General features: G+C 34.7%; 1 protein-coding gene across 2 annotated transcripts; it reads right to left on the reverse strand.

Moving 5' to 3' along the window:
• Positions 1–8443: 8443 nt before the first annotated feature.
• KLHL4 (kelch like family member 4) lies at positions 8444–116577 on the reverse strand. Of its 2 annotated transcripts, XM_046673548.1 has the most exons (11): positions 116038–116577; positions 52410–52577; positions 51211–51347; positions 47964–48160; positions 43707–43919; positions 40795–40981; positions 30193–30417; positions 26146–26308; positions 24136–24348; positions 11331–11502; positions 8444–9836 (listed from the first exon to the last, which is right to left on the reverse strand). In XM_046673548.1, the coding sequence occupies exons 1-11, from the start codon at positions 116457–116459 to the stop codon at positions 9777–9779; spliced, it is 2157 nt and encodes a 718-aa protein (XP_046529504.1). In that variant the 5' UTR covers positions 116460–116577; the 3' UTR covers positions 8444–9776. The 2 variants fall into 2 exon arrangements, with proteins under 2 accessions (XP_046529504.1, XP_046529505.1); XM_046673549.1 differs by lacking the exon at positions 24136–24348.
• Between the last annotated feature and the right edge of the window lie 27602 nt (positions 116578–144179).

Below are 144179 nucleotides of genomic sequence, written 5' to 3' on the forward strand. Positions count from 1 at the left end.
TCTCTGTACCAAAGCTCTGACGACTCTGGGGCTACACACTTTCCCTGCTGCCACCACCAAACTCTCTGCACCTTGCTCTGAGTGAACCTGGGGCTGGAGTGCCTGCGGCCTTTCCCCGCTGCCACTACCACGCTGACTGCACTGTGCTCTGAATGATTCTAGGGCTGGATTACCAGGCAGGGACGGTGCCCTTCTCACCTGAGCACTTCCTGCTGCTGCAGCCCATTTCTCTCACCAGAGGTCCTGCAGATCAGCTCACACTTCCTCCAGAGGATCCAGCCCCATCATCACCTTCAGGCATATGGCTGCATAGGTTTCCCAAACATCTTTTGTGATGTGTATATCTCCTCTGTTGGTGTATGAATGTCCTTTTGATTGTATCTTAGAGAGGAGAGTCCAAGGGAAGAGCTCATTCCACCATGATGCTGACATCACTCTCTTGGCAATCGTATTTTGGCTATGACACCTAAGCACAAGGAACAAAAGTAACAATGAATGAGTAGGACTGCATCAAATTACAAAGCTTCTGTACAGCAAAGGAAATGATTAAAAAAAATGAAAAGACAGCCTAGAGATGGGAGAAAATATTTGCAAATCATTTTATTGATAAAGAGTTAATGTGCACAATATATAAGGGATTCTTCGAACCAAATAGCAAAAAAAATCCTGATTAAAATTGGGCAAAATACGAATAGACATTTCTCCAAAGAAGACGAATAACAAACAAGTATTTGAAAAGGTGCTCAATCTCACTAATCATCAGTGAAGTGCAAATCAAAACCACAGTGAGATATCACCTCACACATCTTAGGAAGGCTATTATCAAAAAGACAACAAATAGCAAGTGTTGGCAAGGATGCAGAAAAAAGGCAACCCTTGTACAGGGTTGGTGGGAATGTAAATTGGTGCAGCCACCTTGGAAAACAATATGGAGTTTCTTCAAAAAAATTAAAAATAGAATTTCCCTTTGATCCAGCAATCCCACTCTGGATGTAATATCCAAAGTAATTGAAATCTGCATCTCAAAGAGATATCTGGAGTCCCATTTTCATTGTTGTATTATTCACAAGAGCCAAGATAGAGGAGCAGCCTAGATGTCCACAGATGGGTGAACAGACTTAAAAAATATGGTATATACATACAGTGGAATATTATTCAGCCTTTTAAAAGAGACAAATCCTGCCATTTGTAGCAACATAGATGGGCCTGGGAGACATTATATGAAGAGGAATAAGCCAGACACAGATAGAAAAATACTGTGTGATCTCACTTCTATATAGAATCTCAAATAGTCAAACACATAGAAGCAGAGAGTAGAATGATGGTTTCCAGGGGCTAGACGGTAGAGGAAATGGGGAGGTATTGTTCAAAGGGTACAAAGTTTCAGTTTTGCAAGATAAGTTCTGGAGCTCTACTGTACAACATATGTTCTATGGTTAGCAACATAGTATTGTATACTTAAAAATTTGCTAAGAAAGTAGATGTTAGGTTATGTGCTTTTACTACAAAAGGAAACAGAACAAAAACAAAGGGAGCACGTGCAACTTTTGGAGGTGATGGATAAGTTTATGGCATTAATTGTGATAATGGTTTTATGGGTATATCCTTATCTCCAAACGTGTCAAGCTGTATACAGTAAATATCTGCAGCTCTTTGTATCTCAATCATACCTCAATAAGAAAAAAATACCTAAATTTTGAAAGTTATTTTAGGTAATACATGTAAAGAATTTAGCACAGTGCTCATCACATAATAAATATTTAAGCATTACTTATTAAAAAAGCACAAAGAACATGCATAACCTTTGAGTCCCTAGTGACTATTTCACTCACTATATCTAGGCCTACCCACTCCAGGAAAGCAGGTCTCTTCCAGCTCAAGAATATTGTAAAGGAGTCAGTTTTCCCTTTACCACTTTTCTGTGGTTTTCTAATGTAATTCTGGGTCGTTAAGTCCTCAAAGTAGATAATTAATAATAATTTAAAATATGTTCATCTAGAAACCACTGGAAAACTGTGGAAAACAGTAATACTCACATATATCCATTGCCTATGTCTTTTCTGGATAAATATGATGACCATTCTCCCTTACCCCTTTCCAGTTAGTGAGTGCCGTGTGACTGGTTCAATTCAATGAAACATGAGTGTGTGTCTCTTCTGGGCTGAGGAATTTAAAAGCCGCTCTGCTACTCCATAGTCTATCTTTTCCTGTCTTAGTGGTTTTGGAGGTCACATGTTGGGATGTTGGTGTCACAGTATGTAGAGATCCTGAATATCTCTGAGTCACAAGATGAAGAACAGTCCATTCCCATCTTCAACGCATGTAACCACACACCCAACACAGCCGGTATCATACTTTGCACGAGTGAGAAACAAACATCTGATATGCTAAACCAGCAAGATTTTGAGGTTTCTTTATTAGCCAAGCCTTGCTTGGCCCATTCTTATTACTGTAAATATTGTTACAGTTTCATCTTCCAGTGACTGATGAACCAGATTCTGCAAATTTCTTGGACATACCACCCTTTTTGTCCAGATTATCTGTATGATTCCAGATAATAAATTAAAAGCTTACATAGTCAGCAATAATATGTGACCACTCCTGGGCTTTGCTGAGTAATGCATGTGCTTCATTCTCTACTTTTCCACAGTCACTTTCAGATAATGAGTCTCATCCAGGGAGATGATTATCACATTCATGTATCATCCTTGGATTCAAACAAATCTGGCCCTACCACTTAGTAGCTATATGCTTTAGGGCAAGTTAATTAACCTCCCTGAGTTTCAGTTGTGTCATTTGTAAAATGAGACTAAAAGAAATCTATCTAGAAATGCTGTCAGGATAAAATGAGGTAATACATGGAAATCATTTAACACAGTACCTATTAAATAGAATATACATACTGTCATTTAAATGTTGCATCATTATAGAAGCGGCTTTTCTGCACCACTGTCTGTAGCAGGGGCATTTGAAGAACTTAAAAGACTTTTCATCTTAGCACTCAATCTGGCCTACCCTAATATGGTGATAGAAATGTTATTATTCCAAGAATCACTCAGTGCAGATGATTCCATCCCATGTCTACTTTCCCTGGAAGGCAGTCCAAACCAAGGGCAGGTATCATATCTGGGAACAATGCATGGTGAAGGATCCCAGGACTAGCAATGGTGGGTAACCTCAACCAGCCCCAAACCTGAAGGGCAAGGGAAGGGAGTAGTTATTGAAACCCAGAGAGAGATGTAGCTATAGAAGAGGGATACCCAACAGAAGCTGTGGCTTTCCATAAAGCAGGCACTGCCAAACTGCACCCTGGCAGGAAGAGAGCCAGGGAAATAAATATCCTAAACTTTCTCTCTTACTCACTGATTCCTGCCAATACCTCCGGTCGGACTAGTTCCCAAATGGAAGACAGAGAACAAAGAAGCTAGGTTGATAGAATCAGTAGCGGTCAGCCTCCCAGGACACAGAGCAGGGTGAAAAGAGTAGAAGGAGATCTGGAGGAGCAAAGGAAGAGCAGATACATTATTTTACCCAAGGCCTGAGTTTCTAGAGAATATTGCATATAAGGAGGGTTGCATAGAGGCTGAAAGTGACTTTTTCCAAACTCGAGAGGGTACAGAGGTGGTGCTACCTTTCTTTACTCCATGAAGGAAGAAGGACAAAGGTGGCAGGACCTCAGAGAGGATAGCTGAGGGTTGAACATAGGGAGGCTATGAACTTCTGCTAGCTCAGAGTAGAATATAATTTACTTTATTAAAAATAAAGAAACATGACATCTGACTTTATGAAATAAGCATCCTACCTACCAAACACATACTATTACTTATTTGTGATTTTCCAATTCATAACAATAATTCTAGTTATTTTATCCTGGCAAAAGTTATAGGTTATCTTTCTATATCCATCCTATATGGGAAAGTTATAGGTTATCTTCTTATATATTCCTTCCACTTATCTTCCTAAAGACATGACCACTAGATATTTAAAAACGACACCCACATGTATCTGTGAACATTTTGCCATACTCATTTCCGGTCTTTTTTCTGCAAAGGTGCCAACTGCTAACATGAGGTTAGTGTATATCCTTACAGTCCATTGTTTTGCGCTTTTACATACACATATAGTGACTTTTTTAAAAAGTTTACAGAACTGGAATCATTATATCGTCCCTTTTGAGAAACAACGTATCCTATCTGTCCTTGGATATGTTCTTCTCCAGTCATGACATACAGTGTGAAGAACTTCTCATCTGACTGCCAGCTCTCTGGTTCCTTCCACATCCTCTGTATCAGGTGTATCCATTGTTCCAGCAATAGGACCACCTCCAGGTACACAAGTAATTGACATGCCTCATTTATGGGGCCATGGGAATTCCTGGACACTCTCCTACCCGATTTATGGTCACAGAAAACTCAGAGGTTATTTTCAGCACCTTTCCGCCTAGACATACTACACACTTATTCCTAATTTACAGCTGCTTCGGCATATTACCAAAGCTAGCTGTCTCCCCAGGCTTTATCCTAGGAAATAAGGTATATATCGTCTCTGCTCGGGGATCTCTAATCTTCTCTGGGGGTTCTACTGCTCTTAGGTCTCAGTTGAAGAAGCTAAGGACGTGGCAAGCTCCTCCTTCCCCCAAATGCACATTCATGTCTGTCTTCTTTCATTACTAACCGTCTCTTGAAGAATGTTTCTCTCCAAGCTCATTGTATCTTTATCTAGTCTTATTCGGGAATCAAGAAAACATCTGCTTCTAATTTAACATAACTTTTTGTTAAATCTTTTGTTCTTATCCCTAGATTAATGTCCTTTGAGTTTATAAGGTAGGATTTTATTCTTATAACTCCTGATTGGGAGTATAGTGCTTCAAATTGGAGATGGTTACAGAATGAGAGTGAATTCAGAGAAGTAAAGAACATCTCAGATAATATGTCAGTTCATTTTCTGTTACACAAGCAGAATTTAAAAAAAGATTCCCCTCCCTGTTACAGAATTGGTGAGTGGGCAGCTGCTTGAGTTAACAAATCAAGATAATGAGTGAAAATGGTAGCATTGAGAGATTTGGCCTACTACTGCCTAAACAACTAGAAAGAAACCATCCCTGGGGTTTGCAATGTGAGACGTGGTGTGGTTTTTATTTTTTCACATCTTTACTTAGATATAAATAATATTCACTCATTTAAAGTTTAGCATTCATGTTTTTTAGTATATTAATAGAGTTCCCCAACTGTAACCACAATCTAAGTTTAGAACATTTTAATTAGTCCGAAAAGAAACAGTATGCTTCCCCCCAGCCCTAGGCAATCATTAATCTGTTTTAATTTTCTATATATTTCTCTCTTCTGGACATTTAATATAAATGGAAGCACACATTATGTGACCTTTTGTCTCTGGTTTCTTTCACGTAGGATAATACTTTCAAGGTTCTTCCATATTGCATCATGTATCAGTACTTTTTCCTTTTTATGGCTGAATGATATTCCATTGTATGGATATACCACATTTTGTATATTCATTTATCAAGTGATAGATATATTTCTTCTTTTCCCTTTTTTGACTATTATGAGTAATACTGCTATGAACAGTTATGCACATGTTTTTGTGTGAACAGATGTTCTGATTTCTGTTGGAGATGTACCTAGAAGTGGTATTGCTGGGTCATGTGGCAACTCTGTGTTTAACATTTTGAACAACCATCAGATTATTTTCCAAAGAGACTACACAATTTTACTTTCTCACCAACAATGTGTGAAGGTTTCAATTTCTCCAAATACTTGCCAAACCTGTTATACCCTGTCTTTTCCCAGTTTTAACCATCCTAGTGGGTGTGAAGTATTATTTTATGGTTTTGATTTGCATTTTCCTGAGGGCTAATGATTTTGAGCTTGTTGGATAAGCTTATTGGGCATTTATATATCTTCCTTGGAGAAATGTGTCTTCAAATCCTTTGCTTATTTTTAAATTGGATTATTTACCATTTTATCTATGTTATGTTTTTTAAAAATGTATTCTGGATACATGTCACTTACCAGATATCAGAGTTGTAATGACTTTGCCCGAGTCTGTGGCTTGTATTTTCACTTTCTTGATAGTGTCCTTTCTAGCACCAATGTTTTTAATTTTGATCAAGTATAATTTACCTATTTTTCTTTTGTTACTCTTCCTTGTTGTCATTTCTAAGAAAGCATTGCCTACCAGAGATCATGCAAATTTATGAAACTTACCCTAAGGTCTAATTAGTTATGATCCAGATAGGATCATTTAACCACTTAGATAGTCTTTTAGCCACTTTGATACTGAATTTAGCATATGGAACTGGGCTGTTTGTGTAAGGGCCTCCATGACCTTAGATGAAATTTGAGCTTGGCAAATTCACCTGGCCTTTGGAGAGGAGAGGCCATCAAATTCTGATTCTCCATCACTGGGAATATAATTTAAACTATGTAGACCTGGATTTGATAGAAATTTCATAAACTGAGCCCTAATTTATGTATATATCACTAGGGCCTAATACACAGTGGATCCTTAATAAATGTTTGTGACACTATTTTGTTTGGTATACTATTTTTGAAGAATATCGATGTGCTTTTTACCTTCTAAAATTTACTCATGAGATTCTCCATATTTTGCTAATGTGCCCATTTCCCTCATTGTTTATGTATGCTCTGCTTGTATATGTGTGTGTCTAAGGGAGAGGATTAGGATTATGACAGGAATGCATAAAAGGAGAATGTCAATATTAAAGTTCTAGCACATAGAATAGCATTTTTTCCTAGTCTGTAGCAGGCAATAACCTTAAAAAGCAAATATTGCTGAGAGGAGAAAAGCTATAAAAACTTTTTAAAAGTTTCCTTTGACAGATGGAGAGCCAGGTTGGTGAAACAGGAAGTTTGTGTGTGGTATCTTCTACAGATTAGAAAGAAGATACTCCTTCCATTATTCAGCTTGGGGATTAGTGGCTCCAGCAAGGGGTATATGATATAAAGGAAGTCCATTACAAAGAGGAAAAGAAACGGGGAAACCTGTCCTTCTATCTCAAATAACTATGATAAGAGAGATGATGACAGAGAAAGACAGAATGATGACAGCTGACGAAACATGGGTGTTTTATCTTTTCCTGAACTAAGATCTCAGGGTAGGATTCTTGTTAGAGAGCTTAAGGAAAAATCTGAAATCAGAGGAGTTTTTGCTCTATACCCCATTTGGGATTGTCAGAGGAGACTTCTTTTCAGTGTTCCTCATATCAAAATGGGGCAGCAACCACATCTGAACCAAGTTTATGGATGGCATAGTAAAGCAGAGGGAGGAACCGAGTTTACTTCCTCAGATTCTCCTTCAGCTCCTGCGTGATATAGAAGGGATTCAGAAGTTCCTGCACACCCTATGGAAACACAGGGAGAGTAGCTGATAGTGTTGTCTGGAGAGGAGTTATGATACAGGCCGAGGCCTGCAGAGTCAGGGATCCTGAGCACGGTCATAGTGATTACAGAAAAATCAAGAACCAACATTTTCTTTCCAATCTGAGTATAGTGTCTACATTTGTAAGACCTCACATTTGTTGAAAGAATATATAAATTAATAACTCCTTTTCTTATCTTTGTTAGCTTAAACAAGTCTGATCAGTCATCTCCACTATGCTGTGGTAGCAAGGGGCCTGACTCTATAACTCCTTTTCCCAAGTAGGTTTGACTGAGGGAAGTACAGTTATGTTTTAGTGTCCTGAGCCTATGCAGCTCTCTATTCTAACTGCTCAGATCTGCTCAGAGTTTGGCATCCCAGCTAGGCCATAGTGGCCCAAACATTATTTTCAAAGGCTGTTGGTGCAGCAGTAGCCCTGGGCAACATACATCTCTCTCCTCCTGGTCAATACCTGATCAAAATGAAGGAAGCCCAACTGGACCATCAAGAATATGGGATTCAGTCTTCACCTGCCTTACCAAGCATGACTCTGGGAACAGTCTCCCTACTGGTGCCATCTAGGTGTGATTAGAGCATTGGCAAGCTGGGTTGTGGTAGGTCCTTTGATCTTTTCTTTTCCTACTGGCTCACACTCCTGTTTAACTTGACAGGCCAAGCTGTGCTCTGGGTTTCCGTGACACTCTGCTTCTACATTGATTTGGATAAGGTATGAGTTTAAAGATCCAACAGACCTGTGTGTGTGTGTTTATTTTTTTATGGCATCTATATGCCTCCATCTGTACCCCTAGAACTGAAGATATCTATAGTCCTCTAGAATTAAAGATGATGGCAGGGATAAGAAACAAAGGAGGGGAATTTTATTTTTGTATTTAAATATTTTAACTATTGGGACAATAAATACCAAAAAGTCATCCAAGCTGTACTTGACATAATCTAAAGCCACACTCTTTATAATCAGAGGAAATAGATTTTATTTCAATTCAATTTGTCAAAGTACAAATATTTCGGTACAACTTAGGTTGCTCTTTTTTAAAACTTAAAAGGTAATAGTACATTTTATGTGTCTCTCTGGATTTTATTTGTTGGTTTTACATACTAGAATACAAAGCCTGTTTAAAAGAACATATTACAGAAATTCTAAAATCGTACATTTAGTTGAAAATTACTTTCATAAAGAAATTTTTTCAACATTCCATCTTAAATATTTTTATAATGCAATAAACGGAAGCAAGAATTTAATAGTAAAATAATACCCAACTAGCATTTTTTTTGTGTGTTTTTTGTAGTGGATATATCCGTCATGTTTTCTACTGGATGAGTATACCTTAACAGAAAAGCATGTATTGGTACGTAAAAGATAATTATAGAATTAACCATGGATATTGAACATTTTGGTGTTTTCGTGTATTAATATTCTAGAATATCTTCTCAATTTTACTGCACTTTAAAAATTGTTTTGTGTTTTAAAACTCGTTTAATTTAATGGTAGGTGTTTACAGAGTTTACTGAAATGTTTAAGGAGACTATTATTTTCTAGAAAGTGAATCCCTGACACTCTAAAGCTGAGGTCACAGTTTGTATAAATATGATATTCACTATTTGACTGCACAGATTGTGTATAGGAAATTATAATAATATTTTACGAGTAGCAAATTTACCAAGACAACATGTTAAGGGATACCAAATCTATATGTGTACTTTGGAAGATGGCACTGTAAAAGAGTAAGTCTGTGAAAATTTAAACATACTGTGACCAGCATAACAAACTGTGTCAATGAGCTATTGTTTGGTTGTTTTTCTAGCCTCAACAGAGTGAAAGCTTTCCTCTTGGTAAACGTGAGGTATTATTCAGCTATTTGGGATAGTGTTTAAACAAGAGAATAACGTTTTACTGAAAATCAGACTTTATATTTTAAACCTTAGATGTTCTCTTTATATTAGTTATGTTTCAGATAATAATAGAGTACCTTTTTTCTGAAACATAAAATATTTTTAACTTCTCAAACTTTTAACTTAAAAATTACCAATGTTTTTATGACCTTTCATACCTTGGCCACTATCAATTTCCCTTAACCATTTTAACATGTTAAAGTAATGAGGCTAAAGCTAGACTATTGGATTTCCATTTATATTATCAGCTATGACAACACACACATTTAACACTTACATGTAATTCATGTTTGAAAACTTGTTTTGGCTTCACAAATGAGAGCAGTTGTAACTACATATTAAAGTGACACAAGAATTTTCATGTTTAATTACTAATTGAGGGAAATAACAAGTTTGTTCTTCCTTTTTTTTCTTCCTACTCCATTTCTTGAAATTATCCAGTTTCCTTCCCTTTGAAAAAGATAGTTTTATGGTAGCTTCATCACCACAACACATGCACCAGCTCTTCCAATGTTCACAGGAATTTCCTAACACAAAAAACAAAAACAAGGAAAGAAATGCTGTTTGGATGAACTCTGTCTTTAGCATAATACAGCACATTGAAGTTGAAAAAGTCCTTAGCTATTCTGATCCATTCTTCACCTTGTGTAAAGATAAGGGAAAATGCAGCCCTACTAACAGTCCAGTGTGGTGGAAGGAACATCGTCTTTAAAATGATGTAGACCTGAGCATGGGAGGCAGGTGATCTTGGGTAAGTTTCACCTCTGTGATAATTTTCTCCTTTGAAAAATCACAGCTAATACCGCTCATCCTTCAAAGTTTTTGTTAGGGTTAAGTGAGATAACAAATGACAATAATTTGGCATATAATAGTTATAATCCCATTATCTGTTAGTTCTATTTTGAAAGTCACACAATGAAACAGTGAAAAGCCTGGAATAGTATCTAGGTCTCTTAGCTATTGATCTAAAATTTTCAGAAAAGGAAATTCCACAAGCTTAGATAAACATTTTGATTATTGTATTTGACCTAACTCCTAGTTTGCTAAAATTTTTTATTCTATTTCTAGCTGCTTCTAAGCAGTGATAAAGTAAGGAGCTATGTACATGGCAGAATTTGAGTGTTTCTCAGGGTCTTAATGAATCAAATTGTTGGAGGAAAGAGACAGAAACTCATAATGAGCTGTCATTATATTAACACATATTTATTTAGAACAGTAACAAGCTTACTATGTAGAATACAGAGCATCATGAAATCAGTATAAGAGAAGATGAAGTTAGATACCAAATACCATGTTTGCCTGTTTATGGTAATGGGGAAGAGTTAATCATATTTCATTTTTGATTAATCCATCATTTAATTAACAAAGCACCATTAGATATTTTGGAATAAATCTAGAGCTATCACTGGAAAAACCATCAGAAGCATCAGGTTTGCCTTTAGCATCCCCGAGACATCCATTCAGTGCCGGTTCTTGTACCCTCTTTAGAATTTCTCCTGTTAGATACGCACCACTCTTGAGAGGGTTTACTTACAGTCTTTTACTGTGCGGTAAACTCCTTGAGTGACTTATTTGGAATTAGGAGTGTTGCAATTTATACAATCTCTACAAGGATAGGATGGAAGGATTTTTCTCCTGGGCACCAGGCATTACGAACGGGCAGGCATTTGTGGAAGAGGACATTACTTTTTGGTTCTCAAGTCATAATACATACATAGAAAGTTGGTCAGAGGGTAAAGCTCTTGAATTAGGGAATATGATTCACTTTTCTTGAAAGGAATGAGTCCATGAAGACAAGCCAATATTCTGTCCCCTTTCATGTAAGGACCAAACGATCATGCTAATGATCAACTAGATCAACTAATAATTATAGCATAGATAAAGTGTGTACTACACATTTCACTAAAAGATTATGGTTAGGGCCCAGAGAGGAAACAAATGGAATTAATTACAAACTTATATTTTTAAATTCTTTATTAAAACCCGAAGTATACCAATTTGATTACTTTTCATGAGAATACCTCTTTCCATTCATCTTTCTGTGCATCGTACGACTCAACGGTGTTCACATAACCATGTCCATCATATCCTCCAACCACATAGAGTTTTTCTCCAAGGGGACATACAGCCACACCATCTCGAGGAACGCTCAGAGGCGCCACAGTTGACCATGAATCACTTTTTGGATCATACCTTAAGAGGTTTAGGAAGACATATGAGAGAGGAAGTCCAGTAATGTTAAAATTAAAAATAATAGGCATTAATAAAATATATACTTATCTAATATAATCAATTAAAAACAACTTATAAATACCAAGTGTAGTTTGACTAGTAAATGTTAAGGATAAGTACACGACAAAATTCTCTTCAGCCACCAGAGGTCACTCAAAGCATATCAAAAATGTACTTCCTTTCCAAATACCATGCATTTCTTCCATCAGTACTCAGATTCTCTATGGGGAAATGTCACAGGTTAGCATCTTAACATTATGTGAACAATGCCCCCTCTCTCATTTATTATGCTGGTTGTAGAGCTTTTGTTTTTCCTTGTTTTTTGTTTATCAAAATCCTACACAATAGAGGTCTAATCCTGGTTGTATGAGAGCTTACATTTTAGTAAATCTGAATAAAATTGCCTTTCTGTGTTATAGAAGGTAGTATTCTGGTATTGATACTGTTTGTAGTTAGAATAACCTTAGTCTTATCCTATCTTTTTCCTCTATCAAAGTTTCTATTTATCTTCATAGGAGCCTAGGATTTTTTTCCATTTTTCTGGTTGACCCCTTATCCCCAGATCTTTTCTGTAAGCAAAATGAAAAACAATTCAGTAAGTAATAGTCTAATCCAGGAATTCTTTCCTAAAATTTAAACTTAAAAAAATTACATAATACTAGAATCTACAAGGGGTGAATAATAAAAGAAAACTCATGTAATTATACATGCAAATGCTCTCTGATTTTACATTGTCCCATTTGTAAAACTCAGTGACAAAGATTTCTTTTACAAAAAAGATTTTAATTTATTACATTTTATTAATTTCCTTGTATTTCTATTACCCCTCTTAAATCTGTTCTTATCTTGTTAATCATATTCTAAATTACTTGACCCCAGCTTTCTTATGAACTTGGTGTCAGATCCAGTAATATTTTTAATGAATTCTGAAATCGGCAATAATTAAGATAATGTCAATATTCAGTACATATTGTTGAGTGTCATGTAGCATATCACCTTAAATTCTGATGTTATCATAAAACTCAGAACCAGAAAATTCATAGTTGTATTCTTTAGTTAAGCTGAATCTTCCACACAATTGCCATTGTTAATTGATGCTGCACTCAGACAACAAAGCACACACACATATATGTATGGTTAACCAGGGCTCACAGAAGGATTTCCTTACAGATTTGCATCCAAAACCCAAGACTTTTATGCATTTACATGGTAATGTTCAAAAATCAGGCTAATGTTAATATAATCTGGATACTGCCTGATTAATAGACGGGTTTAGGGAATGTTGAATCTTTTGAGGAAAAAAACATTGGCAATATGGTTACTTTCTGTAAAGACAAACAAAAGCAGTTATTAAAGAAAAAGTTAGCCACTACACTACTTTCAAATTAAAATAGCATCACATTCCTCCTTTTTTGTTTATCTTTTGATTTTCTGTCTCTTCTTGCTTTGAATATAAGTGCATATTTTATCGTGGAAATAAAATGAGCCTGAAAGTAAAGAGAATTAATCATGAACTTATTCCTCCACTTAGGGTAATTAGGGATAATTTGCTTGACTTCTTTGCCTCCATTTTCTCATCAACATTATAGAAATAGTAATCTCTGACCCAACCAACATAAGCTTATGTGATGGTTTTAGAAACCTTTAATTTAAATGATGACCTCAAAAGATTGCTTTTTATCCCCTATAGGATATTAACTAGTTTTGCATCTATTAACAGTTTTTTTTCAGCATTCTTAATTGTCTATATGCCTTTACTTCAGAGACTGTTTCGAACCAGTTTTAACATGTTACGGGTTACTTCACTAATTAATGAAACAAAATCTTTGACACATGTTAATGTTATATTTGTATGAAAGTCGTAATTATAATCTTTTGAAAATTATACTTTAGCCCTAGCCATTTTCTCAAGATCTTTTCAAGGAAAATGTTAATAAGGGGATAATAATGGTAATAACAATAACACTGATTACAAAAATAATATAAACAAAACCAATACCAGCAACTAACTTCTATCAAGTACTTAATATGTGCCAGGCATTGTGCTAAGCACATTAACATTTATTATACTGTACTCTATGTGGTTGATTCTATAATTACTCGCGTTTTTCACATGAGGAAACTGATGTTTAGAGATGTAAAGTAACTGGGTCAAGGTCACATAACTTGCAAATAGTAGACATGGGATTTGAACTCAGATCTGTGTGATTCTAAATCCAGTGCTTTTAACTAGTATACTGTACCTTTTTTGGTTCTTGTGAAGTGTCTTTTAACCCTTTAAAAAATTTTTTAATTGTATCTGACTTTTTTTTTTAAAGATTTTATTTTTTTCCTTTTTCTCCCCAAAGCCCCCCAGTACATAGTTGTATATTCTTCGTTGTGGGTCCTTCTAGTTGTGGCATGTGGGATGCTGCCTCAGCGTGGCTTGATGAGCAGTGCCATGTCTGCGCCCAGGATTCGAACCAACGAAACACTGGGCCGCCTGCAGCGGAGTGCACAAACTTAACCACTCAGCCACGGGGCCAGCCCCGTATCTGAATTTTTTTAAAAAATAAGTATATAGGGAAATGTAAGTATGTCAGTAAATAAACTTAGACATGTAATTATTAGACTATGTAAATATTTAATTTTGTAGTCTGCCTTATGAACTTTTCTAAATCAAAAAAATATGAACTGAGTTTATATTTTTTCCAGTTGTATGTATCAATGCCTATTTAAATTGGTATAAACACTTCAAGCCAATGTAAGGGTAATTTTACTGTGAACTCTATAGTTTTAAAATGCAGCCCAATTCCTCTCTCTTTCAGGTCTTAACAGAGAATTTCACCATTTCAGGGGTTCCTGCAGTAAAGCCAGGAAAAATGTGGCATAATAATGGGAGAGAACATGGTGATTTAATTAAAATATTTTATGGAGCCAACCCTGATGGTCTAGTGGTTCAGTGCACTCGGCTTTGGTGGCCCAAGTTCAGTTCCCAGTCGTGGAACCACACCACTCATCTGTCAGTAGCTGTGCTGTTGTACTGGCTCACATAGAAGAACTAGAAGGACTTACAACTGGAATATACAACTATGTACTAGGGCTTTGGGTATGCACAAAGAAAAAAAAACAAAAAAAATAAATTATTGTATGTATTCTAGATATTTTCCTTATGAAATGTACACTTTTTTGAACCAAACCTAAGTTCTGTAGTCCTATACATTTAGATACAAGGAAGCAAGAAAATGCAACACATGTTATACCACTAAGATTCAACAAGAAGCCTCCTTAACTGCAATAGAAAAAAAAGCATGGATCTAGTATATATAAAGAAAGTGTCTTACTAATTTGGATTCCTTACAAGAAAATTGTTAGTATAAGGGCTTAGAGTTTTTTAAAGATTTTATTTTATTTTTTTTCCTTTTTCTCCCCGAAGCCCCCCAGTACATAGTTGTATATTCTTCGTTGTGGGTCCTTCTAGTTGTGGCATGTGGGACGCTGCCTCAGCGTGGTTTGATGAGCAGTGTCATGTCCGTGCCCAGGATTCGAACCAACGAAACACTGGGCCGCCTGCAGCGGAGCGCGCGAACTTAACCACTCGGCCACGGGGCCAGCCCCATATAAGGGCTTAGAGTTTTGTCTGTCTCTCTGTATATATATTTACATGCTTTAACTTTTAATTCAGAAGAAAATATTGTTAAGTCAGGTTTGATTTTCATAGTAACAAATCTTGATGACTTTTTATTTACTAGATACAATTTTGTAGAGTATTGTGTTATTTTGTATAAAATCCTTTTAGAGAATTTCTAATATTTCTCTATAGAACAACATGAATTCTCCACACCAATATCATTCTTGGAACTCTCCCTCCCATGGACTTATCAGTCCAATATAGTTTTAAGTATTAATGGAAACATGAAATAGCATAATTAGTTTTACATGGATTTTTTGTACTTTTGAACAAAGCAAGTTTTCCCAAATATAATAATTCCTGATATTGTCTGTTTAGCTTAAGAGATGATTTAGTCTTGTGCATTACCAACAGTCTTATAAAGATGAGGCTTAGTTATTCTCAGGTATAGAAACATAAATATTTTTAGGCATAAGAATAGAATTCAATGCCTAGATACCATCACTTAAAATGAAAACTACACTTACTTTTTTTAATACAAGTATAGGTTTTTTTAATGCATGTATATATTGACAGGTGGGCTTGTAGCTAACCTTTTGTGTTTTCTATAATCTTTTGTGGTCTATAGAAGGCATCAATAAATTGTCTAGGCAATTTAAAATTTCGATAGAATATCCTTTTCTCAACTTCTTACAATGAATTTTAACAAATATTGAGTCTATTGTATTCTTCTGGTCTTTCTAAAAGTGAAACATGATTCCCCTTAGTTCCAGGCATACACACACACACACACACACACATATACAGGATAAAGGCTTAAAATTTGGTACACGTGATGAAATTCTGTGTCAATAAAAGTAGAAATTATTGGCTTGAAGTTTATTTCTATCAGTTATTCTGAGTGTAATATACTGAACTTTTGGTTTTATACTGAAATGGAAAGTGAAATATGATTGGTTTCCAAACTTCTACAAACTCTACTTATATGAAAAAGTTTTTTTGCCATTTGTTTGTCATTTAACCAGAGAGGGCTTCAACTTTCACTTCTGTATGGTGATAGGGATGTACTAGGTTTTCAAGGCTCTTTCCATTAGTAATTATATATAATTTCATCATTGTGCTTCTGGATATAAATAAAAGAGTGAATTAATCTTTATCTTTTAAATATACAGGCAACTCAATCTGATTTTCATTTGGTTTATATCTTCTTTTCAATGTTGTATCACTGGGGAGTGGTGTCAGCAAGATAGTAGAGTAGGAAGCTCTGGGAACTCATTCCCTCACAGAAACAGTAAATAAACACACAGAGACTGGCTAAAGTAACTTTGTAGGAGTTCTGGAAATCAGTCAAAGATCCATATCAACCAAATAAATGCTTAGTCGTGAAAAAGCTACATTTAAATCAGTAGGAAATTTTGTTACATTTTTACTTGCCTTGTCCCACCCCCTCCCAGCACTCACCACATGGATTGAAGAAAGCAGTTGCCCAGCCTTAGTTCCTTTCCTTGAACCAGAGATAAAAGAGCAGAGCTGATATGCAACAATCTAATTTGGGTGCTTTCTAAGGGATTATTCTCTTTGTTGCCTAACTCAGCTCAGACAGTCAAAAGTGGCACAGCTTAGATCCCTGGCTAGGAAAAACCATGGGGAGAAGTGCACATGGTTCATGAAAGCTGTGAGGACATAATAGATGCATAGACACCTGGGGCAAGAGATTACTGATTGAAGACTACAACACAGCAGCTAAGGCCCTGAGAAGCAGCAGCGATGAGATTCTTAAGGAAATTAAACATTTAAAAGCAGCCATGTATATATTGGATCAAAACAAACACACACAATGGCCCAGGAGGCCCATGAGCTCAGAAAAGGCCCAAGAAGACCTCAAGTCTTTATGTTGTGCTGGTTCCAAGTATAAAACATGACCTGCTATTTAGTGATGGGTTTCCTATGGGTTGAGCAAGTCTGCAGCTTGGGAGAGGTATCTATTATTTCAAATGCCCAATATTCAACAAAAGATCATAAAGGAAACAAGTAAGCAGGAAAACGAGTTTCATTCAAAAGAACAAAATATATCTGCAGAAACCACCCATGTAAAAACACAGGCATTTGACATACAAGATAAAGACATTAAGTTAACTGTCTGATATATGCTGAGATACTTAAAAGGAAAACATCTAAAAGAAATCAAGAAAATGATAAATGAACACAATGAGAATGTCAACAAAGGAAAATAAATTATAAAGAAGAACAGAAATTCTGGTGCTGAAATATAAAATCACTGAACTGAAAAATTCACTAGAGGACTTAAGTAGGAGACTCGGGTAGGCAGAAGCAAGCATAAGTGAACTTGAAGACAAGGCATTTGAAATTATCAAGTCTGAGCAAAAAGAATGAAGAAAAGTGAACAGAGTTGTAGGGACTTATGAGACAAAATTATGTGGATCAATATCTGCATTTTGGGAGCCCCAGAAGAAGAATAAGAAAGTCAAAGAAAGAGTACTTGAAGTAATAATGGTTGAAAAATTCCCAAATTTGAGGAGAACATGAATCTATGAATCCAAGAATCTTAGTGAACTTAAAGTAGAACAAACCTAAAGAGACTGACATTGAGACGTATAATAAAACTGTTGAACATCAGAGAGAAAGAGATAATGTTGAAATCAGCAAGAGAAAAGCAATTCATGACACACAAGTGATCCTCAGTAAGATTATGAGCAAAAAACTTCTCAGCAGAAGATAGAAAGCAGTGGATGACTTATTTAAAGTGCTAAAAGAAAAATCCTGTGAACTGAGAATTCTTTATCTGGCAAACCTATCCACCACATAAAGAGAAGAGATTAGTGGTACGAGAGGGGAAAGAGATTGGGGGCTGGGTGAAAGGGAAGAAGGGGCACAGATTTAGGGGGATGGAGAATAATCAGACTATTGGGGGTGAGCATGATGAAGTATATTCATAAATTTATAAATAACAATGTACACCCAAAATTTCACAATGTTATAAACCATTATGATCTCAATAAAATTACTTGAAAAAAAAAACTGTCCATCATAAGGATGGGGAAACTTAAGACATTCCCAGGTAAACATCAGGCAAAGGAGTTCATTACTGGCAAACCTGTCCTACAATAAATTCTAAAGGGAGTACTTCAAGTTGTAATGAAAGGATATTAGACAGGAAGTAAAAGTCCTAGATATATATGAAGTTCTCTGATAAAGGTAAATACATAGACAAATATAACAACTAGTTATTTTAACTTTGGCTTGCATCTCCACTTTTTATTCTTCTACAGGTCTTACAAGACAAAAGCAAGAAAATAGTTATAAAACTATGTTAATGGGTACACAATATGTAAAGTCAATTTGTGATTTCAATAACAAAGGGGAGAGTGCAGAGCTGTAAAGAATAGAGTATGTTTATGCAATTGAAGTTAAGTTGGTATCAATTTAAAACAGATTGGCAAACCTTTAGGATGTTATACGTAATCCCCATGGTAACCACACAGAGAAGAATTATAGAATACACAAAAAAGGAATTGAGAATGGAATGAAACCTGTCCCTATGAAAAACCAGCTAAACACAACAAAGGCAAGAAGAGAGGAAATGAGGGACAATATTGATATAAGACATATGAAAATAAAGAAGCAAATGGCAACATTTAAGTCCTCAGTAATTAACTGTAAATAGATTAAAGCCCCCAATCAAAAGGCATGCCTTGGCAGAATGGATTAAGAAAAAACAAACCCAGGATGTAACTATATGCTGTCTACAAAACACTCATTTTAGATCTAAGGCACCACAAGTCGAAAGCGAAAGGATGAAAAAAGATATTCTATGCAAATATTAACCCAAAGAGAGCAGGAGTGACTATATTAATATAATACAAAATAAACTTTAAGACAAAAGTTTTATGAAAGAAAAAGAAGCAGATTATATAATGATAAAAGTGTCAATTCACAAAAATATATACAACAATTATAAACATAAAAGGACCAAACACCAGTGCTGCTAAATACATGAAAACAACATTGACAGAATTAGAGGGTGAAATAGCTCTACAGTAATAATAGGAGAATTTAATTCCCCACTTTCAAAAGTAGATAGAACAGCCAAATAGTAGCTCAATAACTACATGGAAAACTTGAACATTATAGACCAACTGGACTTAAATATATATGAAAAATTCTAGCCAACAAAAGAGCATGCATTTTTTCTCAATTGAACACTCTACATTATCCAGGATAGACCATATGTTATGGCACAAAACAAGTGTTAATAAACTTAAAAAGATTAAAAACCTGCAAGGTGTTTTCACAATGGAATGAACCTATAAATCAATAGCAGAAGGAAAATTGGAATATCTCCAAATATATGGAAATGAACAAACACACACTTAAACAACTAATAGGTCAAAGAGTATATTATAAGGGAAATTAGAAAATATCTTGAGACGAATGAAAATGAAAACATGACATACCATGTCTTATAGTATGCACAGAAAACAGTGCTGTGAGGAAAATCTATAGCTGGAAATGCTTACATTAAAAAGGGAGAAAAATTGAAAATCAACAACCTAACTTTACTCCTTAGAAAACTAGAAAAGAGAAACCAAACCCAAAGCTAGCATAAGGAAGGAAATAACAGAGATTAGAGCATAGAAAAATAATAGAATACAAAAACAATAGAGAAAATCAAGAACATCAAGAGTTGGTTGTGCAAAATAACCAAGAAAATTCACAAACCTTTAGCTAGATTGAGTACAAGAAAAAGAGAAAACTCACATAAGTAAAATCAGAAATGAAAGAAGGGGCATTAGTACTGATTTTACTGAAAAAAAGTATTATAAGAGACTACTGTGAACTATTGTATGCCAACAATTTGGATAACCTTTATGAAATGGACAAATTCCTAGTAACACAACCTATCAAGACTGAAGCATGATGAAATGGAAAATCTGAAGAGACTTATAATTGTAAGGAGATCAAAAATCTACTGACAAAGAAAAGCCTAGGGTCAGATGGCTTTACTGGTAAATTCTACCTAACATTTAGAGAAGAATTAACACCAATCCTTCTCAAATTCTTCCAAAAAATTAATGAGGAAATAACACTTCTGAACTCATACCATAAGGCCAGCGTTACACTGATACCAAAGCCAAAGACACTATAACAAAACTACCAATGAATATCTCTAACGAATACTGATGCAAACACTTATTTTCTACATAATATTAGTAAAATTAATTCACTGTCATTATTAAAATGATTATACACCATAATAAAATGGGATTTATTCTTGGAATGCAAGGATGGGTCACATTACAAAAACCAATCAATGTAACACACCAAATTGACAGGATGAAAGGGTAAAAAACACGATTGTCTCAACTGATGCAGAAAAAATTGCATGACAAAATTTATCATTCTTTCATGATGAAAACAGTAACCAATCTAGGAATAGAAGAACACTACCTCAACATAATAAAGGCCATATATGGAAAACGCAGAGCTAACATCATACTCAGTGGTGACAGATGGAAGGCTCTTTCTCTAAGATCAGGAACAAGATAAGAATGACAATTTTCATCAGTTCTATTCAACATAGTATTGAACCTCCTAGTCAGAGCAAATAGGTGAGAAAGAAATAAAATGCATCCACGTTCGAAAGGAAGAAATTAAAGAGACCAATAAATGGAAAGCTACCTCATGTTCCTGGATTAGACACAATATTGTTAAGATGTCACTACCACCCCAAATTATCTACAGATTTATTGCAATCTGTATCAAAATCCCAATAACATTTTTTGCAAAAATTAAAACAGTCCATTATAAATCCATATGGAATCTCAGGGAGCCAGAATAGCCAAAATAATTTTGAAAAAGTTGAACAAAGTTTGACTTCTCACATTTCCTGATTACAAAACTTACTACACAGCTACAGTAATAAAAACAGTGTGGTGCATATATACATATACGTATATTTATATATTTATATCTCCCATGAAGTGCAATACAGGGCCCAGAAATAAACTGTCAGGTACATGGTTAAATAATTTTCAACAGTGCAGCCAAGACAAATCAATGGGGAAAATACAGTCCTTTCAACAAATGCTGATGGGAAAACTGGATAAGCACATGAAAAGTAATGAAGTTTGTTCTTTACCTTACTTCAAATGCGAAAATTAATTCAAATGGATCAAAGACCTGAACATAGAGCCAAAACTACAAAACTCGTATCAGAAAGCATAGGGGAAATGTTTCATGACAAGGTTTGGCAACGTTTTTTTGGATATGACCCTAAAAGTACATGCCACAAAATAAAAAATAAATTGCATTTAATTAATAAAAACTTCTGCACATCAAAGGCACTATTAACACAGTGAAAAGGCAACCCACAGAATGGGAGAAACAATTTTCAAATCATATGTGAGAAGGGATTAATATACACAGCATATAAAGAACTCCTACAACTCAACAACAAAAAGACAATGTGGTTAAAAAATAGGCATAAGACTTGAATAGACATTTCTCTAAAAAAGATATACAAATGGTCAATAGCACCTCTTAAGATGCTTAATGTTACTAACCAGTAGGGAAACTCAAATCACAACCACAAAGAGACACCACTTCAAATCCATTCAAAACAAAACAAAACAGAAAATAAGTGTTGCTGATGACGTGCATATATTGGAACCCTTTTGCTTTGTTGATGGGAATATAAAATGGTGTAGCCACTTTGAAGAACAGTATGAAAGTTCTTCAAAAATTTAAAAATAGAATTACCATATGATAAAAGCAATTCCACTTCTGTGTATATATCCAAAAGCATTTAAAGAGTTTCAAACATTTGCACACCTATGTTCATAGCATTATTCACATCCAAAAGGTCGAAGCAACCCAACTATCCATTGATGAATGAATGGATAAACAAACTGTGGTATATACATATAATGTAATGTTGTTCAGCTTTAAAAAAGAAAAATCTGACAAATAGTATAAGATGGATGAAACAGGAAGAATTATGCTAAGTAAAATAAGCCAGTTACAAAAAGATAAGTACTTATGATTCCACTTTTAAGAGGTATGTAGCATTGTCAAATTCATAGAAACAGTAAAATGTCAGTTGCCAGTGGCTGAGGTGAGGGAGGAAGGGGGATTTATTGTTTAATGAGAATGAAGTTTCAATTTGAGGAGATAAAATTCTGGAGGTGCATGATGGTGATGTGTTCACAACAATGTGAACGTACTTAATGCCAATGAATTGTATAACTAAAAATGGTTAGGAGCTGGCCCAAAGGCACACTCCACTTTGGCGGCCCAGGGTTTCACTGGTTAGGATGCTGGGCACAGACCTAGCACCACTCATCAAGCCAAGCATCCCACATAGCAGAGCCAGAAGGAGCCACAGCTAGAATATACAACTATGTACTGGGGGTCTTTGGGGAGAAGAAGATTGGCAACAAATGTTAGCTCAGGTACCACTCTTCAAAAAACATGATTAAACTGGTAAATTTTATGTGATGTATATTTGCCACACTAAAAAATAATCTAGCTTAATAGAGAGGTGATCAACTATTACTTTGTTAACTGGGGAGAACTGGTACCGATAATCTCAGTGTCACATATATTTGGCTATAATATATTTATATTGGTTATAATCTATATAATATATTTTGATGCAATGATTGACCTTATTTATGTTTTGCATAAAGTCAAAATAAATTTTGTTTGCATCTCTTAAAAACTGATCTCAGGAGAAGCATTCCAGATATACACTGTAGCAAGGAGCTGGTCTCTTAAGATTAAACTTTTTTTCAAAAAACTACCACAGTTCAATTATTCCCTATAAGAAAGTATTAAAGTTATCCATTATATTTCAGTTATATGTTTCTCAGAAGAAAAATAACAGTGTTCTTACTCCTGTTTTTAGTCTCTTCCTACATTCTATCCTATATATCACTGTTAGATCATTTCCTCCAAACTGCTTTCTTTGTGATATTCCACTTTCCCCCAAATTTAATTATCCCTTTGCCTACAAGGTAAAATCCAAAAGCTTTCACCCTGACATTTCAGGCTATCAAACAATCTGTTAGTTGTGTTTTGAACTGCCCTTCAAATTACATTTCAACCTAAAGTCTCTGCTCTTATCTACCAAGCTTTCTTGTTTACTTCCATGGTTTTGGTCATGCTTTTTCCTAGACCTGAAATTCCCTCCATTCTTTTCTATGCTTACAAAGTTCAAATTCTACCTACTGTATGATTTTCCATTGAGAACACCATCCCATATTCATCTCTGTCTTCTGAATTCTGATAACCTTACTGACTTTAAATTTGTCACTTGGTTAATTAGGTTAATATTATTTAACTATTATGTTTGCATATATAGAGAGATAGGTAGATAGATTCTATCTAGAAAGGGAATGTGCAAGTATAACTTAATGTCATGAATGACTTATTTTAACAAACATATCACACTTTATCCAAATTAATGTCTCCCATTCAAAGAAGTTAGCTTTGGGAAATTAAATACTTAATGCCATAGAGTCACTGTTCAGAAAATTATTAACATCTCTGTTTAGGAATTCTTTCTGTATGTTTTGTCGTGGTAAGTCTTCATGTTTTGAAGATTGATTTTATTTTCAGAACAGTAAAGTTATTTTGATTTGAGCTGGTGAATGGATTGAGTGATTATAGCTTTGCACAAAATTTCTTTAATCTTACATCTATTTTGTCTCTTTATTTTATAAGGTCCCTATCAATAAAAGCATTTTTTAAATATATTCTTTAAGATGGATCTAAAACACATCTGGGGGATTTCTTCAAAATATTATGAACCTAGGAGTAAGTGCAATTTTACGAAGTATTAATCCTCTGAATGGATTAACACATGTTTGGAAGACTACTTTCTGGTAGCCCAAAAGTCTTTCTCATTTCTGAAAAAATAAATAATCAAATAAGTACATACATAAATAAATAGAAACATTTACCGTTCCACACAATCAGAAAGCTTGGAGCAATGGTTAGAGGCAGGGGCTTCATGACCCCCGACAACATATAAGAATCCATTGTATGTTGTAACTCCCACACCTCCGCGTCTTTTGGACATTGGAGAACATGGACTCCACTTGTTAGTGTGTGGGTCAAAGCATTCCATTGATTTAAGGCAGGAACTTCCATCACGTCCACCAATAGCATATAGCCTGGAAAAAAGACAAATGTGTATGTATGTATGTTTTTGTGTGTGTGTTTGTGTGTGTGTGTATATATATATATATATATATACACATATATATATATAAATTTCCATATAGTGTTTGCAATTTGTGCATAGAGTGAAAGTGAAAGAATCTTGCACAAAGCATTTCAAGTTTTTAGCTATATATTCTACTCTCTTAGCATTTTGTAATGGATGGCCTGAGTTTGTGAATGGATGGTTAACCTGACGGCACCTGTCAAGGTCTACCCTACCTCAAACCTCCCCACTTAATCATTTTTGTGAAAGTTACTTTGACATACTAGATTAAAAGATCCCATGGGAAATTAACTACTGAGAAAGAATGGAGATATCAAAAGTGTTGGCAGTATTTGTCAATTATAACTCAATAAAGCTGTAAATTAAAAACAAAAAAAGTAGGATGTTTCCAAAGACCAACTCCAGCAATCCTACAACTTTAGCTAGGTTCAATTGCCTAGCATTAGAATCCCTGTTTTTATAAACTATTTAATATAAAACATTTGTCACTAAGAAGACATTAACAATAAACAACTGAGGGAATAGTATAGAACCTACACACCAGATTGTTTCCTAGGAAGATACATTAGTGATAACATTAATCCCATAAACTTTAAAATGCTATTTCCTTTGGTGAGTAGTATTTTTGCTCTAATTTAAATTTAATGCTGCCTCAATAAAGAAGATAAACGTTTACTAAACCATATGTCTAAAACTGCCCTTCATGCTCAGTTGTGAACAACAGCAAATCAACAAAACAAAAATTAGTCAAATTTGGTGATTTCAGCTTGTTCTGTAATTGCTAGGAGAGTGTTACTAAGCTGATATCATTCAGGTCAGGCCAGAGATAATCTGATTTAGGAATATTTTAAGCTCTAAGACACTGTAAGGCTGAGTCTCCTCTTAACTATTGACATTCCCTACTTCTACAAGGTGCTAAAAATCATCTGTGTCGAAAGTTCTACTGAACTCATTTATATGATGAGATATTGGCTTTAAGCATAGTCAGTACAGATAGATAAGGCTGTCTCCTGCCACTGACCCACCCTGGTGTCTGAAATTCTCATCACTCAAGTCCCTCCTATATGTTGGTCATTATCTCCAAAGGTCTCTTGTCAGAAACCACACAATTACCTGGAGGAAGTAACAATTCAAGCTGCTAGCAACTTCTAACACTATCAGGTTTCACTATATTAGTTTGCTGTCATAGGCAAGTGATCAGAAAGATGGGACTAGATGTAATTCTAGAGTTGGGAACCCTGAACACTCAGGAGAGTGAATGGTAAAGAACAAAAAAGATCTGCCCTTTTACAAAGATAGACCAAAGTTTTGATAAGATTTAGTCATAATGTAAAAAGTGGTAGCTTCTTGAGGGTAAAATTGGAACTGGTTTGCCTACAAAGGTGCTTCTCAAATTTAATGGGCCCATAAGTCACTTGAGGATCCTGTTAAAATGCAAGTTCTGATTCAGAAGGTCTAGGGTGGGGCTAAGATTCAGCATTTGTAAGTAGATCTCAGGTAATATTGATGCTCCTGGTCCCAGGACCACACTTGACTAGGAAGGGACTATGGAATATTCAATTAAATGTTCCTTTTAGACAAGCATTTTTCATCATAATGAAGGAAGGTTTTCAACAAAGTCCTTTTATTATTGATAACTAGGATCTCCTGATCATTGGGAATGCTTACAGATTGATGGATCATATCACTGAAATGCTGTCCCACGTGACCTGGGAGGAAAGAGCATGCATGTTGGGTTACTCACTTGTTGTTTAATGCTACAACACCAACTGTGCTTCTAAGAGATGACATACTGGCCACGTAATTCCACTGACGTCCCTCAGGGTCCCATCTTTCTACAGTATTTAGATAACTCCATCCATCGTGACCACCAACAGCGTACATTGGTCCTTCAAGTGTGGCTACACCTAAAGGATAAAAATAGCATGAGGGCTCACTTGGGTATGTCACACATAATGGATACTGTGTTGTTTTGCAAGCTACTGACTCCTTAAAAATTTATTTTTGTTTTTTAAATGATTTTGTGTACACATGAATAATTTGCTGATCTTGATATGAAACTAAATATGGTACTTTAACCCTAGGAAATTTTCCAGCATAGTTACCATATCATGGAAGGGTATCATAATAATGAAGTCAAAGGAGGTAGTGGAACGCATCATTTCTAGGGATGTAATAGAAAAAGGAAGCTGATTTTATTCCTGTCATAATTTGAATGCCATTTTTTGAATGTAAGCGATAGATGAGATGATACTGAATCTTAGATAAATCTTAGAATTGTGGGTTTACTGGTAGGTCTTTCTAATCCCTGCTTTTTATTATAGAGATCAAGAAAGATTCCCGTGAGATAACTAAATAGGGCTTTTTGAGGTTTAGTTGGAAGTTTGTTCTATTAGATACTATGAATAGCCCCTTTCTAACTGCTTCTCATCTGTTCTGGGAATTCACATAATTGGCTCCCTCCCCCATCACCTTCTTCACCATCTCAATCCGTCTCAGTGCTTTGTCCTCATCACCTCTCCTACCTCGTTAGTAATATCAATTAGATTTTAAAAACTTGCTCTGATTTCTCTGTAAGATATGTTTCCAAGGTACATCTAGGAATCACACTGACACAACCCAACTGGATAATCATATAGTCTATCATTTGACATAGACAATTCATCAGATAATTTGGGGCAAACAACATCAGTGCTAGATCTGCCACTTTTTAGCACTGAGCACTTTTTGGTGTAAAAGTTCTTAAAAAACAAGGCGATTGTTCTTTTTTTTTCCCCAACAAACTCTATGATATTGAAAACGTATGGAGTCTAGCATGAAGAAAGATGTACCCTGACACATTTAGGAGAATAAAAGTTTCCCACTGCTCCAGAAGTCTCCACTTCATCTTTCCTAAACTTCTTGGGAACCTCTGGCTTAAGTATAACTTAGAGCTGGTCTCAATCAAAGTGATTTTTCTAAATATCCCTGCCTTGGACCTGTATCCTGATGCTTTTGCTGAAATATAGATTTACTTCTAATGGGAAAGAACATGATTCATCTAACAAGAAAGACAATGTCTCTCCATCATCAAGTGCCCTTTTTGCTAAATTTGAGCTTAGAAAAAAACTACCTGTTGTAATTTTATGTTGCTCAATAATATATTCCTTCTTAAAGATTTTATCCTTTCTAAAGTGGGGTGCGTTTAAAATACTGGGAGAAGGGAGGCAGGATTAACAAGTATGACATCTGAAAAACGTTTCACAGGCTTTTACTATTTGCTTAAGCTTTTCAACATTTTGAAGACATTTTGACTAAACGGTTTGGCTAAATCCCAATAATATGTAGCTGAATTTAATTTTTATAAAGCTCTTCTAAGTTTACATTCTTTAGAAACTATTCAGGCATACCTCATTTTATTGTGCTTCACTTTATTACACATCGCAGATATTGCGTTTTTTTATAAATTGAACATTTGTGGCAATCCTGCATTGAGCAAGTCTATCAGTGCCATTTTTCCAACGGCATTTGCTCACTTCATGTCAATGTGTCACGTTTTGGTAATTCTCGCAGTATTTCAAACTTTTCATTATTATATTTGTCATGGTGATCTGTGATGTTGCTATTATAATTGTTTTGGGCGCCAAAACAGTGTCCATATAAGACAGCAAACTTATTTGATATATGCGTGCATTCAGACTACTCCACAGATCGGTCATTTCTCAGTCTCCCTCCCTCTTTTAATACAAGGCTGCTTCATCTCAGGCGTCCCTATTCCCTGAGATACAATATTGAAACTAGGCCAATTAAGAATCCTACAATGGCCTCTATGTGTTCAAGTGATAGGAAGAGTCACATGTCTCTCACTTTACATCAAAAGCTAGAAATGAATAAGTTTAGTGAGGAAGGCAGGTTGAAAACCGAGACAGGCTGAAAGCTAGGCCTGCTGCACCAGACAGTGAGTCAAGTTGTGAATTCAAAGGCAAAGTTCTTAAAGGAAATTAAAAGTGCTATTTCAGTGAACACATGAATAATAAGAAAGCAAACAGCCTTATTGCTGATATGGAGAAAGTTTTAGTGGTCTGAACAGAAGATCAAACCAGCCGCAGCACTCCCTTACGCCAAAGCCTAATCCAGAGCAAGGCCCTAACTAACTCTCTTCAATTCTGTGAAGGCTGAGAGTGGTGAGGAAGCTGCAGAAGAAAAGTTTGAAGGTAGCAGAGGTTGGCACATGAGGTTTAAGGAAAGAAGCCATCTGCACAACATACAAGTGCAAGTTGAAGCAATAAGCGCTGATGTGGAAGCTGCAGCCAGTTATCCATAAGATCTAGCTAAGATAATGAATGAAGGCATCTACACTAAACAACAGATTTTCAGGGCGGATGAAATAGCCTTTTATTAGAAGAAAATGCCATCTAGGACTTTCATAGCTAGAAAGGAGAAGTCAATGCTTTCCTTCAAAGGGTCAAAGGACAAGCTGACTCTTGTTAGGGGCTAAAGCAGCTGGTGACAAACCAGCAATGCCAATGCTCATTTACCACTCTGAGAATCCTAGGGTCCTTAAGAATTATGCTAAATCTACAGCCTGTGCTCTATAAATGGAACAACAAAGTCTAGGTGATGGCACATCTGTTTACAACATAATTTGCTGTATATTTTAAGCCCACTGTTGAGATCTGCTGCTCAGAAAAAATGATTCCTTTCAAAATGTTACTGCTCATTGACAATGCACCTGGTCGTCCAAGAGCTCTGATGATGTACAAGATTAATGTTTGCATGCCTGCTGACACATCTATTCTGCAGTCCATGGGTGAAGGAGCAATTTAAACTTTCAAGTCTTTTATTTAAGAAATAGATTTTGTAAGGCTATAGCTGCCATAGGCAGCGATTCCTCTGATGGATCTGGACAAAGTAAATTGAAAACCTGGAAAGGATTCACCTTTCTAGATGCCATTAAGAACATTCATGATTCATGGGAACAAGTCGAAATATCAACATGAACAGGAGTTTGGAAGAAGTTGATTCAAACCCTCATGGATGACTTTGAGGGGTTCAAATCTTCAATGGAGGAAGTAACTGCAGATGTGGTAGAAATAGCAAGAGAACTAGAATTAGAAGTGGAGCCTGAAGATATGACTGAATTGCTGCAATCTCATGATAAAAATTTAATAGAAGAAGAATTGCTTCCTATGGATGAGGAAAGTGATTTCTTGAGATAGATTCTACTCATGGTGAAGATGCTGTGAATATTGTTGACATGACAACAAAACATTTAGAATATTATGTAAACTTAGTTGATAGAGCAGCAGCAGGGTTTGAGAGGACTAACTCCAATTTTGAAAGAAGTTCTACTGTGGGTAAAATGCTATCAAACATCATCACATGCTACAGAGAAATCATTCATGAGAGGAAGAGTCAATCCATGCAGCAAACTTCATTCTTATCTTATTTTAAGGAATTACCACAGCTACCTCGACCTTCAGCACCCATCACCCTGCTCAGTCAGCAGCCATCAACATGGAAGCAAGACCCTCCACCAGCAAAACAATTACGACTCACTGAAGACTCACAAGATGGTTATAGCATCTTTAGCAATAAAGTATTCTTAATTAAGGCATGTACATTGTTTTTTAGACATAATGCTATTGCATACTTAATAGACTGCAGTATAACGTAAACATAACTTTTATATGTACTGGAAAACCAAAAAATTCGTGTGACTCACTTTATTGTGATATTCAATTTATTGCAGTGGTCTGGAACCAAACCTGCAATATCTCCAAGTTATGCCTCTATAACATTAAACTCTTACCTAAGCCGTGCCTGTGTGTTGACATGGGAGGCATCACAGTCCAGACTTTGCCAACTGGATTAAAACATTCCACAGTATTCAAAGTTTTTAAACCATCTCTTCCTCCCACAACATAGAGCTTATTATCAATAACTGCAACTCCAAACTGAAGCCTACGGCCACTCATCGTGCCAATATGTAGCCAGCTGTTGGTCCTGAGATCATATTTTTCAATTGTTGTGGTACCTGTTAAAGGGATATTGAACAATGGTAAAAACCACTTGTATAAAAGTTTTTAATTGGCATCATTCACATTATATTTATGTACCTATATTTTATTTTATTTATTTTTTCTTTTCTTTTATTGAGTTATTGATAGGTTACAATCTTGTGAAATTTCAATTGTACATTAATGTTTGTCAGTCATGTTGTAGGTGCACCACTTCACCCTTTGTGCCCACCCCCCACCCCACCTTTCCCCTGGTATCCACTAAACTGTTCTTAGTCCATAATTTTAAATTCCTAATATGACTGGAGTCATACACAGATTATCTTTCTCTCGCTGGCTTATTTCACTTAACATAATTCTCTCAAGGTCCATCCATGTTATTGCAAATGGAATGATTTTGTTCTGTTTTGCAGCTGAGTAGTATTCCATTGTATATATGTACCACATCTTCTTTATCCATCCGTCTGTTGCTGGACACTTAGGTTGCTTCCACATCTTGGCTATTGTAAACAGTGCTGCAATAAACATTGGGGTGCATAGGACTTTTGGGATTGCTGACTTCAAGCTCTCTGGATAAATACCCAGTAGTGGGATGTCTGGATCGTATGGTAGTTCTATTTTTAATTTTTTGAGGAATCTCCATACTGTTTTCCATAGTGGCTGCACCAGTTTGCATTCCCACCAGCAGTGTATGAGGGTTCCTTTTTCTCCGCAACCTCTCCAACATTTGTTGCTATTAGTTTTAGATATTTTTGTCATTCTAGCGGGTGTAAGGTGATATCTTAGTGTAGTTTTGATTTGCATTTCCCTGATGATCAGCGATGATGAGCATCTTTTCATGTGCCTATTGGCCATCAGTATATCTTCTTTGGAGAAATGTCTGTTCATGTCTCCAGCCCATTTTTTGATTGGGTTGTCTGATGTTTTGTTATTGAGTTGTGAGAGTTCTTTATATATTATGGATATTAAGCCTTTGTCAGATATATGACTTGCAAATATTTTTCCCCAGTTAGTGGGTTGTTTTTTTGTTTCAATTCTGCTTTCATTTGCCTTGAAGAAGCTCTTTAATCTGATGAAGTCCCATTTGTTTATTCTTTCTATTGTTTCCCTTCTCTGAGAAGGCATGGTGTCCAAAAAGATCCTTTTAATACTGATGTCAAAGAGTGCACTGCCTACGTTTTCTTCCAGAAGCCTTATGGTTTCAGGTCTCACCTTTAGGTCTTTAATCCATTTTGAGTTTATTTTGGTGAATGGTAAAAAAGAATGGTCAATTTTCATTCTTTTACATGTGGCTTTCCAGTTTTCCCAGCACCATTTGTTGAAAAGACTTTCTTTTCTCCATTGTATGCCCTCAGCTCCTTTGTCAAAGATAAGCTGTCCATAGATGTGTGGTTTTATTTCTGGGCTTTCAATTCTGTTCCATTGATCTGTGCACCTGTTTTTGTACCAGTACCATGCTGTTTTGATTACTGTAGCTTTGTAGTATGTTTTGAAGTCAGGGATTGTGATGCCTCCCGTTTTGTTCTTTTTTCTCAGGATTGCTTTAGAAATTCGGGGTCTTTTGTTGCCCCATATGAATTTTAGGATTCTTTGTTCTAATTCTGTAAAGAATGTCATTGGGATTCTGATGGGATGGCGTTGAATCTGTAGATTGCTTTAGGTAGAACGGACACTTTAACTATGTTTATTCTTCCAATCCATGTACATGGAATGTCTTTCCATCTCCTTATGTCGTCATCCAATTCTCTCAGAAAGACCTTGTAATTTTCATTATATAGGTCTTTCACTTCCTTAGTTAAATTTACCCCAAGGTATTTTATTCTTTTTGTTGCGATTGTGAATGGTATTGTATTCTTGAGTTCCTTTTCTGTTGGTTCATTACTGGAGTATAGAAATGCTACTGATCTATGCAAATTGATTTTATACCCTGCAACTTTGCTGTAGTTGTTGATTACTTCTAACAGTTTTCCAATGGATTCTTTGGGATCTTCTATGTATAAGATCATGTCGTCTGCAAACCGCGAGAGTTTCACTTCTTCCCTCCCTATTTGGATTCCTTTTATTCCTTTTTCTTGCCTGATTGCTCTGGTCAGGACCTCCAGTAATATGATAAATAAGAGCTGTGATAGAGGGCATCCTTGTCTCGTTCCTGTTTTCAGGGGGATGGGGTTCAGTTTTTGCCCATTGAGTATGATGTTGGCTATGGGTTTGTCGTATATGGCCTTTATTATGTTGAGGTAGTTTCCTTCTATGCCCATTTTGTTCAGAGTTTTTATCATAAATGGCTGTTGGATCTTGTCAAATGCCTTCTCTGCATCTATTGAGATGATCATGTGGTTTTTATTCCTCAGTTTGTTGATGTGGTGTATCACGTTGATTGATTTGCAGATGTTGAACCATCCCTGTGTCCCTGGTATGAATCCCACCTGATCCTGATGTACGATTCTTTTGATGAATTGCTGAATTTTGGTTGCCAAAATTTTGTTTAGAATTTTTGCATCTATGTTCATCAGGGATATTGGCCTGTAGTTCTCTTTTTTCGTGGTGTTCTTGTCAGGTTTTGGTATCAGCATGATGTTGGCCTCATAGAATGTGTTAGGAAGTGTTCCTTCTTCCCTAATTTTTTGGAATAGCTTGAAAAGGATAGGTATGAAATCCTCTCTGAAAGTTTGGTAGAATTCCCCAGGAAAGCCATCTGGTCCTGGGGTTTTATTCTTTGGGATGTTTTTGATTGCTGTTTCAATCTCTTTCCTTGTGATTGGGCTGTTCAAATTGTCTGCTTCTTCTTGAGTGAGCTTTGGGAGATTGTAGGAGTCCAAGAATTTATCCATTTCCTCTAGGTTATCCATTCTGTTGGCATATAGTTTTTTGTAGTATTCTCTTTTAATCTGTTGTATTTCTGCAGAGTCTGTTGTTATTTCTCCTCGCTCATTTCTGATTTTGTTTATTTGAGCTTTCTCCCTTTTTTTCTTTGTAAGTCTGGCTAGTGGTTTGCCAATTTTATTTATCTTCTCAAAAAACCAGCTCTTTGTCTCAATAATCCTTTCTACTGCCTTTTTCGTTTCAATAGTATTTATTTCTGCTCTGATTTTTATTATTTCTCTCCTTCTGCTGACTTTGGGCTTCATTTGTTCTTTTTTCTCTAGTTCAGTTAGGTGTGCTTTAAGGTTGCTTATTTGGGATTTTTCTTGTTTGTTAAGATGTGCCTGTATTGCGATGAATTTTCCTCTTAATACAGCTTTTGCTGTATCCCATATGAGTTGGTATGGCATGCTATCATTTTCATTTGTTTCCAGGTATTATTTTATTTCTTCTTTAATTTCTTCAATGATGCATTGCTTGTTCATTAGTGTGTTGTTTAGTCTCCACATCTTTGTGCCTTTCTCAGCTTTTTTCTTGTAATTAATTTCTATCCTTATAGCACTATGATCTGAGAAGATGCTTGTTATTATTTCAATTTTTTTAAACTTGTAGAGGCTTGCCTTGTTTCCCAACATATGGTCTATCCTAGAGAATGTTCCATGTGCACTTGAGAAGAATGTGTATTCAGCTCTTTCAGGATGGAGTGATCTATATAGGTCTATTAAGTCCAATTGTTTTAATTTTTCATTTAGCTCAACTCTTTACTTGTTGATTTTCTGTCTGGATGATCTGTCCATTGATGTGAGTGGGGTGTTGAGGTCGCCTACTATTATTGTGTTGTTTTTAACATCTTCCTTTAGGTCTGTTAATAGTGCTTTATGAATCTTGGTGCTCCTGTGTTGGGTGCATAGATATTTATAAGCCTTATTTCTTCTTGATGAAGTGTCCCTTTGATCATTATATATTGTCCCTCTGTGTCTCTCTTTACCTGTCTTATTTTGAAATCCACTTGGTCTGATATGAGAATTGCAACACCTGCCTTTTTTCCTTGCTATTTGCTTGAAGTATTGTCCTCCACCCCTTCACCCTGAGTCTGTGTTTGTCCTTGGGGCTGAGGTGTGTTTCCTGGAGGCAACAAATTGTTGGATCGTGTTCTTTAATCCATTTTGCCACTCTGTATCTTTTTATTGGAGAGTTCAGCCCATTCACATTGAGATGATTATTGATGCATGTGGACTTAATGCTGTTAATCTGTCACTCATTATCTTGTTTTCCTGCGTTTCTTTTCCTGTGTGCTTTATCCTACCCATTTAATACTGCAATTTCTTATGCTGGGTTTCTTAGATTTTTCCTTATTTATGATTTGTGACTCTGTTCTGTACTTTATTTTAGTGTCTACCTTGAAGTTTGTATTTAGAATCTTGTGTATAATATAGTCTATTCTCTGGTGGTCTCTTACCTACTTGACCAATACTGATTTAGACCCTTTGCTCTTCCCCTCCTAAATAATTATTTTCATTTTTTATTCCAACTCGTCTTATTCATTTGTAGTAAGAGTGCTAAGATTGTCCTTGTTTTGGTAGTTTCCTTACCTTTAGCCTAATGCTACAATTGAATATTTGCTATCCTGTTCTGGTTCTATCCATTGGTCTCCCTAGTCTGTGGATTGAGTCCCCTTTCTCCCTTTTTTCCTTTTTCAAGTATGAGAGCCTTGAAGATTTCTTGTAATGGAGGGCTTTTAGTTACAAATTCCCTTAACTTTTGTTTGTCTGGAAAAGATTTAATTTCTCCCTCATATCTGAAGGAAATTCTTGCTGGATAGAGTATTCTTGGCTGAAGGTTTTTATCCTTTAAAGCTTTGAATATATCACTCCATTCTCTTCTAGCTTGTAGGGTTTCTGTAGAGAAATCCACTGACAGTCTGATAGGGGCTCCTTTATAGGTTATGATCTTTTTTTCCCTTACTTCCCTGAGTATTCTCTCCTTATCATTCCTATTTGCCAACTTTACTACTATGTGCCTTGGGGTAGCTCTTTTTACATTGACAAATCTAGGAGATCTAAAACCCTCCTCTACACACATTTCTCCGTTGATCCCTAGATTTGGGAAGTTCTCTTCAATAATGTCGTTAAGCACACTTTCTGCTCCATTTTCCTTTTCCATATTCTCGGGAATTCCTATGATCCTTATGTTCTTACTCCTCATTGAATCCATTATCTCTCGGAGATTTTCCTCATTTTTTTTTAATTCTTAGTTCTCTTTCTTCCTCTGTCTGGCGCCATTCAGCCTGTCTGTCCTCGATTATGCTGATTTGCTCCTCTATGGTGTCTACACGGGCATTCAGGGAATCCGTATTCTGTTTTATCTGGTCCATTGTGTTTTTCATCTCAAGTAATTCTGTTTGATTCTTCTTTATGATTTCAATCTCTTTTGTGAAGTAACTCCAGAACTCGGCTTGTTTCTCTATCTTTGTCTCTACCTCAGTGAGTTTTTTGATTATAGCTGCTCTGGATTCATTATCACTTAGTTTACCTAATTCCAAGTCCTCAGGACTTAATTCTGTGTTTTTATTGTTTTCCTTCTGGTCTGGGGCTTTTATAAATTGCTGGATGGTAGAGGAGCGGTCTTTTCTCATGGTGATAGAATTCAGTTGCAGTTACAGCCTGTCGCCACTAAATGGGGGTCGAGAGCGGCGTGTTATGAGCTCTCCACCTTGGGGCAAGATGGCTGCGCCCACTGGCTTCGCTGGGGGGGAGTGGCTGTTACTCACAGGTGCCGGTCTGTGTTCAGATCAGTTCTGTTCTCTGGTCTCCCAAGGCTCTTGATTTATGGGGTCCCCGCAGACGGAAGCTTTCCCCCCATCAGCGGGTCTCCACTGAATCAGCGGCAGGAGTCCTGGATGATCCCCCGGTCGTGCGGCCCCTCCCCCGCTCCTTCCCGACCCGCACCGCAGCGATGGCAGACTCTAGGTGAGGGAGCGATGTTCTCTCCTACCGTTCCAGCGCCTCCGAAGGTGTAAGCAAAGTTTATGATCTCCGCCTTCTTGGTATTGTAGGTCTCTAATGAGCTGGCATTATTTTTGTTCTCTGAAATTCAGTTCTTCCAATCTTTTGTTGTATTTTGGAGGGGAGCGAATCCCGGGTCAGCTCACCCTGCCATTTTGCCGACAGGCTTCTTTTGTGTACCTATATTTTATAGCATGGAATCAGTGACTGAAACTCAAATTAAATTAGTAGCTTGGATGATTCTCCAATCTGGCAGACAGGGCAAGGGTAATATTTTACCATTCCTGGATCCAACTGGAAGAGTCAGAATAAAATAGTTTATTTAATGTATATAGTTTATACACTCATAATGGCTTCTTTGTCTATACTAGGCTACTAGTAGTACTAACACAGATGTCAAACACCATATTTTACAACAGAATATTACCTTGGAACATATTATTGTTTACACATCCATTATGGTTTAAATTACCCATGACCATTCCATATATTAATTTATGCCCTTTTATTTTATTCAATTTGGGGTGTGTGTCTGTGTGTGAGTGTGCGTTGATTTAAAATACAAGTGCCTAAAGGAACAAGAATGAAAATTCCTTTTAAATAGATCTTTGGGGTTGATTCATTCAATATTCTGTGATGATAGCACAAAGAATTGTAATTTATTATAACTATTATAAAGAATTATAATTTAGAATAGAATTATTATTTATTTTTTGTTTTAATTAAGAATAAATTCTGAGGTATTACCTCCTTTATGTGTTGTTAAAAGTTCATTTTCTACTCAATTACTGAAATACCAAGTTCACTACCATAGTATACTGTCACTACTGTCACAGTAAATTATCACTACTTCATAATAAATTGTCAGTTCAGTAGGCAATCCTTTTTCCCAGTCATTCACAATAGCTGCTGCTTTTTTTTTTTGCTGCTGCTATTTTTTGTTAAAAGTTGACATTGCACAACAGGGGAAGTTTCTGACTAACCAAGGTTAAAATGAAAGAATTAGTATTCACGCATACAATGTACCCAAGACAGCTTGTGACAGACTTAGGCAATTTATTCCAATTGCATAAAGCCAATCATAGGAATAAAAAAAAAAAACTTTTCAGTTGTTCTTCTACTTGGAAATTTGTGGAGAAAATATAATCCATTAGTTATGATGCAAATATGGTTAACATCTGAAGTGTATCTAATAGCCAATTATAAGACTATGATATAGGCTCGTATCAAGTCAAAATTTAAGCAGAGTACTATATATTATATCTATGGCTGCTTCTGAAAGCTTTTCTGTATATCTTGGATTAGTGGAAACTGTTACTTTTCTCTAATTTTAAATATTTTCTGGTGAATAGGGCACTATAAGTATTTATATGTCTCAAGAGTTTGGGTTTTCACAATAAAGGCTTGTGAATATTCAGGCATTCATTTACTCTTTCTCTTTAATCCCTACATCTTTCACTGATAATGTGGATTTGGCTGAAAGCTGACTTACAGATCAGCATTTGCTCTATTGACTACATTTACTGCTGAGAAGTCAAATAACACCACCTAGCAGAGTATCTTTTCTCCGCTAAATAGCTCTGGATGATACTGTTAAAACTGGAATATCTACAAAGACACACAATCTTCCTAAATCTGTTTCCTATCTGTTCCTTCCTATTTTAACTTTTTATTTCATACTCTTTTCTTTAGGAATTTACCAAAGTGCCAATTTAGATTTGGAGTGAAGGCTTGGCTGCACTAATTATTAAGATTATGGAGATATTAATGGTGAAGTAATTAGGAAACTCTACAAAACTACATTAATCAGCTATACATAGAAGATTTATACACTGAAAGGATGTAGAAGTCTGCTTTATGCCAGGTTAATTTTTTCCAGGCATTAGATTAAATATAGAAGGTAAATTTATCCCACATTTCTTATTTGCATCTATAAACATATATGACTGTTAGTTCTGGATCTTGAATTCTGAAGACTTTTTCAGCCCATTTGCCCACCTCCACTTTTGTTCCAACTAATCAAAATGTAAGCCCTCTAGCTGACTTACTATGGCAGCTCTATACTGATAGGGAAACTTAGATTTTTTTACTGATCTCTCTTCTTAGGACCCACTTTGTAACTGTTCTCTGTAAATTGACCTTCTCCCCTAAAACATTGCAAATGTTGTTTCGCAATTCATTTCTAAGCTCCTTTTTAACCCTCATTTATGATCTATTCAAGAAGGAACAAAACCATCCAAACTTTGTAGCATTGTTGGGAACATGATAGTTCCTGTGGTTGTGAATATATCTGATTTAGTGATTTCCTCCATCTACTTTTTAAATGATCTAAAAATGACCACATTAGCCTTTAATTTGTCCCCTGCCATACTATCTCTAAGAATTAATTGTTTTTTAATAAATGAAAAGTTAATGAATACCTTGTATGTACAAAGTTTACCATTTGATCATTTTAAAATTTTAACTCTGTAATCATACAACTTTCTGATGATTCTTTTAATATACATGGTAGGAATTATAGTTAACTCGAGCCACTTGTGTGCTCTCTATATTTAGTAGCTAATTCCAAGTTTACTGTATGAGTCAGAGAGGAAATTAAAGACTGAGGAAGTACTGTATTTCCTAGACATCAAAAGGTGAAAGTTTAAAAAGTATCTTTAAAAAAAGATAAATGAAAAAACTCTGTAAGAAAAGGCATATGATACAAATTCTTTGTTACAGCTTTGTGAGTGTAAATTGGTAAGTTTTTAAAATGTGATACTGATTTATATAGATATATGCTACTCCTTTAATGTTTTTGCTATACTTAGTTTTTTTCTTTATTTCTTTTTTGGTTCTTAAGTGCTCACCCTGGTTCTTCAGTAGATTCTAAGACCCTCAAAGAGAGAGGTCAGTTTTCTTGTTGCTCTTTCTTCTAAAATAGTGTCAGTATAGCAAAAAGGAACATAGAGAGTAAGAATTTCATTTCCAGTCTTTCTAGATGTTTGTCCTTGGGTTGGCTATCTAACCATAATGGCTTTAGATTCCTCATCTGCAAAACTGGGGTAATCTTGTAGCATTGTTGTAAGAATTACAAATGATGTTTGCAGAATGCCAATCAAATATCAGGTACGCAAAAATAGTAGTTTTTACTATTATTGTAGTTGTCTGCAACGTCCCATACAGCCTTTTATGTCTCCATACACTAGGTACTCAACGAGTCTCAAAATAATGGCCTTATTTCCTTCCATATCAAACTGCTAATAGAGTCAGGGATTATAGGTTCACATTACACTCCTTTTTAGAAACTGTTAAGTAGTTATAGATACGTGCTACCATTTTTTTGTGACACATTCATTTATGTAACATTAACTTAAACAACAGGAGCCTGAAAAAAGAAAAAAAATAGAAAACAAACACAAAAACCAGACAAACACAAAATTTTCCATTTCTCACATTGCAGGTTAGGCTTTTTTTAAAAAAATCAGAAACTAAGGATAACTATGCTTACATTTTGTATTTAGTAACCTTTTAATTTAAATATCAAACAAGACACCTTTTAAAATGCTGCTAATATTCATTCTATTCAACAAAACGCAATAAAGTATCAAGTTTCCAGACGAGATTAATTATAGGATCTCATTTGTATTTGTTATTTTCTGAAGAACACTAGTTCTGTGAAGGTACTCTACTACTTTGGAAATAATCCCATTTGCAAGCTTTTGTTTTACAGGTTTATGATTAATTGGCACATTTCCTATATAGCCTTCCAATTTCCAGTTGCATATATCAAAAGAAAACTATCAGTTTCCAGTAGCACAGAACTCTGACTTTTGCATCATTTTATGCAAGTTGTCAAATGACATATCTATGTACGATTTGGCAAATTTTAAGTGGGTTGATTTTATTTCCTACACGGCCAACTCTTAATTACAAAATCCTTGCATCACTGTTTTGCCAACATGAGTCTATGACTGAGAAGTCAAGTGTGAAAATGCAGAGGTATACAAAAATAGGTTTTAAGAAGGGTTCAGGGTAGAGAAGATGGCTTTGGAAACATTTCCCTTTGATAAATTTCTTATGTAAAATTATTACTTTATTCCCAGATTTGAATTGCTGATCTTGTTGTCAACACTTCAAGATTCTTTGTAATTGACCTTTGAGCATGTAACAGGAAACTGACAGCAAGGAGTTAGAGGACATTCTTCAGTTTCAAAAAACAAATTTGGAGGACCTTGCCCCTTCCATTCATGATACAGCTTAAATAATTTTTCCCTGAAAAGATATATTGCAAAGCAAATACTCAAATTTAAAAATTGCTGCCATAAAATACAAGTATTTAATTAGCCAATGCAAATTAAACAGTCATGTTCCATAAGGTTCCAAAAAAAAAAGGAAGTCACAAAATTACATAAAGTACGCTATTTAGGAAAATTAGCTTTAGATACACATTTAAATACGGCTTTAATGCCACCCTTATAATTTGGAGAGTGTTGAGAGTATATCTTCTTTTTTGAATAACTTCCTAAATTAATTTGTTCCTGTTACCTTTCACAGCATTCATGCCTCCCAAAGCATAAAGTGCTCCCACAGTTGATTTTCTAGGCTTCGTCCGAGGGCTCTGCATCATAGGTCTTCTCTCAGGTAAGAGATGATACTTCATAGCTTCCATCAGGAGCTTCTGACACTCAAGATCACCAGTAAACAGGGAGTTGTTTTCAAGATCTGCCAGTAACTAAAAAGTAATGAGGAATGGTATGTGAAATGAAGAGCCCACCATTAGAAAGAATATCTTTTCATTTATATAACTGGAGAAAACTCAAGCTAAGTCAAATGTAGAAGTGTTATTATTTAATATTTTAAGTCACTTAGTAACATATTTTTATGTTCACTTATGAGTTAAAATGATTAAAAGCCTCTTGGTGGTAGCTAATGATCTCTGCAGATTTGTTTGACATATTTATTCATCTTTGGAATATGTACATCTATAACCCCAAGGAATGAAAGTGAAAAGGCACTCACAAAATGTGTTACTGAAAGCTATTAAAATGAATGGCTATGTCTGCACAAAGCAAGCATCTCCCAGTCTACTGCATGCAGCTAGAGAAGCAGTCACCTTTTTGGTGGATTTAGGGGAGATGGTACAAACATGCCCAGTTAAAATATCACCCATAGAGGACTGCAGCTTTATCATCAAATCACTTCTGTAAAGTATTCTGAAAGCAGGTGCTTTTTATCTGTACATGCACACATGTACATCAGTAAAGTACACGTGTTAGTAACTAGTCAATACATCAGCAATAGGAGATGATCAATACTTTCTAATCATCATTGCCTAGTAGACAATAAGATCCTAACTGAATGTGATAAAAGCTAATTTTCCTGAGATGAGTTGAGGAGGAATTAAGAGTTTGTTTCAGAATTTTACTAAGGATCATTTAGCTTGGTTTCTTGGAGTTTGGGGCCCACAGTGTCATAGGACATTAAGAGAAATAGCAAGAGGTTGCTGGAATGGAGGCACTAATCTCACTCTGTAAAATGTCCCTGAAGTTTCCTGTTCCGCACTGGCTAATCCCAACTCTGTTATCACACCACCTGTAATCTCTGATGGATCATTATTTTGACTTGGCTGGTGAGACCCCAGGCATTTCCTTAATGCATATGCTGCTTAAATTAGGTTGGACAACTGGGCTATATAACTTTTTTTCTTTTGAAAATATTCTTTAGAGATCGATCACCATTCTTTTCATATATTTCATTTCTGGACTATTTGTTTAAGGTCATTTTTTAAAATTGTTTTGGAAAATCTATATTCTGTATGCCGTTGCCCACCACTACCATCATCAGGAAAAGTTCACATAGTCTATATTCTATGCAAAAGATAGACTCAGGAGTGGGTTGTATATTTGGGCTGGAAATTTAGTCTCATTCCAACAAAGTAAGAGAAGTCCAAACTAAGCACTTTGCTGAAAGAATGTTATATAGACTTAAACCAGTGTAAAGATAAGGGCCTCTGATCCTTTACACCAGTGCATCTCAAATTTTTGCATATCTAAGAATAATCTGGAGAACTTGTTAAAACACATATTCCTTGACTTCACCCCCAGAAATTGTTTCAATAGATCTGTGATGGAGGCCTGAGGAGCTGAGTTTCTAACAAGCTCCCAAGCAATGCTATGCTGCTGGTCCAGGGACATGTTGAATAGTAATGCCTTAGAGAATCTGATTAATTACACAGACTCTCTCTGAGAATAGCACATATAAGTGTTCACACATTCACACAAACAAAATTTCTATAGATTCTCAACCTTGCATCTAAAATTACTGTGTATTTCAATGTTTCTCTTTTTTGGTGTTGCTATTGCCTTGCCCTTTTGAATAAATTTGCTATACCCAGGAGGGCAGTCCATGTTCTTTCATTGCTTATAGTTCCACGGGATTTAATTACCAGCTAAAGGTAAAAAAAAAATGTAGAGAAATAATCAGCAAATTAGCATTCTATTTTTCAATTTTGGGATTTAATTAGCAATTTTGTTGAAAATCGATTAATTTTAATGTTTATGAAACTACTGATCTACTAAGTCCAGATAAGACCCCTCCAGAATTCCAATGTGGATAATGTTTGAGGTCTTTAGCTACAGGCTGTATAATATATGAAGTGTGCATATGTGCAATATATTCATACATATATGACATGTATGTGTATATATGTATACACATGTGTCTATATGTCATATATATATGTACAATGTACATATGTCATATATATATATCAATAGTAAATTGATCAAATTGCTACAGAGAAAAAATTGTGGCTATACCAATGGTAGAATTATGTAATGGGACTGCACTCCACACCTCACTAAACTTCACATACTAAAATTCAGTATTAGGTAGGTCAATCCTGAATCATATCGAAGGGTGTTTGTGTTTAGAATCATTTTTACTACAATCCTTCAGCATGCATGATGAAGATGCCATTATAATGATGCTCTAGTGCATCTGAAACCATTATAGTATGCTTTCAATCATAGCAGCTAATTACCCATGTTAGTAAGTATTATCCAGAATCTAACTCCTTCCTAGAGTCTTCTCTGGGATATTACTGTGCTGATTATTATCACCTTGCCTAGAAAGTGGGCAGGAAAAGAAAAAGAGTTAGCCTAGTCATTTTCTCTCCTTGTTACAAGTGCTGTTTGGTGAGAGAGAAAACTGAAGCTAATGAGAATGCTGAAGTTAAGGGATTATCTGTAGGGTTTTTTTTTTAATCCTTATTTCTTCTCTCTTCATCATTATCATTGCTAATTGAAGGCTGGATATGTCCTTCTGCGAAACAAATCCTATATACTCCAATTACCAGAAAGCCTCTGAATAAAATAAAATTAGACAAATAAGAAATGGATTAATGCCTAGTGGTAGTTTAGAACTATAATTTTCATTACCTGGGTAAATTTCCATACCTGTGGTGGAAGTAAAGGCAGTCTGATGTAAGAAAGCAGCATCGCTAGGTCTCGTTGCCTAGTCTGCACATCATGTCCCACCCACTCCATTAAAGCATGGAAAATGGTTTCTTCATCAGGCACGTTAATGTCATCACTGCACAGAAGTTTTGAAATTTCATTGGCTGGAAGCAGGAGGAATTCTTGGTTCTTTATTACCTCGAGGAAGTGTTCCTAGAAAAGAAAGGTCTTCTGAAACTTTGTACTTTAGAAACTTCTTAACAAAATAAGCATATCAAAGCATTATCACTTCGTTAAACTTCAGAAAAGGCCAAGGAGACAGATATATGACTTTATAACAAACAGGTGCTATGGCTGCCCATGATGGGGGCATGAGGAAGCCTTCTGAAGCTGAGGAGCCAAATGGTCCCACTGGGAATTATTTATTGAACACAAGGAAAGGCCTTAACTGCTTCCTTCACAGGCCACATGGCTAGTGTGTGAGTTGATACCAGTGCTTTTCACTCCCAGCTGTTGTGGGTGACAAAGAGTTTATGACTCCAGAACTGAATGAATAATGTCAAGTTGATCTTTAGATAAAAACCTTAAGAGAAAGACTGAAAGTTTTCAGGGTGGAGGCTATCTTGAGGGCATGGGAGAGGTAGTTCTGGCTATGCATTTTAGGGAGCAATATAGTGAATTCCTTTGAGATGAGAAAAAGAGATTGAAGAAAAACTTGAAGAAAAACTCTTCTCTTATGGAACAGCATGATCTTCTATTAACCAAGGAAAAGGTATCTTTTACAATGGATAACGATCTATAGATTTAGCATAATCCAACAGGAACTCCTATGGAATTGTTTTTTGCGGGGAGGAGCTGTCTTCCAATTTTTATATATTATACCTCAATTCTCCCTTCTATCATTGTGCTCTTGTATTTTGTTAAATATCAAATATCAGGCAGCCATGTTTTAATTTTTTTCATCAAAACACCACTATATTTTTTCTGATTTATAATGTTACATATTTTTCTTTGACAGCACATTTATCATTTCCAACATTTTTCATAGTAAAGATCTCAAGCTTTAAATGCAATAAAATGCACTATATTTCTGAAATGGAGATAAACATGTTTAGTGGGTGACTCATGTTGCACAATAAGTAGATATTCTGGGAACAGCTTAAGACAGCCTCTGAATAACTGGGGGATCTGGATAAATCAAATTACACCCTCAGCTCCACTTGAGTTTAGTCATTGTGGAACTGAGTTAGCCTAACAGCAAAATTATCCATGCAACAATCATCAAGTTTGATAGACCCATCAGGAAGCTCTGATACCATAAATTCCAAGTTAACTTGCCTGTTTAGACAAAGAGCACTCTTGTGACTAAGGCAAACAACTGAGAAAGAACTACTGTTCTTACTGTACTAGAGGTCCCTGGTTGAAAACTTTCTCACCTATAGCAAAATAATGGAGATAGTACTACAAGTAATAATACATTACACTGGTACAGCACTTCACACTTTACGGATTTCTTTCACAAACATTAAGTCATCACCAAAGTGATTTTGTGGGAGGTGGAATTATTCTGATGAGAAAACAGGCTATTATGAATTGTTTGATATCCTGTGTAGTAAATGGCAAAGTATGGACTCAAACCTAAGCCTTCAGGTCTACTTCATTTCATTTGATACTGCAACTGCATTTCATAAGTGACATAATTTTTATGAGAGGGTTAAGAAAAAGATACAGCACTCTAAAACATATGGTTATCTATTACTGGTAGTGTATGTAAACTCTGAAACTGTGCCAATATTAATGGAAGACCCCATGTCTCATTCTCCTTTCTATCCACTCTCCAATGAATGAAAAGAAAATAATGAGAGTGAGAATGATCAAGCAAGAGAGAGAGAGAAAGGGAGATTGGCCCAGTGTGTAAAACCTACTCAATAGCTGATGTGGATCATAGTACACTCTATCAAATTTGGTTATACATTTGAGAAAGTTAAGAAATGATTAAAATGGTTTATATGATGGTCATATTTAGGTATAGCCAGAAATTATATTTTTTATTAGATTTGTTATGGCTTCAGAGTGGCTGCCTGATGAAACTACTGAAAATTTCTTGGCAATATAGTAAATTAATCTAAATAAAAATAAGTGTGTTGGTTTAAAGTACATGTGGCAACTGCAGTATCTAGTACTGTAGAGAAATATTTAGTTAAGCTTAAAGATTAATTTTAAATTGTTTTATTTTGGAATTATTTTGCTCCTAATTTCAAGACAAACACTTTCTTCCTTGAACCTTCCCAAGAATCTTCTTTTGTACCTTTGGTTTGATAATCATTTTTTTAAATCCACACTTACATTGTTGTTAAACTTATTAAATCAATATAGCATACTTGACGAATGTTTCATCAATGCAGATTACTATTTATGTGATCGTGATGGTTAATTTTATGTGTCTACTTGACTGAGCCATGGAGTGTCAAGACTTTTGTCCAAACATTATTCTATGTGTGTCTGTGAGGGCGTTTCTGAATGAGGCCCACTCACATCAGGGAGGGCAATCTGTTTTACTCAAACTACAATTCAAATGACTGTAACTGATTCCTTAGAGTTTAACGTTATTCTTAGACCTTATAATTATTTGCATTTTATACTATCAATACAGTATTACAAAAGCATTATTATAGCAAGGCTTTTACTTATTTTACCGCATTTATAATAGACACTAAAATAACTAAAGGAGACAACAGTATTGTGTTCTTATGCACATCCTGCTTTAACACTCAGTTTCAGTCACATAATAGGAAAAGGAAGACAAGTTCATTTTGAGCAACAAAAATAATTCAAGCTGTTTATCAGAATGTGTTTTGTCTGCAAGAGTAAGATACCAGACAGGAAACTGTTAATACTTAGCTCAAGAATTTAAGTAATTTAACAGGAAGCTTTCATGTTTGGCTTTTGTGGTAAGATTAACCTTTGAACTATATAACTGCTGTTCCTATAGATTCTATGGCATCTGTATTTAGGACATAGGAATATAAATAGCATAATTAAGTGACATATGTTAAAATGCCAACTCATTATAATATGACTCTCCACATAATCGTATTGTCCTAGCAATATGTTTGAAACTTCAAATTTTGAACAATGAGTAGGAGTGGGAAGAAGAGGGGGCAAGTTTTATAAGAAATTTTTAGAGAATTCAAATATTAGAAATTTGAAAATTTTAAGGTCTGTATAAAACTCTAGAAAAATACTCTTTATTTATACACATCTCGATCCTAAAGTTGTACTGTTAATTTAATTTGTTATTTTTAAGTATTTCTCTATTGTTCACTTTTATGTACTCACCTTTTATTTTTGAATTTTAAAAAACTATACCAATATTCTTAGCTCAAAATATTTGTCTTTTGGTTGGGTTTCACAGAAAGATCCATCTCTTGTGTTATTCCCTACTTCAGAGGTTAAAAAGTTAATTTTCTTCTTTGCATCAGGGAATTATTAGCGTTAATGGCAAAGGTTCATTTAATATCCTCTGTCTACTTTTTCTTGTTTCCCCAATCTATATTTCATGTCACTGTCACTTGATTCATATTAACACATACAAACATGTTCATTTATTATAATTACTAATAGAATTAAGAGGGATTTTAAGTTAGTTAAGTTAAAGAATTGAACTGCAAATTGTTTTTAGCCAAAATACATGTTTTCATTAAGACATAAAGAGTCCATTCAGTAGAATTGTCTGATTTACTAATTATGATAGTTCTTAAGCTCTTCCAGTTAATATCTCTCCATCAATGTTAGCGTTTTTCTTATTGAATATTTAACTTTCATTAGAAATCATAATTTGTACAATTTCACAAACTAAACTTCTAATAGTGCAGAAACATCAGGGAAGTTATGTTTTCTTAATAGTCTGGATTCTACTTGAACTATGTACTTGTACAATTTAATTTTTGGCAGTATTTCCATTTCTCCAAGCTTTGAGATTTAATTAAACCTTTTTAGTTTCAAAAATGAGAATCTTGCTTGGGTACAGCTCAACCAGACAAATATTTTTTATCTAATATCTGTTCTGTGCAAGTCATTTGCAAATTATATGTTTACGTTGTCTTTTACTTTTATCCCAACATTATAGTCTTTACTTAGGAAAGGTTTTATAATATATATACACACACACACATACATATCAGTAAACAAATCAGTAAGTTAGATATTGTGTTAATATATTATTATTACAAGTTAATTTGAAGCAATTGGTTTTACCATTGTATACTTATGTGCCACATTCAGGAGCTCCATACAACCCTGGGCATCTCCAAATGATCGAATCCCTAAGCAGTTTGAAGGATGGAGTTGCTTTATGAGAAAATTGGAGCAGACTTCAATGACTTGAGTCAGCTGCAGGAGACAAGCTGCAGCCAGCAAATTTTCAATAGTATCTTCTTTCAATTGCAGGACACCTGGATGGTTTGAAAAAGTAAAGAATGATTCTATGTTCCACAAAGTAAGAGACAAATATGCTAGCTAGGTGAATTTTTAAATTTCTCTCATTACTAGGGCTATCTTTTCTAGTGTATAGTAACCACTCAGGGAATACCTTTTGAGGCCAACATATGCAAGGGATTCTGTATAAATAGTAATAAGATGGCTGAAGGGAGCCAGACTAGATTAGCAAAAACAGCTGTAGCACATGAACAGTGAATGCCATCATTGCAAAGAACAGCAAATTGTTGCTTCTTTATCACCTTAGACCTGCATCTAAATCTTATATCAAAAACTATCTACATTATGACTTGAGGAGCATTATGTCATATTGTATAAGGATCATACAATTGGCCATACAGGTAACTGTCATTTGTGTGGAAAAATATCTTGGCAAATAAGAAGAGCATTGAGCTTATAGGTCCATATTTTTGCATCTGCATTTATTAGCTGATAAGGATGGCTTTGCTCAAATATTATCCCTCAAGTTGATGCCTGTCACTGTCTCAAAAGAAAGAAAATCTTGCCAAGAGTCCTCAAATAAAGAACTGCTTATATGATGATTATTTTCTTAAGTATAAAAAACAAGCTTTGTTTAAAAATGCTTTAAAGAATTTTTAAAAATGAGGTTAGAGCAATTTAAGCTGTTCCCTTTATACTGACATATCTGTATTATTTTTGGAACAAGCATTATTGATGAATAATTGCAAATGTTTTAAGTTATTTTGATAAGTTATATTCTACTTTTTTGTTTTAGTCAAGCTATAGGTAAGTTATAAAGAATGATATTTCATGTGGATTATATAAACCATAAACTATTCCTTTATAATTTTACCTTGTAAAATACCTTAATATGTATTGTATATGGTTCCATAACCATAAAGAAAAGCGTAATACATACTGTGAGATGCTCTATATTTGGTTCAATCTCTAAAGTATGTTGTAAAGGGGTCCAGTCCATCAGCAGACTTTCTTGTAGTGTTTCTTTTCCTGGATTTTGAAGCAAGAGCCCTGCCCATATCTCATGGAACCCAGAGAAGTATGAATTATTCTCAGACTCAGATTTAAAGAGCCACCTGCTATAGACATTGAAACTTGGCTATTAAGAAGAATATTAATTTCTTTGTTTATACCTTTTTAAATTGAGGTCGCATTGATTTATAACATTATATAAATTTCAGGTGTATATCATTATATTTCAACTTCTATGGAATAGACTGGTATTTATACACAATGGAATATTATTCAACCATAAAAAGATGAAATCTTGCCATTTGCAACAAAATGGATGGACCTTGAGGGTATTATGCTAAGAATATTCATTTCTTAATGAATGAAACTATAAAACTCCTTGAAGGAAACAGTGAAAAAGCTCCGTGACGTTGGTCTTGGCAATGATTTCTTGGATAAGACACCAGAAGCAAAGGGAACAAAAGCTAAAATAAACAACCAGGACTACATCAAACTAAAGAGCTTCTGCACAGCAAAGGAAACAAAAATAAATTGGAAAGGCAACCTGCAGAATGACAGAATACTTTTGCAAACCATATATCTGATAAGAGGTTAGTATCCAAAATATATAAAGGACTTATACAACTCAATAGCACAAAAGCAAGTAACCCAATTAAAAAATGGGCAAAGAACCTGAATAGACATTTTTCCAAAGAAGACATCCAAATGGCCAATAGGTACATGAAAAAGCACTCGAAATCACTAATCATCAGGGAAATTCAAATCAAAAACACAATGAGGTATCACCTCACACCTGTTAGGTGGCTATTAGCAAAAAGACAAAAGATAACCAATGTTGGCGAGGCTCTGGAGAAAAGGGAACCCTTGTGCACTGTTGGTGGGAATGTAAACTGGCACAGCCATTATGAAAAACAGTATGCAGGTTCATGAAAAAATTAAAAAGTAGAACTACAATCCAAAGGAAAGGGAATCAGAATCTCGAAGAGATATCTGCACTCTCGTGTTTATTGCAGCATTATTCACAATAGCCAAGATATGGAAACAACCTAAATGTCCTTCGACGGATGAATGGGAAAAGAACATGTGGTATCTATATACACAGTGGACTACATTCAGCAATAAGGAAGATGGAAACCCTGCCATTTGTGACAACACGAATGAACCTGGAGGGCATTATCCTAAGTGAAATAAGCCAGAGAGAGAAAGATAAATACTGTATGGTATCACTTGTACATGGAATCTAAAAAAAAAAAAGAAAGCTGATTTCCTAGAAACAGTGAGTAGATTGGTGGTTGCCAGGGGCTGGGTGGGGGAAATGTGGAAATGTAGGTCAAAGAGTACAAACTTTCATAAGATGAGTAAGTTCTGAGGATCTAATATATAGCATGGTGACTACAATTAATAACACTGTATTGGGTACTGTATACTTCAAAGTTGCTGAGAATATATCTTAAGCATTCTCATCACACAAAAAGTTAATTATTTGAGATGATGTATGCAGTAATTATCTTGATCTTGGTAATCATTCCACAACGTATATGTATATCAAATCACTTTTTATACTTTAAATATATACAATTACATTAGTCAAGTATTCTTCAATAAACTTGGAATAAACAAATAAATACTTCTTGGCCCCCAAACTCATCTTGTTACCTTTGTTTTATAGTTTGAGTAAATATGACTTTATTATTTCAAAGGAAGAGACTGACTAAATCTCTAATGTAGAGTTGGAATATCTCCCTTACACTCTCATTTTTACAAATGAGAATGTACCCACACTATTCAAGAGGGAAAGAGATACGTTCTTGTATCTCTGTGTTAAAATAGCTCTATTCTCTCATGGTCAAAAATTTTTACAGCATACTATTTATCTCCGGCTCTTATGTAGTATTAAATTTAAATCTTGATTCTGCCCCTTATTACCTTAGGAAAGCTACTTAACTGGTCTATCGTTCAGTTTTCTCACTTGTAGAGTAGGAATAATAATAATGCGAGTTATATAATGTAGGGTTATTATGAGTATTGAATGAATTAATACATGCCGAGCACTTACCTGTGTAGGCATACTGCACCAAAGAATTAAGTGCATTAGGATCGACTCCTTCCATCCTGACCTCTTCTTGTTTGGCTTCAAGCACATCATTAGTAAACATTGCAGCAAAATAATCAGACACTGCACTGAGAACCAACCTGGAAACAGCAATGTTTCATAGGAACTTAAATCAGTCCATAATCTCATTGAAAAGCATGAAATACCGTCAGTAAGTCTGTGACACTGGTGAGTCTGTTTTCTGAGTAAATCTTTCTCAGTTCAGTAAAGTGTGGTGAAATTAAAGAAGCAGATTAAGTCAGTCAGTTTTCGTTTAGAGGGTTAGTGCTGTTTTTCTTCATCAATTTCTCTAAAGTTTAGCTCTTCTAAATATCACACAGGGAAATGGATCCTATGTACTAATGCTTTATAAATATAGGAAGATAGAGAAGGGAACACTTGTTCACTGCTGGTGGGAGTGCAAACTGGTGCAGCCACTATGGAAACCAGTATGGAGTATCCTCAGATAATTAAGGATAGATCTACCATATGATTCAGCTATCCCACTGCTGGGTATTTATTCAAAGAACTTGAAAACACAAAGGCATAAAGATACTTGCACCACTATGTTCATTGCAGCATTGTACACAATAGCCAAGACTTGGAAGCAACCTAGGTGCCCATCAAGGGAAGAATGGATAAAGAAGATGTGATATTTATACACGATGGACTACTACTCAGGCATAAGAAATGATGAAATCCGGCCATTTGTGACAACATGGATGGACCTTGAGGGTATTATGCTGAGTGAAATAAGTCAGAGGGAGAAAGTCAAATACTATGTGATCTCACTCATAAGTAGAAGATAAAAACAACGACAAACAAACACATAGCATTGGAGATTGGATTGATGGTTATCATAGGGGAAGGGGGGAGGGGAGAGGGCAAAAGGGGTGATTAAGCTCGCATGTGAGGGGATGGACTATAATTAGTTTTTGGGTGGTGAACATGATGTAATCTACACAGAATTCAAAATATATTATGATGTACATCCGAAAATAAACAAATAAATGAAAAAAAAGAGAAAATAATACCAACAATTCAGACAAAGAGGGGAAAAAATATATTTTCCTTAATGTTCCAATTTGTAATCAATGGACTGATTCTTTTTCATCCATACTTGCTATACTCACCAAATGTTCTGTCTGCATAAGGATACTTACCGATGGGCTGGGATTCGAAGGTGTCCAGCAATGAGTAGCACATCACAGAGTTGTTTCTCTTTCAAGTAGTTCTCCATTTTATGGAGAGTTTGCTCTGCATGGTTTACAGCAAGGAACTGCTCCTCAGACGTGTTGGCATTCATTTCTTCAGGACGTTGTGTATCTAATCTGAGAGGGAGGTAAGAGTGAGAATATGGTTCATTCTCTTAGTAAGTGTGCAAATGCCCATTAGAAATTTAGGCACATCAACTTTTAAAAGAAGTATATTGGATTAAAGTAAAATTAAAATTTGTCCTTTGATCTTAAATATTTCACTATGATTAGTGCCTAACCTTCCATTAAAGTGTCATGCACAGTATTTATATCTGAAATGGAACCATAACTATATGTGGTTCAGCTGCAGGGCTAGTGGTAACTGTTATATGCCCAAACATAAACTTCAAAATACCAGCCTCTTTCTTTGATTTTTATTGGTATCACAATTTCATCATTAGGCATGAAATTGTAGGCATGATTCAAAATATTCTAAAATTTGATTGTCCTGAAGCTTCTCCATGGAGTACTCATTACACATCAGAAATATTTCTGCTTGAAGAATCTCAAGCCTGAGTTCCATAACATTCTTTACAATATGTCAGTCCCATCAAGAAAATATACATATTTCTATCTTTTATATCTCTTTTCCAGCTTTACTGAGATATAGTTGACATACAGCACATATAAGTTTAAGGTGTACAGCGAGATGATTTGATCTATGTATGTATTCTGAAATGATTACCACAATAAGGTTAGTTAGACATCCATCACCTCCATAGTTACGATTTTTTGTGTGTGTGGTGAGAACATTTAAGATCTGTTCTCTTAGCAATTTTCATGTATACAATACAGTATTGTTAACTATAGTCACCATGCTGTACACTAGATCCCCAGAACTTGTTCATCTTCTAACTAAAAGTTTGAACCCTTGACTATTTAGGCAAATATGATGACTGTTGAATTTATCATAATGAAAGCACATCACACAATGGTGAAATTTAAATACTAACACAAGTACATAGAGGCTTACAATCAGTAGAAGCTTAAAAATTTGATGGTTGGATGAACACACAAATACTTTCCTTGTTACCTTTCTTGCTTCTAGGCATCATTTTCCAGCCACCAGTTGGGATTAGTTTTAGTTTCCCCCACCCCTAACTCAGACTGTGTTTTTTTGAAGACAAGGTCCAGGGTGACATTACTCTCCTTGTCTGTTTAATTCAAATATATGATTCATCTCTGAATCTTCTAAACCTTTAAAGACTCCTTGGAACATTCAATCACAATATTGTATAGATAATCAGGCTAACATGGTATGAATATCCCTAAAAATTGCCTGCTACAAAATGTGCTTGTTTATTTGTTTTGGAAAGGAACAATCCCTTGGCACCACAGACTGGAAAGCATTCAGGTTTCACTTAACTCACTTATCCTCATCTTTCCTCTGGTCAAGTAATGTTTGATTCACATTGAGGCAAACATTTGAAGTCTAATTACCTTAGCTAACTTCACATATACTCCATCCTGTATTGGAGAGGGGCATATTCTGAAGGAGTAATCTTGTGTCTCATCGAGAAATAAAAAATTATTATTCAAAGAGATATTGGTAGATCAAATTATAGCATCCAAAATATAACAGACATATTAATCTAAAAATATAAAAATATTGTAATCTACTCTTGATCATTATCTAAGAACATAATAAAATATATCAAACAAGCAAATCGACAATTAAACTAGTCTGTTGAAACTTAACCTGTTCTTTATAATTTCCCAGAGCATATAAATTGCAGTTCTCTTGCCCCCATTTTAGATACTGTAATATCAGGTCAAAAGTTACAATGGAAGCCACTGCATAAGAGAATGTTCTTCTCTTTTCTTCATTGTATGACAACTAAATTGTGACATGGGAGGCAGCATGATGGAGTGAAAAGAGCATTAATGCCTGGATTTAGTTCCTGCTTTTGTATTTACAAGCTGAGTGATCTAGGGCAAGTCACTTTATCTTTCTCAGCATTAATTTTCTCCTACAAAATAGGGATGAAAATAATACATATACTAATATTACCAATAATAAAGCTTATGTCACAGGGCTCTTCAGATGATTACATGAGAAAATGTACACGAAAGCCTCTGTACAGATGTTGTCTTGAGTTAAGTTACTCCTAACTATGAAAATGTACTTATTTCCAAAAATATCTTTAAAAACTTTTTGTTTTGAACTGTTATTTATTTAATTAATAAACTTTTTTTTGAGCAGTTATAGGATTACAGAAAATTTGAGAAGTACAGAGAATTCTTTACTTTTGGTTCTCACAAGTAGGAGGACATTTGTGGTTGTTACAACTAAAGAAGAGTGCTACTGGCATCAAGCAGGTAGAGGCCAGAGATGCTAGTAAACATCTTTTAATGCACGAGGAAGCCCTCTACAATAAAGAATTATTCAGCTCAAAATGTCAATGATGCCAAGTTTGAGAAACTCTTGTCTCTCCCTTAATTCTACAATTAGTTTTTTAGACCTTTGAAAGCAGGGACTATGTATAATTTTTTTTATACAAATGCAGCTAATACAATGCTTTGGCACACAATCAACATATAATTGCTGATTTAATATTCAAGCCAAATTTCAGTGACTAAACATTACTCTATATTAACGTTTTTTTACTGTGGCAAAATGAGTAAATTCATTGAGTTCTGGGAAAGAGGAGGGAAATTTGGGCTATTGTTGCAAAGCACCATTATTTTAATGAAATTTTACCATACCAAAAATTGTGTTTATTTTTAAACATTACTTTTTATAACAGTTTTAGATTTACAAAAAAATTGAGATGATGACAGAGAGTTATCATATACCCATACTCAGTTTCCCCTATTATTAACATCTTACGTTAGTATGGTACACTTTTTACTATTAATAAACCAATGTTGATACATCATTGTCGACTAAAGTCCATATTTTATTTCAATTTCTTCACTTTTTACTTGATGTCTTTTTACTATTCCAAAATCTCATCCAGATACCACATTTGGTCACCATATCTCCTTAGGCTCCTCTTGGCTGTGACAGTTTCTCAGACTTTCCTTATTTTTGATGATGTCGAAAATGTTGAGGAGTATTGGTCAGGTATTTTATAGAATTTCCCTCAATTGGGATTTGTCTGCTTTTTTCTCACAATTAGGTGGGGTTCTGGATTTTCAGTAGGAAGACCAAAGAGGTAAAATACCATTCTCATCACATTATAGTAAGGATGCATTCTGTCAACATGACTGACCACTGTTGATGTTAACATTGGTCACCTGGCTGAGGTAGTGTTTGTCAAGTTTCTTCACTGTAAAGTTACTCTTTTTGCTCCATTTCCATCCTATTCTCTTTGAAGGGAAGTCACTATGTGCAGCCTACACTTAAGGAGTAAGAGACATTATAGTCTACTCCCTTGAAGGTAGAGTAGTTACGTAAATTATTTGGAATTCTACTGCATTGGATATGTCTTTTCTCATCTCTCTGTCTAATTATTTTTTATATCAGTATCAACTCATGGATATTTCTTTTATATTTTGGCTTATAATCCAGTACTACTTTATTAATTTTGTTGCTTAAATTGCTCCAGCTTTGGTCACTGAGAGCTCTTGCAGTTGGCTCCTGTGTCCCTTTCACATACCCAATCATTGTGGGGTTATTTTCAGCACTTCCTTACTTTCTGACACTAGAAGTTACCCTAGGTTCATCTTGTGTAGAATCAGCCATTTCTCCAAGAAGGCTTAGTTCCTTTTATTGGAGAAGCATCTTAGAAATCAAGATCTGAGCACTAGATATGCTCGTTGTGACTCTGTGTTACGGCTTCTAGGTTTTCTCAGCTGATGGAAAAAGGAAATATATGTGTATATACTAACCCAATAAAATATAAATATAAAATAAATTTAGGATGACATTGAATGTGTGAATGAGAATTGTAAACCAAAATAAAAACCAAAACAGAATTTAAAAAATCAGTTGTCCTAAATACAATTACTCTTCTCCTACCAGGATGCTTCAAATAGACTCTAATGAAAACAGAAAACTAAACAAATAATGTTTCCTTAAATGCCCATAGTGTCATACAATATACAAGCCACATTATATTCTCCAAGCAAGTGCTCAGCATTCAAAATGGGCTCATAAGAAATTGAGAAGTCAAGGATTATTGTTAGAAATCTTTCTTTAAGCACTCAGAGATGCAGTTTAAATGCTTACTTTGGGGAAGATGGCAGAGTAGCAAGACTCTGAACTCGTCTCCTCCCACAGACACAATAAATCTACAACTACCTGTGGAACAATTCCTCTGAGAGCAATCTGGAACCTGGATAAAAACAACCCTCACAACAAGGGACAACACTGACAGGGGTGGAAGAGGCAGAAATGCACCTCTGCTGAGGAAAAATATCACACCCTAGTTGCAGTACTTCCCAGCCAGGAGCAATCTTAAAGGTACTAAGCTTTTCCTGGAGGAGTGAGGGTATCTTAGCAGGGGTTCTATGCTACAATAGGGATCCTGACATTTAGATTCAGCACAACCGAGATGATATATGATAGATGATAGTGATCTGGATAAAAGGGTAGAGGAAATCACCAAAGCTGAACAGAAAAAAGAATTAAAAAGAATGAGGACAATCTAAGGGACCTCTAGGACAATATCAAGTGCACTAATATGCGTATTATAGGTGTCCCAGAGGGAGAAGAGAGAGACAAAGGGGCAGAGAACTTATTTGAAGAAATAATAACTGAAAACTTCATAACCTACGGAAGGAAACAGACATCCAGGTACAGGAAGTACAGAGAGTACCAAACAAGATAAACCCAAATAGGCCCACACCAAGACACATTATAATTAAAATATCTAAAATTAAAGATCAAGAAAGAATCCTAAAAGCTGCAAGAGAAAGGCAAAAAGTTACACACAAAGCAAACCCCATTCGGCTATCAGTTGACTTCTCAGCAGAAACCTTACAGGCTAGAAGGGAGTGGCACGATATATTCAAAGTGCTGAAAGGAAAAAACCTACAGCCAAGAGTACTCTATTCAGTATGGGTATCAGTCATGGTGGAAGGTAAGATAAAGAGTTTTCCAGAAAAGCAAAAACTACAGGAGTTTATCACCACTAAACCAGCTTTACAAGAAATGTTAAAGGGACTTATTTTAGTGGAAAAGAAAAGACCACAAATAGGAATAAGAAAATTATCATAGAAAAAATATCACTGGTAAAGGCAAATATACAGTAAAGGGAGTGGATAACCACCTATAAAGCTAGTATGAAGGTCAAAAGACAAAAGTACTAAAAATATCTATCTCCATGGTAAGAGGTTAAGGGATACACATACACACAAAATAGGTTAAATGTGATATCAAAAACATAAAATTGTGTGTGTGGGGAGTAAAAGTGTAGGGCTTTTAGTAGGAAGTCAAAGTTAAGAGACCATGAACTTAATATAGGTTATTTACATAGGTTATTACATGTGAACCTCATAGTAATCACAAACCAAAAACTTACACTAAACACACAAAAAATAAAGAGAAAGGAACTGAAACATACTACTAAAGAAATCCATCAAATCACAAGAGAAGAGAGTAAGAGAAGAAGAAAGTAACAGAGAAGAACTATTAAAATACCCAGAAACACCACACATCTATGGACAGGTAATCTTTGACAAAGGAGCTGAGGGCCTATAATGGAGGAAAGAAAGTCTCTTCAACAAATGGTGCTGGGAAAACTGGACAGTCACATGTAAAAGAATGAAAATCAACCATTCTTTTTCACAATTTACTAAAATAAACTCAAAATGGATCAAAGACCTAAAGATTAGGCCTGAAACAATAAGTCTTCTAGAAGAGAATATCGGCAGTACACTCTTTGACATCAGCTTCAAAAGAATCTTTTTGGACACCATAACCCCTCACATGAGGGAAACAATAGAAAGAATAAACAAATGGGACTTCATCAGACTAAAGAGCTTCTTCAAGGCAAGGGAAAACAGGATTGAAACAAAAAAACAGCCCACTAATTGAGAAAAAATATTCACAAGTTATTTATCCGACAAAGGGTAAATCTCCATAATATACAAAGAACTCACACAACTCAACAATAAAAAATCAAACAACCCAATTACAAAATGGGCAGGGGACATGAACAGACATTTCTCCAAAGAAGATATACGGATGGCCAATAGACACATGAAAAGATGCTCATCATCACTAATCATCAGGGAAATGCAAATCAAAACTACACTAAGATATAACCTTACACCTGTTAGAAGGGCAAAAATATCCAAAACCAGGAGTGACAAATGTTGGAGAGGCTTTGGAGAAAAGTGAACCCTCATACACTGTTTGTGGGAATGCAAACTGGTGCAGCCACTACAGAAAACAGTATGGAGATTCCTCAAAAAGTTAAAAATAGAAATACCTTATGACCCAGCCATCCCACTACTGGGTATCTATCCTAAGAACCTGAAATCAGCAATTCCAAAGTTCCATGCACCCCTATGTTCATCACAGCATTATTCACAATAGCCAAGTCATGGAACCAACCTAAGTGCCCAGCAACTGATGATTGGATAAAGAAGATGTGGGGTATATATACAATGGAATACTACTCAGCCATAAAAAGGACAAAGTCGTCCCATTCACAACAACATGGATAGACCTTGAGGGTATTATGTTGAGTGAAATAAGCCAGATAGAGAAAGACGAACTCTGTATGACTCCACTCATAGGTGGTAGTTAACATATGGACAAAGAGAACTGATTGGTGGTTGCCAGGGGAAAGGGGGGTGGGGGGAGGGCACTAGGGGTGAAGTGGTGTACCTACAACATGACTAATAATGATGTACAACTGTAATTTCACAAGGATGTTAACTTTCATAACCTTAATAAAAAAAAGCATTTAAAAAAATACCCAGAAAAAAGTAACAAACTAGCAATAAGCACATACTTATCAATAGCTACTTTAAATGTCCATGGACCTAATGCTCCAAACAAAAGATATAGGGTGCCTGAATGGATAAAAACATAAATTATGTACGTTGCATACAAGAGACACACTTCAGACCTGAAGACACTCAGAAACTGAAACTGAAAGGATGGAAAAAGATACTCCACACAAATGGAAACAAAAAGAAAGCTGGGGTAACAACACATCATACAAAATAGACTTTAGAACAAAAACTGTAACAAGAGACGGAGAAGGGTACTACATGATGATAAAGGCAACAATCCAACAAGAGGATATAACACTTGTAAATATCTATGCACCTAACATAGGAGCACCTAAATATATAAGGTAATTATTAACAAACAAAAGGAGAAATTGACAATAACAATAATAGTAGGGGACTTCAAGACTCCACTTATACCAATGGATAGATCATCCAAACAGATCAATAAGGAAACGTGGCCTTAAACAACACATTAAACCAAATGGACTTAATAAATATATACAAAACATTCCATCCAAAAACTGTAGAATACACACTCTTTTTGAATGCACATAGAACATCTCTAGGACATATTACATTATTAGGCCACAAAACAAGTCTCAATAAATTTAAGATTGAAATAATACCATGCATCTTTTCTGAGCACAAAGATATGAAACTAAAATATACACACGATGGAATACTACTCAGCCATAAAAGAAGATGAGATCTTGCCACAACGTGGATGGACTTTGGGGGTGTTGTGCTATGAAAAATAAGTCAGAAGGAGAAAGTCAAATACTGTATGCTTTCACTCCTAAGTGGAAGGTAAAAACAACAACAACAAACAAACACATACAGAGATTAGATTGGTGGTTACCAGAGGGGAAGTGGGAGAGGGAGGAAGGCAAATGGAGTAATAGGGCACCTGTGGATGGTGATGCATGGTAATTAGTCTTTGGGTGGTGAACATGATGTAGTCTACACAGAAATCAAAATATAATGATGTATACCTGAAATTTATATAACGTTATAAACCTCAACAAAAAAGATGCTTATTGGAAACATGTGCTTACTGAGTAGTCCCACATATTAAAACTAAGGCTAATGAAAATATTTGGAAAAACGTTAATTCAAAGCTACATATTTGAGTGCATATACTGAAATGCAATCTTGTATTGCAGGAATAAATCCTACTTGATGATGGTGTATCATTTATTCAACATGCTACTGAATTCTGTTTGCTAGTATTCTGTTGAAGAATTTTGCATCTATAGTCACAAGAAATGTTAGTCTAAGATTTCTTTTCTGGTGGTACCTTGGCTTTGGAATCAGGGAAATGAGTTTGGAAATGTTACCTCCTCTTCAATATTTTGAAAGAGTCTGAAGAGGATTAGTATTAATTCTTCTTTAAATATTTGGTAAAATTCACTAGTGAAGCCATGTAGTCCAGGGTTGTTCTTTGTTGGGAGGTTATTGATTGCTGATTCATTCACCTTTTACTAGTTATAAGTCAGTTCATATTTTCTGTTCCTTCATGATTCATTCTTGTCCGGTTGTTTGTTTCTGGGAATTTATCCACTTTATTTGGTTATCCAAAGATGGCATACAATTGATGATAGTAATTATAATGTTTTTTATTTTTGTAAATCAATAGTAATGTCTTTTCTTTTAATTTCAGATTTTAGTTGAATCTTCTCTTACTTTTTAGTCAATGCAGAGAAAGGTTTGCCAATTTTGCTATTTTCAAAGAACCAATTCTTGATTTCATTGGTTTTTTATTATGATTTTATTTATTTTTGTGTTAATGTGTATTATTCCTTTCCTTCTGTTGAGATCTAGTTTGTTCTTTTTTTTTATTTAAGGAATGAAGTTAGTTTTGATTTGACATCCTTTTTCTTTTTTACTGTATACATTTATAACTATAAATTATCTTCTTAGCACTGCTTTTGCTGCATCCAATGTTTTGGTATGTTGAAATTTCATTTTCATTAGCTCAAGATTTTTTCTAATTACCCTTGTGATTTTGTCTTTGCCTTTTGGTTGTTTAAGAGCATATTGTAATTTACACATATTTGTGGATTTGCTAATTTTTCTTCTGCTATTGATTTCTATTTTACGCCATTGTGATCAGAAAAGATACTCTGTATGATTTCAATCTTTAAAACTTACTAGGATATTACGCAGTCTGAGATATGATCTAAGCTTTAGAATATTCCACAAGCACTTAAGAAAAAAATCACTATTTTTCTATTGTTTGGTGGATTGCTCTGTATATATCTGTTAGGTTGAATTATTCTATAGTGTTCTTCTCTATTTCCTTATTGAACATATGTCTGGTTGTTATATGGATTATTGATATTGGGGTATTGAAGTCTCCTAATATTATTGTAGGTCCACATAATTCTCCCTTCAATTCTGTCAATGTTTTCTTCATCTAATTAGGAGCTGTGTTGTTTGTTGTTTCTATCTTTATAATTATTATATCTTATTGGTGAATTGACCCTTTTATCAGTATAACCTTCTTTGTCTTTTGTAACAGTTTTTGACTTAAAGTTTATTTAGTTTAATATGAATTTTCTATAGATATTTTCTTTGTGGTTACCACGGAGATTACATAAAACATCCTAAAGTCATAATATATTGTAATCTGATCCGAACTTAATTTTAATCATGTAGAAAAACTCTATTCTGTTACAACTGTGTCCCTCCTTTTTTGTTATAGACTTCACAAATTACATTTTTATGTATTGGATTCCCATAACTATAGATTTATAATCATTTTTTATGGTTTTGACTTCTTAAATCATGTAGATGAATAAAAAATAGTGTTATAAATTGATATTACAATAATACTTTTTTATATTGTCATGCATCTTTCTTTGTCTGAGAACTTTATGTTTTGTTTGGCTTTGAGTTACCGTCTAGCATCATTTCATTTCAACTTGAAGGATTCTCTTTAACATTTCTTGTTGGGCAGGTCTAGTGGTAATAAACTGTCTCAGTATTTGTTTATCTGGGAATATCTTAATTTGTCCCTCATTTTTGAAGGATGGTTTTGCCAGATAGAGAATTCTCAGTTGATAGTTTTATTTTCTTTCAGTACTTTAAATATATCACCCCATTGATTTCTGTCCTGCAAGTTTTCTGCTGAGGGAACTACTGATAATCTTATTGATGATTCCTTGTATGTGAATGAGTCACTTCTCGCTGCTTTCAAAATGTTCTTTCACTTTCAACAGTTTGATTACAGTGTGTCTTGTCTGGGTCTCTTTGGGAGTTTATCCTACTTGGAGTTCATTTAGCTACGTGTATTTCAAATCTATATCTTTCTTCGAATTTGGGGAACTCTCTACCATTATTACTTCAGAGAGGCTCTCTGCCTCTTTTAATCTCTCCTCTTCTTCTGGGATTTCAGTTATGAATACACTGGTCTGTTTGATGATGTCCCATAAATCCCTAAGGCTTCATTAACTGTTTTTCATTCTGTTTTCTTTGTGTTTTTCAGATTTGATAATTTCATAAACTTGTCTTCAAGTTCACAGATTCTTTCTTATGCTGGTTTGAGTCTGATGCTGAAACCCTCTAGTGAATTTTCAATTCAGTATTGCATTTTTCAGACCCAGAATTTCTGTTTGTTTTTTAAAATAATTTCTATCTCAATATTCTTATATTCATATATTGTTTTCATGATTTCCTTTAGTTCTTTTTCTGTGTTTTCTGTTAGCTCTTTGAGGATGCTTAAGAAAGTTGTTTAAATTCTTTGTCTAAAAAGTCCAAAATCTGTTTTTTTAGGGTCAGTTTCTTGATATTTATTTTGTTTCATTTGAATGTGCCATATTTCCATGTTTATTTGTATGCCTTGTGATCTTTTGTTAAAATTGGGCCTTTGGAAGAACAGCCACCTTCCCTAATCTTTGCATAATGGCTCTGTGTGAGGGAAGTCTTTCCCTAATCTGCCCCGCATGAAGGTTTGAGGTCTTCTCAGGGCTTTTCTGGGCATGCATCTTTTGTGGGTTTGCATGTATGGTTTTTATCCCAATCTCGCATATATACAATTGCTTATACATGTATTAATTTCTCTAAGTCTCACCACTGCTGCTTCTTGGGGCCTTAGATATTCTATTGTATTCACTTGCCCATAATCTCTTGCATCAAGGTGTCCAAGGGTCTACAGCTCCTCTGCAGCTTTTATGTGCTGTGGTGCCTGCCCCTACCTTCTGTGGCTTCCAACCTGAGATTCAAACTATACTGCCATTCTCATCTGAGCTCTGAGTTAGGCAATAATGAAATCAGTTTCTTGGGTAGCCTATAGACAGGCCAGAATGTTGCAGACAAGTTCCACTCTTTTCCTTGTATCCTGGGAAGGAAACCAAGAAATATGTTGCTTTCTTTCAATTATGCCATGCCACCCTGGGAAGGAGGTAGTACAAGAGCAAGCACAAATGCCATGAAATTTCCTACTGATGTGAATGTGATTTTTTCTTGATTGGGCATTTTCTTGGTTGCTGCATATCTTTGACTTATTTCCAGAGCTCCCACAAAGCTATTTTAATCAGTCTTTAGTTGTTTACTTGATATATACATGGTTAAACGAGGGTCTGGAGCTTCTTAATCCACCATCATGCTGACATCACAGAGGGTACTGTTTCTTGATTTTATTTGCTTTTTATTTGAAGTTCCTGTCTTTTTTTGAGTAACAGTAAAACAGACATCAGAAAAATAAACCTTTAAGATTGCTTTTGCTACGAAGCTATTTTGTAACAATTTTAATTTAAGAAAGAATGGAAAGCATTATCTTAAAAATTGGTGAGGGTGTTAATTTTGGCAGCCTCTTTTTAAAATAAATTAAAAAATTAAAATATGCACACTCTGTAAAGATATTCTTGGGGAGCCTCAGAGAAGCCTCTAAGTTCAAAGTTGAAAATCTGAATGCACTTACATTACGAGAATATGTCTTTTACCATAGTTCAAATGTGGTAAATGCACAGAACCAGGTGGTGCTAACACAGAGTGCATAATTAATATTTAGGCATCTCTGTTCTCAAATAGCTTCATATCGTTTTTTTCTGGTTTTCTTTTGTCAGGCGTTTGTCCCATTTTTCAAGTGAGCCATGGAGGTTAAATGGAAACTCAGGCTTCTTCTAAAGGTTCTGCCTAAGTTCCCAAAACTCATTATAGAAAAGATTGTTTTCTTACTGAGGGAATGTAAAGCCACAGAGAAAAATTAATTTCTTTTTTTAAAATTTCTTTGTACACAGAAATGATTGACTATACAAAAAATTGCTTTCTGAAATCCAGGGTACAACCTTATTGCTTAAATAAAATTCTTGTACTGACTCTCTTTTAGAGAGCTGTTAAAGCTTGATCCATGCGCTTTTCCTGGCAGATAGACGGCACTCAGTAAATGTCTGATCAATATATTAATTTATGCACATATTTTAACACTTTTTCAGTTTGAACTTTACTACATTTGGAGTCTTGAAAATTGATGAATTAAATCTCAACAACAAATCACAAACTTAAAGATTCCTCTTGCTAAGATAGCTATAGTACATATTGGGAAACTTGCAGTCATGCAGGTAATATTACTATTCTGAGTAGCATATTAAGCCAACATCCTAAACCTATATTAGGTAGAGAATTTCGTCTGAAGAAATGATGCATCCTTTTATGTGAAATAAGTATTTTAGTATATAACATGGGATCATATTTTAAGATGTATGCTGCTGTAAATGACTAAAATTATTTGAAAGGATATACTATATATGGATAAAAAAGCAACAGCTTACAATGTTTCCATTAAATCCAAAGCATATGGCTATCTATGTAGGCATATCTGTTATTAATACTTAGGATAGTATATTTCAAAATTTTGTTATTTAATTATAATAAATGATGATGGCATCAAAGTTGAAAACACTTTCATCTAGTTCTCTAAAGTTTGTTTGATCTGGGATTTCTAGCTTCCAGAATTGTGAGAAAATAATGTTTTTTAAAAATTATTTTATTGAAGTCATATTGGCTTATAACATTGTGTGCATTTCAGGTGTAGATTATTATATTTTGGTTTCTGTTTAGACTGCATGGTATTCACCACCAATAGTCTAGGGTTTTTTTGTGTGTGTGAGGAAGATTGACTCTGAGTTAACATCTGCTGCCAAGCTTTCTCTTTGTGCTTGAGGAAGATTTGTCACTGAGCTAACATCTGTGCCAATCTTCCTCTATTTTGTATGTGGGATGCTGCCACAGTATGGCTTGATGAGCTGTGTGCAGCTCTGCACCTGGGATCTGAACCTGTGAACCCTAGGACGCTGAGGTGGAGTGCACGAACTTAACCACTAAGCCACTGGGCGGCCCCAATAGTCTAGTTTTTATCCATCACCATACACACGTGCCCCTTTACCCCTTCTGCCCTCCTCCCACCCCTTTTCCCTCTGTTAACCACCAATCTGTTCTCTTTCTCTATGTGTTTGTTTCTTGTTTATCTTCCACATATGAGTCAAATCATATGGTATTTGTCTTTGTCTGACCTATTTTGCTTAGCATAATATGCTCAAGGTCCATCCATGTTGTGGAAAATGGCATGATTACGTATTTATTAGCTGAGTAGTATTCTATTGTGTGTGGGGTATATATACATATATATCACATCTTCTTTATCCATTCATCCATTGATGGGTGCTTGGGTTGCTTCTATGCCTTGGCTATTGGGAATAATGCTGTCATGAACACAGGGATACATAAAGTTTATGGACTACTGATTTCATGTTCCTTGGATAAACATCTAGTAGTGCAAAAATCTGGATCATATGGTATTTCTATTTTTAATTTTTTGAGAAATCTCCATACTGCTTTCCATAGTGGCTGCACCAGTTTGCATTTCCACCAGCAGTCTATGAGGGTTCCCTTTTCTCCACATCCTCTCCAATGCTTGTTATTTCTTGTCTTGTGAATTATAGCCATTCTGACAGGTGTGTGGTGATATCTCATTATAGTTTTGATTTTCATTTCATTAATAATTAATGATGCTGAACATCTTTTTATGTGCCTATTGGCCATCTTTACATCTTTGGAAAAATGACTGTTCATATCCTCTGCCCATTTTTTGATTGGTTTGTTCATTTTTGTGTTGTTGAGTTGTATGAGTTCTTTATATATTTTGGACATTAGCCCCTTGTTGGATATGTGATTTGCAAATATTTTCTCCCAGTTGGTTGGCAGTCAGTTGGCAGGTTATCTTTTTGTTTCATTGATGGTTTCCTTTGCTGTGCAGGAACTTTTTAGTCCAATGTAGTCCCATTTGTTTATTTTTTCTTTTATTTCCCTTTTCTAAGTAGCCATGGTATTTGAAAGATACTGCTAAGACTGATGTTCAAGAGCATACTGCCTATGTTTTCTTCTAGGGATTTTATGGTTTCAGTTCTAACATTCAAGTCTTTAATCCATTTTGAGTTAATTTTTGTGTGTGGTCTACTTTCCTTCTTTTGCATGTGGCTGTCCAGTTTTTCCAATGCCATTTATTGAAGAGACTTTCCCTTCTCTATTGTATGTCCTTGGCTCCTTTGTCAAAGATGAGCTGTGCATAGACGTATGGTTTTATTTCTGGGCTTTCAGTTCTGTTCCATTGGTCTGTGTGTCTGTTTTTGTGCCAGTACCATGCTGTTTTGGTTACTATAGCTTTGTAGTATATTTTGAATTCAGGAGGTTTGATACTTCCAATGTTGTCCTTTTTTCCCAGGATTCCTTTTGCTATGCGGGGTCTTTTGTTGTTCCATATAAGTTTTAAGATTCTTTGTTCTAGTTCCACGAAGAAAATCATTGGGATTCTGATTGGGATTGCATTGAAACTGCAGATTGCTTTAGGTAATGTGGACATTTTAGCTATGTTTATTCTTCTAATTCATGAGCATGAAATATCTTTCCATTTCCCTAAGTCTTCTTTAATTTCTTTCAATAATGTCTTATAGTTTTCTTTTGCTGTCTAGGTTAAATTTACTCCTCGGCATTTTATGCTTTTTTTGTGATTGTAAATGGGATTGTATCCTTGATTTCTCTTTCTGCTAGTCTCTTATTAGTGTATAGAAATGCAACTAAGTTTCGTATGTTGATTTTGTACCCTACAACTTTACTGTATTCATTAATTATTTCTAATACTTTTTTGATGGATTCTTTCAGGTTTTTTATATATAGAATCATGTCATTCACATAAATTAATGTTCAAGTCACCAAGTCTGTAGTGGTTTATTATGGCAGTCCTAGCAAACTAATGCAAACTATATATAAAATTAAATATACAGTCAGGTAATATTTTTCCTGACTCGTTATCTCATAAACACTTGCTGATAGCAACTATATGTATTTAATAATAATAAGTGACAAAATCACAAGAGATATAAAAAACTAGTATTAAATATTGGATTAGTTGTAAAAATTAATAAAATTTGAGAGGAGTCAGTATGGTGTAGTCAATAAGAATTTAGGCTTTTTACTCAGATAAATGCTTAATCTCAGTCCCAAAACTTCACTAAGTGACTTTAAGAAATTCAGTAAACTTCCCTAAAGCTCAACTCTTTCCATCTGTAAAATAGCACCAAGTCAAAAGAGATTTTTTTGAATGCAACAGAAGATGTTCATTAAATATTAGGCATTGTAGTCACCAGCAGCACTATCACCACCACCACTGTCATCATCATTATCATCATAATGACCATGTAGGGCTGGCATGATCAGTAAAAGCAACAGAAAAATACAGGTATCCTTAGGAGGATACAAAAAGAGTACAGGTGAGCTTAACCTTGAACTATAGACATGGCCTAGATAAGTACAAAAGAGTGAGAAAGGCATGGAAGGAATGGTGAACCAGGTGAACAATAGCTTGTAAGTATTGTAATTGCTGTTATTTGCCCCAGCTGGATTTCTCTTAGATGTTAGAAGGAATGTAGAAGTAGGAAAGTAAAAAGTAGACTATAAAAAGAGGTTAAACACCGAGAAAAGCAAAGGTCATTTACTAAACCTGGTGTGGGCGATGAAAACTGAGAAAAGGGAAATCTGGGGTCCGGAACTGAGACAATAGGAAGGAGTTGCTCAGAATGAATTAATCTGAAGGGCATTCTAGATGACAGTTGACAGTGACTTGACAAAGCAAAGAAAGTGAAAGCAGTTACCATTTGGCTGCAGTGAGGCCCCCTTTTGAAGGTCTTCTCTGAGTAAAAGAATGGTAATTCTGAGTCAGATACCTGGGAGCAGAAAAGTGCGCAGCATGTTCAGCACCAGCATTCAACTAACTTCTCTGGGGTATACAGATTACATGTGAAACAAAAGTGAAGGCAACAAGTAACAATTACATATTAGTTTTAATGAAATACAACAAGGACTAGAAAAAGAATAATATAGAATTGTGATTTAAACAGAAACAGTGTCAAGAGAAGTTGGTGATCTTTTTTTTGTTTGTTTTATTTGGGGAAAAGTAATTTAACTGAAGGGAGCTTCATGCTTTTTGTTGTTATTGTTACACCATGCTGGGCAAAAAGTGTCTGAAAAGAGGTTAAGAAGTCCAAAATGATGAGACAATCTCACAATCTACACATAAAAGACAGCCCCTTAGATATGAAGATTGATGTAGTTGGTTGAGGTTGGTGAAAGACCTATGAAGCAATTCTTAAAGCCTTGTGATTTTCAATAGGAATAGTGGGTAAGGCAAGGGGAGGTAGATAGTCCTCCAACCAGTTTTTAATATGGTATTAAAATGTTTGCTTATTTATTGTTTTCATGTGGTCTTATAAGACTGTTGATAGTATTTTGTAGCAGTGTTACTGTTTTTCATTTGCTTTATAAGATTCACAAAGCTGTGATTTTTATTAAATACAGAGGTCAGTTTTCTGCATTAGAATTTTTAATAAGGTTTATTTGTTTAAATATAAGAACATATTTTATCATGAACGACCCTATCCTAGAAAACATCTTAATTTTTCTTGTAATTCTATCCAATATTTTCATATTATATATGAATATATTTCTATTAAAAATAATGATTTTAAGCTACTAATAAAAAATGAATAACTATAGAGTGCTGACTAGTAAGTTATGAAATCTGGTATAATCATTTGCAAGTAATGCAGCCAAATCACTCACTAAGTAAGTACATGCTGGTACAAGATTCCTTTTGGATACATTATTGTAATTAAGGCACATTTTCCACATTTCCCACAATATATTGAATCTGTGATGTCTATCAAGTGTTTCATTTAACATAAGCAGAAAATCTGTCAGAGCTGAAAATAGAACATATTGAAGCGTTCCAAATGTGAAGAGCTATACTTGTTTCCAATATGTTTGCAAGTATGCCAGGAGTGAATGTATTTTTCTTCCCTTCTTGATATCATCACAGAAGGCTATTTTTTATATATAAAAAGACCCATTAGCACCTTCCTTTCCCAAGCTTTCTTGGTATAACCTTAATGCTGTATTACAAAAATCATCTAAAGTTAATGTTCATGTCTGTGCAGATACACATACCACCGTTCTGCATCTTGTGAAAGCTACCAAGTATTTCAGCCAATATCAAGTCCTAGATCTAGATGTATATCTAAAAAAGAAAAAGAAAAATGTATATTCTCCTTTATGCCCTAAATGAAAATTAGATAGAGACTGTAATAAAGATATCTTTGTGGAATATAAAACTAAGGCTTTGCGTATCATCAAATAAAGACAAAAGAATATATTTTTTGAAATCTCAGGAGAATGCTAGAAACTGAAGTGCTACTACCTAGAGTACCCTTTACTCCAAGTACTATTTGATTTTGCTGTTGTCTTCCTTAGTTTGAAAATAAGATTTAAGGAAAGAGAAAAAATCCACAGGACAAAGTAAGGAAAACTATTGATAGTGAATTTTAATGATGAACATTATAGAATATTGTTAGTTCTTAAATAATTGCTTTTCATGTTGTACTTGTGACCACTCTCTCTTCACTCTAAAATATAGTTAAAGATTTTCTATCCATTTTACATGCCTAAATAAACTATAATTAAATTAGTAATAAGGAAAGGTTGGGGGTCATGCTAATATATTTACTGTGGGTAATGTTCAAATGTCTTCCAAATATGCATTCTTTGAGCAGAGTGAAATAAATATTTGCATGCTAACCAAGTGAATATATTTATTTATAAAAATAGCTTTTGCTCTTTTACATCCAAAAAAGTTTTTGTAAAAATAGCAAAACAAAAACATCTTCATGAGGCTGGAGTGGGGGCTGACAGAACTGATGCTTGCCTTATCGGGTACCTGTTATGAGCCTATTTCTCTTCAGAGTTGCTGCATATTATGAGGCACAATTTGAACAGCAGTATATCTAAATTCACTTTATAATGAACAAGATACTTTATAATTTTAACTATGGTGCAAGTTCCCATGCAAATATAAAGCAGTCTTTTATTTTTATCTACACTTATCAGAAAAGGAAGACTTACACACCCTCATACATTACCAATGTAATAATAATAATAGACTATTTATCAAGTATCAGTTATGAGCCAGGCAGTATACTAGATATTTTCTTATATATTAACCCATTTAATATTCACAGTCTGTACGTTAAATTTTTTCCCCTTTTTCAGATATGGAAACAGGCTCAGAAAAACTTTCCCCACATTACATGCTTAGTAAATGAAGAATTTGCTTTTAAACTAAGATCTGTCTGATCCTAAGGCTGATTTCTTTCTGGTATTCCATTTAATTACAATGCCATTTAAGTACTTACATTACATTGCACATTTAATTTATAAGATATTGGAATCTTTGTATTGTCTTCTAAACAGTTGTAATTTAGGCTAGTACAGATAAAGTATATATTTGTTCTAAAGAAAATATTAGAAAAGAAAATTCGTTGGAGACAGCAGTTCTGTAATTTCTGAACTATAATTTCAGAAATTATATTATCTTCTCAAAGCTTCTCAAATAGTTTATTATACTGATAAAATGTAAGGATTACAAATTAGTGACCTGGGAATCACATTTTTAGCTCATGCTATTTTAAGGAGGAAGACAACAGTTTTGGGATTGCTTGGTTTAGAAGTCATTTATGAAATACATTAGTTTCCTGGGCTGACCTACTAATTTTAGCATTTTACATCCTTTACTTTTAGAGCTTGTTTCAGGAAGAGAGGGCTCATTTACTGTTCTCTTAAAAAATCTTATCTATGAATATTTTTAAAAAGAAATAAATTATGTTTTTCATTACCAGATTTTAGAGGAGACACAAGAAAGGAGGGAATGATGGTTCTCTTTCAAATAGTATTTTCAGATTGATGATGAAGTGTTTTGATTTATATTTTTTAGACTCCTGTACCAAATCTTTGATTTGTAGTGTATTTTGAAAACAGGGACTACAAGAAAAAACAAACGCTGTATAATGGGTTTCTTTCCTGTTTAATAGAGTTGGATGACTTTACTGCAATTTGCATATAAGGTTCATTTGAATATTTAGGCCATGCACAGTGTTTTTAGTTCTTTTTTCAGAGAGTGACGCTATTATCAAACCCAAAGTAGAGTTGCTGATGAGGTAGTGACAGAAGGAGAAATGCGGAACTGAAGTAATAATTGTACCCTCCCAGTGATCTAAGAATGCTCTACTCAAAGCAGCAGAGGGGATACAATCATCTAAGCCCATGTTTGGCACTCTCTGAGAATCACATCACTGTTTTGTTTGCTGCTTATATTTTTCATATTTCTAAACTATTTATAGGATCAAGTGAATCTGATTATATGTTTACCTCAGATGTTTAAAATATTCAGGACCTGTGACTGTAGATAAGGAACACAAGTGGTATCTTTCACAATGTTGATATATGAATTGAAAGATAAATGTCATTCATACATGGAATGTAAGTTTTAAAAAACATAATAACGGGTTATTTTAGTCCTCAAAGCTGGATTAAATTTGAATCTAGAAAAGCAAAATATATTTTTTAGACTGAGTTGAATGTTTCTAGGGAATATTTTTTTTCCCTTTCACAGTACTTTTGAATTCGGCACTTAGATATTTAGGTAAGGCAGTGGGTCAGGATCCACTCAGTCAGTAAGGACTTCAGGAGAACAAATGAAAGGCTCAGAATGCGATGAGCCAGCCAAACAGGCAGATAGATGAAGATGAAGTGGGCAGAGATTTACGGAAAGACAGGGCGTGAAGTCAAAAGGCTGAACGTGAGAAACTCAAGAGGAATTAACAGAAAAAAAGAATTCCACAATAAAACCATTGTATATCATATTAGAAACTATTATATTAATTTCAATAATCCATAGAGCAAATCAAGCCACCTAAAAACACAATGACAAAATATGTGTGTCTTATTTCCCATGGTTTAGCCATAAAATGGTTATTATTTCTGGTTCCCACACAATGTTATAAAGTATTCCACTATACATTCTTTTGGAAGTTTTAGCTTCCCTTTTTATCATGCACAAAATATTTCAGGACCCACTACTAGTTAACAGGAAAGTACAGAAAGATGTAGCATTTTACTTCTCTTTGGGTGGAAATAATATCAAAATTAAACTATCAGAATCTATTATGTTAGAGTCATATATGTTTTAACATCGTCATAACAGTGGGAATTTTAATTGTGTACTCCCTCATTTGATTGGATTAAAAGCTGAGAGTTTCAATAATTCTCAAAATAACATCTGTTATTTTTCTAAATTGCTTAGTGATTTTATTCACTTCTATCTCTTCCCTAGATCGGTACATTTTCCCCTTCCTAATTATTTTGCAAAAATTAAATGAGCTGACATTTAAGTAAGTAGATAATAAAATCATTATCTTCTTTATATTAAATTATTGGATTGCTTTACTTAATTAACATATTCACAGTTAATTCACGGACCTATCACCATTTGCTTTTACTAAATGGAATGCCAAAGTATCAGTATATTCTATATTCACATTACCTATTATAAACGACCTGTCAAACTTCATTAATTTGGACTTCTCTAATTTAGAATTTGTAATACTTCAAATGGTAGACTAATACTGTTGAAAAGAGTTCACCAAGCTAATTAATCCAGAACAAAGGAAAATACTTACAATTACAGAGAAGACAGTTTTAAAGTAGAGTAGAAACATTCATTTACAAACCAAAAGTATAACCCTAGTATACACAGAGAAGAACAGATTGGGTTTTGATATACTCATTACAAATAATTCTTGAATAGACATTTAATTAATATTCCTACTAGGCCATATGCATTTAAAACAATTTTCTTTCTTTTTGCAATAGTGTTGGGATCAGAGTCCCATTACTATCATGTCCTGTGACCTAATGTAACCATGTAACCACAGGACCAGGAGCAGAATTTGCCAGCCCAAAATATGCCTCTCTGGCATAGGAATTATTTTGGGCTGATTATTTTTAAGAAACTGCAGACATAGGAGAAGCTCTGAAAACTGAGGAGAACTTACCCATTTGTAAGGGAAATTCACATTTATAAGAAAATTCTCCATTTGTAACGGTGCTTTCCTCTCTGTGCCAGGAAGGCGAGGATGATTAAATCTCTAGAAACTTATCAATAGAGAAGGCAATGACTTAAATCTACATAACACCATCACCCTTGTTTACTGTGCTGACCTCATTGTTTCTTTTATTGAGGTAACATTGGTTTATAACATTATATAAATTTCAGTTGTACACCATTATACAGAAATATACTATTTCAGTGTAGACTACATTGTGTTCACCCTCAGAGTCCATCTGCCATCTGTCACTGTACACACGTGCCCTTTTACCCCTTTCACCCTCTTCTCCCCATTCCCCTCTGGTAACCACCAATCTGTTCTCTGTGTCTAGGTGTTTGTTACTGTTGTTTTTTATCTTCCACATGAGTGAAATGACACAGTATTTGGCTTTCTCCATGTGACTTATTTCATTTAGCATAATACCCTGAAGGTCCATCCATGTTGTTGCAAATGGCAAGATTTCATCCTTTTTTATGGCTGAGTAGTATTCCATTGTATATACATGCCACTTCTTTTTTATCCATTCATCCATTGATGGATACTTAGGTTGTTTCCAAGTCCTGGCTATTGCGAATAATGCTGCAATGAACAGAGGAGTGCATATATCTTTTTGAATTAGTGTTTTTGTGTTCTTTGGATAAATACTCAAAGTAGTATAGCTGGATCATATGGTATTTCTATTCTTAATTTTTTAAAAAAAATTATGTTATTGAGGTCATATTGTCTTATAACATTGTGCAAATTTGAGGTATACAATATTATATATCAGTTTCTGTGTAAACTGCATCATCTTCACCATCAATAGTCTAGTTTTTATCCATCACCTCATCTTAATAACCAAATGTTAAGGCTATTTTCAGAGGTGTAGGCCAGCCAGGAGCATGCACAGAAGAGAAAATTTTGACCTGCTAATGGAAACTAATTCCTGCCAGGAATTCCACATACCAGTCTGCCCTCCTTGATCCCTTAAACCTTACTCCATACCCTGAATCAGGGAGACAGAGTTGAGAGCCTTTCCTTCTTGTCTCCTTACCAATCAACTGCATAATAAACTGCTTCTTCCCTCAAAGATCAGTATAGCACAGTACTGTCTTCTGTGCACACTGGGTGGAGAGAACCCTTGCTCAGTACCACTAAGACTAATTAGTGGAAAGACATCAAATTCGAATGAACAGACTTTTTGACACAGGAAAAACATGAAGATAGTTTTCTTGTCTATGAAATGATTCCTCTGCACCGAATATCAAATGATGGGAAGATAGCACTTTTTCAATACTCACAGAAAATAATATGTAAATTGCTGATTCATTTAATTTAGCATATTTTTATTGAGAGACTACTATATACAAGGCACTGAACTGATGTATTATGCACCATAACACATGTGAACAGCCTACCACTTTCTACAGAAGGTCTTACAGTCAGATTCTCAAGAAACAAGGTTCACAGCCTAATGTTGTCCTATGTTTCCACATACAGTAAAGCAAATATTAACCAAAATGGAATAGTGTTGTCTTGAAGTAACCGCTATCTTTTCCCCTCCCCACATGGATTCTTTATGCCTAAACTTAGCATATTTATTTTCCTCTCTAAGCTTCAGTCAAAGTAACTTTTTGAATATTGAGAAGAAATTCAAGAGGAATAAGGTTAGATAAAAGGTAAGCCTGGAAATTCATGGCAGCTTTGAAGAGGTTTTATGCCAGAAAGGTGTGTGTTAACACCTATGCCACCTAGAAACATAAGCAAAGACTTAAGACAAATCATGATTTTATTCTTCTTCCTATTTATATAAAAGTGAGGAGCAGGTATGAGAATTTCAGTTCCTTATTTTAAGGCAATCTTTATGTTCTGGAATGAATTCTAGGTACAATGCCAATATCAATAATAATCATAGTTAACACTGAATTATCACTTGCCATGTGAGAGGTACTTCTCAAAGTAGTCCACGTAAAGTAACTCATTTAATTCTCTCAACAACTCTGTTCTTATACTAATTTCATTCATAAAGAAACAGGCTCTGCAGAGTGTTAAGTAAACTGCTTGTCATAAAGCTGCTAAACAACACAATCAGAATTTGAATCCAGACAGCCTTTCTCTAGACAGCCAGAGTCTTAACTACTAAAGAAAATCTCCTCTCTTTCTGGAGCTTCTGGTTTCATTTGTCTCTTTCTTGATTAATTTCAGAGATTAAATGCAGACTAATAATGACTAACCATATATTAAATTTTGTCAGGATCTGGATAATTATAACAGCTCGCATATGTCAGATTCTTTCAGGCATCCCAGAAGTTGGAAGGTTGCCCAAGAGACAGTTTGTGGTTCCAATTTTCTTACATATAGATTGGAAGTAATAGTTACAGAAACCTACAGAGAGAAGCATAACTTTAAAAGCGCACAGCATTCTGCTCTGCCTCCCTACAGCCATATTGTAACACACAGCTGTGAAGGAAATGGTTGTATCCATACTATATATTGTATCTATACTATATTTGGAAGTAAAATACCCTTCAATTCTTAAGTAATTTGATTTATAAGTATTTTTGAGACACATTTAGGTAATTTCTTTATTGAAGTCTATTTAGTCTCTTCCCAAATGAATGATTTTCTAAAAAGAGTATAAGAATTCATTCATCCATTTAACAAATATTTATTGAATGCTTACTGAAAAAGGAAGAAAGACATGGAGGGTCTTCTGCCATCCATGGTTTCATGAGATGAATTATTATTTTCTGTGTAACTAAAATGATAAAACAAAATCTATATTTTTATGAGTAGCCATCAATTTTAGTTTCACAACATTATAGTTTGTGGAGAAGTATTTTTAGAAGAAAACATATACATTATACTCTATATTTATATTTAATATAATTATACTTTATATCTATATTTAATATAGTTTGCATTATTATATTTTAATTAGCTATTATTCTCCTGCAATCTAATTGGATACTATTTTCCATCATTTCTTATAATTTCTAATATAGTAAAAATAAAAATTAGTATAAAATGACAATATAGCACCCAAAGGCCACTCATTGTTTGGGGGGAAATTATTACTCATATAGCCAAGACTAGTAAGGGCTGAATAATATGTCTGACAGGCCCTGGTGAAAAATTGAACATTCTTGTCCTCCAGGAAAAAATAAGTAGGGAATATATGACTATATATGCAAGAGTATTATGCTCATGTACCTCAGATAGGATAATGAATGAGGCTACTTAAAACTTCAGACAAGGATATAATTTAGAATTTGTCCTTCAACTAAGAGCATTTTTCAATGAAGGACATAGTCTGAACTTAGTCGAGGGTGGGCTGGTTTGAATCCCACTCCACAGATCATGGAGACTGTACACACATACTGTGCAAAGTTAGAGTGTCAGGCTGTATAAGCAGAAATGTCCAAGTGAATCTCTCATAATCAGCTCTTATGAAGAATGCTTAAGACTCTCTTACTGTGTTAAGGGAAGTAAAAGACTTTAGCACTAAGTATGATATAATAAAGATCCCAAAGACAGGAGAGGAGGAAGGAAAATGAGTGATAGCATTTTACTGGCTCCCTGGAACATAGATAGATCTAAGACCATGACACTAGGGAGGTTACTTCTCCTCTGTTCCTTTTGAAGATAAATGTTTAGGAGTCCAGAGATATCTAGCAAATCTTTGGCAATTTCTTAAAAATGAAGCAAACGACATCTACGTTGGTGGAAAAAGATTTTTTTTTCATAGTTGTTAAGAAATCCAATAAGAAAAAAACCCAAAATAATGGAAAAGCTTTGTAATTTTAGCCTTGTGGTTTAGTGTAGTTAGAGATTCCAGAAGCAACATTTCTCAGGATCCATCTCTGGATGGCATCAGCACCAACTGATTCTAGTGAGTCTCTACTGCAACAGCAATGTGTAGTTTCTGGGAAGAGGGGTGGGATTGGGGATCACACAGACGTGTGATATCTCAAAGTGATAGTGGCAAGACAAAGGGAAGAACTTGTTCTTTTTTCTCTTTTTTTCTCAGTTTTATTGGGTTATGATTGGCAAATAAAAATTGAGTATTTTGATTGTACAATGGGTTTTTTAAAGTTTACAATGTGAAGATTTAATATATGTATATATTGCGAAATGATTACCACAATCAAGTTAATTATCATATCTATCACTTCACATAGTTACTGTTTTGTGTGTGTGTGGTGGGAACACTGAAGATCTACTCTCTTATCAAATTTCAAGTATACAATACAGTATTATTACTGATATCACCATGCTGTACATTAGATCTCTATAGCTTACTCATCTTATAACTGAAAGTATATACTAGTTGACCAACATCTCCTCATTTTGTACACTCCTGTGTAAGATGGAAATATTCCCAAAATCAATCTACAAATTCAGTGCAATCCCTATCAAAATCACTACAGCTTTTTTTGCAGAAATAGGAAGCCTGATATTAAAACACATATGTAATAAGCAAGGGGCACTGCATAGTCAAAAAAATCTTGTAAAAGAATAAAGCTCGAGGACTCACACATTCTAATTTCAAATCCTGAGAAAGGAAAAACGCCTGAGAAGGAAAAGACTAGGAAAGGAGGTATGTGATGGAATATGGGCTTTGAAAAGCTCTCACATAAACTTGGAAATCTAGAAGGCTGCTTACATGCCCAGGGCTGGACACATTCTCAGAAAAGACCTGAGAAGACCCTAAGCTTTTAACTCGGGATGATGTATAGGCTCCATGCAAGCAGGAAGCGAAGGCTAAGGCAAAGTTATAAACAGGCTTGCTAAGTGTTGAAAGAGGTACTCAACACAGAGCCAATCTGCAAAGACTTTAGTGATTGTACACGAAAAAGAATCATGTTTACAAAGATAGTTTAGAAATTCACTACGCAAACAAACATAAGCTACAAAGAGCAGCAAAAACAAATACCAGGAGGAATTGTAATCTGATATCCATAGCTGCCACATTATAATACTCAAACTGTCTAGTTTTCAACAAAACATTATGAGGCATGTGAAGAAACAAAGTCTGACCCACTCACAAGAAGAAATCAATAGAAACTGTTTCTGAGGAAATGCAGATTTGGTCTTAGACAAAGATTTTAAATCAACTGTTTTAAGTATCCTCAGAGAGCTAAAGGAGACCCTAGAAAAAAACTTGAAGGAAACTAGAAAAATAATGGCTCACTAAATAGAAGATATCAATAAAGTCAGAACTTGTAAAAAGAGCCCAAATAATTTCTGATGAAAAATGAACAGACTCTAAGAGACCTGTGGGATACCATCAAGTATACCAATGTACACATAATGAAAGTCCCAGAAAGAAGTAAGACAGAAGAAGGGACAGAAAGAATATCTGAAGAAATATTCACTGAAAATTTATAAAACTTGATCAAAGAGCTGAGTCCACACGTACAAGAAATTCAACAAAACTTCAATAACGTTTTTATTACGCAAGATGAATAAATTCTAGAGATCTGCTGTTCAACATAGTGTCTATAGGTAACAATACCATATGTCTCATGTTAAGTGTTCTTACCACAAAAAAAAAGAAATTCAATTAGCTCCAACTAGAATAATCTCAGAGATTCACAATTAAACACAATATAATCAAACTCTCCAAAGGCAAAGACAAAGAGAGAATTTTTAAAGCACCAAGATATGTGAATCTTCATATACAAGATTAATAGATTTTTTCATTAGAAACCACATCAGTAGAATGAAACAATCAAAGTGCTAAGTAAAAAACAAAAATGTCTAACAAGAATTCTTTTATGGCAAAAGTATCCTTCAAAAATGAAGGAGAATTTAAGACATTCCATGAAAAGTAATAGCTGAAGAAGTTGGTCACTCATAGATCTGCCATACAAGAAATCCAAAATGGATTCCTTCAGGCTGAAATATAAGGACCCTAGACAGTAACTTGAAGCAATCCAAAGGAAGAACAAACACTGGTAAAGGTAACTGAAGATGTGAAAACAATAAATAAATCCAGTGTCACTGTACTTTTAGTTTATAACTCTTATTTTTATCTATATTATTTAAAAGACAAATTAATAAAACAATAGTTTTGAATCCATGTTAGTGGGAGCACTATGCATCAAGATATAATTTGTGAAAATAACAACATAAAGCAGGAAACTGTGTAAGAACAGAGCTTTTTGTGCTATTAAAGATAAGTTAATAGTAATTCAAACTAGATTGTTATATATTTTAGATGTTAATTTATAATCTCCAGGCCAACCACTAACAAAAAAACTGAAAAGAAAGTGAGAAAGGAATGAAAATAGTACAGTAGAAAAAAAGTCAATTAAATACAAAAGAAGATGGTAACGGAGGAATTGAACAAAAAACATATAATACATATAAAAGAAATAACAAAATGGCAAAAGTAAGTCCTTCCTTATCAGTTATTACTTTAACTGTAAATCAATTAAAGTCACACATTAAAAGGCATAATTTTGCAGAATTGATTTAAAAAATAATCAACATATAAGCTGTCTTCAAGAGACTCACTTTAGATCCAAAAACACAAATAGTTTGAAAGTGAAAGGAAGGAAATATATATTTAATGGAAATAGTTACCAGGAGTCCTGGTATGTTTACACTAATATCAAACAAAATAGATAAGTCAAAAATCATTATAAGAGACAAAGACATTGTAATTGATAAAAAATTAATCCATTAGGAAGACATAACAATTATAAGCATACATACCCAACAACACAGCAAGAAATCATATGACACAAAAACTGACAGAATTGAGGAGAGAAATAACAACAATAATAGTTGGAGGAGATTCGATCAAGATGGCAGAGTAGCAAGATCCTTAGCTCACCTCCTCCCGCCGACACACCAAAACTACAACTACATATAGAACAACAATTGTTGAGACCTACCTGAAGACTTGTAGAGCAGATTTTTCACAACTAAGGATATAAAGAAAAAGCCACATTAAGATGGGTAGGAGGGACAGAGATACAGTCTAGTCAGGACTCACACTTCTGGCTCAGAGATCCACAAGCAGGAGGGATATTATAACTGTGGATGTCTTCCGAGATGAGCAAGGAGCTTGAGCCCCACAATGGGCTCCCCAGCCTGGAGAATCTGTGCTGGGAAGATGAATCCTCATAGAGTCTGGCTTTGAAAACCAGCAAGGCTTAATCTAGGAGAGCTGGGGGGCTACAGGAAACCAAGACTCCACTCTGAAAGGGCACATGCACAAACTCACATTTGAAGTCCCAGTGCAAAGGCAGCAGTTTGAAAAGTGCCTGGGTTATAGATGAAGGAGATAACATCGACTAATTTTAGGGCATATGTCAGAGGGGCAGGGATCTGTTGGAACTTTGTCTGGGGGCAGAGCACTGGTAGGCCCTATTTTTCTTCCTCCTAACTAGCTGACCCAGCCCTGGTGGATGCTATTTCTGACACTTTCCATCTACCTTGTTAGCAGTTAGCAGTGCTTGCCCTGCCCCAGCATTCCCCTGCAGATCTTCCCTGGCTGACACCCCTCCAAAGTGGCTTCCTCCCTGCCCCACCCAGTGGGTGGCTTTGCCCAGCACCAGAGCCCCTCCAAAGGGCTCCCACCTTGAGGGGCCAGCCCAGCAACCAAAGTGCCCACAGCAATCACGGCTCCGGTACAACAGGAAGGTGCATGCAGTCTACACAGTGGACATACCTGGTGCACCTGGCTCTGGTGACCAGGGGGGATTGTGCTATTAGGCCCCATAGGACACCTTGTACATAAGGCCACCCCTTCAAGACTGGGAGATGTAGCTTATCTGCATAATACATAGAAACAAACAGTTAGGCAAAATGAGGAGACAAAGGAATATATTCCAAACAAAAGAAGAAGACAAAACCTCAGAAAAACAACTAAACAAAATGGAGATAAGCAATCAACCAGATAAAGAGTTTGAAGTAATGGTCATAAAGATGCTCACTGAACTGAGGAGAAGAATGGATGAATACAGTGAGATCTTCAACAAAGAGAAAATATAAAAAAGAACCAATCAGAGCTGAAGAATATAATAACTGAAATAAAAAATCCACTAGAGGGAATCAACACAGATTAGATGATGCGGAAGAACAGATCAGTGATCTAGAAGGCAGGGTAGTGGAAATCGCCCAATGGGAACAGCAAAAAACAAAATTTTAAATGAGGATAGCTTAAGGAACACATCTGGGACAGTATCAAGCATACTAGCATTTGCATTATAGGGGTTGCAGAAGAAGAAGAGAGAGAAAGGGACAGAAAACCTTTTTTAAGATAATGGCTGAAAACGTCCCCAACCTGGCAAAGGAAACAGACATCCACGTCCATGAAGCACAGAAAGTCCCAAATAAGATGAACTCAAAAAGACTCACACCAAGACATGTTGTAATTAAAATGTCAAAAGTAAAGATAAAGAGTAAATCTTAAAAGCAGCAAGAGAGAAACAACTACCTACATACAAGGCAACTCCTGTAAGACTATCAGCTTATTTTTCTGCAGAAACTTTAGAAGCCAGAAGCAAGCAAAACAATATATTCAAATTGCTGAAAGGAAAAAGCTTACAACCAAGAATACTCTACCCAGCAAGGTTATCATTCAGAACTGAAGAAGAGACAAGCAAAAGCTAAAGGAGTTCAACACTGCTACTATGGCCTTACAAGAAATGCTAAAGGAAATTCTTTAAATGGAAAAGGAAAAGCCCTAACTAAAAATAAGAAAATTATGAAAGAAAAAATATCTCACTGGTAATGGCAAACATTGTAAAGGTAGTGAATCATCCATCTATATAGCTAATTTGAAGGTTAAAAGACAAAAGTAGTCAAATCATCTATAGCTACAATAATTAGTTAAAGGACACACAAAATAAAAAGATGTAAAATATGACATCAAAAACATAAAACATGGAGGGAGGGGAGTGAAAATGCAGTGCTTTTAGAATGTGTTAAAACTCAAGCAACATCAAAATAGACTGCTTTATACTGAGGCTGTTATATAAGAAACTCATGGGAGCCATAATCCAAAAACCTGTAGTAGATATAGAAAAAATAAAGAGAAAGGAATACAAACATAACACTAAAGAAAGTCATCAAATCACAAGAAGGGAGCAAGAGAAGACGAAAGGTACAAAGAAGAACTACAAAAACAACCAGAAAACAATTAACAAAATGGCAATAAGTACATACCTATCAATAATTACTTTAAATGTAAATGGACTAAATGCTCTGATCAAAAGACATAGGGTGGCTGAATGGATAAAAGAAACAAGACCGACATATGTGCTGTCTATAAGAGACTCACTTCAGTTCTAAAGACACACACAGACTGAAAGTGAAGGGATGGAAAAATATATTCTATGCAGATGGAAAGGAAAAGAAAGCTGAGGTAGCAATACTTATATCAGACAAAATAGACTTTAAAACAAAGCCTCTAACAGGAGACAAAGAAAGACATTACATAATGATAAAGGGATCAATTAAACAAGAGGATATAACACTTGTAAATATCTATGCACTCAACATAGGAACATCTAAATACATAAAACAAATATTACCAGACATAGAGGGAAAAACTGACAAGTAAGACAATAAAAGTAGGGGACTTTAGCACTCCACTTAGATCAATGTAAAGATCAACCAGACAGAAAATCAATAAGGAATCATTGGCCTTAAGTGACACATTAGGCGAGATGGACTTAATATATACAGAACGTTCCATCTAAAACTAGCAGAATACACATTGTTTCCAAGTGCCCATGGAACATTCTCCAAGATAGCTCACATGTTAGGCCACAAAACAAATCTCAAAAAATTTAAGAAGAACGAAATAATATCAAGCATCTTTTATCACCACAACAGTATGAAACTAGAATTCAGTTGCAAGAAGAAGACTGGAAAAAACACAAAAACATGGAGGCTAAACAATATGCTACTAAACAACAAATGGGTCAATAAAGAAATCAAAGAGGAAATAAAAAAACTTCTTGAGGAAAATGAAAATGGAGATGCAGTGCTCCAATATCTATCGGATGCAGCTAAGAGGGAAGTTTATAGCAATACTGGCCTACCTCAGGATCAAGAAAAATCTCAAATAAACAGTCTAATAATACACCTAAAGGAATCAGAAAAAGAAGAACAAAGCCCAAAGTTAGTAGAAGGAAGGAAATAATAAAGATCAAAGTGAAAATACATGAAATGATGCTAAAAAAATAAAGATTAATGACATTAAGAGCTGGTTCTTTGAAAGGATAAAAAAGATAAACTTTTAGCCAGACTCATCAAGAAAAAGAGAGGTCTCAAATAAAGAGAATAAAAATGAAGAGAAGTTACAACTGACAACCCAGAAATGCAAAGAATCATGAGATTACTATGAACAATTATATGCCAACAAATTGGACAATTTATAAGAAATGGATAAATTCTTAGAAATATACAATCTTCCAAGACTGAATCAGGAAGAAATAGAAAATCTGAATAGATTGATTACTAGTAATGTAATTGAATCAGTAAAAAAAAACTCCCACGAAACAAAAGTCCAGGACCCATACAGCTTCACAGGTGAATTCCACCACACAGTTAAAGAAGAGTTCATACCTATCTTTCTCAAACTACTCAAAAAAATCAAGAAGTAGGAATACTTCCAAACTCATTCTATGAGGCAAGCATTACCCTGAAACTAAAAACCAAAGACAGTACAAAAAAAGGAAATTACAGCCTAATGTTCCTTATGAACATAGAGGCAAAAATCTTCAGCAAAATATTAGAGAACCAAATTCAAAAATACACTAAATGAATCATACACCATGATCAATATGAATTCAAAAAGATCTATGCATCTCTATATTCACAGCATTATTCTCAATAGCCAAGATATGGAAGCAATCTGTGTCCATCAACAGATAAACGGATAAAGAAGATGTGGTATATACATATATATACACACACACCATGGAATATTACTCAGCCATAAAAAAGAATGAAATCTTGCCATTTGTGACAAAATGGATGGGCCTGGGGGTATCATGCTAAGTAAAATCAGTCTGACAGAAAAATAAAAATACTGTATGATTTCACTTATATGTGGAGTCCAAAAAACAAAACAAATGAACAAATACAAAACAAAAACAAGTTCACAGATACAAAGAACAAACTCGTGGTCACCAGAGGGGATAGGGGCGGGAGGATGGGTGAAATAGGTGAAGAGTATTAAGAGGTATATGCTTCCAGTTATAAAATAAATAAGTCACATGGAGGTAATGCACAGCATAGGGAATATAGTCAATAATATGGTAATAACTTTGTACAGGTTACTGGACTTGCTGTGGTGATCGTTTTGTAATGATATAAAGGTCAAATCACTATGTTGTACACCTTAAAGTAATATAATATTGCATATCAACTATACTTCAATAAAAAAACAATAATAGTTGGGAACTTTAATATATTGAATTTCAATAATGGAACAACCAGACCGAAGCAACTATAAAGAAATAGAAGACTTGAGCAACACTATAAACTGACTAGACCTAACAGAAATATACAGAAGTCTCCATCCAACAACAGCAGAACACACATTCTTCTCAAGTGCACATAGAACCTTCTCCAGGATAGATCATATATTAGGACTAAAAACCAAGTCTTACTGAATTTTAAAAGGTTGAAAATATGCAAATATGCAAAGTGTCTTCTCTGACCACAGTGGAACGAAACTAGAAATCAATAACGGAAGGAAAAATGGAAAATTCACAAATATGTGGAAATCAAACAATATATTCTTAAATAATCATTGGGTCAACCAAGAAATTGCAAGGGAGATGAAAAATAATTGAAGATGAATGAAAAAATACAACATACTTAAACGTATAGGATGCAGCAAAAGCAGTGCTCAGAGAGAATTTTACAGCTGTAAATACCAACATTAAAAAAGAAGAAAGATGTAATATCATAATTTATCTTTATACCTGAAGGAAATAGAAACAGAAGAGCAAAGTGAAAATAAACCTAGCAGAAGAAAGAAATAGTAATGATTACAATGGAATTTTTTTAAAAAAGAGAAAAATAAGAGAGAATTAATGAAACCAAAAATTGAATCTTTGAAAAGTTCAACAAAATTGGCAAACTTTACCTAAACTGACTAAGGAAAAGAGAGAGGACTCACTAAAATTAGTAATGTAATAGCGAACATTACTACTGATCTTACAGAAATAAAAAGGATTATAAGAGCAGACTATGAAAAATTCTATGCCAACAAATTGTGTCCTAGATGAAATGGAAAAATTCATAGAAACACATAAAATGCCAAACTGACTCAAGAAAATCTGAGCAGCCCTATAACAATTAAAGAAATTGAATCAATCAAAAACCTCCCACAAAGAAAAGGTCTGGACCAGATGTGTTCATTGGTAAATTGTACGAAGCATTTATAGGAGAATTAACACTAATCCTCAAACTCTTCCAAAAAATAGGATGGGGGAAATAGTTTCCAACTCATTTTATGAGGCCAACATTGCCATGTTGACAAGGACAAACAAAGACAATACAAGAAAAGAAAACACAGGGAAAACATCTGCAATGAATATAAATATAAAAATCATCAACAAAATACTAGGAAATCAAATCCAGCAGCATACTAAAAGGATTATACACAATGACCAAGTGGGATTTATCCCAGGAAGGTTGGGTCAACAATCAAAAATCAATCAATATAATAAAAGCATATTAGCAGAGTGAAGGGGAAAAAAATTGACGCAGAAAGAGCATTTGACAAAATCCAACACTTTTTCATGATTAAAATAAGACACTAGGAGTAGAAAGGCACTTCCTCAACCTGATAAAGGACATTGATGAAAAACTGACAGCTAAAATCATACCTAAATGTGAAAGAGACCACAATGAAATACCACTTCATACACATTAGAATAGCTATTAAGAAACAAATAAACAAACATAACCAGAAAATAACAAGTATTGGTGAGTATGTGGAGAAATTGGAATCCTTGTACGTTGTTCGTGGGTATGTAAAATTATGCCACTGTGGAAAACTATAAAATTTCCTTAAAAAGTGAAACATAGAAGTACTATATATTCCAGCAATTCCAATTCCAGGTATATACCCAAAGAAGTGAAAGCAGGGATTCAAGCAGATATTTGTACAATGTTCACAGCATCATTGTTCAGCATAGCCAAAAAGTGGAAACAACCCAAATATTCACCAACTGATGAATGGATAAACAAAATGTGATACACATATACAATGGAATATTATTCAGCATTAGAAAGAACTGAAATTCTGATATATGCTACAACGTGGATGAATCTTGAAGACATTATGCTAAATGAAATAAGCCAAACAAAAAGACAAATATTGTATGGTTCCACTTATGCTATGTAACTAGAACAATCAAATTCATAGACATATAAAGTATAACAGTGGTTATCAGGGACTGAGGGGAGGGGGTATGGGGAGTTATTTTTCAATGAGTATAAATTTCATTTTGGGATGATGAAAAAGTCCTGGAGATGAACAGTAGTGATGGTGTGTGTGTGTACTAAAGGCCACTGAACTCTACAGTTAAAAATGGTGAAAATGGTAAATTTTACGTTATTTATGTTTTATCACAATGCTAATTGCTGAAAGAAATTCAAACAGATGGAAAGACATCCTGTGTTCATGGATTGGGAGACTTAATATTTTTAAGATGGCAATACTTCCCAAAACAATCTACAGATTCAAGGCAATCCCTATTAAAATCGCTACAGCGTTTTTTGCAGAAATGGAAAACTTGATATTAAAATGCATACATAATAGCAAGGGGCACTGCATAGCCAAAATAAACTTGTAAAAGTAGAGTAAAGTTAGAGGATTCATACATCCTGATTTCAAATCTTAGTACAAAGCTACAGTAATCAAGACAATGTGGTACTTGGATTAGGAGAGACATACAGACCAATGGAATATAATTGAGAGTTCAAAAATAAATGCACAGATCTATGGTAAATTGATTTTTGACAAAGGTGCCAAGACCAGTCAATGGGGGAAGAATAGTCTCTTCGAAAATGGTGCTGTGAAAACTTGATATCTACATGCAAAAGAATAAATTTGGACCCTTACCTCAAATCACATACAACAAAAAAAACCTCAAAATGAATCAAAGATCTTAAATGTAAGAGCTAAAACTATAAAACTCTTAGAAGAAAACATAGGGCTAAATCTTCATTATCTTGGATTTTGCAATAGTTTAGATATAACACCAAAAGTAGAGGTGACAAAAGAAAAAATTAATGAATTGGACTTCATTAAAATTAAGATCTTTTGAGTTCCAGAGGAAACAATAAAGAGAGTGAAAAGACAATCCACATAGTGGGAGAAAATATTTTCAAACCACATACCTGATAAGGGACTTGTATCTATAACATATAAAAAACCAACTAAACACCAAAAGACAACCCAGGTCACCCCTAACCAAGTATTTGAATAGACAGTTCTTCAGTGAAGATATACAAATGGCTAACAAGCACATTAAAAGATGCTTAAAATAATTAACCATTAGGGAAATGTTAATCGAAACCACAATGAGATACCACAATGAGATACCACTAGGATGGCTATAATTAAAAAAAGAAGTTTTGACAATGATGCAGAGAAACTGGAAGCTTCATATGCTGCTGATGTGAATGTGGTGCAGCCACTGTAGAAAACTGTTTGGGAGATCCTAAAAAAGTTAGATAAAGAATTACCATATTACTCAACAATTCCTGATCCTAGATATATACTCAAAATAATTTAAAATAGGTGTTTAAACAAAAATTTGTATATGAATGCTCATAGAAGCACTATCCACAATAGTTAAAAGGTAGAACCAACCCAAATATATCAACTGATGAATGGATAAACAATTTGTGGTAAACACAATGGAATATTATTCAGCCATGTAAAGGAATGAAGTACTGATACCTGTTAAAACATGGATGAACCTCGAAACATTATGCTAAGTGAAAGAAACAGAAACAAAAGGCCACATGTTGCATGATCCCATTTATATGAAATATCCAGAATAGGCAAATTCACAGAGACAGAAAGCAGATTAATGATTGCCAAGCCAGAGGGAAAGAGGAGGAGGAAGAATGACTGCTTAATGGTTATGGTGTTCCCTTTTAGGGTGATCAAAACCTTTGGGAACTAGATAGCAAGGATAGTTTCACAACACTGTGAATGCCCTAAATGCTACTGAAGTTTTTACTTTAAAAGTGGCTAACATGGTGAATTTTATGTGAATTTTACCGCAATATAAATATTTTATTGAGCACATCTATTATGTTCAAGGTACTGTGCTAGATACACTGCAGAGGAAAACATGCTGAGACACAGTCCCTTTCCTAAAGGAATTTATGATCTTAAGGGAATGTAAGTTCAAAAACAATGTAAAGAGGTACAAATAAAAACATGGGCTTGAGAGGAAGAAGATATTATTTATAGCTTCAGAGTATTGGGAAAGGCTTCAAAAAGGAGGTGATAATTTACATAACCTTCAAATCATGTGTTAGTATACAGGCATATATCAGACGTATGTAGCAGCCTGTTAATCAATTAATAGGTATAGCCTGCCTGCTATGAATAAGGTACTGTGCTTTCTGCTGATAATACAGTAGTGAATACAAGAGACATTTCCATGGGCTACACTCTGTTATGGAAACCTGATGATGTTAATTAAACAACAACAAACATAAGCATTTTGAAGGAAAATTATAGTGCACCCTGTGATTACAGCAGGGTGATTTCACCTTCTCCTAATTGTTCAAGGGGAATGGTGGAAGCACGCATTCTAGAGGGAACCATAAGACCCTGATAGAGCATGGCAAGATTCATAGAACTGAGAGAAATGAAGTATAGGTGATCATGTAATTTATCTTGCAAATGTGACCACATTTTAGACTGAAAGGGAATTGCTATCAATAATTATGCCAGGACAACAGGAATAAATTGGAACTCTCCCTAAGGAAAACCCTGGATTAGAATCAACTCAAATAAAGCTGAACAGGGCAAAAGAGGGGGAGTTAGTAAATAATGAAGTCAAGAAGGTAGGCCAGATTAATCAGGGCTTTGTAGGAAATTGTATGTGTTTTCAACATATTCCCAAGAACAAAGAGAAGCATTTTAACAAGAGGGAATGGCATGACTGGATTTATGCTTTTAAGCAGCACTCTATCAGTAATATGAAGAGATTGAAGTGGATAAAGTGGTGAAATAAGTAGGTTCAAGGATGTGAATGTAGGTAGGATCAAATGGATTTTGGCAAATGAGTCTGAGAAGGCAGTATGTAGCATACTGTTGATGATGATGATACTAGTCTTCCAATTTTGTGCTTAAGGTAGTAGGAAATCGGGATTCATTGACAGTTTTCAAAAAGGGTAGTATGATCAGATTTTGATAACCTTATTATTGGAGATAAATTACCTATAAATTTAAGTAAACCCTTATCAAGGTAATTTACTTATTTTTCCTTTTTTTAAAAAAATAAATTTTACTGAGGAAGCTTAGCCCTGAGCTAACATCTGTTGCCAATCTTCCTCTCTTTTTTTTTCTTGCTTGAGAAAGATTAGCCCTGAGCTAACATCTCTGCCAATCTTCCTCCACTTCATATGTTGGCTGCATGGCTGAGGAGTGGTGTAGGTCTGGCCTGGGTTCCAAACCCGTGAACCTGGGCCACTGAAGAGGAGCGCGCCGAACTTAACCACTATGCCACGGGGCCGGCCCCGGACATAGTTTATTTTTAACCTGGATCAACTCCCATGGTACATATTTTATAATCTTACAACTCATCTCTCTTGGAAATATAGTCTATTTGTCATATATTATACTTCTGTGAGCTTCAAGGGTTAAACTGTAGTTTATGAATACATTTGTAATCAATTATGTGTGCATTTTATAGTTTTATAATATTGAACATATTCTCCATCAATTTCATTAAATTTCTACAGGATCCTTTTTTAAACCATACTTTTTACCTTGCTACAACAAAAAATGTCCTTTCAAACCCCTCTTTTTGTGATTTAAGCACCATGATTAACATTTTCCTAACATTATTCAAAACTCAAAGGATACAACGTCATAAAAACCCCACAAATTTATTTATTAAGTAGATAGACAATCTGAGCTATTTCATAGTTTCATAAAATAATAATTTAACAGTAGGAAGAAATATTCGGCCTTAGTCTTGTGAAAAATGCAGTGGTTCACTGATTTGATTTAGATGAGAAATTACTGCATGAAATAGGATCATGAAAGTTACCAGAGGGGAAGCCAGGAGGGAGGATGGTGAAAGGAGCAATAGGGCATATGGGTACAGTGACAGATGGTAATTAGTCTTTGGGTGGTGAACATGATGAGTCTACACAGAAACTGAAAGATAATGACGTACACCTTAAATTTATGTAATGTTATGAACCAATGCTACCTCAATAAAAAATTAAATAAACTGTAAAAAAAGTGTTTCTAATTTTAACAATGCTTAAGTGCTTCAAAAAAACATGGTTTTCTTTAGTTTTCTTATAGCACATAAATTTTTTCATTCTCATCCTTTAATTTTATTCTTTTTCTATAGCCTAGCCATTGCTTGTAAAACATACATGTTTGTTATTTATTTTCTCAGAGGAGTCAGCTTTTTATAGAGGCATTTTGCTATGGGTGTCTTTATCCCCAATGGAATTGTTGATTTACGTTTCTTTTCTGTGTGACAATTGTTGATGATTTTAATGAAGCTGTCTTTCCACACTGACTACTGTGTGTTTCCCAGCATTCAGAAATAGATAAGCCAAAATAACACTGTGAAAAATACAGTACAAAATCTAATATTTGGCTTGGAGGGGGGCCAGGTAGATATGCTAACAAACACTTGCTAGTACCCACAGCAGAAAATGACAGCTAAGCAATAACTTGAATTTCTGTTTGTATTTCTATTTCCAAGGATAACAGTTTTAAAGTGAAGATTTGTGGTTCTTTGTAAACAAAAGTATGTTTGAATTACTCCATTTTGCATTTCATACCAGAGAGTCAGGTTCTGTAAAATCTTTCACATACACTCAGTTCTAAATAAGGCATAAGATATTATTTAAGGAGCCATTGGAAAGCAAAGCATTTACAGAGAGAAATTTCACAAATTGTCTACTGGTTCTTCCCCTCCTCACGTATAAAGTGCAATTTGATCATTAGTCTACACATCGAGTCACTCCCTTAACAAAATAAGTACTTAATATATTCAATGCTGTATGCAAAGTGTTTGGTGGCTATCTCTCTCTTTCTATAATGCAAGGTTATTGCTTTTCAACGAGCTAATACACAGGCACCTGTATACAAACAAACAGACATGAGAAAATGTACATTTAATATCTCTTGTCAAAATTTCTATATTTATCATTTATAATCTACTTTTTTCCAGAGAGGATTGTGATGGCTGGAAACATTAAAAGATATACTAAAGAACCATTGCAATCAGACAAAATTACAAAAGATAGCTCTCAATACAAGCAAAGAAACAACTGAAAATAAGACAATGAATTACCCAGAACCTGGTATAAATTACTATAGCTGAACAGTAAAATCTATTCTGAGCTTGCTGTAAGCCAAACCAAACAGAAAACACATTCTGTCATATACTTTTCTAAGAAACAGAAGCATACAAGTTCATTGGGAGAGACAGGCTTCTTCTTGGCATAAAGGTAAATAGAAACCTGAGTGCTGACTCATTAAATAGTGAACATTTTGTTACTCACTGGACAATTTATTTGACTAATTTTATAAAAGACAGACAGATTTCACAAACCAATGTTTCTCTTAATGCCTTTTTATAAAAACTGAAGGCATTAAATTAAATTGTAAATTCAGTAAAGGCATTTGCTTGGGTTACCACATTACAAAATTCAGGATTGTTGCTTTTGGATCAGCTAACATAACAGAGTGACAGAATTTACAAAACCAAGTTAATGGAAAATTAGCATGTGCTCTAGACCAATGGTTCTCAAACACCAATCAGATCTATTCAGTGGAGGTGTTACATCAGTATCACTTAGTGAACTTTTCAAAAAATATACATGCCTGGGCCACACCCCCAGAAATTTTGATGCAGTATCCTGTTTTTAAGAAATGGTCCTTAAGTGATTTTGATACACTACTATATACTGTCTCTCTCAAATATCACTGCTTTCAACTGAGCTTGTCAAGTACTGGATGATAATTCATTACTGAATTCTCTGATAAAGTACAATTCAATGAATATTTATTGAGCACCTTCTATGTACCAAGCACTGGAATATCTAGGCAATAAGACAGGTAGAATTTCTTGTAGAGCTTGTATTCTGGAGTGAGGGGTATTAGACACACAAATAAACAAATAAGATAATTTCAACAGTGACTAGTGTTATGAAGAAAACAGAATAAGGTGATGTAGGATAGAGAATGAATGGCCAGATGAGAATTGGTTAGTTGATGGAGAGAAGGTAAATACTGAAGTACTAGGAGCATTAAAATGTTGGTATGAACATTTTAGAAAGAATGTCTGAACATAGAAATATTCATTAATAAAGCTGGAATGAAATCTATATGGTAATGATAAACATCAGAGTCTGCCCTTTAAGCGAGATTTCTACAATTTCGTGATATTACAAAGTAACTGTAATCTTTTTTTTCATAGAAACAATGACAACTGCAAGCTAAATGATAAGGTTGGTGATCACTCTCACACTTTATCCCTGTTGGCAAAAAGGAGAGGTTGCATAGTGTTCCTTGCTGGAGTTTTGGGTATTTCAGGTACTAAGTGAAAACTGAAATGTAAGGTTTTATGTGTATCTGTATTTTAAAGCAATAAACAATACAGGAAAAGAAAAAAAACTGTGGATGCCAGGTAAGAGGGCTTTAAAAACAAACCACCAACCTCAGTGATGAATGCAGTTTACTTTACTAAATAAATTTTGTAATATTTAAAAATGAAATAAACTATAATTGATTATTTATAGGGAATCTATTCCATTATAAAATTCTTCTCCTAGACATATTTCAAAACTAACCTAAAACTAGTTCTCGTGACATGGTTATCATGTGTCACAAAATCAGAGTTGTGACAGTTTTATATAATCTTCTACTAGTTAATATATAATATTCAGGACCTCTTAAGAAGTAAATATTTCAAATATTTTCTATGTGGATTCTCTCTCTTTCTCTTTCTTTCTCTCTCTCTCTCTCTATAATATTCACCAAATATGTACACACCATTTAGTTCCACACTACAGTTTTAAATTAAAGCATATATATTTAAAAATGTATTTTCATAACAAGATAATAAATCTAATTCATGAGAAAATAATGACAAGCGGTCTTTAAGTATGTTATTGACCGAATCTTCACGAGAAATGACAAGTTTTTTAAATGCCATCTTCTTAATTAGGACACAACATTTTGATATAGTGTTATAAAGTTACACACCAGGGACTTTTAGCACTGAATAAACTATAATGCATTAGATTACCACATACAGGTAGGTGTATGCTGAAATGTTAAAACTTACAGGGTATGCTAAAACATTAAATATAGTTACCATTCCTTTTTCCGGCTTTATTGAAGTATAATTGACAAATAAATTTGTAAGCTATTTGAAGTGCACATAGTGATGATTTGATATAGGTATACATTGTGAAAGGATTCTCCCCATCTAGTTAGTTAACTCGTCCATCACCTCACATATTAATTAATTAATTTTTGCTGAGAACATTTAAGTTCTACTCTCCTAGCAAATTTCAATTATGCAATACAGTGTTATCAACTATAGTCCCATGTTAAATTAGATCCTTAGACTGTATTCATCTTACTGCTGAAAATTTGTGCCCATTTACCAACCTCTCCCCATTTTCCCCACCCCAGCCTCTGTCAATCACTTTTCTATTCTGTCTCTATTCTTTTTTTAAAAACAGTATACTCAGCAACTCTAGCTATTTTCAGATAACAGAATCGCCTTGCTTCATTTTACAACTGCCTTCCTCAGTCTATGTTATATATTTATATTTTGTTCTTTTCTGCACTTTTTTTTCGCAGCTATATTGAGATATAATTGACATATAATATTGTGTAAGTTTAAGGTGTACAACATGATGATTTGATATACGTATATATATTGCAAAATGATTACCACAATAGGGTTAGTTAACACCTCCATCACACATAATTATTTAATTTTTGCGATAAGAACATTTAAGATCTATTCTCGTAGCAACCTTCAAGTATACAATACAGTATTGTTACCTATAGTCACCATGCTGTACAATAGATCCCTAGAATTTATTCATCTTATAACTGGAAATTGTGCACTTGACCAACATCCTCCCATCTCTCCCACCCCCTAGACCCTGGCAACCAGCAATCTACCAATCTACTCTCTTTTTATATCCGTTTGGCTTTTTTAGATTCGACATTTAAGTGAGATCATACAGTATTTGTTTTTCTCTGTCTGACTTATTTCTCTTGGCATAATGCCCTCAAGGTCCATGTTGTCGCAAATGACAGGTTTCTTTCTTTTATATGGCTGAATAATATTCTATCATATGTGTGTATATATACATATATACATTCAGACAGTGCATGAAACTGTATATATATAGTTACACATATATACACAGACATACACACACTCACACACACACATATACACATCACATTTTCTTTATCTGTTCATCCATCAATGGACACTTAGGTTGTTTCTATGCCTTGGCTAATGTGAATAATGCTGCATTGAACATGGGACTGCATATATCTCTTTGAGACACTGATTTCATTTCCTTAGGATATATACACTGAAGTGAGATTGCTAGATCATATGGTAGTACTATTTTTAATTTTTTGAGGAAGATCCAAACTGATTTCCCTAGCAGCTGCACCATTTTACATTCCCACCAACAAAAGGGTTCCCTTTTCTCAAGATCCTTGCCAACACTTGATATCTTTCGTATTTTTTATAATAGCCATTGTAACAGTTGTGAGGTGAAATCTCCTTGTGATTTTGAGTTGCATTTCCCTGATGATAAGCGATATTGAGCATCTATTGCAGACTTGACCAACACGCTCCCATCTCCCCGACCCCGTAGCCCCTGGCAACCACCAATCTACCAGTCTACTATCTTTTTATATCAGTTTGGCTTTTTTAGGTTCCATATTTAAGTGAGATCATACAGTATTTGTACATATTCATGTACCTGTTGGCCATTTGTATGTCTTCTTTGGAAAAATGTCTATTGAAGTCTGCTGCCCATTTTTAAATCAAATTATTATTATTATTTTGGTATTGAGTTGTATGAATTAGTCATATATTTTAGATATTAACCTCTTCTTAGATAAATGGTTTACAATTATTTTCTCCCATTCTGTAGGTTGTCTTCATTTTCTTGATTGTATTTTTTTTTGGTGTTTCCTTTACCTTTTTCTTTTTTTTTTGAGGAAGATTAGCCCTAAGTTAACATCTGCCACCAATCCTCCTTTTTTGGCTGAGGAAGATTGGCCCTGAGCTAACATCTATGCTCATCTTCCTCTATTTTTTTATATGTGGGATGCCTGCCACAGCATGGCTTGACAAGCAGTAAGTAGGTCCACACCTGGGATCCGAAGGAGCAAACCCTGGGCCACCGAAACGGAATGTGCGACCTTACCATTATGCCACCAGACCGGCCCCTCCTTTACCTTTTTTAACATAAATAAAGGCTTTCTTTTAAACAAGTAAACACTACGTAGTATTACATAAGATTTACATGGATCTTGATCAAGAACCCAATTGATTTTACTTTGATGATATAGTAAAATTCTGTTAGAAAAATCTTACAAAAATATGCACATTCATGTCTCCGTAATTTGGTTGTCAATGCACTACAACTAAATAAGTTTGGTGAGATACCTATGCATAATATCTGTATTTCAATACCAGCATAATGTTAAGTGTTTCTTAATAGAGGTTTCTAAGTTTTGAAATGTGGTGATAAATTCTAGAATTTGTTCTTCTTGGTAAAGTTTCTTTTCTGTCTTTTGGATTGTATTTCCAATTATATCTCTATCTCAGGTTTAAATTGAATTAAAATATTCTCTCATTTGCTAAAGTGGATTTCTGGAATGGTACTGTTTACAAGGCAACATATTCTAGTAATCGAAGCAATGGATGGAATACGATACATTTAAGAATCCATTTCAATAGACCATTGCCTTACTTGGATTGTGGTAAAATTAATATAACAACATATGGAAAATAGGAATAGAGGACTGCAAATAAACATGATCCTTATTGAAACCAGTAGCAGAGAAGCCAGGGCTATTTATGGCTTAACAGAGAACAATGATTGCTTTGAAAAAGAGGAAGTAATCTCCAAAAATAAACGTGGAAATCAGCAAGATGGATAAAGACGGAATATTCTAGCCATGAGGTGTTTTTATAGTACTCCTCAAATTACACTTTGCCTACTTAAGGGGCCACTATGAGAAGTCTAGAAGCAAGACTGAAGCACTATTGTCACTGGGTTTTTAAAAGTAAATGCTGGCCAGCAACATTTCCTTTAGGTGTCTGGACTTTACCTTAACATAAACATTTCCTCGATATAGAGAAACAGCTACTTTTTTTATGAAACTACTTGGCACCTAATTATTGTCCAAAGAAATAAACATATCACACACACACACACGCGCACACACACACACACACACAGTGCATCAGTAGTTAATATACTGGGACTAAGGGTACAGTTTTGGTTTTATTTAATACTAATGGTACAGTTTTTGTAAGCAATTTTTTTCTAATTTACTTTACAAAATACTAACATTACCTATGGCCTATGCAAATGCTACTATTATAACATTACTACATTCTATGTTGCATTATAGTCATTAGTGTACATATTTTATGTTCTCTACTAGAATTGTAAACAACTGGAAAGCATTTACTTTATACTTCATTCTGTCAAGGTACTTTGGATATATTATGCATTCTAAATATTTATTGAATGTATGAATGAAGTAGTAATTTTGGGGGGATTTTTACTTTCATGTGATTTTTGTTTTCCAGACATGAGAGGAATTTACAGTAATACACTTTCTTGACTTTCATTTACTATTTTATATCAGTGTAAAAAACTTCCAGTCAGAATTACTTTAGCTTCTCTAACAGGAGAGAAAGCATCGTGATATAGAAAATTTAATCTAAATAGAGTGTCAAATCAAAACACTTGTGAAAAATGAGCAAGACTCAGCTAGCGGGAAGGTTCAAGGCTTAAAGTATCTCAGCTAAGGCTGTCAACATGACAGAATTTTCATGGCTGTCTGTTGTAGAAAAAAATCCCTTCACGTCTCACAAAGTGCTTCTACAACAACAGTTGACAAACTGTGGCCCATGGGCCAAATCCAGTCAGCCATCTGTTTCGTATGGTTCATAGGCTAGAAATGGATTTTACATTTTTAAATGGTTAAGAAAACCAAAAGGACACAGGAAAATTATATGCAATTCCAAATTCAATGTCCATAAATATGGTCTCATTGGAGCACTGTCACACGAATTCATTTACATGTTATCTCTGGCTGCTTTTGCACTAAAGTCAGAGCTGAGTAGTTGCAGCAGAGACTGGATGGCCTGCAAAGCCCAAAATATTTACTCTGTTCCTTTACAGAAAAAGTTTACCTATTCCTGTTTTAAAAATTTCATTGCATTCATGTCCCACAATGTGCTTCTAGAACATACAGCGAGGATTTATGTTTTTATTATCTTATAAGCTATATTTTGTTAATTCGATTTTTACCACAATCCAAATAACAAAAGTACATATTAAAATGGATTCTGAAATTTCTCACATTCCATCCACTGCTTGCATTACTAGAAAATTTTACCTGCTAAACATTACCACTCCAGATATCCATTTTAGGAAATGTAGGAAGGATGCTTGTAATTGACTAGATTATGAAGATATGTGAAAATCTTCTCAAATGAGAAATTAAATGAAGGAATTGGTAAAATAACAATGATTTATCCCTATCATAAAATAATTAACTGAATGATTAAGCAATGGCAAAATAGTTAGGAGGCAGTTTTTATCACCTATAAGAACTACAGTATGCTTAACAATCTGCATTATCCTATAAGATGAATGAGGTATGAGGAAAATTGTTCAACAAATGTAAAATAATGTTAACATTTATTGAACATTTATATGTGAGACATTGTTCCAACGACCCTATATTTATTGCCTCAATTAATCTTCCACACTGCCATATAGGATAGGTGCATGCACTGTCTTCATTTTAAAAATGAGACGAACTGAGGCACAAAGAGGTTGAATAACTCACTAGAGCTCATAACACAAATAAGTGTCAGAACTGGCCTTTGAATTCGGATACTCTGACTCCAAAGTGCACCCTATCGTGCCTTTTTATATAGGGTGTGGTAGGAAAATACCCCAGGACACAAACACACTTTACTTGGGTTGGGTGTGGGGCCACAAATACCTTTTTTTTTGGAGAAAACAATGGGTATTTTAAGTTCGCTAGCATGACTAGAAGATAAATTCCATTGCTCATGTCAATTAATTTTTTCTTCAGCATATTAGCAATTTTGTCAGTGTGCTTTTTCATTCCCATTAGTTTTATAAAACAAATAATGTCTGATATTTTGAGTAAATCGAATACAAACTGAAGTAGACTATGAAAATAATGATTCTTCTTGGGAGAGCAAACCATAAAACTACAAAGTCACACTTTGTCTGCTGTCCATAACAATTACCGATTCTTCTCTATGTTTGCAACCAGCAGCACAGAGCAGATCAAGAGACAGGAGGAAAACTGATTTGCATTTGGACAGCAGCAAGAGAGTATTGTTATGTACAAGCTCAAGTCTGACCTTTCAGTGATGCCTGCTTAAAATTCATAGATATTGACTCAAGAAAGTAATATTGGCAAATTTCTATTGCTGCTCTTCACTCACAGCTCACTCTGAAAGTCAACCAGGTATATTTTTATAATGGCATATTACTTTAGATGTTCTGTAGAGAAATGGCGAATTATAAAAAAAAAATCATAAAAACAGGATGTTTATTATTGCTGAATCCCAGAAAAAAAATCATTGCATGTAAAAATCAGATATATCAAGTAAAACAAAGACAAAGAAATTACCATGAATATGGTGTTCTAGCAGAAGAGAGCAAGATACTTTTCAGATAGGGAGAAGACATAAAAAGAACTGGACACTCTGTGAAAAATCAGAGCGTTTTTTATATTTAAACAAAAATGATGATAAAAAGTTTGAGTTGAGAGAAAAATAGTTTAATGTCCTCCTTACTACCTCGTTAAATGCAGCAGATATTGGCTAATGGTGAGAAGCCCTCATAAGTAGAAATTTCCACAGTGGTAGCAAAGATGAGTGATTAAGATGGTTCTCAAAATGAAGGTATTTTACAAATCAAATAAGTTAAATAATAGGCTTTAATTCAATAAATAAAGTGTGTTCTGATGTCACAATGTATACCATTCTCACTACTAGTAATAAACCATTTCATGTATTCTGTGCTTTAGAGCCTTCAGTGTCCTTCACTAATGGTACTGCATGCATCAATAAAAAAGAAGGAAAGCTTTGAAAATATTAGAGATGCAAATGGTTTAATCGTTAAAAATACTTAATAGTCTACTAGCTTACAAATGCTTCTTAGATACACTTTCAGAATTAACCAATTACCATTCAACAAACACGAGTAATTCTCTTTCTATGTACTTATAAATTAATGTTTGTGATTTAGTGTAAAATTTTTAAAAAATAGACATACATGTTTAAATTCTGAGTTTTACAAACACCTGTAAATTACATTTTTAAAGTATGTGATGATCAAGCTATTTAAAAAGGACAATCAACTATCTATACAGTCTTGTTTTAATATAACCTCGGGAGAACTATCATTATATTTGATTCATTCAAAATGATAACACAATGAAACACGATGTATTAATTTTACATAGCATATTGCCCACATGGGCGTTTTCCACACTTTTGACAGATTGATATTTTTCCTAAATAATGAATAGAATTCTCATGCACCTGTAAAGATCTATGCTATGCTGGAAGGATAAAAGGAAATAATTTTATGCAAGGGAAAATACCTATTATTTGAGCTTGACTGGAAGCAATACCAGATGTTTCATGAATTTTCATGTTTTTGCCAGTAGTTTCTTCTCATTTTAATACCACAGAACTTTGAGTAGAACCAGCAATTTGTATCCATTTATTTTTGCAAGCCACTTTCAACATAAAAGTAAAAAATCTGTGATAGGCCCTTTCTAGTGTATAGCTGTCAACAGAAGACTAAACTATCCAGAGGGTGAGAAAGGAGATTTTAAGAATCTTATGTCAATTCTGGCAATTCAACTTGAAGAAGAAAAACTTGAAGGATAATTTTAAAAGTTGTCTTAGAAGTTTTACACAGATATTTTATCATCAGTTTTATATTGTCGAGAGGAGAATAAGAGAACAGGGCCTGGATTGTTTTAGTGTATTTGTTGGTTAGCTGTCAGAGAAACTATTACTGGAATTACTTCCTCATTTCTTGAATAAAGTTGCAAAATGGATCTACTTAAGAATAACTGCATAAATATAAACTAATTCAGTTCTTTATTATGCATACTACTAATGGGCAGAAGCCAAAAGAGCAGATGATTCCTCAATCAGAGATCCTTCTTGCCTTGTTCTTGAACGTCTGACTGCATGGAAAAGCCCTCATACAGTGACAGACAACTTACAGAGCACAACATTTACTCCTGAACTGACTGATTATTGTAAATATTTTCTGCAAACAATGGAATGAAAAAGATGATTTAACTATTTCTATGATATCAAGGTTTGTGAAATGTCCTAATTTATATCTCTGATGTGTCAGTTATCTGACATAAAAGTCACAATTATTTGAAATATTTAACTCCAAGAGATTCTGTAATCAGCCTAATCTAAGCACTATTTAACATCATCTATAATGATGAGTGGACACTCATAATTTTATCAGAAGGACGGAGTTGAATATGCTGCTTAGCAAGCAGTGTGGTGAAAGTCCTGGAGTTAGGAAATTTGACTTATAGTCCTAGTTTTGCCACTAATTAGCTGTAGTCATTCTATGTTTTAGGCTTTACTTTCTGCACCTGTGCAGTTCTTTAAACGTCCTTTCTAATTAAAATCCTAAGATATCTCTAAATATGCAATTATTATAGACACAATTCAGTCAAAGTAAAAAGGATGAAAAAATCTCAGAGGAGAAATTTCCATTTTATTCAGATATACAGTAGTTATGAAAATAATTATAGCATACGTACTTGCTGTGATAATCTGTGGCAAGTTCAAGTGTATGTACAATACTTTGTATAAAAATAGAAATCATCTTGATCAGTTGCAAGATGTATGCTAGTTGCTATCAAAGTTGCTTCATCATTAAGCAAGCCAAGTTATTAAGATCAGCCAAATGCTTCTGAAAAGCAATTATTTAACATATTAAATACTTGGATTCATAATTTGTAGAGAAAGGCTTAATTTTTCATCTCATTTTCTAGCTTGCTTAAAAATGACAATAAACCATTTTTCCTTTTTATTGTTTTTCAGTTTGTGTTACACTTTTAGACTTATATACTTTTAATGTGTTAGCCCATGCAGAGAGCAAAGAAAACACAGAAGGTGAAGAAAGCAACTCTGAAGTACCAAAAAAAAGTAAGGAGAAAGTAACAGAAGAGCAGCCAATTAGTTACCGGAACTGAGAAGAGGTAGGTCTGCAGGCAGTGTACCAGAATATAATCAGTATTTTCAATAAATGTCTATAGTATATACAGCATTATCTTAGTAATCATTGTCCAACCTTCAGAACAGCTCAACTGAGAGTTGAGGGACCCTAGTAAAGATAAACTGTCATTGGTTACATTGTTTCTAGGTTTGAAAAATTGAAAATAACAAAAAATTTCTATGTGGTTTAAACTTATTTCTATTTTTGGATTAGCCTTTCTATGTTTGCATTTCAAGATGTCTTGAGTCATTAACCGTACTTCCGTCTTAATTATCCTGGATAGCCTCTATATTAAACACTAGAGGATCTGAACTGAGTCGCTGCCTTGTAATTGCTCTTAAAGCTTTATTGGCAGGGGAGTGTTTTTCCATTCCAACTGGATTATGAACTTCTTAAGGATAGGATCTCTGTTTTTATTCCTTTGTCATCCTTTCACAGAACCTAATACAGTTCATTACATATGGGAGGGGTAAGAATAAATTAATGCTGCTATTTTTTTAAAGCATTTTCCTGGTCAACACTTGAGATCTTGTCAATGTAAATCACAGATTCAAGTGCATCTACAATTCTTACATGAAGTATAATCGATTATTATACTGTATAATTGAATATACTTTATATTAAACCCTGGTGTTTTATTTATTATGTGTTTACCATTACCAATATATCAGGTATTAGGATCCTATAGGAATCCTGACAAATTGGGCTTGTAGGAACTGATCAAATATTTTTTAAAGTTTAGTTCAGAAGTTTGTTAAAAATTCAGATTCCTAAATCCCACCTCAAAAGTAATAAATTCTCTGGTCATGGACACTGAGCAACTACATTTTTAACAAGCTGCCCAGATGATTCTTGGGCACAGTGAAGTCCAAGATCCTACTTTGCGCTATCAGGAAAGAGAACTGTCCTAGGAGTAGCTCATTTAACTAGCATCTCTGAAAAAGATCTCCCTCTCTCACTCTGTTACAACCTTTGTAACCTTAGAGATTTAACAGTGGTGCTTTTCCTCCTATTCTTGCTGAGTTTCTAGCCTTGGCTTCCCATTCTTGTTTTTTGTGTCACCTTTATTCCAGATTCAGACCTCCAGATTTGTGGCCTTGGCCAGGTAAACTGACTATAACTCCTAATTGAAGCTCCCTTTATTTAATGATCTGGTTTTAATGTTCTTAACCTTTTGATTATACCCTGATTTTGGTTAATTCACTATGACTCAACAAGAAGCTCTTGAGTTACTTTTCCTCATGAAAGGCTTTTAGTGATACATTTTGGAGGTGAAAATAATAGAGGTTCATAACTAGCAATGGGAAAATTGAGTAGATTTTAAGGTATAAGTTACATCTCTAAGAAGATGGGTATTATCACACTGGGCTGGCTCTCGTGATAATTCTTTGCTTATACTTGGTGAAATTTCTAATGTAGTTTCCTGGTTGCCTAATTAACCTGGAATAGGAAGTGCTTCAAGATTAGGGTATTTAAATCGTATCGACCTAGGGATTTTGTACTTGGACTTTACTTCTCCAGAGAAAATGAAAACCTCTATTGTCTCACCAAGGTATTTTGCCATTTTATATTTTTGACTTTTCTCAAAGAAAAAAGTTTAATAGAGTATGGTTTTATGTCTCTTTTATAAGATTATCTGCTATATCTAGCCTTTTTTTTTAATAATAACGCAGACTGTCATCACTGTTCTGAAAAACATTTTCTTTCTGAAGCATATGTAGTCTATACTGTAGTCTTTACATATATAGAATTTAATAATAAAAGCTCAAGATTAATGAAACTATCCTAAGGAAATACAGCAAGGTTTCTCTGTTCTTATAACTAATTTTTCAGTCAAAAGAAGTACTTTCCTCTTCCAGGTGAGGTACTATATTCTTCATTACAATAGCAATTGGACTCAGTATGAGTATACTAAAGGTTTTCTGGTCCCTTTTTACATGAGCAGTATATCATTTCATGGAATCTTGAAAAAATGCAAATGACTTACTAGTGGATGATACAAACTTCTTTCTTATTTATTATAGTAAAATTCGGAAATGTGATAATAGATAATAAAACTTTTAAGACATCTACTCCTCTCAATAAACTAAGTATAAAAGGAATTTACCTTAATATAGTGAAGACTGTATATGAAAAGCCCACAGTTAAAATCATACTCAACAGTAAAAAAAAATGAATGTGAATGTTTTTTCTCTAAGGTCAGGAAGAAGACAAGGATGCCCACTCTTATCACTTCATTTCACCATAATACTGAAAATCCTAGCCAGAACAATTAGGAATAAAAAGAAATAAAAGTCATCCAAATCAGAAAGAAAGAAGAAAAATTATCTATGTCTGCAGACAACATGATCTTATATGTAGATAACCCTAAAGACTCCTCAAAAAAAATTGGCAGAACTAATCAATGTATTCAGTAAAGTTGCAGGACACAAAATCAACATATAAAAATTACTTGTGTTTTTATGCACTAACAATGACCTATCTGAAAAGGAAATTAAGAAAAACATCCCATTTACAAAAGCATCAAAAAGAATGAAACACTTAGGAATAGACTTAACTAAGAGTGTAAAAGACTTGTACAGTGAAAATTACAAAACATTGATGACAGAAATTAAAGAAGACACAAATAAATGAAAAGATAGCCCTGTTCATGGATAGGAAAAAATAAAACTGTTAAAATGCCCATAATACTCAAAGCTATCTACAGATTCAGTACAATCTCCATCAAAATCTTAATGGCATTTTTTCACAGAAATAGAAAAAACAATCCTAAAATTCATATGGAACTACAAAAGACCCCAAATAACCAAGGCAATCTTGAGAAAGAAGAACAAAGCTAGAGGTATCACATTTCCTGATTTGAAAATATACTACAAAGCTACAGTAATTAAAACAGTATGATACTGGCATAAATAGACATATAGACCAATAGAGTAGAGTTGAGAACACAGAAAAACCCCAACACATATATAGTTAACTGATCTTTGACAGGGGTGCCAAGAATACATAATGGGGAAAGGACAGCCTCTTCAACAAATGGTGTTGGAAAAAACTGGATATCTACATGCAAAAGAATGAAATAGAACCTTATCTTAGACCATACACAAAAATCAACTCACAATGGATTAAAGATTTAAATGTAAGACCTGAAACTATAAAACTCCCAGCAGAAATCATAGGGGAAAAGCTTCATGATATTGGTCTTGGCAATGATTTCTTGGATATAACACCAAAAGCACAAGCAACAAAAGCAAAAATAGACCATGCGGATACATCAAACTGAAAAGGTTTTGCACAGCAAAGGAAACAAGAGTGAAAAGGCAACCTATGGAATGGACAAAAATATTTGCAAACCATCTATCTGGTAAGCAGTTAATATCCAAACTGTATTAAAATCCCACACAACTCAGTAGCAAAGAAACGAAAAACCTGATTAAAATGGGCAAGGGACTTGAATAGACATTTCTGCAAAGAAGACATACAAGTGCCCAAATGGGGATATGAAAAGCTGCTCAACACCACTAATCATCAGGGAAATAAAAATCAAAACCACAATAAGATATCACCTCACACCTATTAGAATGGCTATTACTAAACAAAAATATAATAATCAAATGATAACAAGTGTTGGCAAGGATGTGGAGAAATTGGAACCCTTGTACAATGTTGGAGGGAATGTAAAATGGTGCAGCTGCTAGGGAAATCAGTTTGGAGCTTCCCCAAAAAATTAAAAATAGAATTACTATATATGATCCAGCAATCCTACTTCTGGGTGTATATCCACAAAAAAATTGAACTCAGTATCTTGAAGAGATATCTGCATTTCCATGTTCATTGCAGCATTAGTTACAATAGCCAAGACTTGGAAACAACCTAAGTGTCCATCAATGGGTGAATGCATAAAGACAATGTGGTATGTACATACAATGGGATATTATTCATCCTTAAGAAGAGAGAAATCATGCCATATGCAACAAGATGAATGATTCTGAAGGACATCACGCTAGGTGAACTAAGCCAGTCATAGAAGGACAAAAACTGCATGATTTCACTTATATGAGGTACTTAAAATAATCAAACTCATAAAAATAGAGAGTAGAATGGTGGTTTCCAGGGGTTGGAGAGAGTGGGAAATACGGATTTGCTATTTAACAGGTATAAAGTTTCAGTTATACAAGGTAATATGTTTTATAGATCTGCTATACAACATTGTGCCTATAGTTAACACTACTCTATTGTGCACTTAAAATTTTGTTGAGAGGGTAGATCTCACGTTAAGTGTTCTTACCACAATAAAAAATAAAATAAAAGCTAAAAGATGTTTAAAAAATTAAATATCACTCATTCAAATTTATTAGTGAACTGTCCTGAGTCCTAGAATTTCATTCAACCAAACCTTGATTAAAAAAAATCACACTCTTTTGGATCTAAACATCCTAAATGGATATTCCACATGTCAAGTCCTGTATTTTCTATTTTTCTCACCACATTTTTTGTTCCTTAAAGTATTATATCTTTCTTTCCAACATTCGTTACTTTGTTCTTCCTGTGAAATGGTGCTGTTTGAGAATCTGAGCAAAGCAAGTGGAACTTCTCCTTAAAATTATTCACAGACGCAAAACATTTCTGCAAATTCTTGGGGGTTAATAAGCCCTGACTCTAAGATAAAGTCCAGAGAGTCCTTATCTTGTCTTTTTTTTTTTTAAGATTGTCACCTGAGCTAACATCTGTTGTCAATCTTTTTTTCCCTTCTTCTCCTCAAAGCCTCCCAGTACATACTTGTATATTCTAGTTGCAGGTCCTTCCAGTTCTGCCTAAGAAAACATAATGCATACAGTAGGGGTTCAATAAATACTTGTTGAATGGAGGAAACAATAAACAAATACCAATGTCTTAGTTAAGCAATTGGCTTGTTGAATGTTACAAGAGACTTCAGGGTAAACTAAATAGTTGTGTTGCTTATAGTTTTATGTGACGATCTGTTACACATGAAGTTGTTTATTAGCGTTGTTGTAGCTACTATAATCAATATTAGTTAGAAAAGAGCACCTAAATGCCACTGTGCTGACAGTAGTCTATTTTTACAGGAAAAAGGTGGACAAAAGATTTAACAGATAGCTTCTACTGAGTGAGATAGCAGTGGAATGATCAAGAACCAATCACTTATGATAAAGACCTGCTAAAAAAAGTTGCAAGTTGTTTAGTATGGCTATTACAAAAGCAATAGCAATAGACAGGGTGTGAGGAGGGCAAGAGGTTGCCATTCTGTAAGTAGCATTTGAAAGCATGTAAGGGTAAGGCACTTTGACTACTAGTAACAGGCTAAGAAAGGTTAACCAGGAGTAACAAAGGAGTAACAAAGGATTCATTTCTGATAGTCTCATTAAAAATGATCATTGATATTGCTCTCTTTCAGTGCAAATGCTAGTGACATGCATTATGTCTATACATTGATTGAGAAATACATATTTTACAGTGTTTTCAGAGTAAAACCTTATGTAATGCTTTTTGTTTAAGATTTCAATAATACCTGTACCATCCTAAAACATCAGATAACTGAAAACTATTTGATTTCAATTTTCTCACTTTTAGTTACCCTTCCTCAGGTAATTCTTTTAAAGTCTATTTACAAAATCTTATTTCTCAAACACTAGGGCTACACATTTTCCATTCTATTTAGTGAAATTATACTCTGAATAGAACAGAATCACCAATAATAAAATATACTCAATGGCTATACTTTTTATCTTAGCATGGAAGGATAAAGATTTTTATATGAGGAAGCTTGTTTTACATCTGTTATTGCTTTCCTCCTGAGTAATGAACCATAGGTAGCAATGTGAAGAAATAGAAAAAAAAAGTGGCAGGCCATGTTTTCATTTGGAAACACCAATAAATATATGCCACCTCAGTAGTATTCATGGTGTCCTCAGTGATTAAATAAAAATGATTTTCTCTTATATCCACCTATGACCCTATTAGTTGCTATGCACTTAAAAGTTGGTCCACACCAAATCATAGCCACAATCAGTATCCTCAGGATAGGATTGGAAACTGCATACAGTTTTTAGATGTTGTCAGAATTTCAGCTGACTTCCCGAGGATTGCCTTTAAGACATTATCTTGTTGCCAATGTATAAGATTTTTGCATGAAGGAAGTAATAGCCCACTGATTTTGATTTAGTATCTTTTTAACCATTTGCCAAAGAACAAAAATAAACAAAACAAACAAAATACAAGTACTCAGTTCTTAAAACTGGGTGGTCTTCGGGGCTGGCCCCGTGGCCGAGTGGTTAAGTTCGCGCGCTCCGCTGCAGGCGGCCCAGTGTTTCGTTGGTTCGAATCCTGGGCGCGGACATGGCACTGCTCGTCAGACCACGCTGAGGCAGCGTCCCACATGCCACAACTAGAAGAACCCACAACTAGAAGAACCCACAACGAAGAATACACAACTATGTACCTGGGGGCTTTGGGGAGAAAAAGGAAAAAATAAAATCTTTAAAAAAAAAAAAAAAAAAAAACTGGGTGGTCTTCTAGTATTAGTATACGAAATGTTTACTAGGACAATCTTTGCTAAAATGTACTTTTTTTACAAAAAAATTGTGATACGATAATGATAGTAGAGAAAGTCCCCACAAACCCCACACCCAGTTTCTCCTATGATTAATATCTTATATTAGTATGACAAATTTGTCACAATTAATTAACCAATATTGCTACATTATTATTAACTAAAGTTAATTCTTTATTCAGATTTTTTCAGTTTTTACCTAAGGTCCTTTTTCTGTTCCACATCACATTTACTTGTCCTATTTTCTTAGGCTTCTCCTGGTTGTGATGGTTTCTCAGACTTTCCTTATTTTTTTATCACATTGACAGTTTGAGGATTACAGACCAGGCATTTTTTAAAAATGTCCTGTTATTTGGATTTGTCTGATGTTTTTCACATGATAGGATTAGGGGGGTGATGAGTTTTGTGGAGGAAATGCCATTCTCATAACATCATATCAAGTGCACATGCTGTCTATACAACTGAGCAGTTTTGTTGTAAACCTTGATTACTTGGCTGTGGTAGTATTTGTCACCGTAAATGTACTGTCCCCCACCCCCATGCTTCCACAGTAGTTACTCCTTGGAAAGAAGTCACTATGTGCAGCCCACACTTAAGGCACAGAATTCACTCCACCTCCTTGAGGGCAGGGTACGTACATAAATTATTTGGGATTCTTCTGCACAAGACATTTGTCTTTTCTCTCTCATTTATTTATTTATGCAACCATTTATTTATATCAATATGGACTTATAAATGTTTATTTTTTACTTTGGTTTATAATCCAATACTATTTTATTTTGCTGCTAAAATTGTTCCAGCTTTTGTCATTAGAAGCTTTTTCAGTTGGCTTGTGTCCCTTTGACATACCCCCATCATTATTTTTTTGAAGACTTCCCTACTTTATAGCACTAAAAGATGTTCCAGGTTCATCTTGCAAAAAATTATTATTATTATTATTATTATTATTATTATTATTATTATTATCATTTTGTGGTGAGGAAGATTCGCCCCGAGTCAGCATCCACACCAATCCTCCTCCACTTTGTATATGGGATGCCTCCACAGCATGGCCGATGAGTGGAGCAAGTCCATGCCCAGGATCGGAACCTGTGAACCCGAGCTGCTGAAGCAGAGCATGTGGAACTTTAACCACTTGGCCATGGGGCCGGCCCCCACAAAATATTATATTTTGACTTGTTTCTTTATTAAGAATTCAGTATTTGTCAGTACTCCTCCTTGATTTCAGTTTTTTACTCCTTCAAATATAAGAATTTCACGCTGATATACATACACACATATACATATATATATATGAGTGTGTGTGTGTAACATTGCAATTATTTTCACTTATAAAGTCATAGGAAAGACATCAACATGATTAGCGTTAAGGGGCAGATATCTTACAAAAAGTCAGAAATAAGACAGACAAGTTTAAGAAACAAACTTTAAACTAAAGTACTAACTGACTGAACATTTAAGCAATGTGTAACAGATCAATGTAATTAATATGCTGCTCTTAAAGTCACATATTAAATGGTGCCATAAATTTTGAGTCCTTTACTTCTATTTCCAAATGTAGAAATGAAATGATACTTGCCCTGTAAATATCAGACATAACAACTATAGGTTCTTAATCATAGTATTTAAAGGAACATGGCCTTAATATATCGCCAGATCCCTAGACGGAAAGAAGTCCTAAATTTTTCAAATATTAAATATATTTTAATTAGTGTTAATTTAAATATATATCCAATACCACAATGCTAAGAATGAGACATGAAGACCGTGGTATCTCACTCTCAGGAATGAGGCTGTGAGTAGTAGCAGGATTTAAAATCAACCAATAGATGTTCCATCTCTAAAAAGGTTAGTAATCATTTCATGAAGTTTAAATTATTTATTAAAATGCTCTAAATTAGTAAAGTAAATGAATAACATGTAATTTTGTATGGTACATGTTAAACCATAAGCAAAGGGATTTAATCTTTAAACCTATTAAACTTTCTATAAACAACAGTAAAATTGTGGTTTGTTCCCTATGCTTTCCTTTGAGGTAACAGTTTCTACTGAATAATGCAGTGTAAAATTAAGTAAAGCAGGTCTCATTATTAACTTTAGAAAGCCACATTATTTTTGCCTTATAAGAAGATAAAACAGCAACAACAGATATCCAACAAAACAATACCCAGAGAAACATCATTTGTAGATGTGAACACCATCTTCAGGTGCAAAGATTTTCCTTGGGAGAATGTGAAATATATGTAAAGTATTTAGTGCCTGGCACATAGTAAGTGTCTACAAAAAGTACTTATTATTGTTATTACTATTATTTTCTGAGGAAGATTTGCCCTGAGCTAACATCTGTGCCAATCTTCCCCCACTTTATATGTGGGTCACCACCACAGCATGGCTGACAAGCGGTGTAGGTCTGTGCCAAGATCTGAACCTGCAAACCCAGACTGCTGAAGTGGAGTGCACCAAAATTAACCACTACGCCACAGGGCCGGTCGCGGTACTTATTATTTTTAATGTTTTATTATTATTGCTACCTTTCCAAAATCATCTCCTACCACGCTCCCCATTGAGGACTCTACTGTAGCTGCATTGGCCTCCTTATGTTTGAACATATCAAGCACACTCTCATCTCAGGGCTTTTGAAATTGTTGTTCTGTCTTCCTGGAAAGCTCTCCCTATAAATACCCATATAGGTTATTACCTACTTTATGAGAAAGAATATTATAATAAGTTTCACTGTTTAAGATTTAGGATTTTCTTTTTGCATAAATATTTCCCAAGCATATTCCACATCACAGATGGATTTGTGCTGAGGACGAACACACACAATATATTTGGCCCTATCTGATAGTTTTGTTAGGAAAGAAAACACACCATCGTTTTTCTGTTTTCACAAAGGTCACAGGCCTCTATAGATGAGGCATTTGGTCTGCTGGCTGAATACCCAGATCCTCAGAGGACAAAACGACATCGTGGTCACAGGATGGCCGGAAAGTCACCTCTGTGGCCATGGGATATGCATGTAATCCTAAAATCACTACATAGTCATGCATCACTTAACAACGGGGATACATTCTGAGACATGCATCGTTAGGTGATTTTGTTGTTGTCTGAACATCACAGAGTGTACTTATACAAATCTAGATGGTATAGCCTACTACACACCCAGGCTATATGGTACCAATCTTACGGGACCACTATCATACATGCAGTCCGTTGTTGACTGAAACATCGTTACGCGGTGCATGACTGTAATGAACAAGACGTCAGGGAATATTTTTGAGTTCACTAGTTAAGTTAAGGATGTTTTGGATATTAATCAATGGAGTGTGCGGGAACATGTGACATTGATTTGAATAGAAAAAGATGGATGGTGGTTAAGGGCTCCCTTATGGCACAGCAGCAGTAATCTGTCACTTGCTTCAAATTCTTGAGTCAGATATCCTCATGACTTCCCCCTTCACTTTATTTAGATCTCTCCTCAAATGTTACCTCATCAGAAAGGGCTTCCCTATCTGAAGGAGTATCCCCTTGTTCACTCTCTTCCTTCTAATTATTTTTTCTTCATACTACTTATAAACATTTAAGTATTATATTTTTGGTTTATTGCCACCTCTCTCCATTAAAATGTATACTCCATGAAAACAGGTTCTCTGTTTTGATCCTATTTTATCCCTAGCACCTAGAAGTATGCCTGATGCACAATGGGTGCTCAATATTTGTCAAATGAATTATTAATGAATTTTAAGTCTTATTCATCCCATCTCCCCTTCTTTGGATTATCACAGTATACAATGACAGCTGCTCTTTTTATTCTAGGCAAACCTCACTTGAAAATTGGAAAGGACTCAAGAGGAAAGGAAATTTGGAGTCTTGTCTAACAATGAAACACTAGCAAAGATGTACAAAATTACACATTGTATAGTTGGTAGGTTATGCAAAAGGCTAAAAGCCTCAGCAGGTAGGATGAGGATATGATCCCCATTCCTGAAAATTCCTTAAAACTCAACAGCCCTGTGAACCTCCAGTCTGTACTGAGGCATGTTGTTCTGGGCCCATACACAGGCAATCAGCATTTTATTCAATGCTCTCAAGCACAGTGAGGAGATAACTTCATTTGGAACAGTGACACACACCTGGAGACTTATGCAACCATTTCTTTATGAGCAGTTAAAAAATACTTTATATATGTACAATTTCATAACTGAATATTCTGTCATATAAGAAGCATGATCATAAGACTCTGTTAAAAATATTTGTTCTCATTTTGGGAATGCTAGGGATGAGATAAAGAAAGGACACTGAGCAAGGCAGTTATGGGGGAGCAAAGATGCAGAGTGAGTAGATATCTAGGACAAGAAGAAAATGATAATTGAGCCCAGGTCTCTGATGACGGGTATACTGGTGTGTGCATACTCACAGTGCAGGATCACGATACAGAGATTTTCCTAAATGAAGTACGTATTTATAATTCAATTACAAAGAAATGTATTTGGGTTTTTAAATCCCCAAGCCAACATATTAATATAACTTTAATACCTTGGCTTTACTATCTGTTTAGGAATAATTGTAGGTTATTCATTTATATTGCAGGCTAGTAATTTAGTCTATTCTCTATTCACTCTCTGCAACATCTGTAGAAAGCAGGGTGACTTAAAGATCCTTACTTTGCCCTGTTAGAGCCCATCTTGTACTAGCGGGATAATTCTCCACACTGACTGCCAGTTTGTTTGTTTGTTTGTTTTTTAACCACAAGAGTTCTGTTGAGGGGATGGCAGGCTACTGCCAACTTCTCAGGATATTTTCCTCCGCTCCCCAGTCTTGCTGAAGAAGAGAGGCATTAGAGAAGCAGGACATGAGAATTCTCCTTCTCAAACTCTCCTTAATCGAGACATAGCAATTCAGAATGGGTAATGATAGATTAATAAGCCATCATATTTCAATTAATAAGGTCCTCAATTTACCCGATCTCTTCTGCTTAAAATATCCCTGGCACAACTGTAAAACCATGTCCTGTATTTATTTTGAGAAAATATTAACTTTCTACTCTAACCATAGGATATTTAACAGAACATTTTTTTAGAACATGAAACTATCAGGAATAAAATAAAAAGAAACATATTTTTAAAAAATATTACTTGGTGATGCTTTATATTTTATATTTTATCTGGTATTTTATTTTAGCAAGTAATTTATTGTAAATACATTCTCATGCTGGAAAATCAATTCAGGGATCCTCAAATAACTCTGTCAGGAGATCACAGCAGATCATTTAAATTTCTCTACAACAGTTTCAATGCGTTTAATATTGACCACCAAATTCAGCAAATTTTAAAATTGTTCAAGGTGAGGAGAGATAATTTGAAAACCTGCTGAATTTAAAAGTATAGATTATATATTACTTTGAAACTTCAATTAGTTGTACCAAATACAACCTGCAATGCCAACACTTATATAGCATTTTCTTGGGTAATAGCAAAAATATTTAGGAAAATTCATACATACACACTTTATTTCTTAAGACCTCTGTATCACAAATGATGTAATATTATATTTAAAGTCATTTCACGAAGTCTTTTGCATGTTTACATTTCAACAAGAAGACTGAGTTCCTTTATATAGCATTTTGCACAGTTGATTTGTCTTTTGTCACAATGTTGTTATGTTGCTTTTTCTATTGATGTTATGTTTTGGATTTATGGAAGCAAGGGACTGCCAGGCAGATATATTGGAAAAACTCATATCTAGAAGCAAATTTGCCAGTCCTTGCCCTCTATACTTATGAAGGGACTCAGTATACCAAATATCCAGATTTCCAAATAAATTAGCATAGCTTTTTGTTGAACTGTTATATAATTTAAAACATATCAAAATACGCCTTTCTTTATAGCTCTTACACTTTAATAACATTACCAAGATCATCAGTTGTGTCTACAGCATGTTGGGGAAAAAAAATCTGGTAATGAAAAAGAAAACAAAAGTAAAGATCTACTAGGTTAAGTTATATTGGACAATATCAGAGGAGGGAACATAATTTTCTTCCACTCAAACAATACTGGTGGACACAAAAATAAAGATAGTCAAATATTTTATGAACTATACTGAAACGATACTGTACCACTTATTTCATTTTAATGTCCTGAAATAGCTGACATGTTCTATTTCCTACTTTAAGATCTCACTGCTGTAAGCAACATTTTATTACCTGCTTTATGCAAAATATTTTCACGAATGCAAACTAACTATGAAACTAATACAACTTGAAATAAATCTCAAAGGCCAAAAAAAAGCTTTTCCATATTCTCACATAAAGATAACATATTTATGAAGCATCAATATAGCAGCTATGTACTAAAGAACAGATAATGATGTCCTGAGCAGTCAGAGCTTTTATTTTGTCAGAGTTGGCCTAACTCAGTCAGAAAGAGTTCTATGTGATTCATCATATTTGCACAACTATTTGAACAACCAAGCGACAGAGAATATTTACAGAAAATTAGTAATTGTAATAAACATCTTTTAGAACTGAAACAGAATTCTTAATGGGATAGGAGAAGTAAATTCATAACCCTAAAACATATTTCCCAATAATTATCAAAACATACGTATTATTACTGTTTTCCTTTATAGATTTAGAGGAGGGAGTTTCTTGGAGACCCTGATTGGCTGCATACAATTTCAGAGATCATTATGGCACTTTTATTTAAACACTAAATGAGAGTTTTTTAGAGGATAAGTTAGCCCAGTTATGGCTCTCAGTTATGCGATGGAAAACTCCTACCTTGCTGGAGAATCGTCTGTAGTGTCATCAGCCATCATCTCCAAATCTTGTGAGTGTTTCTCACAGGCTTCTTTGAACAAATTCTCCTCTGGAACAGCTTTAGGAGTATCTTCATTTGCTCGAAGATGTTCTATCAGGTTTAGTGGGTGCCAATTCTGAAGGGCTCTTTGATGGGCAGGGGATGGCCCTGGCACTGGTACCAGTATGTTGTGGTGGACAGGACTGTTGCTTTTCTTCAGTCCGTTTCTGTCCCGAGAGTGGTTCTTCAATCTGCCCTGAACCGGGGTCCCTCTATGCTCATATCCTTCCTGCTGAAGGCAGTTTCCAGTGTTGGGCGAACCTTGAGAAGGATGACTAAACCACCTCCAGCGTAGTCTTAAGATCTGTTTCACATCAAACTCTTTCTTGCCAGACACTGACATCGTTGCAGAAAGACAAAAGCCTTCTCTCACAGAAAGGAAACGGAGCCTTTGTTATCTCTTGTTTCTCTCCCTCTTCTGTAGAACTAACAAAAGCACAACCGCCGAGAGCAGTCTTTCTTGCTTCCCCCCAACCCCTGCTGCCTGTGGTACACTGTGAATACTTCTAGCTTTCTAGCTGAAGCAGAAAGCTGCAGCTAACAGTGTAGGTGGGAACCCATACTGACAGGATGATGAGGTCAGACCTTAAACAAGTAAATCAGCTTAGCACAGGAAAGTAGTTACCACAACACACTCCAGCTGCTAGATCTGTGCACTCGCAGCCCTCCCGCCTGGACTTCGAATATCTAACCCAGCTTCTTCCTTACCGGGTAAAGTAGCTGCAGCTTAAACCCAGGCAAGCCAGCAAAAGCAAAGTGTTTAAATTCACTTCCTTCTAGATTCCCCCCACTCACCCCACCCTCTGCCAGATTCGTTTTGCGGTAGCCCACTTCTAAAAATGTGCCACTTAGTCCTAGGAGAATTTGTAACAGGGGATTCATTATGATCTATTTTGGGGTGCTTATGCAAATTTTGAAGGTGGTTCATTAAGGGAAAGCATCTTGTATCAGTCCCCTTGTGCAGGTTTCTAGTTATTTTTACAAAACATCTGAAAATGTGAATGTCTTTATATAAATATGTGCTTGAAAACCTGAACAGTTTCAGAAACATAAGAAAGTGTTGGTTATCCATGACTAAACCCACATGCCCCACTAAGGGATGTGTTAATGCTACTTTAAGTCTACACCTGAAGGAAGAGAGCAGTGTTTTTCCAAGTTGGCTAGGTTAGAAGAGATGTCATCTCTCAGTGACCAAAGCTTGAACAAGAATAGTCCATTCTGGCTCCATGCCTGTAGAAACACCTCCTTATCATGCTCTTTACTTTCACAGGAAGTGCTAAAGGTCTATTTTCTTCATTCAAAAGTCCTTATGAGAGAATGCAAAAAGGCACATTTTGAATTAACTCCAAATTGCCACAGAATTCAGTAACAACTGTACAGAAAGTACTTCAAGATCTGAATCAGGATCACGACTTTGTATAGAGGTAAATGTTTCTATAATAGTCATGTATCAGGAATGCATTCACCAATGCCATTTTGAAATTTAGTTTGTACTTTATCCAGCTTCCATGTCCTGCATACAGGTGACAATGGGGAAATTGTACCAGTGTATCCTTAGAAAGAATACTGATAAGGTTTTGGTTTTAGTTCTGGCTTTATGGTTAATGAGCTGTATGATCTTGGACAAGTCACTTTACTTCTTTGCACTACAGTTTCTTCATGCATAATATGCATAGGCTGAACAGATTCTAAGTTCTGCTCCAGTGGATTTAAAAAACTTGGAAATAGAGAATGAAATGAATATCTTTTTCTAAGTTATGGTAGATATTTCACTTGCGGTTTTCTATAAATCTAATTATACCTTTCCCTTTCTGCTCTTGTTTTTGTAGGTGTAATGGTAAATTTATGTGTCAACTTGCTGGGCTATGCGGTGCCAAGATATTTGGTTAAACATTATTTTGGGTGTTTCTGTGAGGGTAGTTTTGGATGAGTGTAATATTTAAATCGATAGACTGAATAAAGTAGAATGTCTTCCCTAATGTGGTTTGAAGGTCCAATCAGTTGAAGTTCTGAATAAACAGACAGCTGACCCTTCCCTGAATAAGAGGAAACTCCTCCTGCCAGACTGCCTTCAATCTGGGACATCATTTCATTCCTGACCTCAGACTCACACTGAAATATTGGCTCTTCCTGTGTCTCAAGCCTGCCAGTCTTTGGACTGGAACTATACCATCAGCTCTCCTGGGTCTCCAACTTGCTGACTGCATTACTTGGGACTTGTCAGCCTCTATAATCATATGAGCCAATTCCTTATAATAAATCTGTCTATATATCTATCTATCCATCCATCATCTATCTGTCTATATCTATAGGTAGATATAGATATATCTTCCTCTGGAGAACCCTGAGTGATATAGTAGGTTTTTTTCTAGTACTAAGAAATTAATAAATACACATTGATAGATATATAGTGGATTTTATATCAGTTACAACCAGGTTATTCCCATCTCCAACTTCCCAATCTATTTTCCAACAGGCCCCTTAAGCCTCAGTGTTAGCATCTATCATCTTCTCTCCTTGGTGAGTGTGTTGTCTGTTGCTGGGATTTAGCATGTAAATAATTGAAGAGAATCTCAAATAGTTCTTCTGATAAGCCCTAGGCATATCAGTGAGTACTGGCAACTAAACACGAATTGCCTTTCTGTTATCTGGGTAGGTAACATTCCAAGTAAACTCCCTGGAGTCAAGATTTGTGTTTTAGACCTTTGTATTCCCCATTGTGCCTAAAACCCAATGTTGGACATAGAGTAAGCAAACTTAACACCAGGCAGAATGAATAAAACGTTATAATAGAGGTGCAAATAATATGCGGTAGGTGCAGGAAGAAGTACTAAATTGGCCATTTAAGTAGCTCTAAATAATACCTTCTTGGATACCAGGAGTCTACAACCTTACTTTTCTAGTATGTTTCCTGAACTTATTATGATTCAGATATAATTGTGTATCTCCCTGTGGACCTTTTACAATAAGATGAACAGTAACTAATACCTGTCAAAATCTAAACATTGATAGCACAATATTCTGTATGATTATACTGATAATGTGCTTTTTAAAGTATACAGATTATGGCCATTTTCCTAGATCTTTCCTGGATCTTAGTCATTGTAGAATGACTAAGAAAATATATAGATCTAGAAGATAATTGAATAGAATAATATTTTATGAAGAATGAGAGTTCCTTTTAAATTTAAGCATATTCAGACAGAAATAAAGAAAATGTGAAGATAAGAACCATATCTTATTCATCATTTCATTCCTATTGCCTTATTATCTACTTGACACCCAGTAACTATTTAATATATGTAGAATTAGCAAATGACAAATTCTAAATGAATATAATATCGTGTGAATTTACTGTTTCAATAAAGTGCTAGAATTTTAAAATGAAACTGCAAAACGGTTATGGGCTAAAATACGTTTATAAATAATTAATGATTATACAAGTGGGGGAACAAGCCTGAAAACCAGATGAAATCTCCTGGCAACTTAGCAGCCATGTGCTCTCTTGATATTGTATTCTGAGCAAAATACTGGCCAGAAAATTCAATTAGTCAGCTTCTAAGACACTTCAGAAGTTAACATTATTTGAAAGTACTTAAGAATACTTAGTTTTATTTCTTTCCCATAATTATCTGATTGCACAACTTAAAGAAAAATAACATAGCCATAGACTTCTGTGTATTAAAAGTTGCACATCAACAATCTAGTATAGTCCTGAGGTGGAACTATTCACTTGGCACAAGCCACACTGGGCAGCACTAAAATGGTGGAAAGAAAAGCAGTATCTGATTTGGAAAGCTTGGGTGCTAAATATACAACTTGAAACCCATCCTGCCCTAAGTCACTGCACCCAAAATCACTATAAAATTTTGAAGAAGGTTAAAAAACATTAACATTGACTTATAGCCCCAGTCAGCCTCCTGACAATTGCAAGAAGAGATCAAAGAATTCAATGACAATGCTGTAAAAAATAAAAAAAAAAACTCCTTCCATTTACGTCCACTTATTTAGGTGAAAAATATTTTTCAGCGCTCACATCTATAAAAACAAACAAACAAAAATAAATTAAAAGATGTTGACTTCTGGGGCTGGCCCCGTGGCCGAGTGGTTAAGTTCGCGCTCTCCGCAGCAGGCGGCCCAGTGTTTCGTTAGTTCGAATCCTGGGCGCGGACATGGCACTGCTCATCAGACCACGCTGAGGCAGCGTCCCACATGCCACAACTAGAAGAACCCACAATGAAGAATACACAACTATGTACCGGGGGGCTTTGGGGAGAAAAAGGAAAAAATAAAATCTTTAAAAAAAAAAAAAAAAAAAGATGTTGACTTCTGTCTCATCCTAGCCAAAAGCAATATTCATTCTTTGATAATAACTAAGTACCAAAACAGCCCCATATGCCTGTACTAATGATGCATTCCTGATAAAATTTTAATATTTATTTAATATCTTTTACAAATATAAAATACACCTATGTTGGGGCGGCCTTGTGGCTGAGTGGTTAAGTTCACATGCTCTGCTTCAGCAGCCCCAGGTTTGTGGGTTCAGATCCCGACCTCTGACCTACTGCACTCATCAGCCATGCTGTGGAGGCATCCCACATACACACTAGAGGAAGACTGGCAGAGATGTTAGCTCAGGGCTAATCTTCCTCAAAGCAATAAATAAATAAATAAATATATAAAGTAAAATGCACCTATGTTGTTTTGTTTAATTATTATACTAATTATAATGCTCCCTTAATGAAAGAATTATACTTAGTGTCAAAGGAAATTTAAAAAATACAATTCAATTTATATATGCATTTTTGTTGCAGGAATTACAACAAGATAGTCAATAAAATACTTTTAAGCAAAAATATATTACGTTAGGAAATAATTCTTTTAGAAAAGTGAAATAAAAATATAGGTTCAAGGAGAAATGAACTATTTAAAATTTCTGCTTGTAGGGGCCGGCCCCATGGCCGAGTGGTTAAGTTCATGAGCTCCGCTGCGGCGGCCCAGAGTTTCACTGGTTGGAATCCTGGGCACGGACATGGCATTGCTCATCAAGCCATGCTGAGGCAGCGTCCCACATGCTACAACTAGAAGGACTCACAACTAAGAATATACAACTATGTACCAGGGGTCTTTAGGGAGGAAAAGGAAAAATAAAATCTTTAAAATTTCTGCTTGTAAATGAAAGTTTTTCCATGTATTGTTAAATGAATGACAGAGCTATCAAATCACCACAGTATTTAGATTCCATTGGATATATTTGAAAGAGTGATTTAAAAGATTTATTTTAAAATATCAATATATACAAATATGCTGGAAATTACTTCCTTTGCAATTGTTTAAATTTATGATGCAATATTTTAAATGTGAACTTTGTAATGTATCAGGCTGTACACTGATTTTCAAAATTTGTAGGAGTTATGTGGAGCAAAAATGTTTGAAAACTGCTGAAGGCTAACTCAATTTTGAAAGATCATCACTTTGATTTTAATCCCCTTGTCATTCCATTTCATAAGTAAGTTAATTAGAGGTGTTCTACAGTAGCTTTCTACAAATCTTCCCCATTTATTCCCCCCAGAAGTTCCCTTGAAATTTGAGTGCTGTCACTATGTTTATCTTGCAACTGTTCACTTGGATATAATTATTCTCAAACTTTAGTGAGCCAAGACTTTACACATATTGCTTATTAAAACTGCAGATTCTGATTCAGTAGTTTTCAGGTAGAGTCCAGAAACATAACTTTCACTGATCACCCTAGGTGATTCTCTTTGTAGGTGGCCCACAGACCACAATTTAAGAAACAGTATTTTAAAGTAATCAGTGGGAACTGGGAGACAGGGACAATTATCCTCATTAAACCATGTTCAAAGGAACAGTGGGAGGTAAAAATAAACTTGTGCTTTGATCACAATCCATGTATCACCTTTGTTCCACATATCAACTCATATATTTTGAACATTTTTGTATTCATTTGGAGCCTGAGTTTACTGTCTGAAGATATATATCAAGCTATGTACAAATGTTTTCTCTTTTTAATATTGTATTGGAAGCTAAAACCACTCACTGCTGAGTTAAAGCAGTAATTAGGTTAACTCACCTATAAATAGCAGTACATACACATCTATAGGAATATACACGTGACAATTTTCCAGGCACATAATTAGAATTGAGCTGGACCCCGATAAGTAATAGAGGAAAGTGAAGAGATATATTATGTGTTTTTCCTCTATTCCCTACAGTGGGTGGCAAAGTGCTGCATGGAGAAACAAGCTGGTTCTGCTACTTGTTAGTACTGTGACCATGAGCAAATTGCTCAGCTCTCATTTATTCATTCATTCAACAAAAAAATGATGGAGAAACAAGAAGCTGGGAAGCAGTCTCAAGGAACATTCAAGTTATAGAAGGTTGACAGCCAAAATCTAGGGACAAAGCTGGGTGGGGATCAGGAGAGAGCAGCCAGAGCACATGGGAGATACTGTATAGGCATGTAGCCACTGAGGACCCCACTAGACATTGAATTAATGCCTGATTAAACTCTGAGGAAGGGCATCCATGCCCTGGGAAGACTCACATTATCTGCATCTTGGATTGCTAAGTATCCCATCTGCTATCTCAGTCGGTTTCCTTTTTATGCCATTCATAAAAAGGGGGCAAAAAAATAATGAACGATATGTCCCTAGTTGAATACAACTATTTCTTCCCATTGCTTATTTCCTTAACAGATGTTTTTCATTTATGCATTCATTCATTCATTCATCAAACAAAAGTTTATTGAGGGTCTACTCTGTGCCAAACTTTGAAGATGAAAATATGATTACATTGCTCTTGCTCACAAGAGCTTACCTTTTGCACTATTGACCATCCTATCCTTTTTGAAACATTCTCCTCCTTATCTTTCATAATATACTGTCTCTTTCTAGTCTCTGACTGTGCCTTGGTTTTCACCACTCTCTCCTTTTCACCTGACACCAACCTATGAGCAGGTCCCAGGTTTCAGCCTTGGCCCATTGCTTTTACTCATTTACATGAACTGTCTTGTAAACTTTATTGGTCTCAATTGTATGAGCTGTGATCTCTGTGTCAGTGATTCCTAAATCTTTCTCTTCAGCCACACTATCATCTATACTTTGGTTTCAGTTCTCTAGCTGCCTATCAGATATTACTATATAAAAAGATGTTTATCTTTATTTCATGACTATGAACTCTCAGGAATCTGTATGCTGAGGTAACAGTGTATAAGACAAAAAGAATACCAGTTATTCCAGAAGATGATTAACTTGAGTTAAAATTTTACCAACTTTGGATTGAACAGAAGTGGTTTCAGGGTTTTGATGAACATGATTTTACCTTAAAAAAGAATTTTTAAAACTTATCTTGGCTCTCAGCAGTGTGAACCTGGTTGTAAATAAAAACATGGACACTGGTCTTTGATTATATGAAATTATGATATATTTTAATGCTAGCCAACATAAATAAATACATTTTCAATATCACAAATATTTATAGATGTTGCCATAACATTTTAATAATTAGTAAAATGCAATCCTTTATTTCTAACCTTTCTAAATGTTTAATTTTTATTGAATAGATAAAAAGTATTCATTCTTATTCATTGTTTACCTTTAGTCTTAAAGAAACGAAAGGAGAATATCTTGATTTGCAGAGACAAATCAAAATCACAAAATTTCATACTAAAACTATTTAGATTCATTTCCAAGACCACATGAAATGGAAAATTGAGAACCTACTCCAGAAATATTAGACCCCCAAGCATACTACAGAGGAAAGAATATCTAAATTATCCAAAATTGGTTACCATCATGATAGAATTCATTAAAAAACTAATTGCATACATTATATTTAATCATAAATAATAAAAATAGGATCGTCTTTACTATTTCAAACTGAAGCCTGTTTCCTCATTTCAGAATGGAAACTTGAAGAGAAATGTAGCATACAATGGCAGAATGGTGGGGATTTTTATTTCCGCGTGTGTGTGCATGTGTATGTGTCCATGCAGTGTACTATTTTCAACAGAACCTTTTACTTTGGAGGCTGTTTTTGGCCTTTTTAGAAGTCTGCTTTCAAATGCCAGATACTTCATATATAACATATAATAGAGAAACAACATATAACATAACTGAAGCAGGCAAAGGCTGAATTTGAATTATCTATACTAGTTGGTATTAGTATGTCCACAGCTATAGATGAAAAGTCAAAATCTAAATTCCACAAGGATTTTATGTAATTAAAGTTATGTAAATAATATAAAATTTTTAATAAATCCAAATAATTTAATATTTGTTAAATATTAAAATTTCATTAATCATTAAATTTAATAATAATAATAAAATAATTGTAAAAATATAAATAGATATACTTTTATTTTCTAAACATTTTGAAAAATGAAGAAAGAGCTGCTGAGAGAAACTTGAAAGGGAATTTAGAAATTTCAACACAACAAAAAACCCCAAGTTTCTGGATACAGAACAATATAGTATTTTGTAAATACAAATCCTGCAATACAGACTTCATGTGGTATGAATGTTTTTGTAAAACACAAAGAAATAGATAGACATACACATTACATGTACCAAATCATGTTCCATAGATAAAAAACTTCAAGCAATAAATTCGATGTCAAATAGTCAATAAGATAAGTTTTTCTTCTCCCATCACTACACAAGTACACAGATAAACACAGAAGACCCTGGCAAAGAAACACGTATGGCCTTCTGTATATACTATTTATTTAGATGCTGATAAGCACACACAAATGCACAAACACACACACTGATTTCAAGCAGTTATAAATATAAGAAAGTAAAGAAGTTCAATCTCTACTAAAGTCTAACTCAACTATAGGAACATATAAGTCAGACCTACAAAATCACAGTTATCTGTTTAACAACATAATTTGGCTTTAAGAAATTCATTGAAAACAACAGTTATACACATATGCACATGTGTTATGTACATTCTCATAGTCACTGCATAAAGAAGAAATTTACATTAATATATGCCACTTCATCTTGGTAACCTTTCACAAGTAATTACTCAATATATATGTGGATTATAATGCCCCGGTTTAGATCTGACAGTTGAATTGTATAAAAGTTAACTATAAATAGCTTCAGAAAATTACTGAGTGTAAATTTTGAGTATAAATATATTCATTTTCTCTATAGATATTTGCATTCAATAGATTATGAGAAGTAAGTATATATATCTAGGGTTGCACAGATAATTAAATTCAGGAAATATTTATCAACTACCTACTATGAAAAAACCATTGCTTAGTAATGGGAGATATTTATAGTCCAGTCTGAAGATATGAATTTTAGGAAGATACATATAGCAATAGTGTGAACGATGGATTACAGAGAAAAGAGAGGAAAACTGAAAATCAGGAGGCTGCTATAATAGCATAGATATGAGATGATGGGGGCCTGAATCAAAGTAATGGAAATGGACAGTTGGGGAAAATCATGAAAGAAATCATGGAACAGTATCAACAGCATCTGATGACTGGTTACATATGGATGCTGATATGAAGACATGAATTACAAATAATTATTTAATTTCTGCCCTTGGTAACTGACAGGTTGATGATGAAATAGGAAACATCAAAGTAAGTAGAAACAGCTTCTCAGGTGGAATGTGAAAGTATGGGTTGCAAAATGATGAGTTTAGTTTGAGATAGGTTGAGTTTGATATTCCAGTGAAATACTGGCGTAGACATGTTCAGTTGGTATTTGGAAATTCAGATCTGGAGCTCAATACAGAGATCAAAGGTAGAGATAGATCTGGGAATTTTCAACATAAAAGTTGATAATTAAAAGCTTATGAGTGGATCACTTCACACAGAGATGTTTCTGAAGAGAAGGGGCGAGGAAGAGGAGGGACAGAGAAGAAAGAGTTTAGGAAATGCTTTCAGTGAAAGCCCAGGGTTCTCAACATTTTATAGCAGTACAGAATTAGAAAGAAAGCAAATTAAAATTGTTATACTAAAATCTAGATGAATTAGGTATAATAAGACTCAAAATAATTTCAACACAGTTTAAAATTATACTGTTTATAGAGTAGAAGACTGAGCTCATGGTTACAAAGTCAGATGTTTTAAGGATAACTCTGTTTGATATTTGCTTAGATATCGCATTGTTTCACCTAAACAGCAACAGGTAGAGCACACTTCATGAGTCATTTTTATACTAACTACATATTAGAATACTGAGGTTCAGGTTGAAGACATTTACAAGATATACATTATGTAGACCATATTTCTAGCTGTCTTGGAGATACGAATTGTGAGGACAGATGAAACTGTATACAAATGTAAAACCTTACCTAAAGCTTTCCACACGTAACTGGAAATCTCAATTAAAATCCAGGCTGAGAAAACATGTATATATTGAAGTTAATAATAATTTAAGAGCTCCATTTAACAGTTCCGTCTCTTTCAAATCTGATTAGTGCCTCCTTGGTCATGCAGAAATGATGAGCTTCATAAAAGGCTTATAGCTAGCTTATAGTTGAGATGCTTTGAGTGAAATTCCACTTGGAAAAAAAAAATCCTAGGTTTATCAGGGCATGTAGCTTCAAGGACATTTCTGGAATAAATAAAGACATGAAATGGAAGTAGCCTAGTCATCTAGAGAGAGAAATCTTTGAAGTGGTCCTGTTCTCAGTTCCCTTACTTACTTGTGTGAGCAAAGTCATAAAAACTGTCTTGTGCCTCAGATTTTTCTTTTGTAAAACAAAGTAAAAAACAATGTGCTCTTTCCTTAGCTTGTGAGATATTGTGAAGATAAGAAAAGCAATTTAATCTATAAGGTGTTGATAGCTGTCTAGAAACAAGCAACGTAAAAATACAATTTCTCATTACAAAACCATTATTTCAGAGGATTTGATTGTTTGAAAAATTTCTTTGGGCACATACCTAAGTCTCATGGAATATTATGAAAAATTAAGACAGTTCATTGCCCTCAATACTGAGTACATCACAAGCTAATGGGATGGGAAGAACATATTGGGATGATTGGAAGGGTGGTTAAGAGTTCTAAGAGTTAAAAGGAGTTACAGTTGTCTAATAAAGAAGATAAATCAGATCATCTTCTTAGAGTTAGCAGTTCACCTAATTAATGCCATTTGTCTCTTCTAAGTAAGCTCATAGGCATGGTTGTCAGTTTAGAGTGATCAAAGCAAAGTAACAAGGAAATGTGAAAAAGTGCATTATTTGTGCCATCCAAAGAGAAAAAAATATGCTAACTTCTTTCAGGACAAAATATAAGAAAGCTACCTTTTTACTCTTGATTTTTAAAACTGCAGTAAGTTTACATTAGAAAACAAATCTATGTTTTTCCAAAACATTTTACTGAACTTCGTTTTAATATGTAAACTTTGTTTTCATAAAACTGCTGTCTATCTGTGTACACACACACATATACTCATACACACAGAGTTTCCTGTATAGGAAATTGGTACTGTTTGCAACTACTTTGCAAAAGTATATTAAATTTAGCCAAAAAAAAATTGAAAAAGGGGCAATGTATATAAACAAACAATCCAGAAGAGAAGAGAAAAACTGAATGCCCAATAAAAATGTGAAGAAAAATTCAGAGTCGTTAAGTGATCAGAAAAATGCAAGTGAAAACTGAAAATGAAATAATATTTCATATCCGTCAAATTGACAGAAATTAACAAGCCTTACAATACCAAGAATTGCCTAGGATGTGATGTTATCTAACAGGAATTACATTTAAATGATTAATAAAATCATTTTGCCAACATTTAATAAAGTTGAAAATGAATATATCCAATAACCAGGGATTCCACTCTCAAATATGTGACCAGGAGAAACTCTCACACATACGTATGAGGAGACATGTACAAAAATGTTCATTGTGGGAACATTTGTCATAGAATGAAACTGGAAGGAAAAACAAATGTCTATCAATATGGTAACAGAAAAAAAGATGTTTTGAAATAGGTATACAATAAAATACTACTCAAAAAGGAAAAGAAATAAACCGAAGATAAATTAATCATTATGGACATAAGTTTTAAAAAGCCATAATACCAAGTGGAATAACTTGCTTATTCACAATAAAGTGTGTACAAAAATAATACACCGGGAGGAATTTTCTTTTACAGCATCACAGTATCTGTGGTACAGAAGAATATTTGAGAGTATGGGAGAGAGAACAAGGCTGTACAGTGAGAAATGAAAGTAAGATGTTGAGATTTACTGCATAGCTACATTAAGCAGGAAAAATTAATATATGTTTGATATATATATGAGATATATATGTTTAATGAAATTCTTATCAACTCTAGCAAAGACTTTTGTAGACATATACATTCTTCTTTGAAAACTTATAAGGAAAGGCACAGTCCCTATAATAGCTATTATGGACTGAATGTTTGTATCCCCCAAAATTCATATGTTGAGCCTCAACCCCGAATGTGATGGTACTAGAAGGTGGGGCCTTTGAGAGGTAATTAGGCTAGATGAGGTTGTGAGAGTAGGTTCTACATGATGGAATTAGTGCTCTTATAAAACAAGAGGAAGAGACACCAGTTTGTTCTCTTTCTCCACTATGTGAGGATACAGTCAGAAGGAGAGAAGGAGACTGTCTGTATGCCAGGAAGAGGGCTGTCACTAGAACTCGACCATGCCGGCAACCTGATCTTGGACTTCCCAGCCTCCTGAACTGTGAGAAATAAAATGTCTGTTATTTAAGCCACCCATACTGTGGCATTTTGCTATACCAGCCCACACAGAGTAAGACAATAGCTAAAATAATCTTGACAAAGAATCACACTACCCAATACTCAATACTAAGACCTTCTATATGGCTACTGTAATCAAGATTGTGTGGTATTGGCAGAGAGAGTTACACACAGATCAGTAGAACAAAACAGAGACCCCAGAAGTAGACACACAAAAGCATGCCAAACTGATTTTTGACAAAAACACTTAAATGAGGAAAGAAGAATTCTTTCAACAAATAATGCCAGAAAAACTGGACATCTGTAGTCAAAAAAATGAACCTTGACATAAATCTCAGACTTTATACACAAAGTAACACAAAATGAAATATGGACTTAAATATAAAATATAGAACTATAAAAGTTTTACAAAAAAATAAGAGAAAGTCTTTAAATCTAGCTCTTGACAAAGTTCAGAAACTTGACACCAAAGCATGATTCATAAAAGGAAAATATAGTGAACTTGACTTGGTCAAAGTTACAAACTTCTGCTCTGTGAAAGAACCTCTTAAGAGGATGAAAAGACAAGCTAGAGAGAAAATATTTGAAACCACATATCTGACAATGGATTAGAATTGAGAATATATAAAGAATTCAACAATATAAAGAACAAACAATCCAACTAAAAAATGAACAAAGACATGAACAGACATTGCACCAAAATGGATATAAATATGTGCTTATTTAAGCATATGAAAAAGATGTTCAGCATCATAAGCCACTGGGAAAACACAGAGAGAGGGGAAATCCTGACTGCTAAGTTCTCATCAGGAAAAAAAAAAATGGAAGCCCAAAGACAGTGGAACATCATCTTTAAAATGCTGAAAGAAAAAAAAGAGTCAATATAGAAGTCTATATTTAGAGGAAATATCCTACCAGAATGAAGGCCAGATACATATTTTTCAGAAAAATAAAGAGAATTCATCACCAGTAGAGCTGTATTACCAAAAAAAAAAAAAAATAGTAAAAGTTGTCTTCAGGCTAAAGGGAAATGAAATCTTTAAGGAATGAAGAATAGTAGAAATGGTAAATGTTTGGGTCAAAATAAATTTAAATACAAATTTAATATCTTTAAGTTACATATGACTAGTTAAAGCAAAATATTATATGTGACATTCTATTGTGGGATTTATAATGTATGTAGTTGAAAGACATGTGACAACTATAACAAAATATGGGATTGGTAAATTGAAATATGTAGTTACAAGGTTATTACATTTTACTCGAAGTGGCATATTAATGCTAACTAGGAGGTAAAAAGGTGGGGATATATATTATACTACCCATAGACACCACTAAAAAATCATGCAAAAAAAGTGTAATTAAAAATCTAATAGATACATTAAAATGAATTTCTAAAAAAAATATCAAATTAACTCCAAAGAAGAGAGGAGAGGAGCAACAAAAAACAGATGGGGAAAAGAAAAAAAAAAAGAAAAAATGGCAGGTCTAAATTCAACCAAATCAAGAATTACTTTAGAATGGCAGTGTAAGAGAATCTTGAACACGACTCCTCCCATGGACACAGCAAATTTGTAACTACCTGTGGAAAAATTTCCTCCAAGAGAGATCTGGAAACTGGGTAAAAAGAACCTTCACAACAAGAGACAACACAGAGAAGGGTGGAAGAGGCAGAGATATAGCATAGCTGAGGAAAAACCCATAGCTAACTGTGGCACTTCATGGTTAGGAGTGATCTCAAAGGTATAGAGCTTTCCCTGGAGGAGCAGGCTCAAGATTACGCACCCCAGCCCTGAGATCCAGCACAAGAGAGACAAGATCCAAGCACACCTGGCTTTGAAAACCAATGGGGAATACACCCAGGAAAAAATATAGAATTTCAGGGAAAGGAAAACCTGCTCTTAAAGGGCCCACTCAAAGACTCACTTGACCCAGAAACCAGCACAAAAAGACCAGACAGAAAAGTGCACAGTCTGTTGGTAAAAAGAGACCCACTTACAAAGTTTGGAGCATATCCCAGAGTGGTAGGAGGTGGCTGGGCCCAGCCCCAAGGGACTGAGACACTGGTGACAGCCATTATTGTTACCTAATTTAACCATGCCAAGAGGGTCACTGGTAGGCGCCACTGGAATCCTTCCTCTAGCCTTTTAGCATAGGAGCATGCCCCATCCATCAGTGCACCTGAGGAAGACATGCACCACAGGGCTGCGTAGCCAGTTCATGCAAAAGGTCTGCCCCACTGAGGAGTGAGCTGACAACAGCCACACGTCTTTCAGCTAGACTCACCAGAAGCCTACCCCACCCAGCAATGCATCGAAGGCAGCCAAGCACTGCAGGGCTGTGCAGCCAGCCATACTGGGGGACTGCAGCAGTTGTACACCCTTACGCCCAACAACCAGCTACACTGGGGTCCTGACTCTCTAGAAAACCTACAGTAGTTGTGTGCTATCAGACCTTGCAGCCAGCTAAGCTCAGGGCCTGCCCCATCCAATAATGTGCTCTTAGCAACTAGACGTGGCTGGGCCTCACAACCAGCTGGCCTGGGGGCTAGCCCAGCCCAACCACACACCTGCAGCAATAGCAACCATGCCACAACCTAAGGGCATATGTAACCCACACAGGGGACACCTCTGGAGCATTTGGCATGGGTGATGAGAAGGGAGCATGCTCCTTGGCCCCATAAGACATCTCCTACATAAAGCCACATTTCCAAAGATCAGGAGGTGTGGCTGATCTACCTAATACATATAAATAGCACAGAGAAGCAGGCAAAATGAGGAGACAAAGGAATATAATCCAAATAAAAGAACAGGACAAATTCTTAGAAAAAGAACTAAATGAAACAGAGATAAGCAATGTACCTGATAGAGTACAAACTAATGGTCATAACAATGCTCACTGAACTGGGGATAGAAGTAGATGAACACAGTGAGAACATCAAGAAAAATTAGAAAATATTAAAAAAGAACCAATCAGAGTTGAAGAATATAATAAAGGGAATGAAAATTTCACTAGAGGGAATCAACAGCAGAGTAGATGACACAGAAGAATGGATCAGTGATCTGGATGACAGAGTAGGGAAAATAACCCAAGTTGAATGGAAAAAAGAAAAAAGAATTAAAAAGAATGATGACAGTCTAAGGGACCTCTGGACAACATCAAGTGTACTAACATTTGCATCACAGGTGTCCCAGAAAGTGGGAGAGGCAAAAGGGCAGAGAATTTATTCAAAGAAATAATAGCTGAAAACTTCTCTAACCTGGGGTAGGAAACAGACATCCAGGAACAGGAAGCACAGAGAGGACCAAACAAGATGAACCCAAAGAGGCCAACACCAAAACACATTACAATTAAAATGTCAAGAATTAAACAAAAAGAGAGAATCCTAAAGCTGCAAGAGAAGAGCAACAAGTTACATAAAAAGAAAACCCATAAGGCTATCAGCCAACTTCTCAGCAGAAACCTTAAAGGCTAGAATGCAGTGGCACAATAGATATAAAGTGCTGAAAGGAAAAAACCTACAGCCAAGAATACTCTACCTGGCAAGCTTAACATTCAGAAGGAAAGAGAGAAAAGAGTTTTCCAGACGAGCAAAAACTAAAGGAGCTCATCACCACTAAGATGGCATTACAAGAAATGATAAAGGGATTTATTTTAGAGGGGAAAAAAAGACCACAAATAGGAATAAGAAAATTATCAAACAAAAAATATCACTGGTAAAGGCAAATATACAGTAAAGGGAGTGGATCAACCACTTCTAAAGCTAATATGAAGGTCAAAAGACAAAAGTACTAAAATCATCTATATCTATGAAAACAGGCTAAGGGATAAACAAAAATAAAATAAGTAAAATATGATATCAAAAACATAGGATGTGTGTGGGGGAAGTAAAAGTGTAGAGTTTTTAGTAAGAGGTCAAAGTTAAGAGACCCTCAATTTAATACAGATTGCTGTTTACATAGGTTACTATATATGAACCTCATGGTAATCACAAACCAAAAACCTATGATAAGTACACAAAAAATAAAGAGAAAGGAACCCAAACATAACAATAAAGAAAGCCACTCAAAATCACAAGAGAACAGACCAAGAGAAGAAGAAAGGAACCAAGAAGAACTACAAAAACATCCAGAAAAATAGTAACAAAATGGTAATAAGCACATACTTATCAATAGTTACATTAAATGTAAAGGTACGAAATGTTCCAATCAAAAGACATAGGGTGGCTGAACAGCTGTAAAAACAAGACCCATATATATACACCACATACAAGAGACACACTTCAGACCTAAAGACACTCAGAAACTAAAAGGGAAGGGATGGAAAAAGATATTCCATGCAAATGGAAATGAAAAGAAAGCTGGGGTAGACATATTTATATTAGACAAAATACACTTTAAAACAAAAACTGTAACAAGAGACAAAGAAGGTCATTACATAATGATAATGGTAAAAATCCGACAAGAGGCAATAATGATTGGGAATATCTATGCACCCAATATAAGAGCACCTAAAGATATAAAGCAAATACTAGCTGATATAAAGGAGAAATTGAAAGTAACACAGTAATAGTAGGGGACATTAGCACTCCACTTATATCAATGGATATATCATTCAGACAGAAGAACAATAAAGAAACATGAGACTTAAATAACACATTAGACCAGATGGACTTAATACATATATATAGAATATTCCATCTACAATCTGCAGAATATACATTCTTTTCAAATGCGTATGGAACATTCTCCAAGATAAATCACATATTAGGCCACAAAACAAGTCTCAATAGATTTAGGAAGATTGAAATAATATCAAGCATCTTTTCTAATTACAGTGGTATGAAAGTAGAAAGCAAGTACAAGAATAAAGGTGGAAAAGTCACAAATATGTGAAGATTAAACAAAATGCTACTGAACAACTAGTGGATCAACAAACAAATCAATAGAGAAATCAAAAAATACCTAGTCACAAACGAAAATGAAAATACAACATACCAAAACATATGGGATACAGCAAAAGTGGTACTAAGAGGGAAGATTAGAGTAATACAGGCTTACCTTAAGAAACAAGAAAAGCCTCAAATAAACAACCTAATGATATACCTTAAAGAACTAGAAAAAAAGGACAAATGAAGCTCAAAATCAGTAGAAAGAATGAAATAATAAAAATCAGAGCAGAAATAAATGAAATAGACTTAAAAAACAATAGAAGAAAATCAATGAAACCAAGAGCTAGTTCTTTGAAAGGATAAACAAAATTGACAAACCTCTACCCAGACTCACCAAGAATAAAAGAGAGAAGGCTCAAACAATTAGAATCAGAAATGAAAGAGAAGAAATTACAATGGATACCACAGAAATACAAAGGACAATAAGAGAATACTATGGAACACTATACACCAGCAAATTGGACAATCTAGAAGAAATGGATAAATTTTCAGCATTATACTACATTCCAAAACTGAATCAAGAAGTAATAGAGAATCTGAATAGACTGATCACTAGTAAGGAGATTGAAACAGTAATCAAAAACATCCCAAAACACAAAAGTCTAAGACCAGATGGCTTCCCCAGTGAACTCTACCAAACATGCGAAGAAGATTTAAAACCTATCCCTCTCATACTCTTCCAAAACTTAAGGAGGAGGGGATACCTCCTAACTCATTCTATGAGGCCAACATTTTTCTGATACCAAAACCAGACAAGGACAACAGAAAAAAAGAAAATCACAGGCCGATATCACTGATGAACATAGATGCAAAAATTCTCAACAGAATATTAGTAAATTGAATACAATACATTAAAAGGATCATACACCATGATCAAGTGGGATATATTCCAGGGAAGCAAGAATGCTTCAACATCTGCAAATCAATCAACATGATAAACCACATTAACAAAATGAACAATAAAAATTACATGATCATCTCAATAGATGCACAGGAAGCATCTGACAAGATACAGCTTCCACGTATTATAAAAACTCTGAATAAAACGAGTATAGAAGGAAAGTTCCTCAACATAATAAAGGCCATATATGACAAACCTACAGCTAACATTGTACTCAATGGTGAAAAATTGAAAGCTATCCCTTTTAAGAACATAAATAAGACAAGGATGCACACTTTCACCTTCTTATTTAACATAGTATTGGAAGTCCTAGCCCAAGCAATTAGGCAAGAAAAAGAAATAAAAGGGATCCAAATGGGAAAAGAAGAAGTAAAACTGCTACTCTTTCACAATGACACAATTTTATATATAGAAATCCCTAAAGAATCTATCAAAAACTATTAAAAATAATAAGTGAACACAGCAAAGTTGCAGGGTACAAAAGCAACATGCAAAAATCAGTTATGTTTCTGTACACTAACAACAAAATACCAGAAAGGGAATCCAAGAATATGACCTCATTTACAATAGCAACAAAAAGAATAAAATACCTGGAAATAAATTTAACCAAGAAGGTGAAAGACCTGTACACTGAAAACTATAAAACACTGTTGAAAGAAATCAAAGAAGAAACAAAGGAATGGAAAGATATCCATGCTCATAGATTGGAAAAATTTACATAGTTAAAATGTCTCTATTATAACATTTTATTCATTCTGCCTTATGTTAAGTTTTCTTACTCTATGTCCATACTTCCTAAATCAATCTACAGATTCAATGAAATCCCTATCAAAGTCCCAATAACACTTCACAGAAAGAGAACAAAGAATCCCAAAATTTATATGGAACAACAAAAGACCCTGAATAGCCAAAGCAATCCTGAGAAAAAAGAACAGAGCTGGAGATATCACACTCCCTGATTTCAAAATATACTACAAAGCTATAGTAATCAAAACAGCACGGTACTGGCAAAAAAACAGATACACAGATCACAGAACATAATTCGGAGCCCAGAAATAAACCTACACATCTATGGAGAGCTAATTTTCAACAAAGAAGCCAAGAACATACAATGGAGGAAAGAAAGCCTCTTCTCAGTTGGGAAAACTGCACAGCCGTGTGCAAGAGAATAAAAATAAACCATTATCTTACACCATACACAAAAATTAACTCAAAATGGATCAAAGACTTGAATGCAAGACCTGACACCACAAAATTCCTAGAAGAAAACATAGATGGTATGCTCTTCAACATCAGCCTCAGCAGTATCATTTTGAATCTCATGTCTCCTCAGGCAAGGGAAACAAAAGAGAAATTAAAAAATGGGCTACATCAAACTAAAAAGCTTCTGCATGGCAAAGGAAACCATCAACAAAATGAAACAACAACCCACCAATTGGGAGAAAATATTTGCAAATAATATATTTGATAAGGAGTTAATATCCAAAATATATAAAGAACTCACAAAACTCAACAACAAAAAAATGAACAAGCCGATTCAAAAATGAGCACAAGATCTAAACAGACATTTTCCCCAATAAGATATACACCATATCTATGGCCAATAGGTGCATGAAAAGATGTTCAACAACACTAATTACTAGGGAAATGCAAATTAAAACTACAAAGAGATATCATCTCATGCCCATCGGAATCACCATTATTAAAAAGGCAAGAAATAACAAGTGTTGTAGAGGATGTGGAGAAAAGGGAACCTTTATATACTGCAGGCAGGGATGCAAACTGGTTCAGCCACTATGTAAAACAGTATGGAGATTCTTCAAATAATTAACAGCAGCACTACCATATGATCCGGGTATTCCACTTCTGGGTCTTTATCCAAAGAGCACAAAAACACTAATCTTAAAAGATATATGCACCCCTGTGTACATTGCAGCATTATTCACAATAGCCAAATCTTAGAAATAACCTAAGTGTGCATCATTGGATGAACAGATAAAGAAGATGTGATATGTACACACAATGGAATACTACTCAACCACAAAAAATGATTAAATCTTCCCATTTGCAACAACATAGATGGACCTTGCGGGTATTATTCTAAGCGAAGTAGATCAGACAGAGAAAGCCAAATACTATATGATTTCACTCATAAGTGGAAAATCAAAAAAACAAGAAAAAGAAACAAACACACAGACACAGATAACAGATTGATGATTACCAGATGGGAAGAGGGGAGGGGGGAGGGCAAAAGGAGTAAAAGGGCACATTTGTACAGTGAAAGACGGCAACTAGACTTTTGGTGGTGAACAAGATACAGTCTACACAGAAGCTGAAGTATAATGATGTACACCTGAAATTTATATATGCTATAAACCAATGTTACCTGAATAAAATGATAATTTTAAAAAAGTTCCTGAGGGAATGTTATTGCCAAAGAAACCACAATTCTGGCCTGGGTAAGCCCTGGGGCTCCCCTAATCTGAACTACTAATGAGTAGATGAAAACTCTACAGCACCAAGGAGAGCATGCACAGTAACACCCACCTCAGATGTGCCTACTGAGTATGAGAGACAGGAAGGATCTCCCACGGCCAAACTAGGATCAGGGAGGACATGCAAAGGTGTTCCTTCCAGCATGCACAACAGGTCAAAGCAAAGAACATACTCCAGGGCAATCATAGGATTTCATAAAAAAAAAAAGAATAACTTTAGAGTAAGTGTACTAAACATTCAAATTAAAAATAACCCTATGAGGTTGGTGCTATTTTTATTTCTTTTTTACAGATGAAGAAACTGTGAAGCACAGAGAGGATAATCACTCCTAAGGTCACACAAGAAGTAAGTGGAAAGCCAGGATTTAAACCCAGACAGAATCCTTGTTCTTACATCAAATCTATATCACTTTTTAAGTGGTTCTGACCCATCACAAATTAATTTCCAAAGAAAGAAAAAGAACATTTTTTTTAGTTGTGAGACAATAATATGGAGCACAAGGCTAGTCAATTCAGTGTCATGAAAAAAGTTAGTGATACAGTACTCACACACAAAACAATTAGAGACACACAAAAGACAGAATATGAATATGTATTGAGTAGTATAGTGCAAACTAAAAGTAGAAAGGGAAAGGGACTTTGCTTAAAAAGGGAAGCACTGGGGATAGAAGTCATTCAGGAAATCTACATGGAGAAAGCCTAGGCATTAAAGAATAGAGAAGTCTTAGTAGATGAGTGAAGTTATTCCAAACCAAGCAAATAGAATGTGCAATCACATTAAGTTGAATGTACTGTCTTGTGGAGTAAAGTGAAGAGACCAGCCTGTTTGGTGGTATAACATGCACAGGCAAGTCAACAAGACAGCTAAGTATCTGTAACTAGTTGAATAACTAGACAAAGAATTAATGTATCAAAGTCTCACTAGACATACATCTCTTATGGTATGGTCAAAGGCTGTCTTCTGCCATATTCTATTTTATAGCTTTTGTGAAAGACTTGACTAGGAGGAGAGATGGTCATTCACATATGCAGTGAGGCTGAGAGTTTGGCCAAACATATTGTTTGATGTATTTATTATGCAAAAATCTCTTAACAGGCTGGAAAAAGTAGCCAAATCTATCAAAAAGAGATTTAATATATACTTCTAAATGAACAAGTACAAAATACAGGGAGAGGTTTTATAACAGTTAGTATGAAAATTCCTTCAGGATTTTATATAAATTCATGCTCTAAGCGTCAGTTTCTTCACCTTCAAAGTGAAGTGATTGGATTAAAATATTTCAATGTTTCCTTGAAATTCTAAATTTCTATGATTCTTTGCATCAATAGTTGAATGTGGCTGCAAAAATAACCAATGTGATCTCAGGTAAATTAATAAGAGCTTGAAGTACAGAAAAGGAACATGGTACTCCAAATTTACTGTGTGCTGGTCACACCACACGTGGGCAGATTTCTCTTAAGGACATGATGAACCGAGCTTGTCCAGAGGGAATGGGTTAGACAGTAAAGAAAACAGAAACTATGCTAAATAAGAAACCTGGGGATATTTATCACCATATTTCAAAGGTTTTTCCATTGCACTTAGGATAAAATTAAGAAATATAAAAGTCTACTATGGCCTAGAAAGTCCTATCTGATGTGGTTCATGTCTATCAGGGTCAAACCTAGAAATGTATCTGTGGGACAACTCAACAAGTGAGGGCCCATTCAAGAACACTTTTCATAGGCATATTACTAAAGACAGAAAGCTTGAAATTAACTTTAATGATGTTCAGAAAAGAGAAATAATGTGTACCCCCAGATGCCCTGCCTGATATATGCTACTCTCTAACATCACCTTGATTGACTCTACTGCTAGCTCAGCCACACTGGCTTCACCCCTTAAATAAACCAAATTCTTTTCCACCTCATAACTTTCACAGATTTAGTCTTCTCTTCTTAGACAACTCTATTGGCAATTTTTCACTTGGCCAAATACTAAGCATCCTTCAGGTTTCAGCTTAAAAGTCACTTGCTCAAAGAAATCTTCTAAGACATACCATTCTAAATCAGGTCATCCTGTTATAATCTCTTTAATGAATCACATAACTTTCTGATCATAATCTTTAATGTTCTTTCATAGTAGTTTATCATGAGTCATAGTTATATACTTATTCGATAGTCTAAAATGTCAGGAACTTTATTTTTTTGGTCCAGAGTTGATACCCGGAATCCTTTGTTCTTTGTTTACTGGAGTGACTTAAACGAATTTTCATCTTGAAGCAGAAATCCATATAGAGTAAAAAGGGCAGGAAGAGAGAGTTGGAGAGGTAAACTGCTTTGCATAATGAATTGAGGAATGTTCTGAATTTCTAGGCACAGCCTGAGAGAGTGAGAATGAGGTGTCAGAAAAATGGAGAGAAGATGAAATACGAAAAATGAGATCAGGTAGACAAAGAGATGGGATCCAGCTCAATAGCGGAAGAAATGGGCAATGAGAAACTTCCAGTGATGGCAGTGGCCAAGGAATTTTAAGAATAGAGGTGTATAATATTCTAAATTATTTGCTGTGCTGCAAATTAATGACCCTAGGAATATTGGGCATATTAGTTTGCTAGAGCTTCTAAAACAAAACACCACAACCTGGGTGTCTTAAACAACAGAAATGTATTTTCTCACAGTTCTAGAGATTAGAAGTCCAAGACCAAAGTGTCACCAGGTTTGACTTCTCCTGAGGCTCTTTCCTTGGCTCCAGAAGACAACCTTCTTGCTGTGTCCTCTAATGGCTTTTTGTCTGTGCATGCAACCCTGGTGTCTTTCTTTGTGTCCAAATTTTCTCTTCTTATAAAGACATCAGTCACATTGGATTAGGGTCCACTCTAATGGCCTCATTTTAATTTAATTACCTCTTTAAAGACCCTATCTCTAAACACAGTCACGTCTGAGGTACTGAGGGTTAGGGCTTCAACACATGAATTTTGGGAGACACAATTCAGCCCATGACATTGGGGAAGAAGGTGAAACATGCTGGATCTCCCACCAAACACGAAATGAAAGCTAGAGCAAGTTCGTCTAAATACCAAGGGAAGGAGTAACCCCACAAAAACGAACTTGGCTGTCTTTCAGGTAACTGGCACTTTTGTTGCAGTAGTTGCTCTCACTTGTGAATATTTACAGAAGCTTAGTCAAACAGCACAACTTTCTTTAATCCAAAACATATTCTCATTTATCCAGTTTTGCCATATTTCTTATCATTTTTATAAATTTGATTCTTGTAAGATTACTCCAATTGAATGAGCAAATATAAGAGGTAGAGTGAGACAGTTGTTTCCACAATTAAAAATTGCCTATCATGAGTATGAAAAATGTAAATATATAAAAATGTTTTTCAGGCACCTTGAGAAGAAACAAGAAAAGGAAAGGACATGAAAATAAAATTGTGGCACACTATCTGGGAAATACTGAATCCTATCCTTAGGATCACATTAATAAACCACTGAAATTCTTACTGAATCACCAAGGAGCCTATAAAAATTAAGCTTATGTAATTAATAAGCTTGATTCTTTTGGAAATGATAATTTGTTTCTTCTTTGATGCTGACTATACAGAATTTAACGGTTTATAAGGATTTTTAAAGCTTCTAAAATCTATTTTCTAAATTAAGCTTTACTCTCTAAAATCATGTTTCTCTTTTCAGTAAATTAAAACTTTTCTTAAGAGAGTAATATAACAATCTTAATTGAGTTCAAGTGTATAAATGCCAAAGCAACCTAGGAAAGTTACATTATCTATATTTGTTGTGGGGACTGCCAGTCACCAGTCGATTAAGCCCCTTTTTATTCATCTTCATAAAGTGTAATATGATTCTCTTATCCTTTTTAAGCACTCTGTTGCTTATATATCAAAGAAATTACAGCATTTGTTTAGTTGTTGTTCCTTTGGCCACAAAAAGTTTCATTACTGAGCATAAAATATTTCTGTATATGAGTGGAAAGGGCATTTAATTATGACTTTATACCCTTTTTTGCTGTTTGACGTTTTTATAATGTGCATGTATAACTTTAATAACAAAAATATATGCCTCAGAACATACACAGACGAGTTGACAATATCTTCAGTTAATTTTAATCTGTGATCATATATTTGCTAAGCTATTTAGTATTCTCTAAATGAGATTCATGTCAAAATGATAATAATGGATTAAAAATTAATGCTGAGTGTGATCAAAGATCATAGCAGTAACATCATTTTTGCCAACTTTTAGTGTACTCTGTGGTATAGCTATACTTAACTGCCAATAACAGTGAACTAATTAAACAATAGAAATTTATTAAAAGTATAATTTCTAAGAGATATGTGGCTCTATCTGAAAAGGGTTATTTAGACTTCATCGAATTTCTAATTTTTTATTGACCAAGTGTGTGGCCAAGAGGTAAAATGTATTCTTAAAACTTGATTGCTAAAGGAACATTAGAGAAGCTGTGATCCTAAGGAAAAAAATCAAAGTTTCTGTTCGATTTAATGAAAAAATAACTAAGCACTGGTTTGCATTTACTTTGGTTTCAGATGTTAAAATCTTTCAAAAGTATAATACAACATATGTGAAGAAAAATATTTGAGTTTCCTATCAGTTTAGAAATTGCATTGTTATACATGTTAAACGATGCAGGAAAAGTGGCCCATCAATATGAATGCATTTTTAAAGGCAAAATTAAGTTCTATGCATCTTTTCCTGGCTAACATCTACCAAATGTTCAGTTCTCTACTTCAGTGTCGCTTCCTCAGGGAAGCTATCCATAGCACCATAGGCTAAGCAAAGCTCAGTTTTCTGCTCTTCTAACACATGGCACTTCTCCATAGCACTTAGCATAAGTTATTATTACATAATTTTATAATTATTTGTTTAATGTACCTCCACTTTAATGAGCAGGGACCCTGTTTATTCTGTCCGTCATTGTCTCCCTAACATTCATCAAAATGCCTTGTGGATAGTAAGAAATCCATAAATACATGTTGAATGAGTGATTAAGGATATTAATACCAGTTCTAATACACTGTCATCATTCATCCTGATCCAATTTCTCACTTCTTAAAGGTCATTTTAATAAGTGTTGCTCAATTGGGGTGTTGTCCTCCATCCAGGGGACATTTGACAATGTCTAGAGGCATAATTAGTAGTCACAAATGCTGAAGAGTTGCTACCGGCAACTACAGGGTAGATGCCAGGTATGTTACTAAATATCCCACAATGCACAGCACAGCCCCTACAACAGCCCCTAGTCCAAAATATCGGTAGTGCTGAGGTTGAGAAACCCTGGATCAGATTAAGAGCTTTTGTTTTTATTCTTTTTAGTTGAGTTCAGGTTCAGGCAGATAGGATAAATATATTAATAAGTTTAACTGAGAGATTATTAAACTCTCTTCTTTCTTCCAAAATATTTCACTTCCATATAGCATGGTATATGAATATATTTTGTGTATTGATTTTGGAATGAATACAAGTAGTGTATATCTTTTTTTCATGAATAGCAACTATGAAATATGCTTTCAAAATTCATAAATATGATTTAGAGGTCACAGCACAATGGTTAGTATCTTAGTTCTTAGAGAATTTATGTGGTAGACATCTGTCAGCTCATAGGAAAGAGAAATATGAAGGTTCATTTACATAAAGAAAAATCACTGAATAACAATGCTTTTTTCTTTGACCTAATCCAAGACATCAAAGTAATGTCTTTTTTTTTTAAAGTTGCCTTTAGTAGGTAATAGTTTAGTTTTTTTTAAAAAAATTAAATTACTTGGGGCTGGCCCCGTGGCCGAGTGGTTAAGTTCGCGCGCTCCGCTGCAGGCGGCCCAGTGTTTCGTTGGTTCAAATCCTGGGCGCGGACATGGCACTGCTCATCAAACCACGCTGAGGCAGCGTCCCACATGCCACAACTAGAAGGACCCACAACGAAGAATATACAACTATGTACCGGGGGGCTTTGGGGAGAAAAAGGAAAAAATAAAATCTTTTAAAAAAAAATTACTTCAATCATCTATTCTTAACCTAAAATTAAAGAAACAATATGATTATTCCACTTTGTTTCTGGCAAATATTGGGGTATAGGAGGCTGTTAATTTAAAGAAGTATTTTGTGAAAGTTATTACACTGGTTATTGGACAAATCTATGCATATGTGACTAAAATATTCCATTGGTATAATTACTCAAGGTTCATTGTCTTAATGACAAAGTTGCAGGATATGTTTTCTACAACTCTGCTCCGCAGAGCAGAGTTCCATATAAAGATGTCTTATAAATGAGCCCTGCCTACCATTATAAGCCTTGTTCAATTCAGGTATACTTGGATAAGCAACGTCTGGAATTTGTGCAAGGTCTCTTTACTATAGAATATTAGGTGAGAAGTTTGACATAATATTTAAAAATATCCAACTAGGAAAATTTGACTCTTTCCTTTCAGATTGAGAACATTTGCTAGGCATACAAAATCAACCCCAGCTTTTACTAAAAGGGCTGTGGCTGAATTTATTAGAATTTCTGTTTCCCTACTCCTCATTCTCTTCTTTTCATCGACATAAAATTCCCAATTTGTCTTGAATTTCAATATTTTCTAATGGTATATAGGAATAAGTATAATAGGTATAATATCCAGTACACTCATAATATTTTTCCTCAAAATGCATGGGCTAAGTGTACAAGCTTATATTAGTACTTAAATTTATATTTCCAAGAAGAAATAACAGAACACGGCCCGGCATAGTGTGTCTTATGAGATACCACCAGATATTATTTTTTAATGTTATTAAAAAAGATTTAGGGATTCTTATTGTTGCAAAACTATCTATCTCCATACTAAGAGACACTGCTGACATAGGTGGGATGATGATTAATTGAAGATCATTGAATTGAGCTAACTCTTGTTCTGTTTCACATAGACAGAGAGAGAAGGAAAGACAGACGGATGTGTTTCCAAGAACATTTGCACTAAGTAGTAGTATTTATTCTAGT

The sequence above is a fragment of the Equus quagga genome, chromosome 10 (assembly GCF_021613505.1).
Source record: "Equus quagga isolate Etosha38 chromosome 10, UCLA_HA_Equagga_1.0, whole genome shotgun sequence".
In the NCBI taxonomy this organism is placed as follows: domain Eukaryota; kingdom Metazoa; phylum Chordata; class Mammalia; order Perissodactyla; family Equidae; genus Equus; species Equus quagga.

Excerpts from the sequence above, each read along its gene's own strand:
- KLHL4 (XM_046673548.1), bottom strand. The coding sequence starts at position 116,459 with ATGTCAGTGTCTGGCAAGAAAGAGTTTGATGTGAAACAGATCTTAAGA. Across the intron at positions 48,161-51,210 it reads GGTGCAGTATGCCTACACAG|GTGTCCTGCAATTGAAAGAA; the intron begins GTAAGTGCTCGG and ends CAAACCATCCAG. Across the intron at positions 26,309-30,192 it reads AACACACAGGCACGGCTTAG|GTGTAGCCACACTTGAAGGA; the intron begins GTAAGAGTTTAA and ends TTTATCCTTTAG.